Source organism: Mus musculus, chromosome 5 (genome assembly GCF_000001635.26).
Source record: "Mus musculus strain C57BL/6J chromosome 5, GRCm38.p6 C57BL/6J".
Lineage (NCBI taxonomy): Eukaryota > Metazoa > Chordata > Mammalia > Rodentia > Muridae > Mus > Mus musculus.
The window spans coordinates 122,415,865-122,517,800 of record NC_000071.6 but is presented as its reverse complement, the minus strand read 5'-3'; the positions used below and the strand labels follow the sequence as shown (position 1 = coordinate 122,517,800).

At 45.8% G+C, this 101,936-nt stretch overlaps 2 protein-coding genes, 1 long non-coding RNA gene and 1 pseudogene across 5 annotated transcripts; 1 reads left to right on the top strand and 3 right to left on the bottom strand.

Moving 5' to 3' along the window:
- Positions 1 to 1,218: 1,218 nt before the first annotated feature.
- 1700040P09Rik lies at positions 1,219 to 3,796 on the bottom strand. The gene is made up of 2 exons (XR_387696.4): positions 3,623 to 3,796; positions 1,219 to 1,347 (listed from the first exon to the last, which is right to left on the bottom strand). It is a non-coding gene; the product is annotated as an RIKEN cDNA 1700040P09 gene (long non-coding RNA).
- Positions 3,797 to 10,911: 7,115 nt separating this feature from the next.
- On the bottom strand, positions 10,912 to 11,012 carry Gm22965 (annotated as a pseudogene).
- A 4,563-nt stretch (positions 11,013 to 15,575) lies between these two features.
- Atp2a2 (ATPase, Ca++ transporting, cardiac muscle, slow twitch 2) lies at positions 15,576 to 64,288 on the top strand. 3 transcript variants are annotated; one of them, NR_027838.1, is made up of 21 exons: positions 15,576 to 16,233; positions 16,853 to 16,870; positions 16,988 to 17,070; positions 26,016 to 26,120; positions 28,425 to 28,563; positions 44,511 to 44,591; positions 46,548 to 46,633; positions 47,987 to 48,451; positions 50,006 to 50,094; positions 50,871 to 50,973; positions 51,720 to 51,851; positions 55,816 to 55,938; positions 56,017 to 56,235; positions 56,825 to 57,160; positions 57,605 to 57,825; positions 58,151 to 58,353; positions 59,268 to 59,353; positions 59,580 to 59,713; positions 60,172 to 60,289; positions 60,375 to 61,908; positions 63,497 to 64,288. NR_027838.1 is itself a non-coding variant. In NM_009722.3 (21 exons), the coding sequence occupies exons 1-21, from the start codon at positions 16,116 to 16,118 to the stop codon at positions 63,508 to 63,510; spliced, it is 2,997 nt and encodes a 998-aa protein (NP_033852.1). In that variant the 5' UTR covers positions 15,576 to 16,115; the 3' UTR covers positions 63,511 to 64,288. The 3 variants fall into 3 exon arrangements, 2 of the variants coding, with proteins under 2 accessions (NP_033852.1, NP_001103610.1); NM_009722.3 differs by having other exon boundaries at positions 60,375 to 60,498; NM_001110140.3 differs by lacking the exon at positions 63,497 to 64,288 and having other exon boundaries at positions 60,375 to 61,477.
- An 8,600-nt stretch (positions 64,289 to 72,888) lies between these two features.
- On the bottom strand, positions 72,889 to 95,357 carry Anapc7 (anaphase promoting complex subunit 7). The gene is made up of 11 exons (NM_019805.4): positions 95,123 to 95,357; positions 89,484 to 89,670; positions 88,196 to 88,315; positions 84,949 to 85,060; positions 84,264 to 84,417; positions 82,140 to 82,282; positions 79,555 to 79,672; positions 78,286 to 78,482; positions 77,491 to 77,715; positions 76,361 to 76,511; positions 72,889 to 73,997 (listed from the first exon to the last, which is right to left on the bottom strand). Exons 1-11 carry the CDS (start codon positions 95,221 to 95,223, stop codon positions 73,808 to 73,810), a joined length of 1,698 nt encoding a protein of 565 aa, NP_062779.3. The 5' UTR covers positions 95,224 to 95,357; the 3' UTR covers positions 72,889 to 73,807.
- Positions 95,358 to 101,936: the final 6,579 nt, after the last annotated feature.

Sequence of the window (101,936 nt, the reverse complement as noted above, 5' to 3'; positions counted from 1 at the left end):
TTGGCGATAGAGGCAGGTCCATTTCAGAGTTCAAAGCCAGCCTGGACTATGGAGGAAATTCCAGGGCAGCCAGTGCTGCACAGAGAAACCCTGTCTCGAAGACATGCTCAAGCCACGTCATAGTAAAGGAGGGTCATTTTAGTTAGCATTTGCTTCTCCTTTGGTTGTGAGGACTTCTTGGGTAGACACAATTTTAAGTGGAGATGAAGCTTAAAATTGTGTGTGACTAGGATAAACCAAGAGAAGGGAACCAAGTCAGCGTGTGAGAACTGTACCATGAGGGCATCCTGTTATCTTTCCTTATCCCCACAGTCTCCAACTAGGGCTGGGGATGCAGCTCAAAATGCTAGAGTGCTTTGCCTGGCAGGCCCAGGGCTAGGCTCTACTGCCCCACCCCCAGCCCCAACACCACCTGAACATGTGCAGCGGCAAAAACCATCACTAGCAATCTGAAGGTACAGGCTGGAGAAGCTCAAGGTCAAGGTCATCCTGAGCTATGAGACACAGCTTTCAGACAGTAGAGGGGGGGGGCAATCTCTACAATGGAAGGCTGCTTTGTTTTAACCTTGGGAGCCAGGGAGGAAAATGGGTTTGTCATGGATCTCTTCTGCAGTGACACCTCATTTTCCCAAGGATGATTCAGGACAGGTCAGTTTGTTGACAGGTCCCTGCCTGCCCGTGTGTCCAGCAGACAGGGAGTCAACTCCAGCCGAGGTCAACCAGTTGGGGAATCCTTGGACTGAAAGCGAGACTGAGGTTTCTAAAACTTCCCTTGTCTCCTCCTAATTCATTCTCTCCATCACTGGGACCACAGGTCAAGCTCCTAAGGAAGAGGAATAATGGCTGATGGTCTCCCGTGGCTCCTTCCATGCCTATCTCCATTCCAGCAAGCGCCAAGGAACCCCAGAATATCCCTGAATTAAGGGGATGATAGTGGTAGGGGCTGGAGAAGCTACAGGCGCTGGGCTGTATGAACCCTGGTAGGAAGATGAGTCAGAAACACCAGCCCAGGACCAGCAGTGACAGTCTTGCCTGTCTGTAGGGACACTGGAAAGCAAAGGGACTCCATGAAAAAGGAACAAGTCCTTCACACACCCTTTCCTGTGACTTAGAACACCGTGTGACCCTGGAAGACCGAGGCACTGACAGACTCCTAGGATCATAGGCGGCCCCAAGGCTACAAAACAAAACAAAAAAAAATAACCAAAAACTCAAGAGGACGTTCCCACAAAAGATGTAGATTGTGAGCACCTGCTCCCGGCAGAGCCAGCTTCCTCCCTTCAGTGGCCCCAAGAACAGAATGACAGAATGAGGTCACCAGCTCCTCCTGACAGTCAAATCTTCCTCCTGAGGAGAAAGAGGAGGGAAATAAGGGGGAAGAGACAGTACCTCCCAGTCTTAGGGAGTTGAAACCAGCCAGCCCAGGACTGGAGGGGGTTCAAGCAGTAGACACTCCATCCAGAGCCTGAGCCGGGCTCTATCATGAAACGCCCCGGGAGTCCTAACTAAGGGATGCACAGGGTGGGGCTGCCAGGCCTGGGGCACCCTAAGGAGCCAGAGTTGAATTGCAGGAAGGATAGGCTCGCCCAGGTGGTGGGGGTAAAGGTTAGGGGCAAGGCTTGTAAGCAAAAGGGTGTGGTGCGGTGTTGGAAATTGAGAAAGAAATATCAGCCTAGTGGCTCTCAGGCCTGGCATCTCAGCTGCTTGGAGACTGAGACAGGAGGACCTCGAGTTCAAGGTTAACCTGGGCAACTTTGTAAGCCCCTGTCTCAAAACATTAAAAAGGCTTGGCCTATAGCCCGATGGTAGAGTACTCACTTGCTGTGTGAGCAACAAAGTTCAACACCCAGTAATAAACATTAAACACATACACACACACACACACACACACACACACACACACACACACACACACACAACATCTGACCTAACAATCCCATTACTGCGTGCCTGGGCAGAGAGAACCCAAGAACATTGCAGGCTGTCTTGGAGAGGTGTCCGTACATTACAGCACTGTTCACAATAGCTCAGAGGGAGAAGCCATGCAAATGCCTGTCAGTGGATGGTTAAATAATAAACACCGGGAGATTCCCTCTGTGACCCCAGGGAGATATAAAGGTGATTCGGTTACCCACATTTTAGGGGCAGGGTGCTGAGGGTGGAACCCAGAGCCATACCCCAAGCCTTTCTTTTTTTCCTTTTTTTTTTTTTAAATGTAGGTATAGATGTGTGGATGGATGGATTTTTGAGACAAGAACTTTCTATGTATCCTGAAACTCACTGTTGTAGACCAGGCTAGCCTCAAAGCCAGAGGCCTGCTTGTCTCTGCCTCCCGTGTGCTGGGAGGTATGTGCCACCCTACCATGTTTGTCCCTAGTCTTACTGCATCTTGTCATGGACAAAACATAATTCAGGACATCCCTGAGAAGACTGCTCTTTTCTAAAGGGACCCGGAAGGGCAGTGAATCTGGGGGAGAAGGGGGTGGGGGGGATGAGGGGGGGTTGGGAGAAGTGGAGGGAGAGGAGGCTGCAGTCAGGATGCAGGAGAGAAGGGTACATTTTAAAAAGTATTTACATCTTTAATTTCATTTTTATTTTTAATTATGTAGTGTGTGTGTGAGTGTGTGTGTGTGTGTGTGTGTGTGTGTGTGTATGCGACATGTGTGAAGGAGACAGGACAAGTTTTCAGTAGTCTGATCTCTTTCCTCGCTGTTGTCTAGCAGCTTGAAGTCTGCATACTCCAGCTCCCAGACCATTCTCTTGTCTTCTGTCTCTGTCTTCTGTCTCCCACCTCACCTCACCTCACATCACCTCACCTTAGGGTGCTGGGATTACAGACACGAGCTACCTCATCTGGCTCTCAGCGAGGGTTCAGGTGAGCTCCGCACGGTTGCTCCACAAATGCTTTAGCTGTTTGTTTGTCTGTCTGTTCATTCATTCATTCATTCATTCATCCATTCATTCATTTATTTATGATTTTAACCTGCTGAGCTATCTCACTGTCCCCTCTGACAAACCAGGAAGTGTGAACACCGTTTTAGTTGCTTTGCCCAAAGACCATGCTGTCAATTCACACTGACTACCAAGTCTCTTACTTTCTTTCTCTGGTTGCCAAAAGGTGAGCGGTTGGTGCTAAATCACCTAGCTGAAGAACAGGCAGCTCACAAGATGCAACACCCCTCTGTGGATGGGGGAACCTCCTCTCGAGGCTCTCCCAAGCCTGTTCTCTTCTGCTACTCTAGGCTCTCCCCTCCTCGCTCACTCGATCTCTGGTTGACATTTGGCTGTCCTCAGCCCTGACCCCTTTGTCTTCTGACCCCTTGTACCTAGGTGCCAGATCTGGGGTCTGGAGGAGGTAGGGCCTCTCCTTTCTTGGATCTGTACCAGTTTCTCATTAAGGTATTGTTCCTGGGTACAATGGGCTCCGGGCTCGCACCTTGATGTACTTCCCTTTTTGCGTGCACACGGAGCTAGCTGGGCATTCACCATGCCTCTTTCCCATTGTCCCTGGGGTGGGAGGTAATCAAACTCTCTAGTTGGAACCTTGGGTGAGCCAAGGTCAGCAAGATGTGTGGCACTGAGATGCCACCCCGCGAAGGGAAGGGACTCCATGGTGGCTCACCTTGTTTGGGGCTTTGTTTGCGTTGCTGTGCAGTTGTAATGGAAAACGAATAAAAATAAAAATCCCAGGGCCCTTTTTGGCCAGCGCTTGGGAAGTTAATCCCATTGTCCTGGCCAAATGCCAGCTCAGGTCCACGCAGTTCGCAGTCGTTGGCCTCCTGCAGATCGCTGCGGGGGTGGGGGGTGGGGGGGAGGCGCCCCGCCCCCGCCCCACCCCCTCACTGTGACTGCAACAGCTGTCCATGCCCCACCCATGAAGAGGCTGCATTTCTGCAGGACTCAAAGGGGCCTTCTCTCCCTTGGCTAGGTCTGGGAGGAGGGACAAGACCTAGGTCAGGACAAGACAAGGGTCAGGAATTCAACTGCTGTTTGCAGCAGGGGTGATCTGTGTCTGAACACTTTCACACACCACAGAATCACTGGCTTCTGTCGTGAAAACGACTTTCAGGAATCGCTAATGTCTTCCCAGAACTCCTGCGTAGAGCCCCTCCCTTCGTTTTAGGCAGATTTAAACGTTTTTTGTATCTAAAGTACCTCCGAGTTTATCTCCGTGGAGCTTGCTGTTGTGGTGTCCTCTGATTGCTTCCCCTAATGCTTAACTCTCTTTCCTCTACGAGATTTAGTATATTTTATGATATGAAGAATTGACCCGGGCTGGCGAGATGGTTCAGCGGGTAAGAGCACTGACTGCTCTTCCGAAGGTCCTGAGTTCAATTTCCAGCACCCACATGGTGGCTCACAACCACCCGTAATGAGATCTGACGCCCTCTTCTGGTTCGTCTGAAGTCAGCTACAGTGTACTTATGTATAATAATAAATAAATCTTTGCGTGGGAGCAAACAGGGACTGACGATCAGAGGTCCTAAAAATTCAGTTCCCAGCAACCACATGGAGGCTCACAACCATTTGTACAGCTACAGTGTATTCACATACATATAATAAATAAATCTTTTAAAAAAATTGATCCGGATCTGGGCGTGGTGACACATGCCTTTAATCCCAGCACTCGGGAGGCAGAGGCAGGCAGATTTCTGAGTTCGAGGCCAGCCTGGTCTACAAAGTGAGTTCCAGGACAGCCAGGGCTATACAGAGAAACCCTGTCTCGAAGAAAAAAAAAAAAAAGAAAGAAAAGAAAAAATTGATCCGTACAAATTCCATTCAAATAAGCATCCTGAGTCCCCAGCAATGGAGGAAGTGAACAGAGAATATTATAAAGATATTTTTCTCCCTTTAAAAAAAAACACTTATTTTTATTTTATGTGTATGATTTATATGCTTGAATGTATGTATGTCTGTATACCACACACTCCCTTGGTGCCAGCAGAGACCAGGAGAGGACATGGGATCTCCTGGCACTGTAGTTTAAGTTGGGTGTAAGTCACCGGATAGAACCCCAGTCCTCCACAAGAACAGTAAAGTGCGCTTAACCACTGAGCCATCTGTCTCTCCAGGACCAACCCTCCTCTCTGTTTCAAGACAGGGTCTTGCTTTATAGCCCAGGATGGCTCAGAACTCAATGGGTAGCTTAGGCTGGCCTCAGACACTACAGTCATCCTGCCTCATCTTCTTGAATGCTATACAGACCACACGTGTGTATCATACCTAGCTCTGGTTTGTAAGTGTGTGACTTCAACAAGTGACAACCTGAGAACCAATTATCAGAATCTTGTGCGTGTGTGTGTGTGTGTGGGGGGGGGGGGTTAATAGAAATGACAGTGACACCTGACACCTGAACCTAAGGATGGAAGGAAATAACACGTGACTCCTGAGCGTACTGCACAAGTGGAGAGTTTGCCAAGGATAACATCTGCCTTCCCAGTTTCTTTTCCCTTTTGGTCTTAATTAGCCTGATTCCGTGTGTGTATTTGACTGTTTTCTAGAATTATGTTATGACCCACTGAAGTCCTTGCTGGAATGTTCCAAAGGTTTCCAGCTCAGGTTTTCTATTAAGAAAGAAGGATGAGATGGGGCGGGGACACAGTTCAGCTGGTGAAAGGCTTGCCCAGCATGCACGAGCCCCTTGGTTCGGTTCCCAGCTCTGTATTGTAATCCCAGCACGCAGGAGATAGATGCAGGAGAGTCAGAGTTTAAAGGTCATCCCCAGCCTGGGATACATGAGATCTTGTCTCCAAAAAAAAAAAAAAAAGCAAAAATAAAGAAATATGTAAATAAAATAAGGCTAGAGAAGATAAGGGGGCAGGTATTTTCTGGACATTCCTCATGTGGGTGCACGTATGTGAATGTCAGGCTGTACCTCCAGCCCCAGCTTGCCTTTCCTTGGGTCAGAGAAGCCTCTTCCAGGATGTTCTTTGGCCTCAAAAACGTCCCCTCCCACAAGTTGCCATAGCTGATCTTTGCGGGTAGCTGAGATTTGAAGAGAAAGCTTCAAGTGAAGGCTGATTACTTTTTGGAGGTGGGGGTGGGGGTTGGCCTTGCGTTTGCTGCCTTCCAGGAAGAAGGAGGGTTCTGCTCTCCTCTGATGAGTCATGGGAGAGAGACTTCCAATCTTTGCAAACATCCCGGGGCCAACCCTCGGGAGAGCTTGCTGGGGCTGTGTGCAGCCCCCACCAGGGCTCCCAGGACCCACCTGAGAGGACCTCAGGGGGAAAGGGTGAGAGGTTCTGCCTTCGCCTGTGCTGGAAAGCAGCCAAGGAAATGGGACCGTTGTATGTCTCGGGGCTCCAGCATGTGAGGCACAGGAGAGGGCCTCCTATAGGGGTATCTGTCTACAAATCAGGCCCCAGACTGGGTCGTACGAGAAGGTCACGGGCAGGAAGTAGGCTTTTGAGGCAGCTCAGTTGGCGAAGTACCTATATCATAACCCAAAATCCCAAATTACCCTACGCTTTCTCTAGAGGCCTGCCCCTCTGCAGAAGGGATCCTAGACCAGAGAATCCCAGACCCCAAAGTGGATACCCAGACCCACAGGTGAAGGGTATGGTAGAAAAGAAGGCAGGGCCCGGGGGTGGGGGTGGGGGGTGGAGGAGTCTGCAAGGGTCTTCCTGTCCAGGGGAGATGAAGTAGAAGAAGCAGGTTAGGGAAGGGTTGAGGCTGCTGGTTTGCTGGGATCTGCCGTGCCTCAGCTCATGAGGTCTGCCTGAGCCAGATGGAGCCTATGATGCAGGCACCCAGATGGAACGGCTCAGGCATGTCAGACACACTTCTCTCGGGATACACAGCGTTCCCCTTCCTTCCCCCTCGCCAAAAGGAGGAATCACAAGGTGACTCGGGCCAGCGGCCAGACCCCTGGGATTTGCGGAGAGCTATCGGGTGACCAGAACGGGGATCACAATAGACACCTAAACGTGCTCACGACTCTACCAGTCACCCTTTCAGCTATTGTGGGACGTCAAGGGAACCAGCTGGTCAACCTTGGGAACAAAGATCCTGTTCTAGGAAACTGTCCACGGCAACCCTATCTGTCGCTTGCTCTATCTGTCCTTGGGTTCCTGCCAGCCTGAAACTCTACCTGTTCACTATTGCTATCCCCGCTGGGGAGCGGGACCTTGGCAATTAGCAGGGCCCCTGGAGCCTCCAGCCTACCTCGGAGAGCCTCGCCGTCATTCACCAGCGAGAGTGTGTTCCTTATTTTCTGTTGGGCTAGGAGACTGAATCCTCTCTGCACTTAAAGAATTGAAACATTTAAGATCTAAGCACCTTGGGATACCTGGGGGGGGGGGGGTTGTGCAAGGAGGACAGAGGAAAGAAACTTCAGAAATGTTAACACAAAAATCAAAGAGCAAGCCAATGGAGGCAGGAATTGTTGCTATATTTAAAGTGCGTTTTGCCCCGTTGGGAGCCACAGCTTTGAAAGCCATCCCATAATTCTTTGCTTTTGCACTGCTCTATGGCTTTCTGTCTCTTTTCTTTTTTTCTTTCTTCGTGAAGATGGCAATGCTTTGGTCCACCCTGCACACCCCACACACACCACCACCCCCCCCCCAGCAGCAGCTGCAAAGAGGGTTTTATTAATTAATTAGTTGGATATGTGCTGGTACCTGTGGCCCGCTGGGCGCTGTGCTGGCTGCTGGGGACACCAACAGGAGAGGGTTAAAGGGTCTCAGAGACAACAGTTATCACCCGTTTAATCTGGCCACTTGTTATTACCTGCAGACCCCTGGTCTCCTGGGCCTTATAATTTGTCGTCAGAAGAGAGGTGACAGTGGGTGGGTGACATTGCCATATTATTATTCACATGTGACTATGCCTATTTATTATTCCTTCTGCCACGAGGAGACTGAACTTCTTGGCTCTGGATATTCTGTATTATTTATGGCTCCCTCTTCTAAAGGACATGACCTCTCACTCACCCTTGTCACCCTCACACGGGGGCCCGTGGCTTGGATGGGTGGAGACGCAGGCTGGCAGCTGAGCTTGTCAGTCTGGACGTGGAAATGTGTGTGTCATGTGTCCGTGGGTGGAGTTAAAGCAATGTCGAAAGGGTTGAAGATGGGGAAGAATGGCCAGTCCTGGGCCTTGATTCAGAGTCAAGGAGGGAGAGAGGCTTGAAAATGAGGCTTAGTTAGTGTGTTGGCATTGAGTACCTACTACTATGAGGGTGAAGCTCTGTGAGCTGAGGCTAGCCCAGTCTACACAGTGAGTTCCAGGATAGCTAGGGCTACCTTGGGAGATCCCGTCTCAAAAATAAGTGAGTAAATAAATAGATCACTTTGCTAAACTAGTGAGTTACAGACTAGGAGTCTCTAGAAACCGCATCTGCCACCACCTGGGACAGCCGGGAGGTGGAGGTGACTTTGCCTGGGTCAGCCATTGTCAGTCTGGACTCCCAGGAAGTCTCACGTTCATAAGCATCAGCTAAGAGCTGGGGTTTCCAACACTCGTCCATGAAAAAGACACTTAGTTATACACGGGAAGAGGGGCACTCGGGGAGGAGTGGGAGTCGGCAACGGTGGTCACAAAGGACTAGTGTGTGATCAGTGGCACATGTCATATGTGGCATGCTTGAGTGAACGTGTCTCCACACAAAGCCTGACAGAGTGGCGGTCTGGAGCCCGTTGTGGACAAGGACTGGTGAGCACAGCTCTCCCGTTAAATTCTCATGGACAGCGGAGAATGGCAGTGCACACTGTCAAACCTAGCACTCAGGAGGCCTGGGGCAGAAGGACCTGGGCTTTGCATCCAGCCAGTATCTCAATACTGTGCCCCCCCACCCCCACCCCAGCCATCGTATCACTCAACAAGCACACAGCCCGAGAAGCGAGAGGTGGCAGATGGGATCCTGTCAGAGGTCTTGGCTCCTTCTGGCCTCTCAGTGTAAGCATTTCATGATGCCAAGTTTGGTCCTGGCACTTAAATGGGCATTTCTCATAGTACATGACCTTCAAGTTACATCAACCAAGGAAGGGCGACAGACGATCCACAATATCTGACAGACTATCAGGGAATAAAGAGGCAGGAACACCCTTAAAGATCCTTACTTTCTTGACTTTGGAACTTCTGGTCAAGATTCATTCAGTTGATTAGCTTTTTTTTTTTTTTAATTTAACTTTTTTGTGGGGGTGGGGGGGTTCAAGACAGAGTTTCTCTTTGTAGCCCTGGCTGTCCTGGAACTCACTCTGTAGACCAGGCTGGCCTCGAACTCAGAAATCCACCTGCCTCTGCCTCCCAAGTGCTGGGATTAAAGGCGTGCGCCACGACTGTCCAGCTCTTAATTTAACTTTTATATGCTATGGAGGTTTGAATATTGGAAGTGGCACTATTAGGAGGTGTGGCCTTGTTGGAGTATGTGTGTCACTGTGTAGGTGGAGCTTGAAGGCTCCTAGTGCTCAAGCTCTGCCCATTTTCGGAAGAGAACCTCCTCCTCCTCCTCCTCCTCCTCCTCCTCCTCCTCCTCCTCCTCCTCCTCCTCCTCCTCTTTTTCCTCGTCTCTTCCTGGCTGCCTTTGGATCAAGATGTAAAACTCTCAGCTCCTTCTCCAGCACCATGTCTACCTGTATGGTGCCATGCTTCCCGCCATGATGATAATAGACTGAACCTCTGAAACTGTGAGCCAGCCCCAATTAAATATTGTCCTTTATAAGAGTTGCCTTGGTCATGGTGTCTGTTCTTAGTTGTGAGCTGCCCACGGTACTGGGGGTTTGAACTCGGGATCTCTGGAAGAGCACTTAGTATTCTTAGCCACTGAGCCATCTTTCCAGCCCCTCGTTAGTTATTTTTAATCTGGAATGAGTAGCTAAAAAACCTGTTGGATAGTGATATAGTCATTCTGTTTGTTAAATTGTGTGTAAATCAAATCTGAGATGCATCTCTAGAACACTGTTTAGGGTTGGAGAGGTCACTGAACAGTTAGGAGCATGTTTTGCCCTCTGTGGGCACTAGGCATATAATATATTATATATATATACACACACACAAATATATATATTATACACACACACACACATATATATTATACACACACACACATATATATATACATATATATAATGTACATATGTAGTGTGGTGATTTGTCTAGGTATGGCCCCATAGACTCACTTGTTTGAATACTTGGCCTGTAGGGAGTGGCATTATCTGGAGGTGTGGCCTTGCTGGAGTAGGTGTGGCTTTGCTGGAGGAAGAGGGGGTGGGCCTTGAGGTCTCTTATGCTCAAGCTATACCCAGTGTGACACACAGTCCCCTTTCTGTTGCTTGAGGATCAAGATACAGAACTCTCAGCCCCTTCTCCAGCACATGTCTACCTGCATGTTGCCATGCTTCCCACCATGATGATAATCTCTGAAACTGTAAGCCATCCCCAAGTAAATGTTGTCCTTTCTAAGAGTTGCTTTGAGCCGAGCAGTGGTGGCGCACGCCTTTAATCCCAGCACTTGGGAGGCAGAGGCAGGCGGATTCTGAGTTCGAGGCCAGCCTGGTCTACAAAGTGAGTTCCAGGACAGCCAGGGCTACACAGAAAAACCCTGTCTCGAAAAACCAAAAAAAAAAAAAAAAAAAAAAAAACAAAAAAACCAAAAAACAAGAAAAAAAAAAAAAAAGAGTTGCTTTGGTCATGTTGTCTCTTCATAGCAGTAAAACCCTAAAAACACATATAAAAGACAAGATACTCATACACATAAAATAAATCTTTTTTTTCGTTTTTCCTTTTATTGAGAATAGATTTTTTTTTCATACATTATATCCTAATTATAGTTTTCTCTCCCACCACCCCTTCCAGTTGCAATTCTCCTGCCCTCCAGATCCACTCCCTTTCTGTCTCTTGTTAGAAAAGAACAGGCTTCTAAGAAATAGCAACCAAACATAAGAAAATAAAATATAACCTGAAACTATCATTTTCAAAGTGGAATGCTTCACAAATTTGCATATCCCCCTTGCATGGGGGCCATGCTAATTTTCTCTGTGTCCCTTTGGTATATGTGCTGCCAGAGTGAGCACAAGTCTAAAAATTTTTTTAAACGAGAGAGAGAAACAATGTCTTGCAGAGGACTTTAGTTCTTCTTCCAGTCCCCATGTTGGATGATTCACAAGCTGTAACTCCAGTTCAGGGGGATCTAGCGCCCTCTCCTGGCCTCTTTAGGTACCTGCACTCATGTGCACATACTCCCAAACAGATACACAACACAAACACAGAGTTAAAACTAAATAAATCTTGGGGCTGGAAAGATGCTTCAGTGGTTAAGAACACTGGCTGCTTTTCCAAAGGACCCAGGTTCTAGTCTCAGCACCCGCATGGCTGCTCACAATCATCTGTAACTCCAGTTCTAAAGGATCTGATGCTGCCTTCTGGCCTCCACAGTGGTACCTAGGCATATATGTGAGCAGAACATTCATTCCCATTAAAAAAAATCTTTTTAAAAAGACTGCTTGATGATAAGATTATAATAAGCACAAAAAACATTCAATTATAGCAGGGCTCAGTGCCTGGGACAGAAAAATCAACAAGCTAAGTATACCATAAATAGCTTTAACGGGGCTATGATTAGTACGCAAAGGACTTGATTTGAGTTCACTGCTAGTACTGTGTAAATGGAAGGACAGAGTTTCTCTGTGTAGCCCTGGCTGTCCTGGAACTCACTCTGTAGACCAGGCTGGCCTCAAACTCAGAAATCCGCCTGCCTCTGCCTCCTGAGTCCTGGGATTAAAGGCATGCGCCACCACTGCCCAGCAGGCTCAGACTTGTATGCTCAGTACTGGGCGTGTCCAGAGAGGTCGAGGGACTGAGACTCGGGCTATAGGAGAACAGCTCAGTGCCCAGCTGCTCTTTTTAGTGAAGAAAGGACACGTTAGTGGGATAAAGATCTGGAAATACTCAAAAGGAATCACACAAAGAGGGATTTAAGTTTGTTCAAGGTGGTTTCGGAGAGTTAAATAAGAACGGATGTAGCTAGGAAAAGGTGGACATAGCCCAAAATGGGGCTGCTTTAATGATTGGAGCTGTCCAAATATGGAGCAGGCTGCCTCTTGTGGCCCCCATCACCTCCCAGGAGGCCTGCAGAGGGCTGAGACCTGGCCAAGGCCTCTTTTGCAAGTCACCTCCTGGCTTTTCTATCGGAATAGCTTTTTAAACTAACCTGCTTTTTGTTAGCTAATGTCCTCTTTTATCCGTGCCTCTGAAGGTCTTTGATCACACTTCATCTTTCTGCATTGCATGCTGTGTCTTTCCCTTCTCTTCCTGTCCTCAAGTGATTAAGTATGTGGTTATGAGCCTTGCTGGAAGACGGTAACCTTTCTTATTAAAGCCTTGCAAACAAGGAGCAGAGTAGAGCATTGCACAGAAAACAGACTGAGCCCCAGTTTGCTTTTTTTTTTTTTTTTTTTAAGGCAGGTTCTCACTAAGCTGGCCTGGAATTCACTATGTAGACCAGGTTAGCCTAAAGCTCATCCTCACCTGCCTCTGCCTCCTGAGCGATGGGGTTACAGGTGTGCATGACTACATCATGACGCCGTCGTCATCGTCGTCGTTGTCTTCTTCTTCTTCTTCTTCTTCCTCTTCCTCTTCCTCTTCCTCTTCCTCTTCCTCTTCCTCTTCTTCTTCTTCTTCTTCTTCTTCTTCTCCTTCTCCTCTTCCTCCTCTTCCTCCTCCTTCTTTTAAAGTGAGACCAACCCTTTGTTTCTCCCAACTTTATTTCTACATAAAAGGGACCATGGATTCTGCTTCTGGGAGTCTTGGGTTCATGATCAGTTTTGCCAACCTCTAAGCAAAGAGGTGCCCAGCTAGAAAGCATATTAATGTTTCAGAGAGCAGTCCAACCTTCAGTAGAAAATGCTTTGCAGAGAACATTCCAGAAGGGCAATGGAATATAGTCCCAGGATCTCTGAGACTATAGGCATTGTCTTTTCTGGGAGGGCAGTTTTGCCTTCTTTTTGTTTTGTTTAAGATTTATTTATTTATTATTATATGTAAGTACACCGTAGCTGTCTTCAGATGCACCAGAAGAGGGTGTCAGATCTCATTACGCGTGGTTGTGAGCCACCATGTGGTTCCTGGGACTTGAACTCAGGACCTTCAGAGGAGCAGTCAGTGCTCTTAACCGCTGAGCCATCTCTCCAGCCCTTCTTTTTGGTTTAAACCTAAGCTTCACAGCCATTCTTCTCATAGGTAAGTGGTCCAGAGGCCAAAATAAATCCAGCTTATTGATGAATGGAAAAATTAGTACACTGGAGCTGAGCAGACGTTTGCTGAGGCCTTAGTGCTGGCAGAGCCCTTCCCAAGTAACTGATGGGTTGAGGAGGGTGGGGCTCTCATTGGTTTCATGCATTTAAACTGTAGGCACTCAATAAATGATGAGCAGATGTTGGGGACTGTGCTTTGTACTGAGTATGGACCAGACAGACAAGCTTCATTCTCAAGTCTGGATGCCCTTACAAGATGCTAGGAGGCAGGCACCGAGCAGCTAAACAAAATCTACAGTGTATTTTCCATAGAAAAGTGCTAGGGCAGCAGAGACCCTTGAATAATGTGATAGTAGGCATCCTGGGGAGGGGAGCTGCTTTAGATAATAAAGCATCTTTCCGGGGGGTGGGGGGGACTCGGGGATTTAGCTCAGTGGTAGAGAGCTTGCCTAGCAAGCTCAAGGCCCTGGGTTCGGTCCTCAGCTCTGGAAAAACAAAACAAAAAAAACCACCAAACATCTTTCAGGAGGGGACCGGACAAGGAGGAAGATGGCCTGAGGGAAAAACTGGGAACCCGTGTTGTAGGGTGCACCTCCAGCCCCTGAAGGAGGGGACTACAGAACAAAAGCCAAACCCAGTGAGCATCACAGACAAACTAAGAGAGGTCATGACCTTCCTACTCTCAGTGCCCCTTGCTGTAGGTACGACAGAACTGGAATCCAGCTAGGAGGGAGACCCACCAGCTCTCCATCCCTCCCACCCTCTCACCCCCCACCTCGCAGGCAGTCACCTGATCCTCCAGAAGAGGCTGTGACCTAACCAGTTTCCACCTTGCTTCTAGGGAGTGCATTGCTATACACTAGAATTTTTGTTTGTTTGTTTCGTGTAGGGTTCTGTTGGTCCTGTTCCAAGTATCAATCAGAACTGCGTGCCAGCCTCCACTCCTTGGAAATAATTAAATGAAGTGACGTACTTGATTTTTTTTTTCAGTCGGGTAAAGCACCATGATTTGCATCTGCTGAAGGAATCTATCTTAAGTCTTGAGGCGGAGCCTTGTGGGACGTCTCAAGTGATTGGGGGGGGGGGGTGGCGTTGCTAAACACTCAAGAAGATGAAATGCTTTATTTTGCAATCTATGCCCTTCATGAAGCCGCATTTTGTGAAGATATTTGCAAATTCAATGCAAAGGGCCTCCTCCCTGTTAAGTATGGCTTCCCACATTCCTCTGCTTTTTAAATTTATTTTGTATGTTTTAGACAAGGTCCAACGTGGAAGACTGCTCCTAAACTCCTTCAGTGTCTGTCCATGACCTTGAACTCTTGATCCCGTGGCTTCCACTTCTGTTCGTGGGATCACAGGCGGGCTCCGTATAGCCTCTTTATATTGGCAAAATTACCTTGCATGCTAGGCTCTGTACAGACCTCACAGAAACAACAGATGATCTGTGGTTTAAGAATAGATTTGGGATTGAAGGCTCCTTCTCTCGCATTGGGGGAAGTGGAAGTCTTATATAGCAGCCATCATTTGGAAGCCAAAGCCAAGCCACCTAGCATAGCTGCTACAGCATAACCTGTGACTTCTATGCAGACGTGTGTCAAAGGCTGTGTGAGCTACTAAAAACGAAATAAAACTTCCTCCTTCCTCCCCCAAGAGTGGGATTCCCTGTCGGGGCACAGAACCCGCAGGGGAAGGAAGGGCTGGTGTTGGCGTGCGATGGAGATGAGGCTTTCGGCTGGGGGTGTGGGATGCGGTGTTCCCGAGGCGACAGATGAGCGCTTTTGGCTGTGTGGGAAGGGAACTGCGGAATTCCTCCCCTTGGTTGCTGAGGGGGGCTCTGAAGGAGACATTAGGATGCAGAGCACGGCTCGCGCTGCCCAGGACGCGGAGGCAAGCCAAGGACACCAGTGCGAGCGCGCCTCGGCCCCCCTGCGTTCCCGAGCCTCCCTGCCAATGCGCGGTCCCAGCCAGTCCCCAACCTCAGCGGCAGGGCAACCAGCACAGAGCGCCCACCCGTGAACTCCGCGCTCTATCCCCGCGCGCGGTCGATACGGGAAAAGCCGTGGCCCCGGAAAAGTCAGGCTCACCCTCCGCCCGCGCCGGTGGCCGCAGCGCATCGAGCACAGCGTGGACGCAGAGGTGGCCCTGGCCCCGTGCGCGCGCACAGGCGCCGCGCGCGGCCTCGATCCGGGTTCCTGGGGGGCGGCGCGCGGGAGGAGGCGGGGCCTGCTGGCGGCGTGGGCGCGCGGTGCGCGCGCGCGGGAGGGCGCCGGAGGAGGGGGCGGGGCCGCGCCGCCCGCGCCGCGCTGGGGGCTCTCTCGGCCAATGAGCGGCGTCCACATGCCGCGGCGGCGGCGAGAGGGGAGGCAGCGGCGGATAAATGCTATTAGAGCAGCCTCCGCGGAGCCGTCCCCGACGCCGCCACCTCCCGTCTCCTCCGCCGCAGTTCCCTCCGCCGCCGCTGTCGGGGGTGCAGAGCTGAGGGGCTCGGGCCGGCGCGCCGCGCAGCTCCTCTCCCGTCGCCTGCCTCGCGGTTCCCGGCGCCGAGGGCTCGGCCCGGCGCCGCTCCTCATCTGCGCCCCGTCTCCTCGGCGCAGCGCCCGGGGCCTGCGCTGCCCGCGGCCGGCTGGCAGCTGCTGAAGCGACCCACACTCGCGGCGGGGCGGGAGGCTCGCAGTCCCTCGGGCGGGCTCGGCGAGGCCGGGCCGCGTGCGGCGGTTTCTGGGGGAGGGGGCTCGGGTGATTCAGCGCCCCGGTCAGGCGGAAGCGGCCGCCGCCGCCGCGGAGGAGGAGGAGGAGAAGAAAAAGGAGGGGACAGCTGTCCGCGCCCGGGCGCCCGCGGTGGCACGAGCCCGCGGCCGGAGTGCGAGGCGGTAGGCGAGGAGGCCGCGGGGACGCGAGGCGAGGCCGGCCGGGGCCCCCGCAGCCATGGAGAACGCTCACACAAAGACCGTGGAGGAGGTGCTGGGCCACTTCGGGGTCAACGAGAGCACGGGGCTGAGCTTGGAGCAGGTCAAGAAGCTCAAGGAGAGATGGGGCTCCAACGGTAGGTGCGGGGCGCCGGGGCTGCAGCGGCGCGGCGCGGGCCCGAGCGCCAAGGAAGATGGCTGACCCGGCTCCACCTCGTGGGGCTTGGCTCGGCGCGGCGCCCGACGGCTGCGAGAGGCCGGGCGGTCCACGCGCGGGTCTGGGCCATCGCCGACCTCTAGGGGTCTCGAGCCGGTGACCTTCCCGGCCGGCGCTCAGCGAGTCGGATTGGGGGGGGGGGAGAGGGAGTGGGAAGGAGGGAGGAGGTTCCTGCGGCTGGGCTGAGTCCCCCGCGGATTTATGAGGCGTCGATGTTGTTGAGAAACCCTCGGACCGTTTCTTGTGCTCCCCAAAGTTGCACATCTGGCAGAAGTGATGACCCAGCTGAAATGACTGCATGGTCCTGGAGGCCGGAGAGGGCTTACGGGCAGTTCCGAGGCCACTGATTACCAGGGCTGAATAATTTTCTCGGGGTATCAAAGTGGAGACAGATTGTTGTACGTTCATACACCTATATCCGCCATTCAGACAACGATGGTGGTGAATTTAGCAGTTTTTAATAAAAGCGCTAATACAATATCTTCATTTTTCTTTCTGCTTTCCTCCTGACACGTTGCTGTCGAATTTCGGCCTTCTAGAATTGCCGGCTGAAGAAGGTAAATAATATTAACATGTTATTTTGGAGAGATGATGTGTGCAGGCTGATTGATGTGGACAATTGAAACAAATGGTTTGTTTTTTTTTTTTTTTTTTTTCCTTTCCTTTTCTAACAGGAAAAACCTTGCTGGAACTTGTGATTGAGCAGTTTGAAGACTTACTAGTTAGAATTTTACTGCTGGCAGCATGTATATCTTTCGTAAGTATTTAAAAAATTATTTTGTCTCCCCATAAAAGTTGAAAGAATTTCGTTGGGACACCAGAAAATAAATAATTACCATTGAGTTTCCGTGTTTAAAAACAAACAAACAAAATAACTCAAGAATTAGAGGGGGGAAAATGATAGAAGCTGTTTTGCTTAGGTTACAGTGCAGTGAGAGGTGACCCCTGACTGCGCAGGGTCTCTGGAATTCTTGTGTCTCACCAGTTTTTAGTATCAGAAAGTTCCTCACTCTAAGTCCTTTTCTGTTGGGGTTCTTCCATTTGTTATCATGTTGTAAGATCACACTACGATGATGTTGGGCACTCTGTAAATAGATCGTACAAAAGGAATATTCCAGTTGCTTTGCCTTCCTGGTGGTGGCAAGGTGACAGTTGTTCCTGACAGTGACAAGAATGATGACGGCAGTGATGGCACCACTGTTGACCAAATTTGGTCACTGACCTCTAGGGTGGCATCTAACCTGGACCCCTGTCTTGAGTGATTCCTAGAGTAAGAGAGCAAAGTTCAGTATTCTTGGTTCTAAATATTAAAGAGGGAATAAAGGTGAAGGTGGGGTTTTTGTTTGTTTTTTTTTCTTTCTTTCTTTCTTGTTCTGTATGTGCTTGAGCCAGTGTGGTTGCTAAGAAACTAGAGAAATGCAGAGAGAGACCTGCCTAAGAAAAGCTAATGGGGACGGCAAGGGTAGTTCTAGGTTATTAACATTTTACTCCAGGATTTTTTTTTCCTGGGCAGTGGACCTTATAGTTTCTTTTAAATGGTGATAATGGTATGCAGATGTTCTTAATCTTCATAACACACGCCAATTTTTATTCTTAGAACATTGTATTCTTATACTGTGATAGGAAGTGAAAAATCATACAGTACTTGTCTTAGGTTTCACAAAACTGATAACTGTATGGTTTCAATTATGTATTCACACGTTTAAGTCTGACCCAGGGGTTCTGTGGTCATGGCCTCTATGAAAACATTAGCTTAGAGGATTGTTTAGAGAACTTACTGAATTCAGGTAAAGGAAAGATTAATTTTTTAGCTATTTTTAAAATAATAGTTAATTGGCAGCAAAGGGGACTTTTAGGAGCAGTTGTATACATGAATTTTCTCCTGAAACTTTGGTTTGTCATCTACGTGTTGTGTACCCCTTACTCGCTAGCTCATTTCGTAAGAATTTCACCTGTGGTTTTCACTGAATAAAATTTATTAGATTCCCATAGGAGACCATTCAGCATACTGCTGAGTTATTTACTCTGTACTTCTTATATATAATATCTTTTTGTGATTAATTTTTAAAAATTTTGTCCAATAGGTGGTTGTTTCATTTGTAAACAAGATAAATGGAGTTGATTATAGTTTGAGCGTGTTGCCATGTGCTAAAATAAGTTATATATGTGGGGGTTGTTTAAGGTTTGTATTTATGCAGGCTACATCATTCTGGAAGTCTCTGCTTTCGCATTAAATGGTGCCATTCACTAAGGCCATCAAGGACTTAGAATTAGAAATTAACTAGATGATATATACAAGCTGTAGGCAAAATGCATTCTTACTGGTCCCTTTCATATTATTTGAAGCAGTTTTAGAAATGTGCCAAGTGAACATGTGAAGTGAACAAGTGAAATATGTGCCAAGTTATTTTCTATTGGATTTCAGAAGGTTTCAAATTGTTTGTGGACAGTTTGACTTTTTATCAAGCAGAATTAATGATTATAGATAAATTTTACTTTGGAGTAATTAGGAATTTATTCTAATTTTCAAATTTGAAGTGCTTAACAGTTTTTGTGATAGAGAAGACATTGCCTGTTGGTAGTTGAAATATAAGTTCATTTTCAATAACTACTTGGAATTCTTGTTCAGGAAATGAACTGCTACATTTTTATGATATGAGTTGTTAAATGGAAAAGAATAAGTGTTTAGGAAGTGCTTTTTCTAGAATTCATTTCATTTGCTTTGGTTTATTTGATCAAGATTGTGGGTAGATTAAGAGACTCTTGAGAGGTTGCTCTGAAGCCTATACCACCCCTGACTTCTAGCGTCCATGCTTAAATCTGTATTAAAACCTTTAAAGATAAACTCCAAGGTTGCTTAACTTCAAAAGAAGTAGTTCAGGAAGGCGAGGCACCCGTGCAGCCTGGGCTGGAATAAGACTGCTCTTAAAAGCTACAAAGATGGAAAAGAGAAAAATTGTGCTCTAAAAGATGGGTTTTCCTGATGGTCTTCATGGAGGGTTGGTAGTGCTATATGGTACTTGTCTGTTCTTTCCTTATTTTCTTTTTATTTCTGTTACTGCCTATATAATATGTATGTGCAATGTATGGGTGTACTTGTTCAGGTATGTGGTGTACTTGTGTGTGAATGTGTGTGCAGAGGCCAGAAGTTGACATCAGGTGCCTTGCTTAATAATTCTCATCTAAAATACTGAGGCAGGGTTGCTGGATTAAACCCAGAGCTCGCTGATTCAGCTAGTTTAGGTAGCCAGCTTGCCTCTGCCTCCTGAATGCTGCAATTACAGCCAGACTGCCATGGCTTGCTGGCCTTTATGCAAGTACCTGAGGTTTAAACTCGGGGGCTTAAACATATAGTAAATACTGCCTGCCTAGCCATCTTTCAGTCCCTTTTGTTTTGTTTTGATTTTGTGTTTGTTTTTTGAGACAGGGTTTCTCTGTGTAGTCTTGGTTGTCCTTGAACTCACTCTGTAGACCAGACTGACTTCCTCTGCTTCCCAAGTGCTGGGATTAAAGACATGCACCACCAGCATCTTACTGTATCTTAGACTAGTCTCAAGCTCACTATGTACAGCCCAGTCTTACTTGTTTCTCTTGCCTTACTTAGCCTTTTAGACGCCAGGATTGCAGGCTTGTGCCACGAACTTCAGCTTATTTATTTTTATAGCTTCCAAATAAGAACACTGACTTATTTGTTGTGGTAGTCAGTGTATTCTTACTGGCATAACAGGAATATCACGGTTGTATACGCAGGTTCTTTGTAGAAGTGAACAGGCAGTTCTCATAAATCATCAGATTCTCCTCAGGTTAGAAAGATATTAATGATTTATTTCAAATATCAGATTAGTAAACTGTTAACTACAGTTAATGTTTTGCTCTGGCCAAAAAAAAAAAAAAAAAAAAACCTGCATTAATGTTTTACACTGGTGGCCCATGGGGACAGTTTAATTTTTAGTATCCACCAAAATTGTTTCTTTTAAAAAGGTCAATTCAAATATGGTAGTGCATGCTATAATTGTAATTAGTGTTTGATAGCTAAGTAGGTGAGTTAGGAGTTCAAGGCCATCCTTGAGTATACAATGAGTTTGAGGTTAGCCTGCAGTACATAAGACTATCTCTGCAAAATGCATCTCCCTCTGCACGTGGGTTAGTTTGACACCATTCACTGTTTTTGTTTTGTTTCACTGGGTTTCCTTCTCTTAGATTAGTAACTTTAAGTATTCTGCCTAACTGGAATGCCTGCTCCCTCCTCCTCCTCCTCTCCCCCAGTTGAACACCTGACACACACACTGGGGATATCAGGGAACAGGGTCTGTTGCCTGGAATGGTACTTTTGAGAGAGTAAAGCGAATGGGCTGTGATAGAGGAATTGGCTGTAGGGAATAGGAGCGTGCAGGCTTTTAATGGCTGGTTGTGTAACCTCACAAGATGACCTTTGAGGAAAGATCTGAAGGAGTGGTGAGAATCAGTAGGGCCATGTTGGCATTAGCTCATCGGTCTAGAAAGTAGTGGGGTACTGATGATGAGAGTCTGTACAGGTTTCTTTACACTACTCAGGTTGATTTTAAAATACTTTTTTGTTGTGTTTTTGAGACAGGGACTGTCTTTGTAGTTTTGGCTATCCTGGAGACCAGGACTATATAGACTATGTTGGCCTTGAACGTAAGAGATCCTCTTGCCACTACTGGGTCGTATGTATCTTCAGTACCTTAAATATAGGAATGAATTTGCTTCTAGGATTTTGAGACATTGATAAAATATGCTATCTAGTTTTACTTTGCTGGTTTCAATGATCTTCAGGAAGCAATTGATAGTGCATTTATGGTGGTTGAAATTTTTTAATTTTTTAAAAATACAATTTAAAAGGTGGTTTGAAGATGAAGCATTAATGTTTTTCCTCACTTTCCCTACTATGGGGATAACCACAATCCTGTCATACTGTGATGTGTCTCTCTCCCATGTCTAGCAGAACACGGCCCTTTTTGTGTTAGAACAAAATTTGCTTTATTCAGTATTCCTGTTAGAAGTCAGTAGTGCCAGGTTAAGTGTGGTGACAGACACTTGTAATACCAGTCTTGAAAAAGCTAATGTAGGAAGATTCAAGTTGGAGGTCAGCCTGTCCAGCAACAACAGGCTAGAGAGGGCTGGAGAGACGGCTTAGTGGCTGCACTTGCTGTACTTGTAGAAGATGTGGATTTAGTTCCCAGAACCTTTATCAGGCGGCTCAAGCCATCTGTAACACCAATTCTGGGGTGGTTTGACACCTTTTTGGATTCTGTAGACACTGGCACACGTGATGTGCATATACATATTCTCCGGCACACACACAAACTTAAAAAAATTATGGGCATTATTAGTGCCATAGTGCCATTTCTTGCGTGTTTGGATAGAACCCAAGACCTTTACACATTTTAGGAAAGTGTTCTACCACTAAGTTATACACTAATGCAGAGATTGCCCTATAAATGAATGTCAGTAGAAAGATCTCCATCCTACACTGCTCAGCTTAAAATGGGATGGCTTAGAGTGGAGCTGGCAAGTTTGAACCTTTGAATTCAGGGGAAAGGCACTGTTACTGTAACAATACAGAGTTGAGAGAGAAGAGGGAACCCTGTCTTTTCCTAGAACTACACTTTGTTCCTTTCCTTCAGTTATTGGTGGAGCGTTGGTTGCCTTCTTTACTCACAGACTCTGGCTTGGGGCTTTTTACTTAGCTCTGTGAGCACTTGTTTCATTGTCTCCCACTTGTCGGTATTACACACTGAGGTATTACACACTGAGCATCGTCGGTTCACCAGAGCATCTTCTGAGCCCCTAGGGATGCAGCTATAAACGAAGGCAGTATAAAGAGAATCCCTGATGTTCAATGTAGTCTCAAAGAATTTTTTTCTAGATATATTTCCCCTTTTGTGTAAATCTATTTTGTTTAACTTAGGAAAACCCATAGTTATAACTAAACTGACCAAACCCTAAGAGAGCATCTGTGTAGTTCTCCTTACACCTTCTCCCATCAGTCATCTGTCAGGACTGTTTTCCCATCTTTATAACCTGATAGGATTTTTTTTATCAATAGAGCAAACCATGAGACACCAAAAAACACAATCTGAGCATATATTTGCTTTTGTCAGTAAAATGTGATTGATCTTCAATTTGAGATGTAGGATTTGAGTTTCTGGGCTATTTATTATTTTACAATAGACTATCTTTAAGAACCTTTTACGTTATTTGCATCTCTGTGCATGTTTGTGTGACTATATGTCACATGTGTGTGGACCTCTGGGAGCAGGAAGAGGACTCCTGGTCCCTTGAAGCTGGAATTACAAGCTGAGCTGGAGCCCTGGAAGAACAGCAAGGGGCTCTTAGTCACTGAGCTGTCTCTTCAACCTCAGTTTTGTTTTTGTTTTAATAAAGTATTCAAGAAACTGCTGTGGAAACCCCTGTCACCTCTTGTACTGGAGACTGACTCAGGGCCTGGCATATGTTAAGCAAGGTCTCTGTCTCTAGGTACTGCACTATCTTAGCAGCTCTGAATGGATGCTCCTTAAACTTTAAATAGGTTTGAATGCCATTCTTAGAGCAGATTTGGCCACTAGTTTCTCACCCAGCAATAATTAGTATATCTGTAGAGCCTTTGAGTGTGGGTAGCCTGTGTTTTCTATTCAACAGGACACATGGAAGGCAAGGTTACTGTACTGGTTAAATTAGGATTCTTGCATTTGATAACTATTAGGCATGAGAACAATGTACATCTCTTGACTGCTAAAGGTTTGTGTTCCTCTAGTAATTCTGACACTGCTCACCCTATTCCTTCACTCCAGCTGGTAAGGGACGGTGGCCTAAGTTGTCCTCAGGATTGGCTGCCAAGAAGGAAATTCATACCCACTTTAACAAGGTGTGAAGCTTATCTTAGAGTCACTAATGCCTCACTGACCTTTTGGAAAAGGCCCTGTCACTCATGAAGTTGAGCAATTTTTCTTCTTTAAGAGCTAATTAAATTTCTTACTCTGATTTGTTCTCCTTGGCAAATGTTTGGAAGGGCTGTATCAGCAGCTGTGATCCTGCACCTATCAAAATTTATAACTTCCTAAAGAAGTTTTCATTTTGGCGGAGATCCTGGCCTTAATACTAGGAATGCCCTGTTGAAAGCTTGCAGTCGTGTTTATTACATTCATTCTGGTTTCCTCTTGCCCTACTTGTCAATGGTAATTGACATGTGTCAGAGCCTGTATACTTTTTCTTTGATAGGATTCTTTGCTAGTTCAATGTTATTCCTCCTTAGAGTTTTAATTACCTTTTGGTAACTTGTTATTTGTGGGTTTTTTGTTTTGTTTTTTAAAAAACCTTAGAGAATAAATGCTATGTGGGCTCATTATTTTACCTTTATTTTACTTATAACATGGGATGTGTGTGTGTGTGTTTACACACACATTTTACTTATAACACGGTGTGTGTGTGTGTGTGTGTGTGTGTGTGTGTGTGTGTGTGTGTTTACACACACGTTTGTTTGGAGACAGGGTCTCTTTATTATGTCCTGGAACTCACCTTATAGACCAGGCTGGCTTCGAACTCGGATCCACTGGCCATTGCCTCCTAAGATCCAGGAGTAAATGGCTTTTGGGGGTGGTGGGGAGGGGTGGTATATACAAAGGTCAAATAACTCAATGGGATTGGTTCTTTCCTCCCACTTTTATGTGGGTTCCAGGGATTGAATCAAAGCTTGCCAAGCTTGTAGAGTAAGTGCCTTTACCTGATCAGTCATCTTGCTAGCTCCTAGGTAATCTTTTAAAGAAAAGGTCTTGGTTGGTGAGATGGCTCAGCGGTTAAGAGCACTGACTGCTCTTCCAAAGGTCCTGAGTTCAAATCCATCCCAGCAATCACATGGTGGCTCACAACCATTTGTAATGAGATCTGACACCCTCTTCAGATAGTAGTGTCTGAAGACAGCTACAGTGTACTTACATATAATAAATAAATCTTTTTTAAAAAGAAAAGGTCTTTATTATGAAAATGTTTTCATTTTAAGCCATATAGCCTCTCGTCTCACGTGCCCCCCCCCCCATGTAAAGCAAGGTCCACCTCCCAGATTTAGTCATTCAGGTTGGCAGGTTTTTGATAAAATTGCCACTGACATTTATCAGGACTTGGCCCTGGAAAGTGGGAGGGAGCTTATGTGCATATGTGACATGGGCATTGCTGTATGGAGGTCAGAGGACAACTTTGAGAAGTCGGTTATCAGATCCTTGCATTGTGAGTGTGAAACTTGAACCCAGATCATCAGACTTGGATAGCAAGTGCCTTTACCCACTCATCCATGGCACTTGCCCTCCTAGTTAGCTTTGAATTCAGATCAGCAAGTCCAACCTATGCTCATGGCACCTTTGGGGGCGTTTAATGATCCTTTTTCAGGGGTCATTAAGATCACCAGAAAACACAGGTATTTACATTACAATTCATAACAAAGCAAAATTACAGTCATGAAGTAGCAATGACAATAATCTTATGGTTGGTGGTCACCACATGAGGAACTATATTAAAGGGTCACGGCACTAGGAAGATTGGAGTTTTGTTTAAAAAAAAAAAGTGGTGTGTGTGTAGCATTCATATACCTTTTTGGAATAGTTTGCCTGTTACCGTGTGATTGAATTTCTAGACTGATAGTCTAGGCAGCAGACACTTTTACATAATATGCCGCTTCCCCAGCCCAGTTTATTTTATTTATTTGGAGGGTAATTTATATAATTTCTGAAGTGCTGTATTGCAATACTAGGTGCTGTGGTAAATTGCTTTAAAAAATACATTTCTCGTCTCAGAACAAGCTTGTGATTCTGATGTGACCCTCACTAACCCTGAGAAGGTAGAAATTAGGTTCTACTTTGAATTTGAATAAATGGTCAATTTTTTTTCTCCAAATGTTTGCTTGTTTGGGTGTTTTTTGTTTTGTTTTGTTTTGTTTTTTGAGATGGGGTTTTTCAGTTTGCAGACCAGGCTGGCCTCTGCCTCCCAAGTGCTGGGATTAAAGGTGTGCACCATCACGCCTGGCTACTTTTTTGTTTGTCTTTTAAACTGTAAATTCATGCCATGTATGTCTGTGAATTGATGTAAATTTTTAAGAATTTTTTTATTAATTGGGTGTTTGCCTACATGTTTATTTGTATACCACATGTGTTCAGAGCTTTGGAGGCCAGAAGGGGTCTTTAAGACCATACCTACTCCCCCTCTCTACCCTCTACTACCTGAGTTACAGACAACTGCTGGGGATGAAACCTGGTCCTCTGGATGAGCAGCCAGGGTTCTTAACCTGAGTCATCTCTCCAGGCCCTGGTGTGAACATTAACTAAATCAGTGTGGGTATAGGTGTTTACCTGGTCACCTTTTACTATAATAAAATCGGGAATTTTAAGTTTCATTTATTTGAAATGTTACCTATGAAGTGAATGAGATTCTTTCTTTCCACCAAAACAAACAAACGTAAAGGGAAAAAAAAAAACCTAACTCTTAATAAGAGTTGTTGAGTAATCTTAACTAAGGTAAGAAAAGGATATAAACCAATTGCTTCTGTTATTATATTTTGTCTTATATTTAGGATGTAAGGACAAGGGATTTTTTTTCTATAATAACTTACATAATGTTTTATCCTTTTATTATGAAAGTAGCTAAGTGTAAAAGCACATAAGCAAGTCCAACATGTGCAATTTTTCCTTTTAGGTTTTGGCTTGGTTCGAGGAAGGGGAAGAAACGATTACAGCCTTTGTAGAGCCGTTTGTAATTCTGCTTATCTTGGTAGCCAATGCAATCGTGGGTGTGTGGCAGGTAAGCAGAACACTCCTGCAGCCGACACAGTCTTCTTTTCTTTTTTAAAGATTTATTTCATGTAAGTACACTGTTGCTGTCTTTAGACACTCCAGAAGAGGGCGTCAGATCTCATTACGGATCGTTGTGAGCCACCATGTGGTTGCTGGGAATTGAACTCAGGACCTCAGGAAGAGCAGTGCTCTTAACCACTGGGCCATCTCTCCAGCCCATTGTTTGTTTGTTTTTGTTTTTGTTTTTAAGACAAGGTCTATTTACACGACCGTGGCTGTCCTGAAACTACATAGACAAAGGTGGTGCTGCAGGCCTTTAATCCCACCCAGTACTTGAGAAGCAGAGGCTGGTGATCTCTGAGCTTGAGGCCAGCCTGGTCTACAGAACAACGTCTAGAACAGCCAGGGCTACACTGTCTCAAGGGGGTTGGGGGGGATAAGGGAAGTAGGAAGCTGAATGAGAAAGAAAACAGAATGAATGTGGGTGAGAAGCTGGGTATGATAGATCGTCCCTTGCATAGCACTGACGAGTTTGAGGCAGGATCTTTTTAGACTATACTGGGCAACAAAAAAAGAAAGTTGATAATGGAAAGCTTCAGAAAACCAAAGAATGTGAGAAATATAATCAACCTTTATATTTCATGATGATTTTGAAGAAAAACTTCATGAAAATGTCTTTTAATTTCCTCAGATTGTGGAGTACGGAGGAAGCTATAAGAATTCTTAACCCAAATTGTTTTTAATTTTCTCCATTACACAGACTTTGCCTGCACACAGGCTGAAAGCTTATTTACTAGAGAACAGAAATTGCATCCTTCAAAATTGATCTATAGGATCTACCTCAAAAATGTCAATATGTTTTGCCTTTTGTTTAGAGTTTGACAAGACACCTAGACTAATATTTCAAATTCATTTTCAAGTTGGTTTCCCGCCCCCTTCAGGTTTTTGGTGTCCTTACTTCTTACTTTTTTTTTTTGGTTTTTTTTTTTTGGTTTTTCGAGACAGGGTTCCTCTGTGTAGCCCTGGCTGTCCTGGAACTCACTCTGTAGACCAGGCTGGCCTCGAACTCAGAAATCCACCTGCCTCTGCCTCCCAAGTGCTGGGACTAAAGGCGTGCGCCACCACTGCCCGGCTGGTGTCCTTACTTTTAAAACTGAAGTAGAATGCTTGACATTCTTTGGTCAATTTTTAAAAAATATTTATGTATTTTTGGTAATAGCATTTTAGCCCAGGTTAACTGCAAACTCAAGACTATTCTTCGTGAGCCTTCCAGGTCTTTGGGATTACAGGGGATCGCTGGGCCACACAGATTACTATCCAGCATACCTTACAAACAGGCCTGGCCTGGGTGACCTGTCTGTAACTCCAGCTCTTAGGAGGTGCAGGCAGAAAGAGCAGTTTGTTGGCCTTTGCTATATAATACTCCCCACCCCTTGTCTTCCCATGTTCTAAATTTTGAAGCAGGATGGTGACCAGGCATACTTTTTTTTTTTTTTTTTTTGGTTCTTCAATACAGGGTTTCTCTGTGTAGTCTTGGCTGTCCTGAAACTCACTCTGTAGACCACACTGCCTCAAATTCTAATGTGTTGTGTTTTGTTTTTGAGGCAGTAGCTCATAATGTAGCTCAGGGTGGCCTCCAACTCGCCATTCTCCTGCCTTAAATTTCACACTTCAGGGATTACAGGTATGCATTGCCCCATCATATTTATTTTATTTTTGAGACAGGGTTTTACTAGGTAATTCTGGCAGGCCTGGACTCACAGAGGACCGATTGCCTCTGCCTCCTATACTGGGTTAAATTTAAGGTATATATCACCTTGTTTAGCCTAGCTTTTTACTGTATAAATAAGTTTGTAAATGTTTGTATTAAAATACCAATTGTTGGGCTGAGAGATATCTCAGTGGTTAAGAGCACTTGCTGCTCTTCTAGAGGTCCTGAGTTCAATTCCCAGCACCCATGTGGGTGACTTACAACCATCTGTAATGGAATCTGGTGACCTCTCCTGGTATCTGTAAAGACAGAGCATTCATATATAAAATAAACAAATAAGTAAATAAATAATTTTTTTTTCTTCGAGACAGGGTTTCTCTGTGTAGCCCTGGCTGTCCTGGAACTCACTCTGTAAACCAGGCTGGTCTCAAACTCAGAAATCCACCTGCCTTTGCCTCCCAAGTGCTGGGATTAAAGGTGTGCACCACCACGCCAGGCTTAACATGCTTTTTAATATTAAGATTATAAGTTTTAATTTCTAATCTAGAAATATTTAAACCAGACAGCCTAGTTTACCATACTTGGCTTTTCTTTATACAGGAAAGAAATGCTGAAAATGCAATAGAAGCTCTTAAGGAATATGAGCCTGAAATGGGCAAAGTGTATCGACAGGACAGAAAGAGTGTGCAACGAATTAAAGCTAAAGACATAGTTCCTGGTGATATAGTGGAAATTGCTGGTGAGTTGAATTCAGTTTTATTTATTCCTAGATTATGTATTTAACGTTCTTTTCTCAAGGTTCAGATTATATTTAACTCTTTGTGTTTAGATATTTTTTTGTTTTTCAATTTTATGCCTATGAGTTATTTGCCTGCTCAGGACTGTCTGTGCACTGTGCATATGCCTGGTGCCTGCAGAATCCAAAAGAGGGCATTGGATTCCTTGGAACTGGAGTAAACTGACATGTGAGCTCTGGGATTTGAACTTTGGTCTACCTGAAGATCAGTCAGTGCTCTTATCCACTGAGCCATTTCTCTAGCCCTGGTTTTGTTTTGTTTTGTTTGTTTGTTTTTTTTAATGTATATTTTAAAATACACTTTTCATATATTTAAAAATAAAATTTTGTGACAAGTGGGTCTCTATTTTGTCCCTTCTACCTTTCCACTCTGTATTCCTCCTTCCCTTCCTCCCCCTTCCGCCTTTTAATTTTATTGCTTGTTGGTTTTTCCTGTGCTTGGTCTGCGTGTTTGTGTCTGTGTGAAGAATTGGAGCCACTGAAACTTTAGTTACAGATGTGAGCTGCCATGTAGGTGCTGGGAATTGAGCCCTGGTTTTAAAAGAGCAACAAATGCCCTTAACGACTGAGCCATCTCTCTAGCCACCTTCATTTTCTTTTTATATATGTATATATATTGTTGGGGTTTTTTTGTTTTTGTTTTGCTGCTGCTGTTTGTTTCATTTGTTTTTAGAGATAGGGTGTCTCGGTAGACAGGCTGGCCTTGAACTCAGAGATTCACCTGCGTCTGCCTCCTGGGTGTTGAGATTAAAGTCATTTTTTTTTAGATTTATTTATTTATTTATCCATTCATTTATTATATGTAAGTACACTGTAGTTGTCTTCAGACACATGAAGAAGGCATCAGATCTCCTTATGGATGGTTGTGAGTCGCCATGTGGTTGCTGGGATTTGAACTCGAGACCTTTGGAAGAGCAGTCATTGCTCTTAACCGCTGAGCCATCTCACCAGCCCCAATTAAAGTCATTTTTAAATATTTAAAAAATAGGCAAGTTAAATACTCAAAAAACTAAGTTAACTATTAAAAAAGTAAAAAAGATGAACTTTATAATTTGAATATAGTTAGTCGTCATTCCCTACATTCACAACTAAGTTCGTTTGACCTATTTCTGAATCCTTCATGGCCAGTTAGCCACTTCTGCACATCGGTCGTGGGAAGCTTGGGCAGAGCTTTGGCCTAGTGCCCATGTGCTCGCTTGGATTTTGATCGTTCTAAGAGGTGCAGAACAGAGAGAACTAGATTTTACATAGATATATTTTTAAGCCTCTTGTACTCCTTTCTTTCTAGACATGTCCTAGTATTCTGTAATGCTGACCAAAACATGAAATCTCATCTTTATCATAAGATTTGCTCTGCAGAACAGATAGTAAATGAGTTCAGGAATAGGCACTTAAGTGAGAGGATATTTTACAATCATACAAAATTTTGGTTAAAAGCCACCAGCTGCTCTAAATATGTCCTATTCAACTTTTCTAGTTGAGGAAAATTACTTGCTGTAGTTTCTAAAGTATATACATGATAAACATGTATATGGTATGTACATAAGTCACATTTCAATTTGTTGGTGGCTCAGGTCAGTCTTTTTAGCATCTTAGCTGACATGGTTGACATGCCATACAACCTTCTCTTCCACATACAAAGTCCTGACCTGTTCACAGAGTTCTGTAGCCATCGCTAATTCCAGACATTGATCCATTCGCAGAAAGTTATCTTTTCTAGCAACTGTTCCTTGTCTTTCACTGTGCCCTAACAACAGCTTGCTTGACTTTCCGGGGTTTACTTATTCTAAGATGTTAGACACAATAATAGTGCTTTGAGAGCCAGATACACGTATGTGTAAAAGTAAAAATAAGTTTAAAAAAAGAATTAAATTTTAATTATGAGCTAATAACTTAAGAGTTTGTATGGATATTACAAGTGGCTTATGTAAACCTTTGAACTATCGAGAACACATGGAGTCATAAAACTGACTAGGCAAAAAGTAAGAGAACAACTACTATCATGTATTATTTCTACATTCTTTTTTTTTTTTTTTTTTTTGGTATTTTGAGACAGGGTTTCTCTGTGTAGCCCTGGCTATCCAGGAACTCACTCTGTAGACCAGGCTGTCCTCCAACTCAGAAATGCGCCTGTCTCTGCCTCCGGAGTGCTGGGATTAAAGGCGTGCACCACCACGCCCGGCTCTCTACATTACTTTTAATACCAGGAAATTAGTTCTGATGAATGGAAACAAAAAGTAGTAAAGCTATACTTAATCTTACATTAAGGGAACATCAGTGGTATTAAATTTTCTGAATTAATCTGTTAATTTTACAAATGTGAATTAAGCTATAATAGCAAAATAGTCTCTGAATTTAGGATTTGGCAGTGGCTTTGATGTATGTCCTAGGGGCTTATTTATTCAAGGATTTATTTATTGAGCCGGGTGTGGTGGCATAGGCCTTTAATCCCAGCACTCGGGAGGCAGAGGCAGGCGGATTTCTTAGTTCGAGGCCAGCCCGGTCTACAGAGTGAGTTCCAGGACAGCCAGAGCTACACGGAGAAACCCTGTCTCGGGGGAAAAAAAAGATTTATTTATTTATTTTATGTATATGAATGAGTACACTGTAGCTGTACAGATGGTTGTGAGCCATCTTGTGGTTTCTGGGAATTGAACTCAGTACCTCTGCTTGCTCTGACCCAAAGATTTATTTATTATTATATGTAAGTACACTGCTGTCTTCAGACGCACCAGAAGAGGGCGTCAGATCTCATTACAGATGGTTGTGAGCCACCATGTGGGTGCTGGGATTTAAACTCAGTACTCTTACCTGCTGAGCCATCTTGCTAACCCCAAGGGCACTGTTCTCAACACTGTTTTGGTAACAGGGCTGACGATAGCACAGAGCTTAAATTGCTCCTGTCCTGAAGAATCCTCTGGAATGAGCTCTATTATACAAGTGATAAAAATGACACAGTCAACAAAAAATTGCCTTAAGCCTTCTGTAAAAAATATTTTATATTTCCTAAAATGAAAACTAATTGCTCAGTAACAGGGACAGCATTTTCCAATAATTCAGTAATAATGAGGAATCATTCATAAACCTGACTATTTAAAGAATAGTAATAAGATTTAGTAATATAAAGTTATCTTCACATGAGGTGGCACACCTTTTGTTCCAGCCCTTGGGAGGCAGAGGCATGAGGGATCTCTTGAGGACTTCCTGGTCTACATACTGCATTCTAGGACAGACAGAGCTACATAGTGAGACTCTGTCTCTCTCTCTCACACACACAGACACACGCACGCACGCACGCACACATGCACACATACCTATATGTGACTTTGCTAGGCAGTTGAATACAAAGCAAGGTTATGTAATAGATAACCCAACTCATTTAAGAAAACCAGCATTGTCTTCCTCTGCTTCACATGGGACAGAGAAAATTCAGCTCTACAGAATTGGGCAGTTAAGACGAATTTCTTTGAGATAGTTTCCTATAGCACTGGCTAGTCATGAGTTCATGAATTACCCAAGTCAAGCCATGAGCGCAGGGTCCTGAAATACAGGTATATACTGCTATTCCTGTCTCTGATAGATTCTAAGGAACTTGGTGAATCTAACATACATATAAATTGGATAGTTGTGATCATGAGGCTTGATTGTTACGTTTTTTTGTTTGGTTGGTTTTGTTTTTTAAATTTCTTTTAGGAAGCTGTCATAGTTGAGCCAGCCTAGCTTTGTATATTTAACAAACATCTAATCTTATGAGCTCACCAGCCATGAGAGCAGAGAGTAAGTAAGGCATTACATGGGATTAAGCTTTGGTCTTTATGTTGGTGTCCGTCCTTACTGTATAGACCAGGCCAGGTTTGAACTCAAGATCTTCTGCCTGCCCCAGCCTCCTATATACTAGAATTACATGTATGTGTGACTGTGCCAAATTGGCAGGCTTTTGGACTTTTGGGGGGTTGGTATAAATCCATTTGGTATTTTGAGCTTTGTTTCACAGCAACACCTTTTTTTTCCCTTTTTTAAAGCAATCACTTTTTGTTTGATTGGTTGGTTTTGTTTTTGTTTGTTTGTTTGTTTGTTTGGTTTTTTTTTTTTCGAGACAGGGTTTCTTTGCATAGCCCTGGCTGTCCTGGAACTCACTCTGTAGACCAGGCTGGCCTCAAACTCAGAAATCCACCTGCCTCTGCCTCCCGAGTGCTGGGATTAAAGACGTGCACCGTCACTGCCCGGCTAAAGCAATCACTTAAAATAACATCTCATCTCTGTAATCTAAGCACTTAGCTGACCACTAGTTTAAAGGGAGGGGAGGTAAATTTTTGTTTGTTTGTTTATTGGTTTTTCCAGACAAGGGGTCTCTGCATAGACTTGGCTGTCTGGAAACTATGTTGATGAGGCTGGCCTGTGAACTCACAGGTGCCTCTGCCCCCAAGTGCTAGGATTAAAGGCGTACACCACCATGTCCCACCTGTTGTTTATTTTGCATTATGGGTGTTTTGTCTGCATGTAGGAACCTGCAGAAGCCAGAAGACTACATTAGATCCCTTGAGACTGGAATAACAGATGGTTGTGAGCCTCTATGTGGGTACTAGGGATTGAACCTGGGTCCTATGGAAGAGAAGATAGTATTCTTTCACTTCCGAGACAGTTATGCATCTTTACAGCCCTGTTTTTAAGTACAAAACCAAACACTTTTGGTTGGTTTTGTTTAGAGCAAAACCTAACTTTATGGGCAGGTTGATTATTAAAGTCTCAAATGGAGCTGGGTAGTTTCTACATTTCTAAAAGTTCCTAAAAGTCTGTCCCAGGATCCTGTGGGGAGCTAGAGAGATGGCAGTTAAGAATGACTACAACTTTTGTAGAATATCAGAGTTCAGTTCACAACTGGCCTCTGTGGATAGATACCTGCATGTACATAGTGCATATAAGTTCAGACAGGCATATATGTGAACATACACAAAGAAACACAAATAAAAGATACAAGAAAAATTAGTTTTCGAAGATAAGATTCACTATTTTGGCCTGGTTGGCCTGGAACTCAGATTATCTATCTCTTCAAAAGTGTAAACGTGTGTTCTAGCATGCAGACCACATTAAAATTTTAAGTGTGGTTTAAGCAGTAATTATCCTGTTTAAGCAGTTTACAGTTAAGCAATTTAATGAGATACTAGTTTTTTCTTTACAGAAGTTGAGATTTAGTTATGTTTTTTATATATGTATCTATACATATATATGTATACACACACACACTTTCACATACATCTCCACACCCCAAGAGGGCCTTCTGATCCACCATGTGGGTGCTGGGATTTGAACTCAGGATCTCTGAACAAGGAAACCAGTGTGCTGAACAAGAGAGATGGTGCAGTGCATAAAGCAATTGCTATACAAGCATGAGGATAGGAGTTAAGTGACCACTACCCACATAAAACATGGGAATGTATGGCCTCTCCTTTGTCAGCAGGTAAGAAAAAGTAATCCCTATGCCAGGTTGGCTAGCTACACTAGTTAAGGTGAGCTCTGGGTTCAGCATGGGATTCATGCTCAGTAAATAAAGTGGGGAATGGGTGACATCTGATGTGAACCTCAGGCTTCCACACACATATATGTCCTGTCCCCTAAATTTTTTTAAAAGTCAAACTTATACTAAAGGGGGGGGAAAAGCCAGAGAAACAACCAAGGAAAGCATTGAGCATGTCTGTAAAGTTGTTTCATAGTGAGGGATGGGGTATCTAGATTCAGGTAACACTAGAAATAATATTGATTGTTCCTAAAAATCAAGTCCTAAATTCCTCATGTTAACTTGTATGTTAAGAAAAGCAAGGACTGGAGATGAGCCCAGCAGTTACAGTAGTTACTACCCTTGAAAAGACCCAGGATAAAACCTCGCTCCCAGCTGGGGCACCTCACAGCTGCCTGTAACTTCAGCTCCACAAAGCTGTCAGCGCATGATGGCTCAGATATAACTCCAGTTCCAGGTGATCTGACACCTCTTGGCCTTTGCAGACAGACAACAGACACACATGAGGTACACGTGAATACAGGCAAAAGACCACCGTATACATAAATGTGAATCTCTTTTGAAAGTACAAAGTACTTTTGAAAAATGAGTGTAGATATATTAAGCAGAGTGCTTTGAGGTCAAGACCCTTTAACACTGTGAGGACAGGTCATAAGACACTGAGAGGTGAAGGACTATGGGAGGTTCCCCACCTCCACACACCCTCAGACCATGACAGACCAGTTGATCTTGAAGCTTGACCTGATTACACGGGGCTGGCATTTCCTGATTTCCTGTAATCACTCCTCCCGCTTCATGACTAATAGTCAGTGTCAGTCTTTCCATTCTTGCCATGGAGGTTAAGACTTTTGGGGAAAAAAACAGCTTTAAAAAGAAAAAAAAAAAAAACAAAACCAACAACAACCACAGGAAAGGGGTCACTTTTGCTAAGATATTGTGACTTGGAAAAATACAGTGTTTAAGCTTTTCTTGTGTTAGAACATGTAGAGGATTTGGGGAGGTGGCTGGGATGTGAGGATAGAATGGTGTAATTCCTGCTTCCATGTATTAATTTGACCTCCAGAAGTGAAAGATGTTCATAGCTCAACGTTCAGTTTCAGGGCTTTCTGAACTCCACCTGTTGAGGTACATGTCCAGCCCACCCCAACCCCAAGTGCTTGGGATTAAAGGCATGCACCACTGCACCCAGCTAAAATAAAATACTTTTTATTCACCCACATACATGTATACGTAAACTGTTTTCCTTGCATATATTATTATTTATGTTTACCTTAAGTAAAAAAGATGTTTAAGTATTCTTACTTAAATCTCCTTGTAAGGTAAAGAAAACTTCCATTCATTTATAAATTATCGCAAAAATAACTTTTAAAAACTGACTCTTAACTGTATTCTTGGTAGACTAACCTTTAAATTGTATTTTTCTTCAGAGTGAAAATCAGTATTGTTATGGAAAGGAAAGAGCTAAGAACTTACAGAGCCAAGAACTACACGTGAGCAGTGTCAGGTGTTAAGCAAATGGAAGGAGGTTTATAACACATGCTCTCATTCTTCCTGCCTCAGCCCAAAGAGAGGAAAAAAAATGTGGAGGAAAAAATTGCAGAGCACTCCCTTGGCAAGAATAAGAACTTTCCACTACCACGTGCCCTCAGGCGCTCACTCGCCCATTAGGGAACATCACTGGATGTGATCAGCAGTGTTTCCTTGCCTGCTTCCCAGGCAGAGCCCTGTCTGAAACTCACAGGAGCCTGTGGCGTAAAGACAATTGTTATTTTTCCTTTGAAAAATATTAGACAGATCTTTACTTTCATAGATTTATTTTTTAAAGCTCCTTAATAGATCTGTCCTGATGTGCAACCAAATAGACCCTTAGCAAAAGATGTGAAGCAGTCATAACAAGCTAGAGGAAGTCTTTCATTAATTGAGCTTCCTGAAGTAAAACTCTCTACTTCCTGGCCTTGGTAAAACAAGGTCATGGGTTGGCCAAGATGATGCAAAGGCTTTCTAGCCGAGAGAATGCTAGCACATAGTGGGTTATAAAAACTAATTCGGGCATACTTCCTTCATGTCTTTCCACAGAGACGATCTTGTGGGAGCTAGTATTTCTGGTATGCAAGAAAATGTAATAGAGACTGTTCCAAAAAGTTCTTTTCAGAATCTGAACCTGTGGTTATGAGTATTCTCCCCATATTGTTTTTTTAATTGTATTTCTGTGTCTGTGTCCATGTTCATGTGTGTATGTGTGTGTGTGTGTGGGGGTATATATGTACAAGAATGATAAGAGAACAAGTTAGGAGTTCACTGTCTTATACAGTATGGGTCCTAGGGATTAGACTTCCAGTTGTCAGGCTTGGTGGCAGTCGATTTTAGCTGCTGAATCACCTTGGTAGCCTGCCTTGTATTAAATTTTTACACTTGATCTTAGCTAAAAGGCTGAAAAGTGATGTAAGAAGTAAGTCAGCAGAGGAAAATGAATGGATAGATTCAGTTCAGCCCTGTCTGCCTGAAATTCACTATGTAAACCAGCCTAGACTGTCTTTGAACACCATGGAGATCTACCTGCCTCCCAAGAGCTGGGGTTAAAAGCTTGTGCTACCTTACCTGGCATCAGGTGTTGCCTCTTTATTCATGAGTCTGATATATGTTTTTATTTTGTCTTTTAAACTGTTAACTGAAGTTCTTTGTATGTCACCATGATCCAGCACAAGTTGAATTACAAACAATACTCCTTTCCGTGCAGGAGAAAGTATGGCCCACGCTTAGTTTTAACATGCAAATGTAGAGTCCGCCAAATCTTTGGACAGCTATGGCCCATGGAGACCTTGGCTCAGAAACAACAATGCTTGAAGAAGTAGTGACACAGAAAACAGCACCCCATATTCTTAATATATGAAGGATTTTAAAATACAGGAAATTACTCACCCAATAAACGGGACTATAAAATAGGCCCATGGCTTCAGAAAAATCTACCACCCATGGAATTCTAGAAAGAATCCAATCCTTATAGTGGTCAAGCACACCTTTCATTCCAGCAGTTGGCAGACAGGAAAGGAAGGTGGATCTCTAGGTTCGATGCCAGCCAGGGCTACATAGACAGACCCTGTCTCAGAGGAGAGAGAGAGAGAAAAAAATACACCTCTAGGGCTGGAAAGATGGTTAAGATTACTGACTGCCTTTCCAGAGGTCCTGAGTTCAATTCCCAGCAACTACATGGTGGGTCACAACCATCTGTTATCGGATCTGATGCTCTCTTCTGGTGTGTCTCAAAACAGTGGCAACAGTGTACTCACATATATAAAATAAATCTTTTTTTTTTTTTTTAAAGAAAATGTACCTGGAAACTTTTTTAAGAGGAATCTGTTTATGTCAGCATCTAATTGACAATTTAATCAAAATCCCATTGGATCCTTTTTATATGATTGTCTAGTAATGTCCCACAGGCATCCAAACCTGGGAGTTTGAGAGGTAATCTGGTCGCCTCCTTGGAGTGTGAATTGTTAACGTATAGAAAGTAAGAAGATAGGGTTGGCTTTGTTACTTTGCTCTTTTTTTTTTTTTAAGATTTATTTATTTATTTTATGTATATGAGTATACTGTAGCTGTACAGATGGTTGTGAGCCATCATGTGGTTGATGGGAATTGAACTCAGGACCTCTACTTGTTCCAGCCCCAAAATTTATTTATTAAAATATGTAAGTACACTGTAGCTGACTTCAGACACACCAGAAGAGGGCGTCAGATCTCATTAAGGATGGTTGTGAGCCACCATATGGTTGCTGGGAATTGGACTCAGGACCTTCGAAAGAGCACTTTGCTCTTAACCACTGAGCCAACTCACCAGCCCTGTTATTTTGTTTTGGCTCTAGGTAGTTAACTTCAGTGTTAAATTGAGCCAAAGTCATTTTCTATATATTATAGGCAACTTACTTTTCTTCTACTCAAGAAGATAATCATACTGAGAAAAGTCGTAAAAATAATACCTGATGGTTGAGTAATAATACCTGATAGTGTCTGGGGACTACACATTAAACACCCTAACAGCCTCATTCCTTGAGACCATGGAGGTGGGTAAAATTATTACCTTTTTTTTTTTTTTTTTAACTGTCCAAGACCAGTTTAAAGATCTGGTCCTCAGGGATCATTTGGGCATGAGAGTAACTTTTAGCTCCATTAATCTTTCTTTTATTGGTTATTCCAACTATGTGAGGATAAATCAAAGGCCTTGTTTGACAACTGTTGCACTAGGAAGTAAGTAGGAAGTTTCCTGTTTGTTAAGGCTCTCTTTGTAGTGTGGACCTTGATTAGCACTCACCACAGGAGGTCTCCCTGGACACACCCTGTACTTAGCTGGCTTTGGGGAGCAAGGATGAGAGTCGTCCTTTTCATCCCTCTGGCCACAGTAGAAAGACCTTCCGGGGGTATTGGACACCCAGAAGGTCAGTTACTCCTGTCTAGGACTAAAGCCAGACACTTTTAAATAAAAGTTCTTGTAATTGTTGATCTTTGACCTTAGACACTTGGATATTATACATATCATCTCAACTTTATCCTTTATGTACCTTAAATTACTCAAAACTAACTTGCATGAGATTTCTACTTTTCTATTCTGAAAACATCCATCAATATAGATTTTTTTCCTCTCATTAAAATTTCTTTATTAAAATACAGTCTTTTAAATATTTTGTTTACTGATGTCCTTTTTTAACAACATGAGAAAATAGAATTACTGATGTCTCTGTTTTTGAGGATTTCTCCTGGGGGGGGGGGTGACTAAAGCAGTGTCTATCACCCTGGGAAACAAGTGAGTTTCTTAGGCTTATTTAGAATTGTCAAGAAGTTACTAACGGGGGGGGGGGGGGGGGGTGGTGGTGGTGGAGAAGTTACTAACAGGGGTGCAGGTGACATAAAGCCACACTGGAAAGTCTTTACCCAGGATGTAGCCGGGCTTTCACATGGCCACACAGGGAGCTCTCCCTTTCTCTAGGTTTCCCAGTCTGTCACCCCAGATCCTCTATAACATCTTGAAGCTTTGTATGATTATGGTCTCATTATAAAGCCAGCTGGGATGGCCCTGTCCATCTCCTCCTTTTGTTAAGGAGTATAACATTTAGCCTGTTCCCCTGTGATCAATGAAGACAACACTTAGAGCAGAAGCCCTGTACTCTAAGAAATAGACACATTTACTTTTAACCTTATCTGTAGGGCAGATGACCTGCTGTCAATAGAGTTTTTTAAGTTTTCTATATGAATATACATATTAAGTATGAAGTAAGCACTATAAACACTCATATTACTTTGGGTTGGGTTTGTTCATTTGTTTTCTTAAAAACTGAGTAACCACATAGAACCACCATTTTCTCTTGGGCAGGGGTGAAATGCTCCCTCGGATGAAAGAGCTCCAGGTTTTAGTTGGACCTTTTATGCAAAAGAAAAAGATCAATGAGGCAGCAGTTCAATTCAGCCCTGAGGCACAGAGAGGGCAAAGGGGGGGGGGGGAAACGACTGGTCGAGAAGAGAAAGATGTGACAGAGAAGGACCAGATGTATATATATTGTAGAAGGTGTCAATCAACATTGTTTTCTCAATGAGTAACAGTCTTCATATTAGGGGAAGAGTCATTGACTTTATAATGCTATCATAAATGTCTTCATTTAGCATGTATGTTTAGGTATTGGTTTTACCTTACTCTAATGTTGTGTTATTCAGAACTTTCATCTTGTGCATTTATTGCTGGATGTGGAGGCACAGGCTTATAATCTCAGCATTCTGGAGGCAAACGAGACTCTGAACAGAGATTTTGTTTCAAGAAAGCAAGGATTTGCCTTAATGGCCTTGGTTTAATCTTCAACACCATTGGGTTAGAGGGATGGTTTGTCAGTTAGAAGCACCACCTGCTCTAACAGAGGACCAAAGTCAGAGTCCTAGCTGGCACCTATGTTGGGTAGCTTCCAACCATCTGCACTCTGAGCTCCAAGGGATCTGATGCCTCTTCCTTGACCTCCATGCACACACATATATAAGAGCATAGACATACACCCCACTTCCCTTCCCCCTTGGGGCAGGTGATGATAGGGTTTCACTATGGCTGTCTTGAATATCCTGAAAGTCATTGTGAGAAACAGGTTGACCTCAAACTCACAGAGATCCACCTGCCTCTGCCTCCCGAGTGTTACGGTTAAAGGTTTAGCATCATATTTTGCCCTTTCTATTTTATTGTGATGTATGTATAATGTGTGTGTGTGAGATGTCTCAGTGTGCTACAGAGTGTGGAAGTTGGTTCTCTTCTCTTTCCAACATGAGATCCAAGGATTAAACTCAGGTCCTCGGCTTGCTCTATGAGAGCTTTACCTGATGAGCACCTTGTCAGCATTAGATGATCTTTTAATAATCTGTATAGGTGGTACGCCTACTCATGTCTATTCACCATATTCCCAAAGAAGCCAGAAGAGGGCATGGGATCCCTTGGCATTGGAGTTCAAGGCAGCTATGAGCCACTATGTGAATGTTGGGAATCAAACCTAGGCTCTCTAAACGAGCAGCCAGAACTCTTAACCTCTGAGAGCTCTCTCTAGCTCTCTTAGGTGGAAGTTTGTAAATACAGTTACTGTCTATCCCATCAGTTATAGTGCAGAGTCATGAATGACATCAGCTGTAGATTGCTAGCACCTCTGTACCTCATTGGACAAAAAAAGTCTTGTCTGTAGCTCCCATAGGATTATTACATAAATCACCTCGGACATCAAAGGAACATTTGAAATTTTTCCATTTAGAGTTATAATACTTCCAGTTGACCTTGTACTCATTTCATGTTAAATGTTAAAAGGCCCAGGGAATTAGATTAATTTGTGACGTGCAGAAACAATGGTAGTAGTATAGCATACCAGTATACTACTTTGTATAGTAGAGTGGTAGTGGCATACCACTAAGTACTGTGGCTGAGCAAGAAGATTGCCACAAGTTCAACACTAGTAAGAGACTGTCTTAAAGAATACCTAGTTTAAAAAACAGAACCATACATTCCAGGACAGCCACATGCCCAGGAGAAGTTGGCCAACACAAAACTAACTAGTATTTTTGTGAGGTTTTTAATTTTTATTTTGTCTTGTTTGGGTATTTCTTTTATCTTAGTTTTTTTGTTTGATTTGATTGTTTTGTCGGAGAGGGGGTGATTTATTTTTATTTTTGTTTTGTGAAAGAGCATAAAGTTGGTGGGTGGGGAGCTAGGGAGAGTCTGGGAGGAGAAAACATGATCAAACATATTGTATGAAAAGCTCTAATCAGAAACAAAACCAGAGTCGCTAAGATGGATTAGCAGTAAAGGTGTCTGCTGCCTTCTGATGACCTGAGTCAATCCGTGGGACCCACATGATAACAGACAACTGACTTCTGAAAGATAGATAACCTCTGACCTTCACACTGGGATGTCCCACACATACAGGTTTTTTGTAATTTAGTGATTGGTTTGTTGAGACAGGGTTTCACAGCTTAGACCTGACTTGCCTGAAATTCAGAGATCCATTTTTGCCTGCAGAGTACTGGTATTAAAAGCATGCAACTGTCACGCCTGGTCTTAAACTTTTTGTTGTTGTTGTTTTGTTTTAATGTCATAATCATTTGGATGTACTCCCTTTGGTATACCGTGAACAAAGTACATTAAAGTGGAAGGTTTGTTTTATTCAGTTGGAATGTTGCTCTTGGTTGCATAAGCATTTCCAGCAGGAATTCTACCTTCACCTGTGTGTGTCCCTGTAGTCAAATGCAAGGATGATCTTAACCCCTGGAGATCTTGGACCTACCTACTAGCTTTGTGTGCTGCCTTGCTTTCCTAGGCGTAGGGTCGTTTCATGCACTAAAACAGCAGGGGTTGCATGTCAGATTCGCCTCATATCAGAGATTTATGTTACAATTCCTAACTAGTAAAATTACAGTTATGAAGAAGCAACAAAATATGGTCGAGGGGTGCCACACACAGCATGAGGAACTGGACTAAAGGGATTAAGCATTGAGAAGGTTGAGAGCCGCCACAGCAGGAAAGTTTTTTAAAAGTTCGCTATATTCTCCTTGGAGAAGGGTTAACAAGTGCAGGGCATACTTCTAGGATAGGATGGCTGCTTTGGCATTTTCTAGACCACTTTGCTTGGAAGTTTTGCACTTTGAGGCTGGAGGCAGTCCCAGGCACTGCTAAGCAGGCTGTCTTCTGAGCATAGCCAGTTCCCATCTTCTTTAAAGTTCCACTAAATGGGCACATTAGTTCTCTTGCAGAGGTGCTGTTCTCAGGGGTACATAGAGCTTGGGTTTTGTCCCTTACTCGGTGTATTTTAGCATTTTGCTTTATACTTACCAAGTGCTCAGCTAGGAGCCCTGTGGGGCTATTACAGGAACTCTACCCAGGAAACAGGTTGTTGACTGAAAGATCTTCAGGTTATGCAAGAGATTTATTTATTAGATAATTTAAAAGGTACTAAAGGTTATAGGGTGAAATGTCTCTCTCCACTGTGGCCTGGAAACCCAGTGGTGCTCATTTGTTAAACATTACAGCACTATCAGCTCTGTGTGTGTGGTTCTCTCCTGTGATTTCCCATGTGATGTACAGGTACCTTAGGAAATTTTCACCACAGTGTGTAAAGTGGTCACAGCTTTCACTGCTTACAAAAATTTTGAGCAAAGTCATAAAATTAAGCTTTATAAAAGTATAATGTTGGCCTGGAGAGATGGCTCAGCAGTTAAGAGTACTGACTGCTCTTCCAGAAGTCCTGAGTTCAAATCCCAGCAACCACATGGTGGCTCACAACCATCTGTAATGGAATCTGACGCCCTCTTCTGGTGTGTCTGAAGAGTGCAATGGTGTACTCATATTAATAAATAAATCTTTAAAAAAAAAAAAAGAATGTTGCAGCTTTGAGACAGCAACAGAAGTCCTGTCCATGTTTCATTTCCCTTGTATCCTGATTTCCGTGTCTAGAAGCACAGGTAAAGTATGATAATCAATTAGCTAGTCATACTCTGTGACACGGAATACTGGATGAGCTCTTTATATACATGGTTCTTCTTTAGCACTGAGAGAATTTTCATTAATTTCTGCATTTGTCTTGCTTTTTACATTATTTGGAGGTCTGGGGACAACCTGAGACAGTCTGCTCTCTCCCTCTATTGTGGGGATCAGATCAGCCTTCAAGTGACTACCCACTGCACAATCTCACTGACCTACCTCCTACCTCTAGCTTTTTACTTAATTTTTACGATTTGTGTTATTATGTTATTGTGTGATTTGTGTTATTGTGTTATTGTGTGTGAGATGTGAGATGTGGGAAGAGACTTTGTGAAGTCCCCCCACCCCCCATGGGTTCTGAGAACTGAACCCATGGAACTCTCATTTCTATGCTTGCATGGCAAGCTATAATTAACAACCCATCCCCCCAGCCTTGTTTGTTCTTTCTCACCCCTATGGAAGCTGGCAGAAGTTTAGACGTTGTGAAGTAAGAGTCATATTACCATATAGCTTCAACTCAGGTCTGTTTTCTTATTTCTTGACACTTGGAAGGTAAAATAGCATTTCTACTGCTGTGTATTTGTTTTGTGACATAACTGATGGAACTATTTGTTTGTTGTCTCTGTTGCTTTTCTGATGGATGTTCCTGTGTATTTCAGAAATATTCTGTGTGTGTGTCTGTGTCTGTGTATGTGTTCGGCCTCAGATTCAATGCACCATTGAGGGAGAGCTTGCAGTCTTGATCTTCTGGTTGGAATTACAATGTGGGTACCATAGGTAGCCACTCAGTTCTAGGGACCATGCCCTGTCTACCACCTGACCCCCCCCCAGCCCCCATCTAGCTTGCTTTAAATACAAACTACATTGTAGTGTATGTTGTGTTTACAAAAAGATCAAGAAGGGGGGGATATGTTCTATGAAGGTGTAGTCAGGTATGGGGGAGGGGTGCCTCAGTGGGCCCATGCTAAGACATCCCTTCCCCCTGAGGGACAGCCACGTAACCATATAGTATGGGGAGAGGGGAGTCAAGAGAATAGTAGAGGCAGAGAGAGAGAGTAGAGAAGTAGAGGCCGGCCATGATCCCATGGGGAGAAAGGAGCAAGAGAGCAAGGAGGGAGGGTGCAAGCAGCCCCTTTTATAGTGGGTTAGGCCTGACTGTTGCCAGGTAACTGTGCTGGAGCTTAGACAGAATGCTAACAGTGTACATTGGCCATATTCTACCCTTAATCTGTTCACTCTGCTCAGAAATAGAGACCTATTTACCCATTGTGTTGTATGCAAGGTATTTGGTTTTAAAAAGCATGTTTGATATGGAATCATTCATCTTTAGGTAACCATAAAAGTTGCTCACTTTAACTGACCCCTCCCCCCTTTTAATCTCTTAATTAGTTGGTGACAAAGTTCCTGCTGATATTAGATTGACATCCATCAAGTCTACAACTCTAAGAGTCGACCAGTCAATTCTTACAGGTAAGTATTATATATATATTGGAAAATCACTCAAATTTGAAGCCTCTTATCTCTCAGCTATATGTACCCCTTTATGGGATCCTACCCTAACCTTCTCTAAGATACTTTATTTCTTAGTTATCATGATCCAGGGTGGAATGATATCTGCTGGCAGGGTTGACAGGTTTAAAGAAGTGCTGGCAGGCTGGAGACATGGCTCACTGGTAAGAGCACCAACCACTCTTCCAAAAGACCTGGGTTCGATCCCCAGCATCCACCAGGCAATCACAACTCCAGCACCCTCACAGACAGACACGCAGGCAAAACCCAATGCACACGGAACAAAAGAGAACCACACAGTACATTGATGATAAGCCAGGCATGGTAGCTACACTTCTAATACTAGCACTTTGGAGACAGGCAGGAAGATCTCTTGTGAGTTCAAGGCCAGCCTATTCTACAGAACAAGTTCAGGACAGCCAGGGCTTCACAGAGAAACCCTGTCTCAACAAAACAAAACATACATATAACACTTTCTCTTCCCACCCCCATACATACATTTTTTTTAAAAGATTTATTTATTTATTATATGTAAGTACACTGTAGCTGTCTTCAGACACTCCAGAAGAGGGAGTCAGATCTTGTTATGGATGGTTGTGAGCCACCATATGGTTGCTGGGATTTGAACTCTGGACCTTCGGAAGAGCAGTCGGGTGCTCTAACCCACTGAGCCATCTCACCAGCCCACATACATTTTTTTTTTTTTAAATTTAAGTGCTAACCTGAATAGCAAGTAAATATAAACTTTAAAGGCTGTCAATATTTATTTGGGTTCCGTTTTAAAAGTAACTAACTGATCATAATTCGGTAAGTCCATGCCACCTGAAGCCCCCCTTTTTTTTAAAGATTTATTTATCTATTTCATATATATAAAAGCACACTGTTGCTGTCTTCAGACACCAGAAGACATCAAGTCCCATTACAGATGGTTGTGAGCTACTATGTGCTTGCTGAACTCAGGACCTCTGGAAGAGCAGTCAGCGCATTAACAGCTGAGCCATCTCTCCAGCCCCAATCCAGTCAGCTGGGCTTTAAACACTTGTTTTATACAACTGCTTAACTAGTAAAATTCCCTTTAGCAACATCAGCTTCAAGTTATTTAGGCCATAAAATGTTAGGGAAATGATTGGACTGTATACCTGAAATCCTCGGGTATGCCTAGAAATAGGAGAGAAAACTGAAAAGGGATCAGAATCTTGAAGGGTCCCTGTTTTTCCTCTTGGCTTTTTGAAGCAGGATATCCTGTAGGCCAGGCTGTCTTATCCTGTAGGCCATTTGATATATAGCTCAGAATAACCTTGAGCTGCTCTGTTTACTGTCTGTCCTGTCCAGCAGTTGGCATAAAAGCATGTGCCGCCACTCTCGGCTTCATATACTGCCGGAGATCGACCCCAGACTTTGCATGCTAAGTAAGCACTCTGTCAGCTGAACTCCATTCCCAGCCCAACTGAATGCTATACTAAACATAGGTCAGACAAATCACTGTATCTTTGGCTCTTCCAGGAATATTTCAGGATGTTATTTCAACATTACTTTTTATTTTTAAAATTACACTTTTTGTAGTCCTGACATTCTCTCCATTACTCTGACATTAATCTCCATTACTAAGTTTTCCTAGTTTGCCTGTTTTGGATCGGTTGAGCCCTTTGTTCTTTCTCCCATGTTGGAAATGGCTATGAACTTTCTTGCTTGTTTATGACTGGGTCTCACTGTGTTGCTCATCCCGCAAACTGGATGTGTAGCACACGGTGGCCGTGAACTTGGAACTTGACTTGCCTCAGTTCCTGTGTGTTGGGATTATAGGTATATGTTACCACAACTGCTCACATTGGCAGTGATAAAACAGTGGGAATGGGGTGCTGTGGGATTGGCTATGCCGCAGATAGCGTTAACCATCCTGTCTCATAACCTGCATAGGTGAATCTGTCTCCGTCATCAAGCATACTGACCCTGTCCCTGACCCCCGAGCTGTTAATCAAGACAAAAAGAACATGCTCTTTTCTGTGAGTACTTTTATCAGATGTTGGGGGTAAGGTTTCCTGGGGGTTGAACCAAGGGCCTCAGCTAAGAGTGTACTTTTATTTGGAGATAGTCCCTGTCTTAATTAGGGTTTCTATTGCTGTGAAGAGACACCATCACCATGGCAACTTTTATAAAGGAAAATGTTTTATAAAGGAAAATTAAGGGTAGCTTACAGTTCAGAGGTTTAGTCTGTTATTATCATGGCAGGAAGCCTGGTGGTATGCAGGCAGACAAGGTGCTGGAGAGGTAGCTGGAAAAAGTTCTACATCCAGATCTTGAGGAAGTGGGAAGAGAGAGTGAGCCTCAAGACCCCACCTGTTCCCAATAATGCCACTCCTTATGAGTATATGGGGGCGTTTTCATTCAAACCACCAACATCCCAAAGTTCTGAGTCTTTTCTTTTTACTGGCCACTCTCAGTGGCCAGACGTAAAAAAATAATCAGTTATTCCAAAGATAATTATTCTTTGGTATGTGTGTCAGCTGTCAGAAAAAAAGAAAAAAGAAAGAAACATAGCTGGGGGAGTGATTTGCTGAAGGCACTGGCAACAAAGCAAATGAACCAAACTAGAGACTGTAAAATAGTGGCATGTGTGACTTGATGCTCATTTCAGTTGCCATCTAATGAAATGATTAGTGCAAACATGTTTAAACCCCATTGGTAACACTTGAGAAGTAACTGTTTATAGGTTGCAGGCATTGCTGCTGCATGTGGCTGTGATTTAAAAGAAGTCTGTGTTTGGAAAGAGCAAGCATGGTTTACCATGTGAGCCGAGGTGAAGAAAGCTCCTGTGTGCTTATTTTTTCAGTTGAAAATGAAATTTTTTCAAGTAGTATAGAAATCTATGTGTTTTGATTATTTACAATCTAGCTTAGTATATTTCAAGGTGCGGGCTTTGCTGGTTAGTAGGAGCACTTAACCACAGCAGCAAGTAGATCGCTCTAGTGAGAATGATTGCTGCCCTATCCAGTTAAGGTGGAATAGGGCGAGAATACTCACGTTTCACATCTGACTTCACTGACCTCAGTAGTGGTACTGGAGTAGAAATTCTGAAACAGCCTACAAGGCTGATTATCCACGCTTAGCTGTGACAAAAGTGGAGTGAGAAACAAAGATAAAAGAATCCATAGTGCTGAGAGCTGCATAGAATTTGAAATTACAAAAGTGAGAGTACTGCCGAGCCCAGAGCAGATCTGTAGGCAGGTTCCCTGTGTGGAGAGCCGTCCTGTCCCAGGGAGTGAGCAGGTGCTCTGTGGAGTCCAGGCAGTATCCACATCAGGATTTAAGGTGGGATGTGCTGGTGCCCTCATGACCCATTTTCCTCTTCTCCCTAGGGTACAAACATTGCTGCTGGGAAAGCTATGGGAGTGGTGGTGGCAACTGGAGTTAATACTGAGATCGGCAAGATCCGGGATGAAATGGTGGCAACAGAACAGGAGAGAACACCCCTACAGCAGAAGCTAGACGAGTTTGGGGAGCAGCTTTCCAAAGTTATCTCCCTCATTTGCATTGCAGTCTGGATCATCAACATTGGGCATTTCAATGACCCAGTTCATGGTGGCTCCTGGATCAGGGGTGCCATCTACTACTTTAAGATTGCCGTGGCCCTGGCTGTTGCCGCAATCCCTGAGGGTCTGCCTGCTGTCATCACCACCTGCTTAGCTCTTGGAACTCGTAGGATGGCAAAGAAAAATGCTATCGTTCGAAGTCTGCCTTCTGTGGAGACCCTTGGTTGTACTTCTGTTATCTGCTCAGATAAGACAGGCACACTTACCACAAACCAGATGTCCGTGTGCAGGGTGAGTAAGGGGCGTTCTCTGTGATTCTTGCCTGCAGTCTGTGGGTGGTCATCCCACGTGGTGGAGGAGAGAAAATGCTCCTCAAAGTTATCCTCTGACCTCTGCATGTAGTTCCGACACACACAAATACGTGGTAAAAATTAATAATCCCCCACTGCCTTGGGAAATACAGAATAGCTGTAAAGCTTATAGATTTTTATTAAAGAAGTAACTGGAGGTTTCATCCTCTTTCTCTACATGTGTGTCCAGAGGAAGCAACTAGTTAAACCTCCTGCTGAAGTCAGTTGCCATTTCCATAGCACGCTAAATGAAACACGGTTTCTCTCTGACACATATGAGCAGATACTTGCTTATAAGTTGGCATTTTCTGCTTTCTTCTCTTGTTAGAATGTCGTTTGAAGTAAAATAAGAAACCTTTTAATGTGCTCAGTAAGAACTGAAACTGAGCACAGTGACCCACACGTGATCAGTCACAGTCCTGCAGGCGAGGCAGCAAGATCAGACGTCAGGATTGTTCTTGACTACACAGAAAGTTTGAGGCTAGCCCAGGTTGAATGAGACATTATCTATCGGATTTAAAGAAGAAAACAGAAGAATTGAGAAGCTAATTGTTACAGGCATATGCATATGGCATATTTGAGGCTGGAACAATAGACTTTTAAGTGGTGGTGAGGGTCACATTTTCAATGAAAGGTCAAGGTAGGTTTTTTTTTTTCCCACAGAAAAGATAGGCTACTAACTCAGGCTTTGCTGTTTAACTTAGTGATTTGTGTAATCTTGAGTGAACCTATTTTTCCTATGATTTTTCTATAAAATGAGCACGCACACCCATGTAGTGGCACATACTTTTAATCCCAAAACTCAAGCTGAAGAAGCACACATCATCTCTGAGTTTGAGGCCAGCTACACAGTGAAATCCTGACTCCCAAAAGGAGGTAGAGGGCGATGGCAAGCAAGCAGCTCCAGGACTGATAGACACTGATTGGAGCCTGGTTAGGAAGAGGGGCCCAGGTATTCTACAGCAGCTCTGCCTACTTTACTTGAGTGTTTTGACTCTGAACTATGAGTTTCTTCTTCTTATGCCTGTTTTTAAAGTAAAACAATAGAATGAAAATCTCTGGGCTACTTGATGTAGAATTCTGAGCATTAAAAACAATCATTGGTGATTTGCTGACTAAGAATCCCCCTATTTTTGCTTGGGTTATCTTAGACTACATCACTGTTTAGACAGTTAGGTTGAAGGCTCTCTGAGCTGTTGATAGAGCATTGCTGTGAGGGGGAACCTGGTTGAGCATTGTTCAGACTTCCTTTTTTGTTTTTTGGAGGCAGGGTTTCTCTGTGTAGCTTTAGATGTCCTGGAACTTTGTAAATCAGGCTGGCCTCAAACTCACACAGAGGTCTACCTGCTTCTGCCGCCTGAATGATATGATTAAAGGCCTGCACCACTACCACCTAGCACAAACCACCTTCTGAAATGACAGGATTTTTCACTGTAGACAAGGAATTCTTTTGTGTATATCTTACATAAAACTTTTGTTTTGTGTTTCCTTGTAGATGTTCATTCTGGACAAAGTAGAAGGTGACACTTGTTCCCTTAATGAGTTCAGCATAACTGGATCCACATATGCACCAATTGGAGAAGTGTGAGTAAGCTCTGTCACTATGGTGACTTCTGGTTAGACCATGAGGGATGGGTCTAGAAACTGTTGCTGTTGACAGAGGTCTGACTTAGTGATGGACCTAAGATATGCCTTGCTGTGATCCCCAGAAGCTCTGAATAAACAAACAGCAGGATGTGCATAGTGACACTGTGGCAGGTCACAAGATCGTAGCCAGCCTGGACTCCGAGAGAAACTGTCTCTTGTGTGCTCTCTCTTAGACTCACACAAAAGAAACTGTTGCTAGATGGCTGACTGGCTCAAGTTAGTGGTTTTTAATTAATAATACCTTTTGAAGCCTAGACTTGCTGGTGAAGGCTTTGTTTTGTTCTTCACTTACTGGTACACTGTTGGGTTTTGATGAAAATTTCTGGTCATTCAAATTTTTTTTGAGTCTATTCCAATTTGTTCTTCCCAAACTCCATTTTCATCCTTGGGGACAGGGGGCTGTCACATGCCTACGGAAGTTCAGGGCCATGCTGGAATAGAAAGTGAGTTCTAGTTTTCAACAAATGGGAGGTAGAGTGTAAAAAGCACTTTCTCTGTGTGTGCAGCAATGGGAGTCCATCTCACGACCCTTAGTGGTGAAGGAGAGGAGGACCTTCCACAATTTGTCCTCTGACCTCCTCTGTACATATGTGCCGCATTGTGGCATACAGCTTCTGTTTAGGTTCTGTTTGTTTGTTTGTTTGTTTGTTTGTTTGTTTTAAAACTAAAGTTGAGTAAAGCTGTGATCTAGAAATGTTTTTCTCTTTTTATAGGCAAAAGGATGATAAGCCAGTGAAGTGCCATCAGTATGACGGGCTTGTAGAGTTAGCCACCATCTGTGCTCTGTGTAATGACTCTGCTTTGGATTATAATGAGGTAAGACTCCTTGTAATGTTCTGATGCTGGCTCAAGGGTAGGGTGAGTGGAATTTTATTTCTGATTTCTAGTCCCGTGGCCTGGCTGAAAAAAGGCCAGGTGCCCTTCACAGACCTGCAGCTGGGCACTACAGCTTGTTTTACTAAGATACATAGTTGTCATGATGTTCTGACCACTGATGCACCCTTTAAAGGACCAGAGTTCCAGCTACAAGTCTTTCTGAGAGTGAGGGTGAGGACTGTACTTTTTTTTTTTTTTTAAGATTTATTTATGTATGTGAGTACACTGTCACTCTCTTCAGACAACACCAGAAAAGGGCAACGGATCCTCCCATTACAGATGGTTGTGAGCCACCACGTGGTCGCTGGGATTTGAACTCAGAACCTTTGGAAGAGCAGCCAGTGCTCTTAACCGCTGAGCCATGTCTCCAGCCCCAGGACTGTACTTTTAAACACCAATTGCCATGTATCCTCGAGCACAGTCTGGAGCTGAAAGGGTTGTTTTGGTGGTGTAGTGAAGAGTGATAACCAAGAGAACCTTTTACAAGTTAAATAGTGGGGTTATTGATTTGCTTTCTTTTTCAAAGGTCATTAGAATAATAAACAGTGACCTGAAATGGTCAAGGACTTTAAATGAATAAACATCTTAATATCTGGGTTTGGTGTCTCATGGTTACACCGTCTTTTCTCACATGAACCGGGGAGGACAAGCTATTCTGCTGACATTGACTTCTTTTGACAATGCAGGCAAAGGGTGTGTATGAGAAAGTTGGAGAAGCTACCGAGACTGCTCTCACGTGCCTGGTGGAGAAGATGAATGTATTTGATACTGAGCTGAAGGGGCTTTCTAAAATAGAGCGTGCAAACGCCTGCAACTCGGTCAGTATTGAGCTCAGCACAGTATGCTGCTCTTCTTCATTACACTGTTGGTTTAACTGTTGTTCTTCGGCATTAGTTTCCTGATGGTCACAGTCAGGTACGATGGTCTCTCATGCCTATATTTCTAGAGCTCACGATGCAAATACCAGGAGAATTGCCACAAATTGTAGAACAGAACTCATTAGACAGACGACCAAATCACATTTTAAAAAACGGACCAAAACAAAACAAAAATAGCCCAGCAATCATTAGTACCTTGACATAGGTGTATCATAAGGGCTCTACCAAGGGAGCTATCCCTAGTCCTGAGAATACCCAGCCCTCCTGCCTGCATCTCAGTGTCTTTCTCTGTGCCTCTCCAGTAGCATAAAGAAAATAATTGTATGCTTTTAACATTAGAGCTGTCCCTTGCCCTAATTGTCATTTGACACCCCATTTGTTTAACTCGGGTGAAAAAAACTGTTGAGTGTTCATTCTCACTTTTTTCTTTTTGTTTGGTTAGTTGGTTGGTTTTTCCAGACAGGGTTTCTGGCTGTCCTGGAACTCACTTTGTAGACCCGGCTGGCCTCGAACTCACAAATCCGCCTGCCTCTGCCTCCCAAGTGCTGGGATTAAAGGCGTGCGCCACCATGCCCAGCTTGTTTCATTTCTGTTTTCTCAAATCCATTCCAGTCAGGCTCTTGCCTCCACCTATCAGTCCATCAAAACCTCTTTTGGATCACTTATAACTTTGTGCTGAATCCAGTGGTTAATTTGTTTATAACTGTTAAATGTAACAAAATAGACAAGTCAGCAGTTGTGGATTTTGGACCTGGAGATGGCTCCATGGTTAGAAGTTTTAAGGGCCTGGATTTGACTCCCTCCTCACCCCACCCCGGCACCTAAGAACTGTCTGTTTCTCCTGTCAGACGGTCAGAGGGTGCCCTCTCCTGCCTTCCATGCACCAAGCATACATGAGGTGCAGGTGTGCATGCCAAATTAAAATGGTGTGTCTCGGAGAGACAGCTCAGTGGTTAAAAGTACTGACTGCTCTCTCAGAGGACCAGCCAAGGTTCGTTTCCCAGGGATCTGACATTTTCACACATGCATGCATTCAGGCAAAACACCAAAGGTCATAAAAAATTAGCACTAAATAATTATTTTGAGAAATGAAAAAGAAAGCTAGAAAATGAGGGTTCTGATGTATCCCAGAAATCAACCTAATGACTACTGAGATGGAAAACAACATTTGAACAACAATCACCAAAACTTGTTTGTTAGTTTGGTTTTGTTTTTTTGTTTTGTTTGTTTTGTTTTGTTTTTCCTGTTCTGTTCTTCCAAGACCTTATTTCTCAGTGTAGCCCAGGCTGTCCTGCAAGTTGCTCTGTAGACTTGGCTGTCTAGAACTCAAGAAATATGCCTGCTTCTACCTCCTAACCCTAACCACCACACCCACCCGTTTTTCTTTTTCTTTCCTATTTTTTAGTTGAGGCTGGGGGTTCTTTTAGTATTTTCAAATGCATACAGATGACTCAAAATAGAAAATGCTGCTGTTCCATGAAGCAAGGCTCATCAATTAATCATGCAGACTATGTTTTTAAAAAGTCAGCCAGCTAACCCTGATGATATTGAAGTGTGTTGATAACTATCAAGTTCTCTATGGATTTGTTTTTAGAGTGTGTATTTTGTGGATGGGCAAGGCCAGCAGCAGGCCTGTGGTTAGCATTGCTTGTTACCAGGACACAGCCTGCCATCACTGGAAAGGAAATGTCAGTGAAGAGTTGTCTACATTGGCCTTTAAGGGATTCCCTTGAGTTAATTGAAATGGGAAGAATTCTGAACTACCCTGGTAGAAGGGGCTACTAAGGACTAGTGTATATACACTAGCTCTTTGCTCTTGACTGCAGGTGTACTGTGGTTAATTCTCTCAAGTTCTTGCCAGATAGGCTGTGACTTGCAACAGATAAACTCCCTCCTCTTATGTTGCCACTATCAGGATATTTCATGGCCAACCAGGAAAGGCACTCAGGTACTTAAAACCCCAGGTTGGGAGGCTCTTAAGTTCATGGCCAACCTAACCTGGGCTATTTAGTCATCTCACAGAGTTGATATAGAGTTAGAAATTAATGCTACAATTTTCAGTTGAGAGAATGTTAAAAACTGAAAACTAATGACTATAGGATTACAATTATAACTCAGCATGTGTTTAAGGAAGCACAGCACACACACACACAAACACACACACACACACACACACCTCAAGCAGTTACAATCTATCAGTCACCTAACAGCTAAAAAGTTAAAAAGTTGATGGGTCATCTCATAACTTTCAACAATGACATAAGGATATTTTAATGCTTAATTAGAGCATTATAAAATAATAATCTAATAATGATCTGCATAATCCTAATGGCAAAGGTCATTCAGTGGGGCAGTGGTGGGGGATACAGGAAGTAGCTGTGAATATTGAATCACCTACACTTTGTGGGGGTGGATCTAGACAGCGTTTCTCTGTATAGCCCTGGCTGTCCTGGAACTCACTTTGTAGACCAGGCTGGCCTTGAACTCGGAAATCTGCCTGCCTCTGCCTCCCGAGTGCTGGGATTAAAGGTGTGCGCCACCATGCCCGGCAAATCACCTTGAGTCTTGAGCATAGCCATAAGCTAGCATCAGCATGGGCAATCCTGCCTGTCCAGGAACCGCTGCTGTGCACCTCCAGACCATCATACTACAGCTATCTTTCCACACTCTTCCTCCTCTTCAGCTTGCAATAGCTTCATGAGATTAGCCAGTCTGAAGTTGAATAAAACAGTTTTGTGGCTGCTGACAGATATTTGCCACCTAGTTATTGTCTCTATAGACAGATCGATTCTACCTGTCACTCTGCTTGGCTTAGAACCTTCCGTAAGGGTGAGGAAGTTGCTCAATGGTAATGTATTTGCCTGACATGCACAAGCTTTATCCTGCTCAGGTAGGTAAGAAATGATGTACAGACAGGATACGGTAGTCGGAGTGTCAGTCAGCGGGAGACCACTGAGTGCTTGAAAAAAACACTTGCTCCTCTGCTCCCTCATTGAAGTTCTGTGTCCCCAGGCGTGGCATCTCTCTTGGGTATCTGATCTCCCCTAGCCTACCAGGAAGTAGATGGTCATTCCCAATCTCTGGCCATTTTTGTGTCTAGCCACTCCCATGCAGCCTTTGAATACTTTGACGGTTCAGAGTCTGGTGGGTCATAGCCAAGCTCTCTGTAACACGGAAGACTGTTCTCTTGCTGCACCCACAGAACACATTTAGTGACCCTCACTGACAGAACAGTGTGACTACAAGGTTTTGGAGAACGCACTCTGGACCCACACCCTGTGCCATTGGAGTAGTCAGCTAACTGGCACTGTATGACATGTGTTACATGTCTGCCTTTAAGAAATTCACTATGTAGCTGGGGCAACTCTTGAACTTGGTATCTATCCTCCTGCTTTGGCCTCCCAGTGCTAGGATTATGCGCATGCAGCACCACACCAGCTCTCTACACAGATTTTTTTGTTTTTTGGGTTCTTTTGCTTTTTGGTGTTTTGTTTTGTTTTGTTTGAGACAGGGTTTCTCTGTGCAGCCCTGGCTGTCCTGGAACTCACTCTGTAGACCAGGCTGGCCTCGAACTCAGATATCTGCCTGCCTCTGCCTCCCGAGTGCCACCGCGCCCGGCTGTGCTATCAGTTCTCAATAGCCAATGTTTAAAGCTTTCCGTGGTTGTCCTGCACAAATTTTTGTCCCCTATGGCCTTCAGTATATCTTAGTTTTACATTCTAATCTACTTCCAAACCAGAGAACACTTTTGTGTAGGTGCTTGCTATCTTGTTCACCGCTGTTGAGGCTGCCAAAAAGACCAGTGTGATGAAGATATCTAAACAGGGGCAGGCTCTATCATTTAATGAAGGTCTAATGCGTATCTGAGCAGGTATAAAATGTCTCCTCTCTGATCCCCCCACAGGTCATAAAGCAGCTGATGAAGAAGGAGTTCACTCTGGAGTTTTCACGGGATAGAAAATCAATGTCCGTCTATTGTACCCCAAACAAGCCAAGCCGGACATCCATGAGCAAGATGTTTGTGAAGGCAAGTGCTGTGCAGACTGAGGCTTTCCTACCAGGGAGACGGGCAGGGCAGTTGCTAATCTGAGTCTCACATTCTCAGGGGGCTCCAGAAGGTGTCATCGATAGGTGCACCCACATCCGAGTTGGAAGTACCAAGGTCCCCATGACTCCTGGTGTCAAACAGAAGATTATGTCTGTCATTCGGGAGTGGGGCAGTGGCAGCGACACGCTACGGTGCCTGGCTCTGGCCACTCATGACAACCCACTGAAGAGAGAGGAGATGCACCTGGAAGACTCTGCTAACTTCATCAAATACGAGGTACCTCCACCTCACCCGCACAGCCACTGTCCAGCCTCTGCTGCCAGAGGAGCCACAGGAGTCACCCTTGTTTAGATTGCTGCTTCCAACAGAAATAGTTAAGGATTTAGTAAATCTGGTTTCAAAGTAGAATAATCAAAACAAGTTCAGACAAGCCTGTCAAAGCCTAATGGAAACCAAGTTACTAATGGATATTTAAAAAAAATTAAGTATTGGTAAAAGGCTGAGAGATTTCATTTCCACTTCTTCCTTAGACCAGAATTTTATATCAGGGATGGAAGCTACTAAACAGAAGGGACAGCTTTGCTGTGGCACTGACACTGCCAGCCTCTGAGTGTTCATTCTTTAACACTTTGTTCTGTTCCTGTGGTCAATCTCTCAAATTCCATAATACAGGCCAGACATAGAAACACATGGAAGCAGAATGCTGCTACACTACAGGTTTCAGGACTGTAGCTAGGAAAACCTTGTTTGAACCAAGGGCAAGCAGAAAGAGAAAATGACAAACTCACAGTTGTAGCAAGAGTGAGCTGCCAGGACACTCGGGTAGGGGTAAGCTGTTTGAGCTCATGTGGCTCTCTCACTTTAGACCAACCTGACTTTCGTCGGCTGTGTGGGCATGCTGGATCCTCCCAGGATTGAAGTAGCCTCTTCTGTGAAGCTGTGCCGGCAAGCAGGCATCCGGGTCATCATGATCACTGGAGACAACAAAGGCACCGCTGTGGCCATCTGTCGCCGCATTGGCATCTTTGGGCAGGATGAGGATGTGACATCAAAGGCTTTTACAGGGCGAGAGTTTGATGAATTAAGCCCTTCAGCCCAGAGAGATGCCTGCTTAAATGCCCGCTGTTTTGCTCGAGTTGAACCTTCCCACAAGTCTAAGATTGTTGAGTTCCTTCAGTCCTTTGATGAGATCACAGCTATGGTAAGATTTTAGCTAGACTTACACGACACAACAGTGTACGTGTGCCTATAATCCTGGCACTTAGACTGAGGCAAGCCTGTGCTACCTAGTGAGATCTTGTGCCTAAAAACAAAACCAAATGAAAAAGGCATGTTCTTAACCTGTAAGCAATACTTAGTGTGATTATGTGTCTGAGGTGTGTAAATGACCTTAAATTATGTGGCCCCACCACAAATGGCTCTCAGGTTTTGAGTGTTGGTATAAGGCAATATAAGCAGATGTCCAGTCTCCTTAGTTCTACCTTTCTGTGATATGACTCTTTAAGCTTGCATGGCTGTTTTTGTATTTTCTTGGTAAAGTATTTGACACAGCTACTGCTCTGTCCCGTTTCCTCCTGCATCAGTGCCTCTGCCTAGAGCTGTGCCACATGGGTGGTATCTGAATCAACTGCACCTTCCCTTTCAGACTGGTGATGGTGTGAATGATGCTCCTGCTCTGAAGAAATCTGAAATCGGGATTGCCATGGGCTCAGGGACTGCAGTGGCTAAGACTGCTTCTGAGATGGTCCTGGCAGATGACAACTTCTCCACCATTGTGGCTGCTGTTGAGGAGGGGCGAGCCATCTACAACAACATGAAGCAGTTCATCCGCTACCTCATCTCATCCAACGTGGGGGAAGTGGTCTGGTGGGTGTCTGACTGGAACTAAACAGTATCTTTCAAGGCTGGGGCCAGGGTGTTGAGCTTTCTCAGATTGCTGCTTCTGTTAGGACAAATTTGGTTGTTGGCTTGAGAGGAGAGAAATCTCATGGGACTTGTCTGCAGCTGACCAGTGGTGCAGAAAATATTCTTAAAATGGTAGTTTAAAATCATAAAAGTCTTGGTCCTCTAATAAAGTTTCATATGAACTTAGATTAGATGTTGTCTGATGCTCCTGGCTTGGGGAGATAAGCTATTTCCATAGTTCCAAAACTCACTGAGTTTTTTCTCTTCTTCCCTTGGATGGAAACAGTATCTTCCTGACGGCAGCCCTTGGGTTTCCTGAGGCTTTAATTCCTGTCCAGTTACTCTGGGTCAATCTGGTGACAGATGGTCTGCCTGCCACTGCGCTGGGGTTCAATCCTCCAGACCTGGACATCATGAACAAACCCCCCCGGAACCCAAAAGAACCACTGATCAGCGGGTGGCTCTTTTTCCGTTACCTGGCTATTGGCTGTAAGTACAGTTGTTGTTTGTGTGGAAGGATGCTGTGTGCAGTGCAGGTCACCCACTGAAAGCCTCTGTTGAACAAGCATCCTGTCCTTCCTTGGGTTATAGAGAAGCAACAGTTAGACATCAGGCTTTTTATATTTTCCCCTTGCTCAGAGTGATGCAAATACCAAGGCATGCCAGAGCCCTTCCCTGTTGCGAGCGCCAGGCTGAGACTTGAATGGGTTATTACCAACTAGGGGACAAGAAGAGTCCACTAGCAGAGGCTAATGCCGTTCTTTGTCATAGTTCAGTTTAAAGAGCATACAATCTAGAGTGGCTGCCAGTTCCTCTGGCCTTCACAGTATCTCGTGGACCAGCTGCCCTTTGGGCAAATAAAAATTTCCATTCCCTGTCTTTTAAACTAGTGCCCTCGTGCACCACTGTAATTCCAGGTTAGCTGTGTGCTCTGCTGTTGGTTAGGTGATTGACCGTGGATAAACCAGTCTCAGCTTTGCAAATTTCCTGAAATTGATGAGGAATGGCCTCTGCCTTAGACCTAACTCTGGTGCTGAGGGGTGGGGGCCAGCATTGTAATGGCAGTTCTTTGAAAGGGTTCTGCTTGGCCATACCTGGAACAGTGCAGTTACCTAGTGTCCAACAAGGTCACCTCCGTTTGCCTATAGACTGGTGTGACTTGGTTTCCTCAGTTCCTTGTGTGTTCTGTCTGCTGGGATGGATGGGCCTGACCTCCACCTGTTGTCTGAAGCCTATACTTGCTCTTTAGCTCTGTGGCACCTAGTGCAGGGCGTGGGCTGGGGTCAGCAGGAACATTTCCTCACAAACTCTAGAGACATTGCCTATTTCCTTTTTAGACCAGAAACGCCCTGTCTGTAGTCAGCTGCTCTGGCCAGTGTGGTAACCTGCAGCTTTGTTTCTAGGTTATGTTGGCGCTGCCACCGTGGGTGCTGCTGCATGGTGGTTCATCGCTGCTGACGGCGGTCCAAGAGTCTCCTTCTACCAGCTGGTATTTAGCCACTTTTTTTTAAAGCCCTGTGTAGTAGAGTGAATTCTTGTAACCTTTGGTCTTTTTCTGTGGTTTGGGGTCAGATAGTTGCCTCAGGTAGCTCTAAGACCCAGGGCTTCTGCCGAGCTGTATTCCGTATTGGTGTTGGGCCTTGAACTCAGTGTGGAATTGGCATCTACATTTGGGAAGTACTCCCGGCTGATGGAATGTTTGGACTTTGTTGCAGAGTCATTTCCTACAGTGTAAGGAGGACAACCCAGACTTCGATGGAGTGGATTGTGCAATCTTTGAGTCCCCATATCCAATGACAATGGCACTTTCTGTTCTAGTAACCATAGAGATGTGTAATGCCCTCAACAGGTTAGTGGATCTTGTAGGCTATGGTCCTAGGGTTTATGAGAAAATCATGGCTGATAGCTCTTCCCTCACAAAAAATGACATAGTTTTAAGCTATTGTTCCCCAGGAAACAGTGGGGGTTGTCCCCATCATGGGTTCCTGATGCGGCAGGGTGTATGAATGGGACCAGCAATCCAGACTATGCCTGTACCCTAGAGAGTGGAGCACAAGAAGTTCCATCTAACCAAGCCACTGATGGACACAAGTTTCCAAATGGCTCTACCTTGGGTCATCACCAGCAGCTTTGAGCCTGCTGAGATGGGCCTGCTGCACCAAAGCCTCCAGCTCCCCGCACTGGGGAAAGCAGGCCTTTAGAGTTAGTTAGGTCAGCAGGCAGTAGCATCACTAAACCCTTGCCTGCTTGTGTGTCACTGACGCATGCCTTTGCCTCTGGTGAGGTCACTTCTCTTCTCACCTGTAGCTTGTCTGAAAACCAGTCTTTGCTGAGGATGCCCCCCTGGGAGAATATCTGGCTCGTGGGCTCCATCTGCTTGTCCATGTCACTTCACTTCTTGATCCTCTACGTGGAACCTTTGCCGGTGAGTCATGATGGACCCCGGGCGGGGTCTGGGGTAGTTCCTTTCAGGCAGGGCCAGAAGCTTGACCCAGCCTTGTTTGTCTCAGCTCATTTTCCAGATCACACCGCTGAATCTGACCCAGTGGCTGATGGTGCTGAAAATCTCCTTGCCTGTGATCCTCATGGATGAGACGCTCAAGTTTGTGGCCCGAAACTACCTGGAACAACCCGGTAAAGAGTGTGTGCAGCCTGCCACCAAATCTTCCTGCTCCCTGTCGGCATGCACCGATGGCATTTCCTGGCCGTTTGTGCTGCTCATTATGCCCCTGGTGGTCTGGGTCTACAGCACAGACACTAACTTTAGCGATATGTTCTGGTCTTGACTGACAGCGCTACATACAGAAGATGTTTAACTTAATCAATTAATTTTTTATTGTTTAAAGCAACTGTCTATTTCTGCTGAATTTTCACATGAACATATTGGCTGGTGAAGGAGGTTTCATATCTAGATTTTGTTTTGCTTTTTCTGACTCCAGTGGGACAAGATTTTCCTTTTTTTATACACATAATTAAAGTGTCCATTGACGTGTACAGAGAACTAACACTATTTTATGCAGATATTTTTTTGTAGATGAAAAAGCATGTACAGTGTTCTGTTTAATACTCATACTTGTACAAAGATAGTTGAGCCAGCAGACATTGTCAGCAAATTAATTGGCAGCAGACTTAGGAAATGAATGTGTGTGGTTTTTAAAAGAAAAAAAACTAAATAGCATGTATTGTGTCTTTTGCATGATTCTCTGGATTTAATTTGGTATCACAGTCTAATTTTTATTCATAAGCCAATTTTTCTGCACTGAGCAGAGTCCTGCTACCTCAGTCAGTATTTTTGGTTTGCCACTTCCTGCACCCTCAGCCTCTGTCACCCCCAGCCCACCCCAGCCTGCTCGGCTTCTTCTGTAGGTCTGATGGTTCTGTTTACATCCGTCTTCACGAGAGGTTTGCCTGTCTCGCTTGTGCAGAAAACATTGCTCCAGATCCAATCGACTGGGTTTCTGTCCCTTCGCCTAGTTTTTAAGGTTATTTATTTAAATGTCTAATGTATTTTATTGTAACAGACATTGTTTTGCCAACATTGCCTATTCAATGGCACTTCACAATCTAGTTTAAAAGAAAAATAAAACATTTTAAATGGACAGAGAAAAATAACTGTCTTGTTCTTAATGGCCTTGAATTACGTATAATCAGTTCAAATTTCTGAGCTTCTCAGCTTAGAGCCTTAGTTTCCTGTTCTGAGAAGAGTCCTGTTCTGCCGCATAGTAGGATTTTATTTATAATGTATAGGCACGATCTGTCATGTGATATACATTACTCAAGTTTCTGCTGGCCCGTTGTATGTAGGTTGGTGTAAGGGCAAGTGTGTGTTTATGTGTGTGTATGTTTTGTAAAATCTGTAAATAGCACATGACCAAATGAACATATTGTATAGAAATATTTTTATTTGACTATGGCACTAACCACCACCACCATGACTGATGAACGTTTGCGCATGTTCAAGGTCAGTCTTAACGGCAGTGTGAGTCATTAACAGTCCTAACTGTGGTGTTTTCCTCCAATGCCTTCCAACATCCATCAACTAACGTGAGTATCTTCCCTGTGGGACTGGGGTGCTGTGGCCTGTGTACAGGTGGTGCCACTGATGAGCTGGCCCCTGTTGCTAGTGAGCTGCATGGCTCCTGTGTCCACCAGGCAGCCACTCACTACACAGGCTACCCTAGTGTAGACACTGACCAGGACAGCGATCCCTATGAGCTGTGGGAAGGAGAGCCTTGGGACCTGGCTGACTTCAGGCTGAAGGAGCTGTGTCACCTCTAGTACCAAACTGAGACTGGACACAAACCATGTCACAAGGCTATGGGTTTTCAGTGGCTGAGGAAGACTAGGAAAGCCAGCTGACTCCGCATAGGCAGCTTTTGTCACCCTTCAGGACATGTCTCAACCCTCTGGTGTGCAGAGGCCTGGAGACTGCGACCTCCTCCCTAAGTTGCAGGAGAAAGTGCCAGGTTCTGAGGGAACCTGGCACTGACCCTTCCTTGGGGAGGCCTCTGTGTGCTACAGGGAGCAGTGATTCTCAGGAAGCAGGCAGGTTTTGATGGAGTGGGCCAAACACAAAGGTACAGCTGAGTTAAAGACCAAATCAGAATGATAGCGTGCTGGGCCCTAACACCATGCTGTTCAGTGCCGTTTACGAATGAGTGGGCCCTAAAGGAAATGGACCTCATCCCTGAGTGCTGTGTTGCTTACTGGGACCTGTTCAACCCCAACAGATAGACTAACACTTGACCCATCCAGCCACAAGCAAGGCTGACAAAACCTTCCCCTGGCCCGCATAGACCAAGGCCAACAGCACAGTCCCAGCCACAGGCCACCTCCTGCATGTCCTCAGCCCTGCTCTCACCCAGCACCCTCAAGAAGGGACAGCATTTATTGTGTCAGCATCATGCTCAACCCACTAGGGCAGTCTAGCCTGGACCCCAGCCTTGAACTTTCCCGGAATGGCCTCTTCAGCAAAGCTGTCTAAAGGTTCCACCCTGCAGCCCACTCAGCAAAATTCAGGTGGTGGCCTCCCCGGAGAGCTAGCAGGGCTACTAAGGCTGGAGAAGGCTAGCCATCTCACAGCAGCTGCTATCACAGCACCCTCAAAATAGGGTCTCAGCCCCAACAATGGCACAGGCCTCAGGAACATCTAAGATGGCAGCATTGGCTCGGTGCCTGCAGAGCCGCAGAGCCAAAAAGCATGGTTGCCCTTTGTCGTGAGCTGCCAAACTCCATTAGGACTGACCCCTGCAATTGGGAAACCTTCAAAGCAGAGCTGAGCCTGTAGCCCAGGACTGGCTGCCATAGAGAACAGGGAGGGACAGGAAGGCCTCTCCCCTGGTGCCATGCCACTCACTGCTCCACCTGCCTCACCCTCTGCATGGCTCTCAGCCCTGTACCTGACATGCCTTCTAGTTTCTGCCTCCTGGAACTTTGGTAGGAGGCGGCCCAGGGCAGTCACCAAGCCACTGCTTCTAGATGTGCCTGGGCAGCAAGCACTTGGAACACTCCGTCAGAAATGCTGGTTTTGCATCTAGACCAAATGCAGTGTTCTTTCTGTCTGTCCCTGTTGTTGTGTCTTAACATTGCTCTACGTTTCGAAAAGCTGATTTCCTCTCTCTTTCCTTTTCAGCAATACTGGAGTAACCGCTTCCTAAACCATTTGCAGAAATATAAGGGTGTTCGGGTGCGTGCATGTGCGTTGTTAGCAACACATCTACCAGCCCTCTGCATGACTGAGGTTGGGGAAAAGAAAAATAGAAACAGTCCCCAACTCACTGTGTGATGTGGAGGAAATGTGTATTACCAGTGGGGTTTTAGCTGTTCAATCAAAATAATAACAAATGTACAATTTAGCATAACAAATCAGAGAGCCTCTCCAGAGAAGTTGGTTTCTTTGCTGCGAGAAGGAGGTTCTGAAACCTTATCCAAGAACAGAAGCCATCAGCCAAGTCTCCACATTTCTCTGCAAAATGTCATAGCCTCTCTAACTGTATGATAATTGTAATGCATGCCTTCAGTTGTAAGTGGCCAGATTGCTCTACAGTGACATTGAAACATGCTTTCTAATGGGCCCTGTACAGTTTGCTTATTTATAAATTCATTTAAAACACTACAGCTGCTGAATGGTTACAACATAGGCCTCCAGTCCTAACTTCAGTTGTTTAGGTGTGCAGCCAGCTGTTCCACACTGTATTATTGTAACTTATTTAATGAAGTCAGAAGCAGTAGACAGATGTTGGTGCAATACAAGTATTGTGTGCATTTATCGTAATAAAGTGCTCAGCGTCAGTTCAGTTGCTCACAGCTTCTCACAGCGCATGTTTGACTGTAGTCTGTAAATAGAGGTCAGTTTCTGTGCTGGTAACAGGTATTGCACAGACATGATTTCAGGTAAATAAATCTATTCTACGATAAACCCTCAGCAGAGCTGTGGCTGATTTACAGGAGGGTGGGGACGGGCACTGAGGCCTCCCTGGGAGACTGGTTTTGTAGTTAACCTGGAGGGAAGCAGAATGCGTGTCACAGTGACCTTCAGCAGAAATCAGGCCTTTTCAGCTCAGACTAGAAGTCTACACGTGACTAGCCTCGGGAGTTGTGTGACTGTTCAGATGCAAAGTGACTGTGACGGGAGACAGAAGTAGACCTGAAAGGATCCTGAATTCTCCCTTAAACTGCTATTCTGGCCTTACTTGGCAGAGATAAGCTTCAAATGAGTCCTGTCAGCTCCTGTAATAGGACAGCTTTTTGACAGCATCCAGGGCCAAGATGGCTCAGCAGGTAAAGGCCTTTCCCTTAAGATGAGTCTGGAGTCCTGGGCTTGACTCCTAGAACCCATGGGAGAACCAGCTCCATCCACAAACTTGTCCTCTGACCTCCACTCCTGCCCCTTTCAGAATAAACAACTCGAGTTATTCCTAACATTTCAGAATTACAGGATCACTGTCCCCAACACTTCAGCTCATATTCAACGAAGAAATTTCTCAGAAGGAATAAAGACCAGGCTGGCCTGGAACTCTGTCTCTGCCTCCCAAGTGCTGCGAGGTGTATGTACGCACCACAGCCGCCCAGCAGACATCCTGTTCTTAGCAACCTTTAGTAACTTCTAAGACCAGATGTCAACACAATTCTTTTAATCTAATAGGCTTGTTTTTCATGGACATGAAGTATGCCAAGCAGGAGGTCTGAAGGCCACTTGAGCCCTTGTGCTTGGCAGAAACACTTCTATATCTTTAGGCCCAATCTAGTGCAAATGGATTAAAGGGTTTTAATGTCTACACTTTGGAAGAGAAAGTCATGAGCGCAGGATGCTGTCCTGTGTAAGCTGTGCGTTTTCCATGGCTGGTGGGAGCCCAGTGCCCCCTGGAGAACAACTGGGTGTCACCTAAGTCCAAAGCCCTTCGTGACCTAGCAGGTCCACTCTAGGCCTCACAGGGCTACAGCACGGTTTGCAGTAGAGAAGCAAAACTATCGAGTGTGTAGCTGTAAGAAGCCTCGGAGCGTGAAGCAGGAGTCAGCATTGAGGGTCAGTACAGACCCAGCACCCGTGACACAGCACTAGGCCCTCAACAGTGGGTGTGCTAGTCAAGGCCTCACCATGGAGCCTCTCACATCCTTGTCTTTTTAAATACAAGGAGGAAACTTTGCCTTTCTTGGCAAGACCTGAAACTGAGGGGGAGGGGGGAATGACGGAAGAAGACAACAATCCTAGCCAGAAGACAGGTGATTACACTCCAGAGTCAAGTAAACAGATTTCTTGTAACTGAGCAGAGAAGTACCCTCTAATGGCATTGTAGGGATGGATATGCGCTCTCACCACTCTGGAGGAGGTTGTCTATCCCCAGACTCCACTTTTTTAAGTCTCATGCCGTGGTCTAAATCTCAAAAGCTGTTCCTGCCTCCCAAGTGCTGGAATTAAAGGCCTGCATCATGCCTAGCTTCAGATCTATTTTTAAGGGCCCAACCCAACAACACGCTGCAGTTCCCAAATATGTCCAGACAAGAAGAATCCATTTTAGTTTTTTAGGTAGAGCCTCATGGCCCAGGCTGTGGCCCAAACAGCATATAGCTGAACCTGCCCTTCAACTGTTCCTGCTGCCTCCACCTCCTCCCAAGTGGGCCCGCCATGCCTGGCTTCCCACTTCACTATTACAAAGACTGGAAATAATGGCTGCTACCAATAAACAAGATCCAGAGCAGGTTCTCAGTCGTTCTGATGCTGGGACGCTTTTATCATAGTTGCTCGTGTGGTGACCCCAACCATGAAATTAATGTTACTGTTGTTCATAAACTGATTTTCCTAGTGTAACAAATATCTGATATGCAGGGCAGTCTTAAAAGACTCCTGTCAAAGAGTCATTCAACACCCCTCATGGGTCAAAGTCTACAGGTTGGGAACACACTGATTAGAATATCCAAACCATGGAAAAAATCGAAGTGAGTGATGCGCATTCTGCCCAAAATAGCTCCGTACAGAAGGCTGGTTCCACCTTTCTGGAGCTGTACAAGATCCACCAGCCTCTACCTCCTGAGTGCTGGAATTAACAGCATACATCACCACTGCCTGGCCAAAATCTCTTTTAAAGGAAACAAAAATAAATCAATTCCTTGTCTCAAAGGTTGTAAGCAAAGGACTCCAAGATACAGGCAGCAGATTACAAAGGCTGGGGGTTTAGGAGGTGAGAACCATCAAGTCACAAATTGAGTGGGCATGGATGCATTCTGGCTTAGCTCCAATCACTAGGGCAGATGAGCACCGGCAGGTTCCTGACAGAATGTCCACCCAGCAGCAGGGATCACGCATGCTCCCATCCAGACTTCCTGAGACCACTTTCCAAACGGTATGGGGCATAGCAAGAGACAAGACCAAGACAAGTGCAAATAATCACAGGCTGGCACTGGCAGGAACAGAGGTTAAAAGGGCACAGCAAGCACTGCATAGCGCAAACTCACCAGCAGTGGTGAAGGTGGCACCCCTCCCAAGGGACGCTGGACAGTGTGGGCAGGGAAGGCCACAAAACACATACCAGGCAGGTGCTACTTCAGCCAGGCAAGCACCTTTGGTCCCTTAGAATGCTTCACACCTCAGGCCAAGGCCAGGAAAACATCTGACAAAACTCCAAAGAAGAACTACTGTTGAGTACCCCAACACCTCAAGATAATCCAAAATCTGAAGTGTGTGGGGGAAAAAAAAGAAAAAAAAAAAGGTGGCCACAGAAATCCCGGACTTGGTGATGGGCTGGCATTAGGGACAGAGCAGCAACTAAGGTTGGTGAGAAGACACTAGCAAGAATTAGCAGGAACCATGGACAGCTGGATGCAGGTGAGAGCATCAAGCACTCCCTTGTCACTTCACCCTTGTGAGTTAGAAAGATGGATCCTTTGATCAGCAGAGAATATTCCAGAACTGGCAAAAGATCATGACCTGTAACTGGAAACATAACTTCCACACAGGATTCAAAACCGCACATCGTGGAGATAAGGTAAACTGCAGAACACAGAAAAACTTTCACAGATGGGGGGGGGGGGGATGAGGAATCCTTTTCAGGAATGACCGTGAAGCCACCAGAGGGGACTTTCAGCAACCTGGAAAGAATGCACAAAATTAAAGAACTGAGGTGACAAGGTATTTCAGACAGACCATAATAACTCAGTTGGGACAATAGGTGGACTTGAGGTGACCTGAGACCTCTGTCATCCAGGACAAGGAGACAACAGTTCATTTCCGGCTTGGACATCTGTGTTGCTGTCCCAGAGGAGCCGCTGAGAGAACAGAAGCAGCAGTGGCCGTGGATGCAGCAGCAGGGTAGACCTAGGAGGACCTGAGCCAGAGGTTTCCATGTGATGTGTACACTGAACTCTGTGATGTCACTCTAGGACCAACGCATCCCTCTGCTCACTGTTTCTATGAAAAGCCCCACCCCCACCCCAGCATTGGCTCAATGAGCAGCTGTGCTCTTGACGGGAAAAGAGAGCATCAGTGCGTGCTCGGAGCCCCACCATTGTGGAGAGCGACTGACCCTGAAAATTAGTAGCAATTATAAAACGTGAAGGTGGAAATGTCCCCAAGTGCTTGATCTATGACCCTGTACGGCTTGACTTTAATCCTCCTTTTCTATGTACAAACGCCAGAGTTTAAAATGAGGGTTGGTGGCCAGTTGCAGTGGCACAAGCTTTTAATCCCAGCCTTCGGGGGACAGAGACAGGAGGATCTCTGGCTCTGAGGGCAGCCTGGTGATCTATGTGGCGAGTTCCAGGACAGCCAGGGCTATATAGGAAGACCCTGTCTGAAAAAAAAACAAAACAAAAAAACAATAAAACGACACAGCTGAGAATCTGAGTATGGCTGCTCCCAGAGTCGCAGACGTAAGACACCCAAGGGTGCATCCCAGGCTGGCCTCACATTTACCATGTAGCTGAGGTGGCCCTGACTCCTATTTCTACCTCCCAAATGCTGAGAAGTCCAGGCCTCTCACCTAACTACAGCTTTATTTAAGGAATAAGCACTGTCTGGATGGTGGTGGCACATGCCTTTAGTCCCAACTCTTGGGAGGCAGAGGCAGGCAGATCTCTGTGAGTTTGAGGCCAGCCTGGTCTACAGAGTCTACATATGAGATCCTAGCTCCAAAAATAAATTGAGAGAAAGAAACCACTGTGCATCCCCTGGGAAGTGGTAGCTCTGGACTCACTGGGAGGGTCCTCCGTGGCTTTGAGCTTGGAGGTAGCAGGTCCAATCTGCCCTCTAATGGCACGAGGGGTAATGGCCATTCTTGCTCTCTCTGGTTCCCACTCAAGTCCTGAGGCAAAACCCTGCTGTGTGCGAGCTCACAGAGGCAGCCCTTTGTGCTGAGGGGTTGGTATGAGTTGTTGTAAAACTCAGCTTCTGCAGGCCTTGAGTCTGGCTAAAGGCAGCAGCAAGGAGATCCGAGCCTTCCCCAAAGCAGGCCTGGCCTACAGATAGAGGTCAATCATGTCCATGGGAGGCTCGAGCCCAAAGGACCAGCCACATGCTCTAGCCTAGGTCCCCAGGGATGTGCTGACACTCAGAACAGAGGGCCATAGGCATGGAGAACGGAAGGCCCTGGCAGAGACCAGAAAGGACGAAGGAGCCTCACATGCCCTCCTCCACAGAAACATATCCAGGAGCCACCCCTCAGCCTTTAGGCAAGGTGGTCTGACTTTAGCACCACCTTGGGGGAATGAGTTCTTCCAAGGCAGAGCTGGGCACAAGGAAGTATCATCCTGCGACCTCAGGCCTGAGAAAACAGTCACCAGCAGCTCCCAGCACCGGTGAGGAATGGCTGCCACTTCAAACAGGGTCCTCATTTGTAACCCCAACCTCATTTGTAACCCTACATACCTCAAGTATGTGGGAGCTGAAGAGATGGCTCAGTGGTTAAGAGCACTGACTGCTCTTCTGAAGGTCCTGAGTTCAATTCCCAGCAACCACATGGTGGCTCACAACCATCTGTAAAGAGACCTGACCGCCTTCTTCTGGAGTGTCTGAAGACAGCTACAATGTACTTACATGTGATAAATAATAAAATTAAAAAAAAAAAAAAAAGAATGAGTATGCATAGGGAGATGGTACAACTGGAATAGGACACAAAGGGGACTGGTCCAGCCTGGGCTACCATATTCTTATAGAGCAGACATCTGGCCAGCCCGCTGGAAAGTTCCAAGAAGGATCACTCCACGCTCGGCAACAGGCTGCTAGGGATTTACCCAAAGAAGGGAAAGCTGGGAGCTTAGAGAAGCCGCCAGAGGGCTGTTTATAAAGACAGGCTCTAAAGATCTAAGCTGTGGGAGAACCGGTCTCAAGACGCCACCACCCTGGCCAGACTGGCTGGCAGCCTGAGCGCAGCCAGGCCGGGCATGACAACTGTTCAGAAGACAAAGCCAGGGCATTGAGGGTGAGAGGTGTCTTGGGTTGGAAGAGCCACAGCATGTGACCTCAGGGGTGAGCTGCTGCCAGCCCAGAGGCCCACACATTAAGTGTCTGGTAAACCCTAAGCCAAGGCAGGTTGGAGTGTCCTGGGACAGCAAGGGTTCTAGTCTGTCACCGGAGAGTGACTGCCAACATCCACAATGAGCTCATGGCATATACCAGCCCACAAGAATGTGGCCGCTGGGGGTGGGTGGATATGGGGGACTTTTGGTATAGCATTGGAAATGTAAATGAGTTAAATACCTAATAAAAAATGGAAAAAAAAAAAAAAAAAGAATGTGGCCGCCTCCTGTCCTGGGGCCGTTAGATCAGTGTCTCTGACATCACAGACTAGGCTGCAGACAAGCATCCAGCAACAGCCCAGGGCCACACAGGGGCTCTGCACACCACCTAACAAATGTAGCCAGGGGACAGAGCAGCCCAAGAGACCCAGGTCCAGCAGAGCCTGGATTTTCATTCCATTCTGTATGCTAGGCACAGATGGTTCATTTCACAGACTGTGTTAATGGTTTAGCTGGGGGAATCACAAGTTATCTCTATACGTTTAAGGGTAAAAATATCCAATAACTTTTCACTGCTTTTTACAGCATTTTCCTAGGCCTAGGCCTCGCTGTGTAACAGCTGCCCACAGTACTGAAGCGTTCCCAGCTGCAGCTCTCCCTGGCCCAGTGAGAGGACTGTGACTCCCAGGTGCCTGGGATGAGCAGAACCAATGTATCACCTGTCCTGTGACTGAGTGCTCTCCTCTAGTGTAACACTCTCAAAGTGCACTCAAAGTGGTTCCAGTTTTGTGACCCAACCATCCCGTGTACACACTCTTAACTAGAAGCCTGGGTTGTTCCTACCTCTTGTCAACGGTGAATGCAGGTGTCCAGTCCCTGTCTGAGCTTTTATTCCTTTGGGCATCTACCCCAAAATAGGAATGGGGGGTCCAACTGAGTGTTGAGACTTTGGGTCCACCAGAATTTTCCACACGGCCACGCCTTTTCCATCCTACTGATACTTAGCAATCACCGTTTCCTACTGATGGCCATATGGAAGGCAATCTGTAAAGTTCTGGATTCTTCTTAGACTTGTAGGTGCTGAGTGGTTTGTAAAATAAACTCTATCCTGCCAATGACGAACATTTAAGAGTCAAGGCAAACCCCATGCCCTGGCCCTGACCCCGAAGCATGCTGGGCACATCTACAGTTGATTCAGGCATGGAGGGAGCTTGATGGCAAAAGCCAGCCCTTTGTGCCCCTCTACCTCCCCAAGAAAGTGGTGGCAGCTGACGCCTCACCCTCTGCCCCTGGGGAAGGACGTGCCTGGGTGGGATGGCAAGTCTGAACAAGATGTTTACCTCAGCCGCCTCCCTAGAGACCACGGTGAGGTCTATGTCCAGTCTGGCCTGTCTGTCATCAGCAAATGATGTGGCCCCTGAGAACTGGTCTCGGCAGAGTTTGTAGTGACTGTGCTGGATTTATGCTGGCAGCTTAACAGTGTGACACTACCGGCCGGAGATGGCCCCAGGTGAGCTGGGTTTAAGCTGTAAAACCCAGAGACCACAGGTGAGGCCAGTTAAGGCCCATTTTCTCCACTCACAAAGGTCTACAGGGTGGCGCTCCAGGGCCTCTCTGGGCTCAGGCTCAAGTCCAGTCAGCTTGCCAACAACAGGAAGTTGGGCAGAGTGAAAATGCTCATTCCGCAGTCCAGGGTCCCAAACCTCAAAGTCTGTGGTGCTGAGAACCAGGGTCTAAGTGTGAGGGTAGCTAGACAGGGCAGAAACTGAAGCTGGTTCCGTGTTCCCAAGGCAGGCTCAGAAACAGGTATGTGGCTACCACGGGTCCTGCGGATGGACCACACATACCAGACCCCAACGCCCAGCAGGGACTGAGCAGTGGGGAGAAGCCCATGGGAAGGGCGGGGCTGTAGATCCCACCAGTGAAGATTCGCTGCAGGCATCATACCAATGGTATCTGTTAGGGTTTTACTAAGAATGGGCCCCCACAGGCTCGTGGGGGTGGGGTGTGGTTTTGTTTTGTTTTCTTCCAAGACAGAGTTTCTCTGTGTAGCCCCCTGGCTGCCTCGAACTCAGAAATCCACCAGCCTCTGCCTCCCATGTGCTGGGATTAAAGGTGTGCGCCACCACGGCCGGCCCAGGCTCGTGTATTTAATGCTTTAGCTCCCGGGGAATGGCACTATTTGGAAGGACTGAATGGGTGTAGCCTTGTTGGAGGAAACCCATGCTGGGCCCAAGCTCACTCTGCCTATGGATCAGGATAGAGTTCTTCAGAACTGCTGGTCTACACAGCAAGAAAAACATAGGATAAATAAATGAGTCAAGCCTCACGAACCTGCCTGCGAGCCGCACACTACCTGCCATGATAATCATGGACTGAACCTGACTGTCAGCAAGCCCCCAATTAAACACTTGCCATGCTCACGGTGTCTCTTCACACCAACAGTGGCTGTGAGTGTCAGAGCGCTGTGCCGGGCTCTCGTGCTTGCAGAGTCCTAAGCCCCAGAGTCAGAGGCTGCAGACAGCATTCAGAGCGGCTGCCTTCACACTCTAGGTGGGAGCACTGTCCTCACCCCAACTATGACACACTAAAGCCTCAAGGTCCCTGTGGCCCTCGTGCATGTTAAAGGACACCCCCACTCAGGTTACCCTGGTCTCCTAGAACAATGTTCAAGTGGATAGCCACGGGGCTCCCAAACCACATGGCCACTGTGCTTTCATCTCTGTTTAAGGCACACTGAGGGGTGGCTGGTGCTGCTGGAATGGAGGGGTCACACTGGCCTAAAGGCTCCCAGTAGCAATGGAGGACACGGAGGAAGGGGAGGAATCCCAGCACACTGAAGGGAGAGGGGGATCCATCTCGACCGGTGGGAATTCAGCCAGCCATGAAGACAGGAGGGTGGACTGGGTTCAATTTGTGGCTGAAGGGGTCTTGCCGTCTCTCTCAGCACTGACTGGTCAGTGGGGCTCCTGGTGAGGCCAAGCCAGGAAAAGCCCCACCCACATGCTGCCTAGGGAGCCTCAGAGATGGCTTGGGACAGCTAGCGTGCAGAGGCTGAAGCTCACACTGGTACACTTTGCGGAGACCTCGTCCATTTATCATGTATCTTAGGACAAGTCTTGCTATGCAGCCCAGCACATCTCAACTGTCATGCCTCTGCCTCTCAAGTGCAGGCTTCCAGAACGTGTCTCCACCAGACAGACCACCCTGTCCCACTTCTTACTGCGCTGACAGTGTTCTGATTATTCACAATGAATCAACCTCTCACATTCCTAGCACCTTGATCTGCATCTTGAAAGGCATCACACGCGAGATGCAGATGCAGGACGGAGGGCGAGTCGACCTGCTCCCAGGTGCTGAGGAATAATGCAGGCAGATGCTGAAGGCATCTCAGTGAAGAGCCAGGCTGGTTCATGTGACAGGCTCGGGGCTCGGCCGCCCAGCACATGGGAGAAGACAGTATATTTATATCAAACTGTCTAGGCCCACATGGCTGCCTCTGACAAGGCGATAAAAGGAAGAGTCTCAAAGGGTGTCATGTGCCACCACACTGAACAGTTTATTAGGTGAGCCTGTCCTGTGTGTGGCCATCATCTGCTCCTCAGATCTGCCCACTGGGGCCAAGTGCTGCTCTGCAGTCCGTGAAGCACGGTACCCGCATCCGGACCATCATGACTATAGGGAGTGTGGCAGGGAGGACCCTGACTCCCAGGAACCAGATTCCCTCTGGCAGGACCACCCAGGTGCATGTGCCCTTAAGAGGATGGCTCAGTTCTGTGTACCCGTCATAAAGAGAAAAAGGCATCGTCCACTGGGTACGTCAGAACCATCCATAATGGTGAGTCTGCAGCTTGGAACTCGCTCAGTCCTCAGCAAAGCAGACAGGTAGACACCAGTCCCGACTACTACTTGGAAACAGGCAGGGAGCCCTGCTGTGAGCACACTTCCGACAGCATCTGTCACTCTCGGAACACCAGGCGCTGCCACTGTGCCTTCACTGCATGCCGAACCACTGCTCCTGGTCTGCCCACTGGGCTGCCTCACTGTCGCTGCCCTCCAGGTCCCCTTCTTCCCCACTCCCCTCCATGTCGTCCACATCTTCCTCCTGAGTGGCATCCGTGGGACTCTCCTCCTTCTCCATCTTCTGCATCCCCTCGAGAGACTTCTGGTCATTGGGGTCCAAACTAAGGAACAACAAAACAGAGGAGAGGCTGAGCCTGCCCTGTTTCTTGGGACTGTCACTGCGCTGGTTCAGCAGTGAGATGACTAGGTCAGAGATGCTGCAAACTGTGGCGTCCATGGCTGGATCCAGGGAGTCCATCAGAGACGAAACGGGACATTGTTCTACGTTTTACAATTTTTAAATGAAGGGGCCGGAGAGGTGGCTCAGTGATTAAGAGCATTTGTTGCTGGGTTCAGTTCCCAGTACCCATATGGTGACTCATGACTGCCTGTGACTCCAGTTCCCAAGTATCTGATGCCCTCCTCTGGCCTCTCTGGGCACCAGGCACACACATGATTCACAGACATACATGCAGGCAAAACACTCATCTACATAAAATGTATTTTAATAAACAATTCATTTAAAAAATGGCAATTAAAGATTCTAACTTCACTAGCACTCTGCTGGAGGCAGTGGCCAGTCAGGAAAGAGTAGAGGGACTAACAGGAGGCCTGGTGCTCACAGCCAGGCACAGAACACAGCCCAGCACATGCAGGAGGGAACCAGGATCAGAACACCAAGGCCAGCCTCAGGTACATGATGAATACATGCAGCCTGCCTCAGGCAAGCTGTTCTTCCGGGTGTGACACTGTTTCACATTCTACCATGAACTGTGGGTAACTACAGCCATCAGTCCTGTACACAGGTACACAGGACAGATTCTAAGTCCTGAGGACAGAGCCAGGACCAAAGCATCCTCATTAGTAGCAACCCCACAAAGCCCAGCGTCCCAGAATCCTCACTGATTTGGCTCCTAAGAAATCTTTAAAAGGGAAAACAAGGTCCTGGAAAGGAATGCTCAGGCCTCGCCCACGCCGGGCAGGAGCTCCGCGCCACTGAAGCAACTTCAGGATCACAGCCTCTCCCTCTGCCCAGGCAGTCGGGTCAGCAAGCGTCCCTCAGGAAACTTGCTGCCTGGTTTCTCGTGCCAGGCCATGCTGCATCCTGTCCTATGCACAGACACAGTGGAGTCTGTGACATCTCTTCTTTACCCAAACCTTCCACAAAACTCTGCCTACACAGAGGCTTCCACCCTGTAGCCCGGCCCTGCAGACTGCTTGGAGGTTCTGAGTACTGAGTGCTCAAAAGCACTGCCTCAGCTATCTCCTGGACAAGAGAACGGACGCACGCGACACCTGATGAGGACAACTCCTTGCCTAAGACACACTCGCAAGTCTCAGAGAATCACTTCTAACTAAGCCACACCAATCCCTCTACTTATTACCTACTGCATACCAGGTCCAGCACCAAAAGCTTCCTACTGAATACGCTGGATCCTCGTCCAACCATTTATTTATCTTAAAAATTAAATTTATTGGGCTGGAGACATGGCTCAGCAGTTAAGAGTGCTGACTGCTCTCCCAGAGGTCCTGAGTTCAATTCCCAGCAACCACATGGTGGCTCACAACCATCTGTAATGGGATCTGACGCCCTCTTCTGGGGTGTCTGAAGATAGCTACAGTATATTCATATATGAAAAAATAAACAATTCTTTAAAAATTAACATTAAAACTTAACTGTATTGCTATTAGCGCATGTGCACGCACACACGTACGTTTGTCTGTGTAATGTGTAAGTCATGGCATGCATGCGAGGTCAGAGGGAAACCGTGGAGTCAGTTCTCTCCTGCAACCTTCACAGGGGCTCTGGGGATCCACTTGGGTCTCCAGGGTTATGTGGCAAGCACTATTACCTTCTCAATCTTTTTGGTTTTTGGTTTTTCGAGACAGAAATCTCTGTGTAGCCCTGGCTGTCCTGGAACTCACTCTGTAGACCAGGCTGGCCTCGAACTCAGAAACCTGCCTGCCTCTGCCTCTGCCTCTCAAGTGCTGGGATTAAAGGCGTGCACCACCACTGCCCGGCACATTCTGAATTTTGATACCCCTAATTAATGTCCAATGAAGAAGGTATAGACAAGGAAACTGGTTAGTATTTTGACCAAGATGACAGGTAAAAGCTGTATTCAAACTTCAGAATTTAAGTTTTTAATTACTATAGTAGACAGAAACACAGGAACATACTTAGCAATAGATTTTAAAAAGCAGACTGTAAAATCTCCACTAGACGTAACCCTCTGAAGCCATGGGGTGTGGGCAAGCACAGGAGAGCTGTACAGTCAGCCTGGGTGCTGCTCGGATGTGGGCTGGGGAAGAAGGATAACTCCGCTAATGTGCTTTAGGAAAATATGTCAGGAGTCATGAATTCACAAACACCTTCTCTCGTTACTATTCTCATCCTGCCTTCAACTGTGGGCACGCGTGTTTGCAGACCTGCCACACAGGCCCTGCCTCCTCTCTTTCCCTCCCGTGGAGGCCGAGCACCTACCTCAGTGCTATACTGTACTGGTCCATCGCTTCCTGGTACTCGTTCACAGCTACTAGGAAGTCCCCCAGGATCCGATGCAGGACACAGTCACTCTGGTTGGCCAGCGCATTTCTCAGCAGAGCAATTCCATCTTCATATTTCTGTTCCCTGCCTGGAGAAAGACAATCTTCACGCTCAGTAGTGCAGTCACACCCACTGTGACATGACAACTTTCTCAGAGATACCCTCAAAGGCGCTACAGGGCTTACAAGGGGCCTGTGCATGCGGTCTCTATTTCACTGGGAAATTGGCATGAGTACTGCATCTTTAAAAACCATGTGTTACATTAACTTATATGGAGGGGCAAGCATGCCACACACAGCACGTGGTGATGGTCAGAGGGCAATCTGTGGGAGCTGCCTGTCTTACCGTGTAGGTCTCAGGACTGACCTCGTCAGTCTTAGTGGCATCGTTACCCAAACCACTAAACCTGTTCCCTGAAACTTCAAAAAAATTTTTTCTTTTGCAGACAGGCTGACCGGGAACTCACTCTGTAGACAAGGTTGGCCTCAAATTCACAGATCTACCTGCCTCCCAAAGGCTGGGATTGAATGCGTGCACCACCATTGCCCAGCATATATATACTCTTAAACGTAACAAAAATAGAAAAGAAAAAAAAAGAATTCAATTTTATTCCCAAACCAGTGAAAGCACAGAGATTACCGTGGGTCAGAACAAACGCCCCCACCTCCTGTGATAGCCCATGCTGCCTCTGGACTCCGGATGCTAGCAAGAAGGCCAGTGGCCCTGCAGTAGAATCCCGAGCCAGAATACCCTCTTCATAGCATCATATAAACTTAGGAATGTGCCAGAAGCAAGAAGAACAAAACTCAGAGAATTCCCATGGCTCAGAACTAGTCAACTGACCGAAGGCTTCTGGACCAGACTAAACTAGTTCAAAAATAAAGTGAGATGAACACAACAACTACCAAGTGGTGTTAGCTGGTTTAAACCAACCCAAGCAGGTCTAAGCCACATCTGGCTGTGTAAAGCACTTTAGCAGGCTCAGAGCTGCTCGGTCATCTGTAAGCCTCAGGGAGAGGAGGATGCTGCGGGGGAAGGACAACAGAACATGCAAGTGTAGTACTCACTGAGCAGCTCTGCTTTCTTCACCACGGCCTTGACGTAGTCCGGCCTCTGCGCCAGGGCTTTATCTAACAGAGTTTTGGCTTTCTCCTGGGTCACTGGATCTTCCAGACACACGGTGGCTAACAGCGTAAGCGTCTGAGCGTTTGCACCCAGAGTTTTGTAAACATTGTTGGCCATCACCATTGCTTCTCGGATGCTGTTAGAAGCTAAGTAACACTCTATGAGACCTGAAACACAGAGAGCAGAGATGCCAGGCAGGATGGCTCACCAGCCCCTCCTGAGCTCTGCCCCAGGCTGCGCCCACTCCCGCAGCGCCTTCCTTCACTCTAGTGTTCTAAGGAGCTGTGAAGAATGACCCAGCAAGGCCCTCTAGCTATAAAAGCAGATTTTTCTTTTTCTTGACTTCAAATTTTTCTCTTCAACTTTGACCTCATCTTCCTGTTACGAGGCAGACTGCTGAGCTTATTGTTAATTCCTACGACGAGGTCTAGAGGGACAGGATCTTGGAAGAGCTATTTTAGTGTCAGTGACTCAGTCACCAAATGTCGCTAAACCTGGCACAGCTCTGCTGGGCTGCAGTGACATCCAGCCTCAAAAGAAATATTAACAATAAAAACTGTTTTAAAAAGCAGCTCAGCTGCCCAGGCTGGAGAAACTCAGAGTTCCGTGTCACAGCTGCTGCTTTCCCCAGCTGCCCTGCCTCTAACACAGCACAGCACCAGCAAACTCTGACCAACACCACTGCCATCTGGGCGCAGCTGTCAGGCCGACACCGCATCGGCAGGTCCCCGGCTTACCTTCGTAACAGTCCAAGCGACAAGGCGCAAGCCTGATGGCCTCCCGAAAGTGTATGATGGCTTCCTGGACCCTCCCCATGTTCCTAAGCGCCGCCCCCTTGAGTAACAGAGCCTGGACGCTGTTGCTGTTCAGCTGGATGGCCTTGGCACCTAAGTACAGGGCCCGAGAGTAGCGCTTGCTATAGAAGCTGTGGCATCTGGGGAAAAAAAAACCACAAGTTCTCTGAGAGAAGCCTCTGAAGAAGGCTTAACACCAGACTATAGAGAATTTCTGAATCCTAGCACTTGGGAAGCCGACAAACTGTCTTTAAAAACAAACTAGGGCTGGTGAGATGGCGCAACAGGTAAGAGCACCGACTGCTCTTCGAAGGTCCTGAGTTCAATTCCCAGCAACCACATAACCATCATAACCATTGGAACGAGATCTGACTCCCTCTTCTGGAGTGTCTGAAGACAGCTACAGTGTACTTATGTATAATAAATCTTTAAAAAACAAACAAAAAAGCTGTCCAAGGTGCTTGCAGGCAAGCCTAGTACTTCCTAAGACCTACACTGCTCTTGCTAATTGTTCTATGACTTCCAAATATGTGTGTCAGGTACTGTGGCTCTGTGCTGGTGCGCCTCATCCCTGCCCCCAGAGGCACTGGCATTGTCTCTGCTCCTGTGCCCAAGAAGTTACTGATGTTGGCCGGTATAGATGACTGCTACACTTCAGCCAGAGGCTGCACTGCCACCCTGGGCAACTTTGCCAAGGCCTCCTTTGATGCCACCTCTAAGACCTACAGTTACCTAACCCCCAACCTCTGGAAAGAGACTTGTGTTCACCAAGTCTCCTTATCAGGAATCCACTGATCATCTTGTGAAAACCCACAGCAGTCTCTCTTCAAAGGACCCAGGCTCCAGCTGTGGCTATCAATTAAGAGTTTTTATACAGCCGGGCAGTGATGCGCACACCTTTAATCCCAGCACTTGGGAGGCAGAGGCAGGTGGATCTCTGAGTTCAAGGCCAGCCTGGTCTACAGAGTGAGTTCCAGGACAGCCAGGGCTACACAGAGAAACCCTGTCTAGAAAAAAAAACAAAACAACAACAAAAAAGTCTGTATACATGATCACAATTACAAATTATGCTTACAGCTACAAGCCAGAGATCAGTAAAGAAGCAAAACAAAACAAACATAAGCTAACCAAAAATTAACTGATATTCTCTTTAAAGAATCTCTTTTCAAAACCCCTATTAAAAATGGGGAGAAAGGAGAGTGAACCCCATACCCGGAGACCACCCAGGGCTCTGCATGCTGATCAGAAATGTTGAAGAGGCGGCAGCCAAGGTTCTCCACATCCTCCAGCCGCCCTTCTCGTGCCAGGAGGTAGCCGTAAACATCCATCCCTGAAAGAAAGGACACGGTAAGAGGCTTTTCTAGCAAAGCAGGAAACAGGCCTCAGAAAAGGCAAAGAAGAGCCAGAGAAAATGGTTCAGAGGTAAGAATTCTTCTTCTGGCAGAGGCCTGGGTTCAGTTCCCAGCACCCACGCAGTGGTGGCTCACAACCACGTGTATCTCTAGTTCCAGGCCAAGTGACCTCCTCTTCCGACCTCTGAGGGCATGAACTCACATGGTGCACATACTTACATAAAAGCATACCACTCACACAAAAAACTAAAGAAAAAGTCAGAGAAGGACCTGGGAAATGGCTGTGGGTAAAGAAGACTGTCCCCAAGCTGGAGGAAGCAATGTTTAGTCACCAGGACCCACATGGAACAGACAAACCACTTCCAAAATCTGACCTATGACCTACTATGCACACACATATAACTTAATTTTCAAAATTAAATAAATGTGTGGAGATGCAGCTCAATTGGTAGGGTGCTTACCCAGTATGCAACAGCTCAGGGCTCAACCCCTAGCACCACATAAACTGGATGGTGGCATGGGCTAACAGTCCTAGCATTTGGGAGTTGGAAGCAGGAAGACCAGAAGTTCAGGGTCAAGCTCAGCTACACAGGGAGCCTGAGGCAGGCTGGGCTGCACGACACCTTGTCTCTTAAGTGACTGAATGAACGGCAAAACCATCCAAAACAAGAAAGGCCCTCTTCTGGCCTCTGAGGGCTTCTGCACACACATGCTGAACATAAACTTGCAAGAGTACACCGCACACACATAAAAGAATGGGAGGCAGGCAAAGGAGCAGCAGGTGCTGTGTCACAACTCAGAACACCAGTCATGTCAAGAACCATCTGTCCCTAAGCCTGCAGTGTAGTCAACAGCAGCCCAGAAAAGCCAGCACATAAATGAGCCCCCAGCCCTCAGTACAAGCTTACTATGCTAAGAATGCCCAGTCTCAAAAATAGATGGCCTATGCCCCCAAATGCTGTAGCTCCATTCTAAAATGCCAGTCCTCGCATTACTCTCCCCAAGCCCCTTCCACTCCTCCCTCATGGTTTATGAGGCCCCACACTGGCTCTCATGCACCTCTTCCTACCACTCTCCTTCCTCTCCATCCCTTCAAATCCCCATTACTCTCAGAGCAAGTTCATAGCCACACTCCTGCTCGCCTGGGCCCGGGTATGAACATCCAACACCAAGCTACCAATGCCACCAAGCTTGTATTCCTAAAACACTAAATTATTGTTTTCCTCTCTCTCTGTCTTTCTTCTTCCTCTTCTTTTGTTTGTTGTTGTTGTTGTTTCCAGACAGAGGTTCTCTGTGTAGCCGTGGCTATCCTGGAACTCACTCTGTAGACCAGCCTGACCTCAGAGCCCTGAGTGCTGGGACACCACGCCCTGGTCTGTTTCTTTAGTCTGGGTCTTCAGTGGTAGGTTGAGCTGAGCCTTTGACTCCTTTTTCCACCTCCCAAGTGCTGAGATCACAAGTGGGGTTGGACAGCTTGGAAAGAGGAATACACGCCAGAGGAGAACTTGTACAAACAAACACTCTAGATCTATTCCCACACTCAGTCACCCTTCTTGTTTGTTTGAGTCAGGGTTTCCCTGTGTAGCTAACCTCGCTCTCACAAGCCTGCTTCAGCCTGTTAGAATTATTGGTAACTTACTCTTTAGAATCTAAAGCCTGTTTATTATCCCGAGGCGCATTTTTCTGGTGACCTCTGTTGAGTCTTTACAAATTTCACTCACTGGCCCCACCGGCTTCTCAAGCCCCTGTGCCTTGTGCCTTCACTCCGCCCTGATGACACGGTAGGCACCTTCCCTCCCTCTATAGCCACTCCCCTGCTTCCTCAACATCATACAAGGACACAGTAAAACCAAAGCTCCTAGAAGGACATTAGGGTTCTCAGATGCCATAAGTCAGCCACATCACACATGTATTAACTCGCAGGGAGGTGGAGATGCCACAAAGGCCCTTACAAGAAGGCTAAGCAATGGTCTGTGAAGAGAAAACAGCCACTCAGAACAGAATTACCTAAGTGTTAAAAAGCCATGCCAGGATAGGAGAAAGAACCACTACAGGAAGCCTTACAAAAGCGGCTTGGAAACCAGGAGCAGAGATGAGCATGGTAGTACATACCTGTGAGCCAGGCACTTGGGAGGTGAAAACAGAATCAAGAAATCAAAGCCAAGTTCAAGGCTAACCTGCGCTACATGGACTATGTCTTCAAAAAAAAAAAGCGCGGGGGGGGGGGGGGGGGGGGCTCAGCAGCCAAGAGCATGCACTGTTCTTTGTAGATCCCCACATCAGAAGGGTCATAATTCTGACCCCTGGGAAACAAACATAACGCCTCTGACTTCCAAGAGCACCTGTCCTCACCTGTATGCGTACAAACACACACACACACACACACACACACACACACACACACACACAAAGCCTAAAAACAGTAACACACTCAGTCGGACTCACCTCTTATCAAGTAGGGATCCAGCATCTGGGCCTGCTCAAACTTGAGGACAGAGTTCTTGCTGTCCCCTGCTCTGAAGTACAGGTCGGCCAGGCTCCCCAGCAGGTCCACGTTGTCTCGCAGTAATGATTTTTTCTCTAGTGAACTTAAAAGATAAATACTAACCCTTAGACTCTGTTACAATCTGTTTTTAATCATTCCATCTGGGGGTGGGCTTACAGATGACATACTTTTCTATATGGGTGAAATTTTTGATAAAAAGGCTTGGGGGGGGGGGTGATTTTTGAAGTAGGGTCGCACTAAATTCCCCAGGTTAGCCTTGAACTCACGATCCTCCTACCTCCTCCTCCAAGTCCTGACAGTACACACAGGCACTACAACTCCTAACTATAATAGTAATAATTAAAGGAAGGAAACGTCAGTAAGGCAGTGAGCTGCCTCAGCAGGTTAAGAGCAGCACTTGCCACCAGGCCTGATGATCTGAGTTTGACCCTGGAACCTCTGTGGTGGAAGAGAACCGACACCTCCAAGTTGTCCTCTGACCTCCACACAAGCACGTGTGCCCACATACAACAAATAAACACAAATCTAATTTTTAAAACTTTTTTTTCCCCTGAGACAGGGTTTCTCTGTGCAGCCCTGGCTGTCCTGGAACTCACTCTGTAGACCAGGCTGGCCTCGAACTCAGAAATCCGCCTGCCTCTGCCTCCCGAGTGCTGGGATTAAAGGCATGCCTGGCCTAAAACTTTTTAAAGGACTGAGGTACAATGGACCTTAACCTCAGCTTTAAAGTCACACAGGGGTCTGGAAGAAGGCTCAGCAGTGAGAGCATCGTATGTCCCTGCAAAGGGGCCAGATCCATTTCCTAGCACTAGCAGAGCAGCTTACGGGTGACCGTGACTTCAGCTCAGAGAAGCTGACGCCCTCTCCTGGCCTCTGTTCACTATGCATGCACATGCCATGCAAACTACATGCAGACAGACAACCATCTATATACATGAAAGGAAATAAAATACTTAAAAGTCATATAATGATACTTTATATGCACATATCTCAAATATATCACTTAATATCTATAAAAACCTCTGTGGTTATAATTTTCTTTTTTGGAGACAGGGTTTCACTAAAGAGCCCTGGCAGGCCTGCCTCAGTCTCTTGAGCACTGAGGTTAAAAGTGCTCACTACCACAACAGCACGGTTATAATTTTTTAAACAAAAATGACTTTTAATACAGCATTCACTAGTGATAGCTACTTGTGACAAATAGGTAGGCAAGGAGGTACATGACAGATGACAGATAGGTAGGTGGGTAGTAGTTAGTTGATAGATAAATGATAGTTAGATGATAGATAGATAGATGCACACATGCATGCAGCCTTTGGTCCTAGAACTTTGTTTAAATAAATAAAAAGAAATCCCTAACTGCAAAGAGATCTAGCCTATGTCAGGTATACAGTAAACATGTCTACCAAGTCGAAAAGGCATGAACATGACACCCTCAGCAGTTTGCTCTTTTTTTTTTTAAAGACTTATTTATTACATGTAAGTACACTGTAGCTGTCTTCAAACACTCCAGAAAAGGGTGTCAAATCTCATTACAGATGGTTGTGAGCCATCATGTGGTTGCTGGGAATTGAACTCAGGACCTTTGGAAGAGCAGTCAGTGCTCTTACCGGCTGAGCCATCTCTCCAGCCCCCAGCAGTCTGCTCTTTAAGGAAGGCCATCTTCATATGAACAGTACAGAACTCAGTCCGGCTGTTCATTTTCACAGGTTCCAACAGTTTATTACATATGCAATCACTTAGTGCATTAGAAAAAAAACCTAACCCAAAGACAAATGCTGCAATGTCAAGCAGTAAGCAGCACCTAGCTTTTGTGTCACCAGCTATATCACACCTAGCTCTTCTGTGTCACCAGCTATATCACATCTCTAGATGAGGAAAGGGCTAAGATCCCTGGAGTCAGCCAGGCTTGGTGGCTCGTGCCTATAGTCCTAGCACTAGGGACACCTAGGCTGGAAGACTGAGGCAATTTCAAGGGCAACCTGGGTATGTAGTAAGATGTGACTTATCTCAGACTGTGCCTCCCACCAAAATAACCACTGAGTTGACACCTTGGCTCTCACCAGATGGTGTTGATTGCTCTCGAGTTGTCACCGGTGTGCACAAAAGCATACGCTTTAATCCACACGGACAGCCAGTCCAAGTTGGGCACAGTCTGGATCACATTCATCGTCATTGATGCCACCTCTGCGCCTTTCACAGACAGGGATAACAAACCTGGCCCCAAGAGCAAGAGAAACGTGAGGCACAGCACCCTCTTCCCACGGTGCAACCCCAGCAGCTACACAGCTGCCCTCCCTCCTCTAAGCAAGATACACACAACTCAAAGGTCAGCGCCTCAGGCATGCTCAAGCATTGCAGCCACTCAACTGTACCCTGTCCAAGACAGCGACTCCTCTAGTTCATAACCGACAGTGCTCAGAATGGTGTAAACTTACTCTATGCGCCATGAAGTCGGCTCAGTGGTGAAGAGCACTTGCTGGTCTTGCAGAGGATCCAAGTTTAATTCCCAGTACTCATGTCTACCACCATCCCCTAACTCCAGCTCTTGGGGCTCCAATGCCCCCCTCCAACCATTATGGCATTAGACACTACATACATACAGACATACAGACAAAACCCTCATTCACATTAACATAAAATTAAAATCTGAAAAAAAAACCCTGCTCTATCTAACCATAGTTGTGACTGAGAACCATCATCTAAGACTGCAAACACCCCAGGCACCAGGGAGAAAACTTTCTGTACCTAGAATGGCGTCAAGGGCCAAAGGGCACTGCCGCAGGACCTCCTTATAGCTTGTGACTGATGGGCGCTCCTGACCAGCCTTCTTGTACAGGTTTGCCAGCATCATGTTTATCTACACACACGAAACAGAGAACGGTAAAGCAAGAGTATCCGCACAGCAAACACTGCGCCGTGAGCGCGCGCTCATTTGATGCCCGACTACTATTCTACTTTCTAGCAGAAAAACCAACCCACAGCCCTGTGCAAATAAAGACCGGCTCCTTAAAACAAAGTACTATTATCCTTGTTTTTCTTAGCCATGTGATCCTCGCAAAACACCTCCTAATATCTGACCCAAAGATGCTGCCTCTGGGACATTGAGAAATGTTCCATAATTTTAGATACCTTGATTCAAGCAGATATATTTTAAGGATTTCTTTGATTTGTTTTTGAGACGGGGTGGGGGTGTTAGTGTGTAGACCAGGCTAGCCTGGAACTCATAAAGATCCAACTGCTTCTGCCTCCTAAGAGCTGGGATTAAAGGCATGTGTCACCAAAGGTTTTTTTTTTTTTCCAGACAGGGTCTTCTCTGTGTAGCCTCAGCTGTTGTGGAACTTGCTCTGTACACCAGGCTGGCCTCGAGATCCACCTGCCCTGCCTTTAAGTGTCAGGATTAAAGGTGTGCACCACTACCTCTAGCCAAGATTTACCGCTTACTACCTGACCTAAATGCTGGAAACTGAACTCAGATCTTCTGAAAGACTTGTGTATGTTCCTAACTGCTGAGCCATCTCTCCAGCCCAAGCAGAGGTCAATACTATTGCATAACAAAGTGAAGAAAATCTTTTAGTTTAGTTTATGTGCATAAATGTGTGTGTCTGCGCGCGCATGTGGAGGCTAGCAGAGGCGGAGGAGTCCCTGGAGCTGGAGTTACAGGTGGGTGCGAGCTGCTGATGTGGGTGTTGGGTTTCAAACTCTGGCCCCAGAAGAAGAAAAAACTTTTAACTCCTGAGCCATCTCTCAAGCTCCTCTTTTGTTTTTGGTTTTATGAGACAAGCTCTCGTGCAGCTCAAGCTGGCCTCAAACGCACTGCATACCTGAGGATGACGACCTTGAATTGCTGACCTTCGTGAATCACCTCTACATCCCAAGTGCAGGATACAGGCATGTAGCATTACATTATCTGGCTGGTTCTTAGCTCGGCCTGGCCTGGAACTTACTATGTAGATCAAGGGTAGCCTCAAACTTACAGCAATCCTCAGACTCAGCTTCCTAAGTGCTGGGAATGAGCCATACGACAGTGTGTGTGAGCCACAACGCCCAACTTACACTGCGGGGCATAGCCATTTAAGAATCAGTTGAAATTAAAATACCTGGCTTCCGACAAACCAGTAGCTGGAATTTGGCCCATCTAATACTTCAACTCTGACTCACCAGAGCTGTCGACTCACCAAACTGAGACAAAAATCAAACTCAAAATGACCTCCAAATGTAACAATGACTCAAATAGAAACTACACTATTTAAATCCAGTGAGATAAGACATCCGCATTTCAGTAAAATTTAAATAACTTTTTATTGTTGGCAGATCAAGAAGCCTGCTTCCGTCTCCTGGGTGCTGGGATTAAAGGCGTGAACCACCACCTGGCAAGAAACCTTTCTTTAAATAAACGCAATTGTATCCCAGGTATGGTGGAACATGTCTATAATCCCAACAATGAGGAGGCAGGCTCAGGATGTCACAACAAGTTCAAGGCTAACTCGGGCTATGTATTGAGAACCTAGCCTCAGAAACCCCACACCTGGGAAGTTAGAGATGGCTCAGTGGCTGAGAGCTCTTGCTGCTCTTACAAAGGGCCCAGTTTCTAAGTATCCAATGCCCTCTTGTTATTTTTGTGGGCACCAGGCACAAACATGGTGCATATATATGCATACATGCATATAGGCAGGCAAAATACCCAAACAGGTAAATTTTTTTTAATTTAAAACATAAATCTCTCGAGGAAAATACCTAATTAAAAAAAAAAGTAGGTTAAAAAAAAAAGAATACACTAAGCCTGAATCCAAAAATAAATAAATAAATAAATAAATCTTTAAGGGGCTAAAGAGATAGCTTAGTGGTTAAGAGCACTAGCTGCTCTTCCAGAGGACTTAGGTTCAGTTCACAACATCCAATCAGGTGACTTGAATGACCTTTTTAACTCCAAGGAATCCACTGCCTCTGGACTCTAAGGCTAAGTAAGAAACAGCTGGTCCTGGTGGTGCAATCCCAGTTACTAGATAGGCTGGGGTAGGAAGAGTCAAAGCCCAAGGCATTCTGGGTTATTCAGGGTGGTGTTCTGAATAGGAATGCCCCCCCCCCATAGTCTCTTGTGTTTGAATGCTTGACCCGTAGGGAGTGGCACTATTAGAAGGTGGTGGTGGCTTACACCTTTAATCCCAGCACTTGGGAGGCAGAGGCAGGCGGGTTTCTGAGTTCAATGCCAGCCTGGTGTACAGAGTGAGTTCCAGGACAGCCAGGGCTACACAGAGAAACCCTGTCTCGTAAAACCAAACCAAACAAATTTTAAAAAAGGTGTGACCTTGCTGGGGTGGGTGTGGTTTTGTTGGAGGAAGTGTGTCACAGTGGGGTTGGGCTTTGAGGTCTATGCTCAGGCTTCAGTGTGGCACACAGTCTCCTCCTGCTGCCTGTGCAGAACTCTCAGCTCCTTCTGTGGCACCATGTTTCCCCAGACACTGCCATGTTTCCTACTATGATAAAATGGAGCAAAATTTTGAAACTGTAAGCCAACCCCAACTGAATGTTTTCCCACGGTGTCTCTTCACAGCAATAAACCCTAAGAAAACACACAATTTAAGGACAGCCTGAGTAAGTTGGTGAGCCCATGTCTCCAGGTGAAATTTTTAAATAAAAGGACAAGAGTCGAGGTTGCTGCTTAATGCCAGAGTACTTGCTGAGCACGCCTGAGACCCTAGGGTGGGTCTCTAGTACCACAAAACCTAACAGAACACTTCTGTCATTTGTCTGTTTTGAGATGGCCCTGACCTCCTGGTTTTCCTGCTTCTGCTTCCCAAGTGCTGGGATCACAGGTGAGTGTCGCTACACCTGGCTGAATTCTTATCTTAGGGTCCCTTAATGAAGTAAACTGCCATCTGTCTGAACCCTAACTCTACTGGGAAAAGTAAAGAGTTCAGACTTCCTGAAATGTGGAGGACAGAGATGATGGGGCAGGACCAACAGAAACTGGGATGAGGAACAGCGAGCTTACTTTGGGAGTTCTTTGTCTTGAAGGGATCCCATCGAGTACAGCAATGGCATCCTTGTCTAGCTTCAGCATTGTGTAACACTCAGCCATTTTGTATTTCACTTCAATTTCAGATGGAAGACACTACGAGTTAACAAAACACCTTTTGAAATATGATATCAACAACATGACAGTTTTTCAAAATAAAAAGAATAAGTCTTATAATCTTATAGCAATTCTGCTCCTAGATATACAATCAAGAAATGAGAATAAAGCCAGGCGTGGTGGTGCACGCCTTTAATCCCAGCACTCGGGAGGCTGAGGCAGGCGGATTTCTGAGTTCGAGGCCAGCCTGGTCTACAAAGTGAGCTCCAGGACAGCCAGGGCTATCCAGGCGTGGTGGTGCATGACTTTAATCCCAGCACTTGGGAGGCAGAGGCAGGTAGATCTCTGAGTTCAAGGCCAGCCTGGTCTACAGAGTGAGTTCCAGGACAGCCAGGGCTACACAGAGACAACCTGTCTCAAAAAAACAAAAAAAAAAAAGAAAGAAAAAAAAAGAAATGAGAATAAAACCCGGCAGTGGTGGCACACATGTTTAATTGTAGCACTCAGGAGGAAAAGGCAGGGGGATCTCTATGAGTTGGAGAGACCAAGCTCACCTAACCAGGACACAAAGCACCCCAGCAGCATCAGCTGTGAGGGACAGGAGAACCCCAGTATTCATTAATACAAAGATGAAAGAAAAGCAGCACTCGGGAACCATGGAATATCATGTGATAATAACAAAGAATATAGAACTGTTTCATTCTATAACCAACCAGCTCAGTGCTGAAACAAGTACTTCAATCTTGTCTCTTAGTATGTGCATACATACATATACATATACGTATACGCGCTGGAGATGGCTCAGCAGTTGAGAGCACTGGCTGCTCTTCCAGAGGTTCTGAGTTCAATTCCCAGCAACCACATGGTGGCTCACAACCATCTGGAATGGGATTTGATGCCCTCTTCTGGTGTGTCCGAAGATAGTGACAGTGTACTTAAATATATAAAACAAATAACGTACATTTCCTTTAACAAGTAAATAAATAAAAAAAAAACCCAAATAAATAAATCAATAAATATATACACATAGACAGTCACAGGCACGTCAGACGGTGGTGGCCACCCTTTCACGTGGCTCTCTGAATTTGAGGCTAGCCTGGTCTACTTCCAAGACAGCCAAAGCTACATAGAGAAACTCTGCCCCCCAAAAACACAATAAATGACTGACTGAGTGACTGACTGAGTGACTGAGTCTGCTCTTACTCACCTGACTCTGTGGAGTAGATGCAGAATTCCCAGTGGAAGGCCGCACTTTGGAAGTCTTACTTAAGGCTTTCTTCTGCTGTAAAGCCATGGCGTACTTACTCACAGCATTGCGGTACTCCTTATCGTGAAACAGAGAGTCTGCATGATACACCAAGAGCTGGTACTTCTGCGACGGGGAAAACAGCTCACTAGAACATAAAGGAAACAAGTCCTACATGGGTTATTTTGAAAATTAGAAAGAGCACCTTGGTGTACCTAAGCCTACCACAAAAACCTTCTATCACGCCAGCTTGCAAAAAAACATGAATACAGCCGGGCGTGGTGGTGCACACCTTTAATCCCAGCACTGAGGAGGCAGAGGCAGGCGGATTTCTGAGTTCAAGGCCAGCCTGGTCTACAAAGTGAGTTCCAGAGAAACCCTGTCTCGAAAAACCAAAAAGAAAAAAAAATATTCCTTAAATTTAAGTGGCTTAATGAGAGGCACAGCATTTGAACACCATGCAAATATGGCCAAAACATCTAAAACACTATCTTACTGTATTGTGGTTTTGTACAATGTGTGTTTTCTTACTACAGAAGCTAATGATACCTATAAATCAATACAATGAACAAATGGAGAACACAGGCTTTCCTTCCCATTTTTACATCCTTCCATCTTTTCTGGCTTTTTGAGACAGCAGCTCACCTGTAGTCCAGGTAGCCCTGAACTTACAGCAATCTTCCTGCTTCTGCCTTGGAAGTGATGGGTCACAGAATGGACCGCTATGCCTACTCAATAAGACCTCTTAATTTAGTACTGTTTTACATACACCTCTATTATCTTAGGTTAACATCAAATTTTATGGATAATATTGCCAAAGGATAGCAATAATTACAAAAAAGCTAGAGACTCTAGAAAGAAAATTTACCACTCTGAATTATTTCATTGAGAAACTCAACAAAACAGGCTCCTGCAAACTTCAAATACCAAAGAAAAAAGCCAGTAAGAGAACACAATTGGAAAGCCAGAATGGCAGAGTGATAACGGATTAGTCTATCTTAGAGTCATTACTGTGATTTATATGCGTATGTGCACAGGTGCACGCTGCTGCCCAGAAGAGAAGGTTGGACACACACCCCCCTAGGAACTTGACATGCATGCTAAGAAATTCAAGTCCCCTCAAGAGCAGCAAACACTCTTAACTATGGCGCCATTTCATCTCCCCAGGCCCTAAAGGCTCGTTCAATTCTACAGACACAAAGCAAGCTTGCCAGCACTAGAAGCACACTGTCACCTGGACTCTCAGGTGTCTAAAGTCACTGTGTGGGAATCCCATGCTTCAAACAGTCCTCTGCGCTCTCTCTCTATCTCTCTCTGTGTGTGTGTGTGTGTGTGTGTGTGTGCGCGATGGAGCCCAAAGCCTCACAAAGGCTAGGCAAGCCTATCACAGAACTTCAACCTCTAACCTCAAAAAGATGCAATAGTCCTTATAAGCAAGGTTAATGCCGAGACACTGCTTTATTTCCGTCCTGCATGGGGTACCAAGCCAAGGTCTCTGCATGTTAGGTAAGCAGTCCACCCACAGCTTATCGGCAACCCTGGTTACCACTCTTGTGTTTATACCTCCAGTCCCACTCCTTCCCAAATTAAGTAATGGTATATATTTTCCTCTGAAAGGTAAAGAACAGACTGAGACAAGGAAGTCTATAAAAAGGTACTTATTTCATGCTATTATTATTTTGTTTGGGCTTTTTGCTTGTTTCTTTGTTTGTTTGTTTGGAGTCAGGGTCTTACTGTATAGCTCTGGCTGTCCTGGAACTCACTCTATAGACCAGGCTGGCCTCAAACTCGGAGATCCACCTGCCTCTGCCTTCTGAGTGCTGGGATTAAAGGCGTGTGCCATCATGCCTGGCCCAAGTATTTTAAACACAGGGGAAGCCATATGTGGTGGTGTAGATCTTTAATTCACTGAGATTTGGGAGACAGAAGCAGGAAGATCTTTGAGTTCAAAGCCAACTTGGTCTACGTAGCCAGTTCCAGAACAGTTAAGACTATAGACACTGTCTCAAACAAACAAAATGGGAGACAATTTTTTTAAAAAACCAAACAACTAGGTACCACTACCAGGTAGGGTCATATATTCCTGCAATCCTAGCATATGGAAGCAGAGGTAGGAGGACCAGGCATTCAGAAAGCTATCCTTGGGGTCTGGAGAGATGGCTCAGAGGTTAAGAGCTCTGACTGCTCTTCCTGAGGTCCTGAGTTCAATTCCCAACTACCACATGATGGCTCACAACCATCTGTAATGAGATCTGATGTCTTCTGCTGGGGTGTCTGACGACAGCTACAGTGTACTTACATATAATAAATAACAAATCTTTAAAAAAAAAAAGAAAAAGCTATGCTTGGCTACATAATCAATCCAACATCAGCCTGAGTTATGACCCTCTCTCAAAAGGGAAGTTAGAGGGGCTCAGCAGTTAAGAGCACAGGAATTTTGCAGAGGATCCAAGTCTAAATTCCAGCACATACATCGGGCAGTTTACAGCTCTTTGTAACTCCAGCTTACACCTCCAAGGAATCTGATGCCCTCTTCTGGCCTCCAAATGCACCAGGCACATAAACATAAAAACCAAAGTAATTCCAAGTCTATTAGCAGTCAGTCCCGCAGTCAGTCCCTAATGTGACTTCATTTGGTAATCTATAGTACCTTCTTAAAAAATAAGCTGTATTATTATGTATGTGTACTTAGGAACCTGTGTACAGGTACATACAACAAAATCATTCAAAAGAGTCAAATGGGCCGGGCGTGGTGGCACACGCCTTTGATCCCAGCACTGGGGGGGTGGGGGGGTGGGGGGGCAGAGGCAGGTGGTTTTCTGAGTTTGAGGCCAGCCTGGTCTACAGAGTGAGTTCCAGGACACCCAGGGCTACACAGAGAAACCCTGTCTCGAAAAACCAAAAAAAAAAAAAAAAAAAAAAAAGTCAAATGGGATAGATGGAGTCCATAATCTCAGAACTTGAAGGTAGGAGCAGGAGGATCAGGGGTTCAAGGTCAGCCTCAGCTTCACGAAGACCGGTGTGCTGGCTCAATCATCATTTAATTCCGACACTGTGGAGTCAGAGGCAAGTGGATCTCTGAGTTCCAGGACGGCCAGGGCTACACAGTGAAGCTGTGAGGTGGGAAAAACAGAGGCAAGCAAAGTACTGCTTCCTCGGTTTTGAACCTGACCCAACCACCATCCTTCTCCAGAGAGCACTGCTTTTCATGTATCACTCCAGAGACACTACTCGCTCGGCAAGTATGTTACAGTGTGTCTTAGTCAGGGTTTCTATTCCTGCACAAACATCATGACCAAGAAGCAAGTTGGGGAGGAAAGGGTTTATTCGGCTTACACTTCCACACTGCGGTTCATCACCAAGGAAGTCAGGACTGGAACTTAAGCAGGTCAGGAAGCAGGAGCTGATGCAGAGGCCATGGAGGGATGTTCTTTACTGGCTTGCTTCCCCTGGCTTGCTCAGCCTGCTCTCTTATAGAACCCAAGACTACCAGCCCAGAGATGGTACCACCCCACAAGAGGCCCCCCCCACTTGATCACTCATTGAGGAAATGCCTTACAGCTGGATCTCATGGAGGCATTTCTTCAACTGAAGCTCCTTTCTCTGTGATAACTCCAGCCTGTGTCAAGTTGACACCCAAAACCAGCCAGTACACAATGACCATTTCCCGGGCAGAGCGATATCTTAGGTAACTGTAAAGGCTAGATCCAGCTGCAAGGCATTTTAGGTAAGAATTCTACCACTGAACTATGTTATCAGTCTTATTTTGTTTTTGGACAGTGTGTACACTGTCTCTTCAACAAATATCAAAACATAAAGGATGAAGGTCAGAACTTATCTGCTTCCTGTAGCTAAGAACTTGCCAATCTAACCTAACGTGGAAAAGCATGGGTTAGCCCAATTCAGTCTAACTAGAGGAGGACGCTCTATAGCGTTCAAACAGTGCTAGAACGTTGTCCCGACCCAAGAGTAAAGATTAGGGCATTATCCCCAACACAGGAAACCATTTGCTATGAAGCACCACTAAGATTCTGGGGAAAAGTCCTCAACATCAACACAGAAGGCTGACAGAGACCAGTGTCCCTCGTGTCACACTAAGAAGCTGGTGACCGGGCTGGTGAGATGGCTCAGTGGGTAAGAGCACCCGACTGCTCTTCCGAAGGTCCGAAGTTCAAATCCCAGCAACCACATGGTGGCTCACAACCACCCGTAATGAGATCTGATGCCCTCTTCTGGAGTGTCTGAAGACAGTTACAGTGTACTTACATATAATAAATAAAAATAAATAAATAAATAAAATCTTTAAAAAAAAAAAAAAAAAGAAGCTGGTGACCAAATGATGTGTGTGCCTAGTCGGTCCAAAGCACACTAATGAATTGGAGTGGGGGGTAGTGACTGAATTACAGGCCCCTCACAGCCCTTTGGCTGTCTCACTAGACTAGCCTCAGCCACGCCAAATGCAAATGTCTGCACGGAGTAGAAGGCTACTGTAATGTTCTTTGGAAGCACTAGACAGTGGTGGACTGAAATACAAACTATCTCCAATCATAGACAGATCCACTCGCTCCTCTATGTTCTCCAGGGTGTGATCTTGGTCGACCTACTGGACCTCCCTGTAATAAACACATTTCCTTAGCATTTTTTTTTGTTTTGTTTTGTTTTGAGACAAGGTTTCTCTGTGTAGCCCTGGCTGTCCTGGAACTCACTCTGTACACCAGGCTGGCCTCGAACTCAGAAATCCGCCTGCCTCTGCCTCCCAAGTGCTGGGACTAAAGGCATGCGCCACCACTGCCCGGCTCAGGCAGCGGTTCTAAAGTGAAGCCACCGGTGCCAATGCTTGCTCTGAGAGCGCTCGGGCAGGAGGAGAAATTAGAGAAAAGGAATGACTAGGTTGACTTGCGGAGCCACGTCGAAGAGTGAGCAATGATGGGGAAATTTTTAAGCAAGGCCCTTACAGGCAATTCAAGCCTACAACTGTCCCGGGCTTCCTTTGAGACGCAGTAAACCCGGCTAGATAGAACTGTCACTCCATCGGTAGTGTTTTGCCTAGCACGCCTGAAATCCCTGGTTCGATCCCCAAGGTCCACACGCACACTGAGAGCATGGTGGGGGTGTAAAACACCAGTTAACCCCCCCCCCCCAGCTTCTGGGAGGCGTAGGCAGGAGGGTAAGAAGGTCAAGGTCTTCCTTGACTACACACACACACACACACAGCCTGGGGCAGGCTAGCCTGGGCTACAGGAGACCCCTGTTTGTAAACACAACCACACAAAACCAGTCACTCCCCGGCGGCAATGTCGGGCCTTACATTAGACTGCCAGGGTTCCTTTTAAATTAAAAAAAGGCGCCACCGCGCCCGCCACCGATGCTCTCAGTCTCGGAAAGTGGGGTCCCCTCCCTCCGCTGGGGTGGCACCCCCACGGCTGACACTCGGTGGACTGGGTCCCCGGGACTCAGGGGACTTCGTCGTTCTGGAAGGAGCCAGAACTCCGAGGCCACCGAGGCCGGATCCCGCGCAGCCCTCCGCGGGACCACACCGTCCCCCCGCCACCGCCAACCCCGGCTCCCGGGACCGCCACCTCCCCGCCTCTCCAACTCACGGGTTGTTGTTACTCATGGTGAGCAGCAGGCTGCTGAGGAGCCGCACGTTGGAGTGCAGTCCCGCAGCCGCCATGTCCCGCACGTGGTCTATCACACTCATCCTGCCCGGCAACACCGTGGCCCCCGGCGACACCGCGGCACCGGCAGCGGCGGACAGAACTCCCGGGAACCGAGAGCAGAGGCTCGGGGAAAGTTCCAAAATGGAGACGGCGCCGGGGTCCTTCCGGTCCAGACGCGGCTCCGCCCCCCGAAGATGGAGGTAGCCACGGACGTGCCTGAGTAAAAAGAAGCAGCGGCGAAAGGGTTTTCTCCATCATCATCATCTTCAAAGCCATCCCAGTAGGAATCGTAGTTTTGCTGCGCTAAAGACAGCCTGAGAGGAATGGATGCCTCGCGGAGGCTAGTAACAATGCACAGGAGTTCATCCTAAACACAGCGGAGGCGGAAAACGGACAGTTAAAAATTGAATTTTCGAATCAGGCGCGCAAGGGCTGGCTTTCTCCAACTACGGGAGCGTCCTAGGCGAAGGTGGCACGCCCCCCTCTCCTGGCGACTCTTGTCCCTGTCACTGGGAATAGATTCCTTGGTGCAAGGCATGGCTTGCCCGTCCAAGTGACCCGCTAGATCCAAGTGCGAAGAAAAGATAGTTACAGGGATGAGCTGGATCTCTGATCGCCCCACTGTCAACATCTCAAGCCTTTACGAACTCGTTACTGCATTGCATATTCACAAATCGCAATGCTGAAGCCATTTCCATAGAGGGAGAGAGCCGCCTCAGAAATTAAAACTGCATGCTCTTGCAGGGGAATTCGGTTCCTAGCACCTACCTGGTGGCTCACAACAGTCTGAAAGGCCAGCTCCAGGGCATCCGACTCCTTCCTCTGGCGTCTATGGGCACATACATGCATGTGGTGCACAGACATACACACTCAGGCATGCAGATACTCATAAAAATACATTGAAACAAACAAACAAACAAACAACAACAACTTGGATCTGGAGAGATGGCTCAGTGGTTAAGAGCACCGACTGCTATACCAGAGATCCTGAGTTCAATTCTCAGCAACCGCATGGTTGCTCAAAACCACATTTAATGGGATCTGATGCCCTCTTCTGGTGTGTCTGAAGAGAGCAATGGTGTACTCATATTCAATAAATAAATAACAACGTTGGCAGGGGGTGGTTTAATTCTAGCACTTGGGAGTTGGGCCGATCTCTGTGAGTTAAAGATTAGCCTGGTTTATAGGGTGAGTTCCAGGACAGCTAGGGATACGCAGAGAAACCCTGTTTGAAAACGCTTAAAACAAACAAACAAACAAACAAACAAATAAGTACTTTGAATTGTCAGTCCTTCTTTGCCGACAAGGAAACCAAAACTTTCAAATGTTGAAGCTGGGCAGCCTGAGAGTAAAACCACTTATCAGCAAGGCTAGTTTTGTAAATTCAATCCCCTGTGTGGGAGGAGAGACCTGACTCCTTCACGTTGTCCTCTGAGACAGCCGCATGTGCCTCTCACTCGCACAAAATAAATAACTACATGCAATTAAAATGTAAACAACTGAAGCTGTTTGCTTAAATTTGAGATTCAAGGCCATTTTTTAAAAAAGATTTAGTTATTTATTTTATGTATATGAGTATACACTGTAGCTGTCTTCAGACACACCAGAAGATAGCATCAGATACCTTTATAGTTGGTTGTGAGCCACCATGTGGTTGCTGAGAAATGAGTTCCGGACCTTGGAAGAACAGCCAGTGCTCTTAACCACTCAACCATCTCACTAGCCTATGACAAAGACATCTTGACCCCACGTGAGGAGTGGGTGTGGCAGCAGTCCCAAGAAGGTGCCCAGGACTGCAGCTAAGTCTTATGACTTGCACCTGACTTCCTCATACACCTGAAAATAAGCCACAACCTTCATGAGAGCTGCGCAGGTGCACCAGGATACTGGCGAATCCATTTTGGTGGAGACATGCCCCTGCTGCCCTGATTGGCTGAAGCTGCGTGCCTGGTGAGGTGATATGGCCTGCTGTGAGTGGATGGGGACTGAGAGTATATAAGAGTGAGAGGCCCGGGGTTAGAGAGAGAGAGATAAAGTTGGGAGAGAAAAAGATGAAGAGAGAGAGAGGGAGACTGAAGTTTGCTGAATAAACTGCTGTTAGAAGGACTGGTGGTCGTGTCGTTCTTGTTGGTCGAGAGTGGACGTGACAATTGGTGGCCCATTCGGGGAACCGACTCCCCCACCAACGAGTTCAGAACTTTCAGCAGTCAGTGTTTGCCAGCAGGGTAAGTTCACAGTAAGAGAAACTTACTACCCCAGGAGTTTGGGAAGGACCTCGGATAAAATAGAGGCAAATATAAAGTTGCCAGGAAGCAGGCACAAAATAACCCAGGAGTTTTGGGAAGGACCTCGGATAAAATAGAGGCAAATATAAAGTTGCCAGGAAGCAGGCACAAAGTAATGATAAGGTTCCCGGTTTTGGGACAAGTTAAGGTTCCCGGTTTTGGGACAAGTTAAGGCTCCCGTTTTTGGGGACAAGTTAAGGTTCACGGTTTTGGGACAAGTTGCACCAAGCACCATGGGGAATTGAGGTTTGCAGAGGAACAGAGGGTTTTACCAAAAGGGGTTTTGCCAGTCTGGAAGTTAGTGAGAAATTGCATAGAAGATAAAGATGTGACGTAGAACTCCAGAGAGGTAATGAGGGGCTGAATCAGGTGAGAGAGGAGTGCTCTCAATTGGTTTGGGAGAGAGAGTTTGCTTGTGTTTCCCCAGGATCACAACAGCTGTGGGTCCCAGAACGGCTGACCAGAGCAATTCAAAACAAGCAGAGCTATGAGGACGTGGATGTTCCTGTGGCTGGGAATGCTCCCGCTAGTGAGAACTGAAGAGCTATGTTGGGGAATTATGTCTGTGTTCCTGAGGCCCATGCCATTGATGCATTCAAGTGTTTCCTCAATTCTTTACATCTAATGCTTCACTACAATTGCCTTTTTTCTATGCTGCTTCAGCTAAAGGGATTGTTGCGTTTTCAGATGATTCAAAAATATTTCACAGATGAGTGATTGTGTTCAGCTGTATCTACTAAAGCTAATGCTACCTGGATTCCAGGGGTGTGGCCTGCCAGTATATCCAAGGGCAATGGTACTATACCCTCCCAACCTAGATGGGCCCCCCTTTTCTTTTTGTAGTAGTGTTCCTGATTCCCTTCCACCTTGGGCAGTGCCCCTTATATCTATGGTTGTTATGTGGGGTGAATGGTAGTTGCACTGATCTTTCCCCCTTAAGCCAGGTGGCTGGAAGGGCCTGAGATAATGCAAATTTTATTGGAAAGGTTCTAATGTGTTTGAAACTTCTGTATTTCAATTTGCTCAAGGAAGGAATGTTTCTTTTCAGGCTACGCCTGTTTGTATGTGACCTTCTTTTGTGTTTATAAGATCCCTGGCCTCAGGGCTGATGGGAGCCCTGGGATGTATGCTTGTAATAGTGTGTGTGTTGTGTGTTTGGCGCATGTGTCAGGTGCAGCGTGTGCAGGCCCGCACTTTCGCCATGGTAGCGCAGGCTTTTGCCCCAGTGGAGGTGGGACAATCTCCTCAGATTCAGTTTGCTGCTCTAAAGAAATGATGCTGCGTTATGCCATGGGTTGCGAGTGTAAGCACTGCACAGAGGATAGCTTGCTGTTGGCATCCTGTGGAAGGCACGTCTGATTGCATGACGGTTCAGTGTCCTAGTTCCCTTCCCCCAGGAAAAATGACACGGGAGCTGGCCAAGACCTCTCTAAGTGATGAGCCCAAGGGATGGTTTTGTGTAGGGCCCCTATGCTTACACACTGGGGATCAGACCCATGAGGCTTGCTTGCAGCAATCAAGATCTGCCCATAGATTAATCAGCATCCTGGCCTTCTGATGCACCTGCCGCATGCAAATAGGACAATCTCCCCTCTTGCACGCGCAGGACTGGCCAGCAGTAACGATGCTGCAACAGGATCCTTCTGCACACATTTATTGGGAGAGCTTGATTGCAGAGGCGAAGAGACCCCGAGCCCAGAACTGGTGCTGCTTATATAGGCCTAGGAGAGGCATGTCTCACACCCGGATTGGTTATGCGCTATGCCTCATTTGCATGTTCCTCATCTGATTGGCTACTCTCAGTACCTCACAGAACCTCATTAACATACCTCATTTGCATGTCTCACATCTGATTGGTTATATTCTCAGTACCTCATTAACATGCCCAGGCCAGGCTATCTTGTCTGAGTCAACACCACCTGGCTGGAACCTCCCCTCTGTCTACTGCCCCTTGACGCCGGGTAAAGTCATACATCAACTGGTTGCTATGTGAACAAAGATAAGCCCCCAGCCCATGGGAACAAAGTCCTGATGCCATTTTGCTGACATGTAATTTTTCTGTTAATGTTTGAATAAGCCAATAGTGTGTCGCTATGCTGAATTCCACACCCCTAAGCCCCTTACCCCATAAAAACCCCTAGCTTCTGAGCCTCATGGTCGAATCCACTGTCTCCTGCGTGAGATACGTTTCGACCCGGAACTCCGCCATTAAACTACCTCGTGTTTTTACATCAAGGCGTTGTGTTCTGTTTGTGATTCTTGGGTGCACTCCGAATCGGGAGTTAAGTGGGAGTTTCCCCACTAGGTTCTATCAGTACACAGACAGGCAGACAAACACTCAATGATAAAATGCATCAGGTGCTGGAGAGAGCGTTCACTTGCTGCTCTTTCAGAGGACTCAGGCTAGGTTCCCAGCATCCACAGGATGGTTCATTAATTCCAGTGCCAGGAAATCCAGTGTTCTCTTTTGATCTCTGTGGGCAACACACACACACACACACGGTACGCACAAACACACATATACACATGCAGGCAGTACAATCATAAACATAAAAGTTAAAATAAGTAAACCTAAAATATAATAAATGTTTTTAGAAAAAATGTTTGCTGTTTTTTTTTTCTACATTTGGAATATTTCATAATTAAACCCAAGTCTAGCCAACTGTAGTGGCCCATGCCTCTAAACCCAGAGGCAAGATGCTTGCAAGTTCAAGGACAGCCTAGGGCTACACGGTAAGTTTCAGACCAGCCTGGTGTATGTATAGAAAGACCCACGTCAGAAAGAAAACAGACCAGGCATGATGACAAACTCCTTTAGTCGCAGCACTTGGGAGACAGAAGCAGATGGATCTCTGTGGTTTCAAGGCCTGCCTAACTAAGTAAGTTCTAGGACAGCCAGGGATACATAGTGAGACCCTCTTTCAAAACAAGCAAACAAGACACATCCCACATCTTTTTTTAAAAAGATTTATTTATTATATGTAAGTACACTGTAGCTGTCTTCAGACACTCCAGAAGAGGGAGTCAGATCTTCATTACAGATGGCTGTGAGCCACCATGTGGTTGCTGGGATTTGAACTCAGGACCTCCCGACCACTGAGCCACCTCTCCAACCCCATATCCCACATCTTACCAGTAGCCACATAATGGAAATGAGTGTTGGGCAACTAATGAATAGTCAAATGGATACAATGTAACCCGGCTGAGGAAAAAGAAGGAAAAAAACCGATCATGAAATAAGAAAAACCGGTCTCAAATATATCACGCTAAAAATAAAATTGCCACTGGTGAAGGAAGCCAAATAGAAAGCACTTGCAAATGCCAGCTCCACTTCTGTGAAGTATCAAACCACAAACAAACTCCAAGAGCCAGAAAGTCATCAATAACAACAGGGCTCCGCTGCCCGGCCCTGGCCCTGGCCCTGGCCCTAGGGTGTGAAGACTGTTGGGGCTGAAGAAATGGAAGAAGCCCGACCTGAGACTGAGAAGAGATGGGCCAAAGAAGTGGGAAGAAAATAAGAAAAAGTAGTGCCAAAAGAGGGCGGTGCTAAGATGGGGCGATGCCAAGAGAGTGCAGAGCTCTGCAAGCCTGGAGAAAGGCTAAGACTGACCCCAAGGTGGGCAAAAATAGACAAAGACAGAATTGGTCTGCGTGGTCTATAGAGTGAGTTCCAGGACAGCCAGGGCTACAGAGAAACTTTGTATCCTGTCTTGGTGTGTGGTTGTGGGTTGGGAGGAGAAGTGAAAGGAGACAGGAGGATTTAGCATGCCTTACCTCTGCAGTGACATTTTTGGTGAGGTAGTGAAGACTGGACAGCTGGTACCGGGTGTGAAGCCGTATGGCTGGTTCCCACTAGTGGTGGAGGCTGGGGACTCTCAGTGAGAGAAACTGAGACCATTAGCCAGTCCCAGGAGCTCTTTCAACATCAGAAGAAGCTGGGCATGGTGGCACACGCCTTTAATCCCAGCACTCAGGAGGCAGAGGCAGGCAGATTTCTGAGATACAGAGGACGCTACTGGTCATCTTGGTCCACCATACAGGGTCCAGCTAGTTTGGAACATTTTTTTCCGCAGCTTTCCCCTATGACCCTCTAGCCTATGTCACATGAAACAGTCTTTTCCTCCTGTGGGTGCTGTGGCCCCCAGGGTGGGGCCCGGTGGCCCATGAGGGAGACTTCTATATTACTCTAATAACACGAATGCCCATGCATGTCTGCTGGCATACTGCGTGACACAAAATAGAGGAACCTAGCAAAGCTAATGGAACCTCAGAATGGGCCTGGGACAGGGCAGTAGCTGCTTCCCTGCCCACACATCCCCATGCCCCGTTTTTTCCTGAAGTCCCCTCATGTGCTGACAGCCTAGTCTTTCCCATAGTGTCAGTGGGATGGTTGGCTACTCCACAGCTCACGTCGATGATTCCCCATTGGTCCAAAGGCTGTATTAAAAATACATACATACATACATACA

Bases quoted from the DNA above. Each gene is read 5' to 3' on its own strand.
- Atp2a2 (NM_001110140.3), top strand. From the start codon at position 16,116: ATGGAGAACGCTCACACAAAGACCGTGGAGGAGGTGCTGGGCCACTTC. The intron at 48,452-50,005 runs GTGAGTAAGGGG...GTTTCCTTGTAG, and splicing joins ACCAGATGTCCGTGTGCAGG to ATGTTCATTCTGGACAAAGT. The intron at 50,974-51,719 runs GTAAGACTCCTT...TTGACAATGCAG, and splicing joins CTGCTTTGGATTATAATGAG to GCAAAGGGTGTGTATGAGAA.
- Anapc7 (NM_019805.4), bottom strand. From the start codon at position 95,223: ATGAGTGTGATAGACCACGTGCGGGACATGGCGGCTGCGGGACTGCAC. The intron at 88,316-89,483 runs GTGAGTAAGAGC...GTTAACTCGTAG, and splicing joins CATCTACTCCACAGAGTCAG to TGTCTTCCATCTGAAATTGA. The intron at 77,716-78,285 runs GTAAGCCGGGGA...TCTGTGTTTCAG, and splicing joins TCGCTTGGACTGTTACGAAG to GTCTCATAGAGTGTTACTTA.